The sequence below is a fragment of the Narcine bancroftii genome, chromosome 9, assembly GCF_036971445.1.
Source record: "Narcine bancroftii isolate sNarBan1 chromosome 9, sNarBan1.hap1, whole genome shotgun sequence".
In the NCBI taxonomy this organism is placed as follows: domain Eukaryota; kingdom Metazoa; phylum Chordata; class Chondrichthyes; order Torpediniformes; family Narcinidae; genus Narcine; species Narcine bancroftii.
The window spans coordinates 58,088,096-58,232,274 of record NC_091477.1 but is presented as its reverse complement, the minus strand read 5'-3'; the positions used below and the strand labels follow the sequence as shown (position 1 = coordinate 58,232,274).

Here is a 144,179-nt window from a genome sequence, read left to right as displayed (position 1 = left end):
AAGGAAGGGAAACAAACAGAAGGATCATAGAACAGATAGAGATTAAGGATGAAGAGATGCTTGCTATCTTATAGCAAATAAAGGTAGATAAATCCCCCAGGCTGGATAAGATAGTCACTCAGACCTTGAGGGAAATGAGTGTAGAAATTTAAGGGGCCCTGGCTGATATATTCAAAATGACCTTAGCCACGGGTGAGGTGCCAGAGGTTTGGAGGGAAGCTCATGTTGTGCTATTGTTTAAAAAGGGCTCCAAAAATAAACCAGGTAATTATAGGCTGGCGAGCCTGATGCCAGTAGTAGGTAAATTATTAGAAGGAGTTCTGAGAGACAGGAAATATAGACATTTGGACAGTCGTAGGCTAATTAAGGACAGTCAACATGGCTTTGTGCATGGTAGGTCGTGTTTAAAGAATATTGTGCAGATTTTCAAGGAGGTTACCAAGAAGGATGTGGATGTTGTCTGCATGGACTTTAGTAAAGCCTTTGACAAGGTCCCACAGGGAGGTTAGTTCAAAAGGTCATGACACAAGGTGCCCATGGAGAGGTTGTAAACTAGATTCGTAATTGGATGTGTGGGAGAAAGCAGAGAGTGGTAGTGGATGGTTGCTTCTCAAATTGGAGGCCTGTGATTAGTGGTGTGCCTTAAGGATCTGTGTTGTGAACATTGTGGTTCGTTGTCTATATCTGAATGATAATGTGGTGAATTGGATCAGCAAGTTTGCTGATGACACAAAGATAGGAGGTGACAGCAAGGAAGATTTTCAAAGCTTGCAGAGGGATATGGACCAGCTGGGAAGGTAGGATGGAAGAAATGATCTACCAGGGATAAGCTATGGTTGGTGCAGAGGCTGGCCCCTTGGCTCAGAAGGGAAGGGGGGAGAAGAGGAGAGCAATGGTAATTAGGGACTCATTGGTTAGGACACCAGAGAGGAGGTTTAGTGAATGAGATCAAGGCTCCCGGATTGTATGTTGCCTTGCAGGTTTCAGTGTCAGTGACTTCTCTGATCGAGTTCACAGCATTCTGGAGGGGGAGGGTAACACCAGATGTTGTGGTCCACCTGGCAACCAATAACATGGATAGGAGTAGGGACGAGGTCCTGAAGAGGGAACATAGAGAGTTAGGAAAGAATTAAAAAGCAGGACCTCAAGGGTGGTCATCTCAGGACTGCTGCCTGTGCTACGTGCCAGAGAGGGTAGAAACAGGAAGTTGTGGCAGATGACTGAAGAGTTGGTGCCAGGGACAGGGGTTCAGATTTATGGATCATTGGGATCTCTTCTGGAGAAGGCTTGACATGTACAAAAAGGATGGTCTGTACCTGAACTGGAAAGGGACCAATATCCTGGTGGCCAGGTTTGCTAGAGATGTTGGGAGGGTTTAAATGAGTTTGGCAGAGGTGGGAATCAGAATATGAGTGCAGAGATTAGGGCAGAAGGTCAAAAGCATAGGCTATTTGCCCTGAGTTGGTGAGGAAGGGCAGGCAGTGGACAAAACATAAAGGTGGCCAGTAAGAGGGTTTGAAATGTGCCTATTTCAACACTAGGAGTATTAGGAATACAGAGGATGAAATTAGAACATGAATCAGTCCGTGGAACTACAATGTTGCAGTCTTTACAGAAACTTGGCTGGAGGAAGGGCAGGAGGCTGATGCAGGTACCAGGGTTTAGGTGCTTTTAAAGGAATAGGATGGGAGGTAGGAGAGGGGGGAATAGCATTATTGGTCAGGGATAGTATCACGGCTATAGAAAGGGAGGACGCTGCAGATGTTGTCCGATGAGTTGGTGTGGGTGGAAGTCAGAAATACAAAGGGAGCGATCACAGTGCTGGGAGTACTCTATAGGCACCCAAATAGCCCTCGGGGCACTGAGGAGCAGATAAACAGGAAGATTTTGGAATGGTGTGAGAAATACATGGTTATAGTTATGGGTGATTTCACCTTCCCTATTATTGACTGGCACCTCCTGACTGCAAGAGGGGTAGATGGGGCTGAATTTGTCAGGTGTGTTCAAGAAGGATTCTTGATGCAGTATGTGGACCTGCCAATGAGAGGAGAGGTCATAATGGATCTAGTTCTGGGCAATGAACCTAGTCAGGTGGTGGATCTCTTCATTGGGGAGCATTTTGGTGAGAGTGATCACAACTCCCTTAGCTTCAGCATAGCTATGGAAAAGGATATAAACAGTCAAAATGGGAAAGTGCTTAATGAGGCAGAAACTAGCAAGAGTAAATTGGAAACACATGTTCAAGGGAGAAAGCACAGAAGTAATGTGGAGGAAGTTTAGGGACCACTTGTACAGGGTTTGTCCCATTGGGACATGGAAATATGCTAGGAAAGGGGAACCATGGGTGATGAAGCAGGTGAGGAAACTCGTCAAGAGGAAGAAGGAAGACAACATTAGAGATAGGAAGCAGGAAGGGGTCATGAGAAGTATATGGTAGTCAGAAAGGAGCTTAAGAATGGGCATTGAAGAACTCAAGGGGGCATCAGAAGGCTTTGGCACATAGGATTAAGGAAAACCACAAGATGTTCTATGCGTATGGTTGACAAAAATGAATGTGGGGGGGATAAAGGATAAAGGTGGAGGAGGCATGGTGTGATGGCATAAGTAGGAAATGCAAATAGATGCCTCTCCTGGAAGAACTCATTAATAACCAACTTTAAAACTTTTCTTTTCAAAATTTTGAAAGTTATTGAGCTTTAGGAACCTACTTGCAAATTGTTTAAATATGGCATCATGGAAGGGGAAGCACAGACAATCAAGAAAACTGCTGTAAAGGAGTTGAAAAAAATCAGAAGAAATTGGTCTTCTTCGAGGTTGGAACCTCGGTCAAGTTCCTTCTCCTCGAGCAACTCAGGCTGCAACGGCCTGCATTCGAATGACACTGGCACCAACACTGTGGGGAGTTGGAGAAAATAGCACCAGAGTCCAGAAGAGAACAATCGATCTGCAGCTTCTTCAAGATCAATCACGCATGCGTGAAAGTTCATACTTGCGCAGAACTGAACAAGTTGTTTCCCTATGGCAAACAGCTGAAACAATTAAAACTGCAGTCAGGATCGTTGCCTTACTGGCTCAGCCTTCAGTAGAATCGGAGGCAGAGTCACCTGACCAGGTTCATTACCCAATACTAGATCCAGTGTGGCCTCTCCTCCAGTTGGCTGATCCACGTACTGAGTCAGGAAGGAATCCTTCTTTGACACACCTGACTAATTCAGCCCCATCTACTCCTCTTGCAGTAAGGAGGTGCCAGTCACTGAACTTTCCAATTTCATATCACCTGCTGAGTTTCTCCAGCTTTGTGTTTTAATCTCAATCACAGTGTCTGCAGACTTTTGTGGTTTACTCCATTCCTAAATCTGCCAACTAATCTGTTCCTTTGTGTCCTGAGGGCTATTTAGGGCCTGTAGACGATTCCTTGCTCCCTTCCTATTTCAGACTTCCACCCACACTGACTTAGTGGACACTCCCTCTACAGCCTGCTCCCTTTCTGCAGCTGTCCCTGACCAGTAATGCTATTTCCACCACCGTCCCCCCATCCTATCCTATCCAATCCTTTTTAAAACCTCTAAAAACCTGCATCCACCAAAATTGTCCTTGAGTTAGCCAAATCTCTGTAATGGCCACAATATGGCAATCCCACATACTGATCTGTGTTCCAAGTTCATCTTTATTCCTACTTCTCCTTACATTGAAATCGTACATTTCAACCCCTCCAGCTGACTGTGTTTCTGCTTCCTCCCCACCTGTCCCCCCTCACAAACCCACAACACATTGCATTTTCCTTTCTACCTTCTGCTCTATTCTCTTCCCTCTCATTCTGATTCCTACTTGGTTGCCAAACTAGTTTAAACCCTCCCCAACAGCTCTAGCAAACCTGCCCACCAGGATATTGGTTCCTCTCCAGTTCAGGTGCAGTTCCTCCTTTGTGTACAGGTCAGACCTTCCCCAGAAGAGATCCTGATGATCCACAAATCTGAACTCCTCCACCAACTCTTCAGCCACATATTCATCTGCCACATCTTCCTATTCCTACCCTCTCTGGCGTGCGGTACAGGCAACATTCCTGAAATTACCACCCTTTATATACTGCATTTCAGCTTCCTACCTAACTGTCGCGATTCCCTCTTCAGCACCTCATCCCGACACCAATCTACATAATTGGGACCAATGTGAACTATGACATCTGGCTGTTCAGCCTTCTACTTGAGAATGCTGTCAACTTGATGTGATATGTCCCTGACCCTGACACCAGGGAGGCCTCGATCTTGTTCACAATACCACCTAGCTCTTTCCCTAATTATTGAATCCCCATTCACTATCATTACTCTCTTCTCACCCCCACCTTCCCTTCTTATCTGAAAGGACAGATTCTGTGCCAGAGACCTGACCACTATGACTTGTCCCTGGTAGATCGTTCCCCCCAACAGCATTCATAATGGTACACTTATTTTTAATTTTTTAAAAAATTTAGACAAACAGCTCTGTATCAGGACAATTCGGCCTAATTTACAGCCCCTCGAGGAAACCCACGCTGACACAGGGAGAATGTACAAACTCCTTACAGACAGCATGGGATTCGAACCCTTGTCCAGTCCCACTTGCTGGAGCTGTAAAGGCGTTGTGCTAACCACAACAACCAACTGTGCCACCTGCGATTGTTAAGGGGAATGGCCACAGCAGAGGTCTTCAATGACTGCCTATTCCCCTTCCCTCTCAACAGTCACCCAGTTACCTACTTTTTGCCTTTTGAGTAGTACTGTCTTCTTGCAGCTTCTGTCCATCATCTCTCTGCCTCCTGAATGATCTGGAGTTCATCAGCTCTAGCTGATCTGTAAGGAGCTGCAGATGGATGCATTTCTTACGGGTGTAGTCATCGGGGACACTTGTACTGTCCCAGATTTCCCACATCCTGCAATCAATGCATTCCACTGCCCTAGTTGCCAACTCCACTACCTACTTTTTGTTACTATGCAAATATTTTACCTGACCTTACCTTTTGTAGGTCTTCAACCTTCGCTCTCCAAAGCATCTCAAGCCAAAGCCTCTAAATCCCCACTCCTACACTGGACCACTTACACACTGACTGTTCTATGCTGTCCGATCCACTTGAGAGTCCCTTCATTTAGCTGCAGCTAATTAGCTAATTATGTCTGGCTGAAAAACAAGATGATATCTTGATGAATTATGTGCTGGTTGTGGAGGCTAGCGGGGTGAAAGATGGCCAGAGGTCATCTCACACACAGTTTTATTTCCAACCCCTCCACCCCCTGTAATTCAGTTTCCTTCCCCTCCCCCACCTGGAGAAATCTGGAGCAAAACTAATCTGCTGGAGGAACTCAGCCGGTCAGAACGAGACATTCTATGTTTCAACTCGAGACCCTACATTTGGATTAAGGGTAAAGGGGAGATTGCCAGTATTGAGAGGGGAAGGGCTGAGGCAGGAAGGGCTGAGGCAGGAGTTGGTGAGGAGGGGCTGATGGGCAAACAGAGCCAGGTGGAGGGTGAGAGGTGGCGACAACAAATGGCTGCAGATTCTGGGATCTGATGAGAAGGGAAGATGGTGTGGACCTGATAAGGGAGAGATGGTGGGCAGTTTGGATTGGGGTACCTGTGTGAAGAATATGTGGGTGATGAGCAGATGGATCCAGCTGAGGGAGGGGAAGGAAACTGGATTACAGGGGAGTGGAGGGCTGTGTGTGAGAGGACCTGGGTGAATGCCTTTCACCCCACTAGCCTCCACAACCAGCACATAATTCAACACTTCCACCAGTTTCATCCCACACCTTCCACTTCCCACCTGTTTCTGCAGAGACCACTCTCTCCATAACTCCCCTGCTTACTGCAGGAAGTGCAACACTTGCCCCAACACCTCCTTATTCACCTTCATCAAGGAACCTGAACAGCTTTCCAGGTGATGCAGCCTTATCCTTTGCAATGAATGGCCCCCTCTGCTTCAGTGAGACTAATCGTAGACCTGGGCTCTGTCTGCAGTGGCCTCCTGGAGCTTCCAGTTGCAAGCCTTTTTAACTCCCCTCCTTATTTCCATATGGACTTTACTGTCGTCAACCTCTTCCACCACCAGGGAGAGACCAAGCACAAGCCATTGCCTAGGACATGATCACTGAACTTTCCAATTTCATATCACCTGGAATCTTCTCAATTCCTTCCCATCTGCCCAAATCCTCTTGCACACACCCTTCTTTCCAAATACCCCCCATGCCCTTGTTACCTTGATATCCACCTTACAGGTCAAAGGAGACCTTGTTTTAATGCTTGAGACAATAGGCTGAAGTTCCAACAATACAACACTTCCCTCACCCGAAGACTGCAAGAGATCGGGTGGAAAACCTTGGACAGCTGCAAATGATTGTGAAAGATGTTCTGCTAACAAGGATACAAAGTACTTGTCCAGCTTTTCAACTGGCCATGCTTTAATATTGGCAAGATAACTCCAGCTGCGCCCTTGTGCAAAATTAACAGAAGCAGTGTCTACAAGAGCCATTCTAATATTTACTTATTCAGAGTATTGCTTTTAGAACAGTTAAAGCTTAGCCTGGCCCTTTGACCTGAACAGTGACCTGGAACTAAATAGACAGATTATGTAGGCTGAGCAATTTACTTGCAGCATGTTGCTACAATGTCAATCACAAACCACACGGACTCATAGATCAAATAATGATGGGTAATGATAATCTTCCTTGAATAACTGCTATTGTCAAAGCCAGCAATGTGCAGAACCTTCAAATCCACTGTGCAACAAATAGCTGCAATTATTTCAGAACGTCCTTTTGTGGATCCAATGAAGTTTTCATCTCTTACATCATAAGCCCAATGTATTTCAGTCACATAGACTAACGTTCTTCATCCCCACCTCACCCACTGAGGAATATTCTGCCCATGGTGCTGCCACCTGTCTCACCTGTAAAGTCCAAGCAAAAATGTTTTTTTAACCAAAAATAGACTTTATTCACAATAACTTATTTACAAAAAGAAACCATTCAGTCACTTGTACCCTTAATGTCATCCCATACATTCCCATTACTGTACATTCTTAGATACACACTTGATCTACCACCACTATGGCACCATGTCTTATTTCAAACAAATTTGTAGTTAGTCTGAAACACAATCGTAAGTGGACTATTTCTCACTCACTGTTATCTCTGCCGCTTTAGTTGCCCATTCAGAGCCAGCTCTTCAGCGCTTGGCCTGGAAGTCAGCCTGAAGAAAACTGAGGTCCTCCATCAGCCAGCTCCCCACCATGACTACCAGCCCCCCCACATCTCCATTGGGCACACAAAACTCAAAACGGTCAACCAGTTTACCTATCTCGGCTGCACCATTTCATCAGATGCAAGGATCGACAACGAGATAGACAACAGACTCGCCAAGGCAAATAGCGCCTTTGGAAGACTACACAAAAGAGTCTGGAAAAACAACCAACTGAAAAACCTCACAAAGATAAGCGTATACAGAGCCGTTGTCATACCCACACTCCTGTTAGGCTCCGAATCATGGGTCCTCTACCGGCGTCACCTACGGCTCCTAGAATGCTTCCACCAGCGTTGCCTCCGCTCCATCCTCAACATTCATTGGAGTGACTTCATCCCTAACATCGAAGTACTCGTGATGGCAGAGGCCGACAGCATCGAATCCACGCTGCTGAAGATCCAACAGTGCAGGGTAGGTCACGTCTCCAGAATGGGGGACCATCGCCTCCCGAAGATCGTGTTATATGGCGAGCTCTCCACTGGCCATCGTGTCAGAGGTGCACCAAAGAAGGTACAAGGACTGCCTAAAGAAATCTCTTGGTGCCTGCCACATTGACCACCGCCAGTGGGCTGATATCGCCTCAAACCGTGCATCTTGGCGCCTCACAGTTCGGTGGGCAGCAACCTCCTTTGAAGAAGACCGCAGAGCCCACCTCACTGACAAAAGACAAAGGAGGAAAAACCCAACACCCAACCCCAACCAACCAATTTTCCCCTGCAACCACTGCAACCGTGTCTGCCTGTCCCGCATCGGACTTGTCAGCCACAAACAAGCCTGCAGCTGACGTGGACATTTACCCCTCCATAAATCTTTGTCCGCGAAACCAAGCCAAAGAGAGAGAATGTCAATGTTAGATTAAATGACAAAATTTTCTCGCCGCTTTGAAGTATCCAAAGAAACAAAAATGTTTCCCAGCTCGTACACAAGTGGCAAAAATAAATAGGATCAACAGAATGATATCTTAAAGAGGGTGAAAAATCTGGGCAATACACTTATAGTCAGAGGAAATGTTGTGAAGGGGATGCAAAGAATCAATAAGGGGACGTAGACAGGTTGGGTGGAACAGTTAACAAAGCTACATTGAACCATGATTTTATATGGACCTTGCATGCTCTTTCTGTGGTGGAAGTGGCTACTTCCAAGAGTTCTGCTTTCCTTCCTCATTCCAAAGAAGAGCAGGTTGGCAGCTAATTGATTTCTGTTAATTGGTTGGAGTGTTAGTTAGTGGTAGAATCAGAGGGAAATTGGTGGAAAGTGGAGAGGAAAGGTTACAGGTAAAAAATGGGCTGAAATGGCCTCTGCCAATGTTAAAGGAAAGATGGAAATGGTAGATGGAATATGCAGGGGCAATGAATCATTAGGAAGGCAAATGGAAATTTGGTTTTACTACGAAAGGGATGGGAAGACCTAGATAAAGCACTGGTGTGACCGTGCCTTAAGTCCTGGATACCATTTTGGTTTCATTATTTGAAGAGAGGTACTCTTGCATTGCAGGCAGTTCAGAGAAAGTTCATTAGTCTTATTCCTAAGTGAAGAGATTGCCTTTTGAGGAAAAGGTGAGTAAGTTGGCCCATAAATCACGAGAGATTAAACACATGAAATAAACATTGAAACAAGATTCTGAGAAGGATTACATAATGGAGGTTGAAAGAACGTTTCCCAATGGCATTCAACAAGGAAAATGAATATCATCCACATATGGCAGTTACTCAGACATTATTGTGTCTGGAATTTCCTCAATTATAGCCAGAAACAACCAGCTGTTATCATGTTCATACATTTTTCCTAATTTACTTGATAAGATTTATAACTACTGTAATCATTTTGATGTAGTATCAGCCAATTCCACTTGACCTTTGGGGACTGAAAGAGACTTGCCATGCCAATCATATTTGAATAGCCGCTTTTAGGCGTTCCAACAAAGATTATCTGACTGCAGGTGTGCCTAGCGAAGTTCAGCTGGCGCATTTAGGTGGCCACAAAATGGACGGCTACCTAAACGTGCCAGCTGACTGCTAGCCACCTTGCAGCGAGACCCAGCTACTCAGGACAGTAGCCTAGGTCCCGCTCATGCTGCACTCACGTCATAGCAGCGTGTCGGGCTGATGCACAGAATCGGAAACATAGAGGACAGAAGGGAAATGCTTATGGGGATGTTGTCTGCCTGTGTGTGTGTCCAGGATGAGATACACAAAATCCTTGCTGAGGTCATGAAATTTGTTGAGGGTCTTATCAGCTCTATGCGATCTGAACAGCACATAAGTGAAATCAGAGTACAATTCCTGCAAAGGTTGTTGACCAGCAGACAGCAGATGGAGGTGGAAAGACTTGAGGAGTGTAGGCACCGGAGATGGATGTGGAAGCAAATGCTTCAACTCACTCAGCTGGCCATGATCACAAATAGGTCACTGTGGAGATTGAACAGATCCCAGGGGGCTGCATTCTGGAGTAATGTCATCACCAAGTTTGATGATGACGAGTGGAGGAGGCACTTCTGTATGATGAGTGGCACCTTCAACTTCATGCGAGAACTAATTGAACCTCACCTGCAGCCTCATAGACCAGATCGCCTGCATCCATTGGTCCCGGGAACTCGACTGGCTGTGGCCCTGTGGTGGTATGCAAGCCCTTGTAGTATTGATCCATCAGTGCCACCTTTGGGATAGGCATCAGCACTGTGTGTATGGTGGTTCAGGAGGTGACAGGAGCCTTGAAGGGTGTCCTTGGTAAGCGTTTCATCTCCCTGCCAAGTGGTGCACGCCTCCAGGAGACAATTGACGGCTTTGCAGAAAGGGGCTACCCAATGTGTGCATACCCAATGTGTCGCAATGTGTGCGACCATCGATGGTCGCATATTCCCATTATCACCCCCAGCCTGGATTCCTCGGCCTACTACAATCACAAAGGGTGGCACTCCAAAGTTCTGCAGGTGGTTGTTGATCATAATTTCTGGTGAGTTGCAGCCTCACTTTTTTTTTGCATCTCCCTTGTCCATGTTCACTGGTGCGGGCAATTTTATTCATTATGTTGATGCTTCTCAGACGTGTTTGTGGGTTGGCCTGGCCGCACACATGATGCACGCGTGCTTGGCAACTCCCTTCTGTACAGAAAGGCGGAGGAGCAGGGTGGATACCTCTTTGAACGTGACATGAGTGATAATGCTTGCATGCTACTCGCGGCAACATAGTTCACTCTTTGTGGCTAAACGGGCAGGTCGGTGAACTAATGGCATCTCTGCATTTTTCTCCCCACAGGTGTCCAGAAATGTTGATGGAGTGGAGGTCCCAGCTCATCTTGTGGGCGATGTGGCATACCCCCTTAGAACTTGGCTGACGAAGGGCTTCACACAGCATCGAGTAATGGATCCAGACCAGCGAAAATTTAACAAGGTGGTGAATTCCGCTCGGATAGTGGTGGAGCATGCCTTTGGCTGTCTAAAAGGCCGCTGGCGATGCCTGTCCAAGCGTCTTGATGTTGCGACTGCCTTTGTCCCAGATGTAGTGTTTGCCTGCTGCATACTGCACAATATATATGAACTCAACAAGGAGAACTTTTTGCCCGAGTGGAAGGTGGTTCCAGCAGATCCCCCTGCACCCAATACTCAGGACTGTAACGATCCCCACCCACTGGAGTACAGGTCATATGTTCGGCGACTATGTCCATCCTGTAGGGGGGATGGATCTCATGGGTAGCCCACGTGAGACAGGTTTGTCCCGCACACCCACGAACCCAACTCGCACCACCGCCTTCCCTTCCCCCCCCCCCCCCCAACCCTGGCCCAAAGGCTGTGACGTGATCGAGTAGCCTGGTCTCAAATGTCATCGTTTGATCAGAGCAATAACAAAGTAGATGAAACATGTATTTTCTTTTAACTTCAATAAAAACAAATTTGTCAATGACACTTGAAAATTCTCTTATGTAACTGAGGTAGATAAAGGGCATTGAACACTTAAACATTTAACAGTGCAAAAGAACTGCTTTTGTAGCTTGGAATGGGGAAAAAGCAGTGCAAATCCACCCCATGCAGAAGGTAAACAAATTAAGGAGAAAAAAAGTTTTAAACAACTACATTTTCACTACCTGGCACGCACTAATTAACATTACACTTTAGAGTATTGCAAAATTTAACATTAAAAGTGGCTGGTGACTGGAGGCAGCATTAACAAAACTTATTCCATAAATGAGAGGAATGAGTGAGGAGGTGGGGAAGAGGAGGAGGAGGAGGGGGTGGGGAGATATGGCTGCATCCCAACATCTCCAATCTCTCCAGGTGGCCACGACCATTACTTGATGGTGTGGAACGATATTGGGGTCCAGCATGAGGGCCGAGGTACATGGGCTGCGATCCATAGGGGTGTGGGTACTGGGGTGGACAGGCGGCCATCTGTGCAAAGAAATGTTGGAAGGTGGAGGACTGCCTATCCAAGGCTGCACTGAGGTCTCAATCGTGATGACAGGCATGTCGCCACCTGCATTTGCTTGTCACCCTCTGAATGCTGAACAGCATTTTCATGGCTCCTCAATTTAGCTAGCAGCTCTCTCTGCTGCTCCACAGCCAACTCTGCTCGCTGGCAGTCCCTTTCCCCTTCCTCCTGGTCCATGGCTGCGAACATACTCTGTAGCTCCTTCGCAATGACCTAGACCTTGGTTGGCCTCCCCTCCTCTTGCGTCTTGGAGCGGGTGCTGAGGGTCAAATCATGAAAAGTGCATCAGTACTTAAATAATGCGGTTCCCCATAAACTAATCCCCTTTAATGCTTATATACCTGTGTCCACCGGTGCGAGTGCCAGCTCGCTACTTGCAGGGTCAGCGAGTGCTGAGGTAGTGTCCTGGGTGCCATCCCAGGCTGTTCCAGCTGCGTCTTCCACGGAGTCCTGCACCTCCTAGGTTGGCATTCAATGCTCTTCAATGCTGCTGGCAGCCAGAGATGCCTCTGCGAAGAGATCCTGCGAGGAGGGGATCTCAATTGCACTGGCAATGCTAATTGGTACAGCTGAGCAGCTGGACCCCCAGATGGTTTGGCATTGATGGAAGTATTTCCTGTCCATTCTTCCCCTGCCACTCCTGCGATTGTGGTCCAGGACAGCATGAATTTTTTTCCTTAGATTTTTCAACTTGGTCACTACCTGGGTCTTTGTGCATGTATGGCCACTGGCTGAGAGTGCAGTGGCCACTCTCTCATATGTGGGACCACCCCTCACAGTCCCCGTCAGCTCCTTCTCTTGTGTCTCCTGTGCTAAATTATCCAGAAGAAGCCTGACCTCCTCATCAAACCAGTCTGAGGCCATTAGCTGGTTATTATGCTGCAAAAAACTGAACTGCACTGATCACCACGAGTCTGCTCGTGGTAATACTGTTGTATTTTTTTTAAATCGCGCCAGAGTCGATGGCTGTCGATGTAATCAGCCCGCCCTCTGGCAGCCCGGGCCACTTTCAGCTGCAACAATCGATACTGCAAGCAGGATGTTATACCTCCTGGAGGAGGGTTCAGTAAGTAGATCTCCTGGCCGACTTTTCTGGTTTCAGATGGCCACCCAACAGCCACACATGAGTATAAAGTGTGGCTTTACAGACAGGTACTGTGGCCATCTGAAAGCCACTAATGTTTGGATACCTGGACCCCTTCCCATAAACACAAATTTGGCAAAAGTTCCTGGCTGCAAGGTTGTAATGGATACTATTACAAATTTTAGTCTAATTTGGTTGTGTCTCAGATCCGAGAGGTCTGTATAATTCAGTTGCCATCACCTTAAAGGGAAAGACACTTCACTATTCTCACTGAGCTTTAGCTGAACAGAGCAGTTGGCTCACTTTCTAAAAGGCAAATTCTTTCAGATATGATCAGATATTAAAATGGTACTGTAACATTATTTTAAAAGGAGCATAAATAAGTTTGTTTTGTGTTGTAAAACTTCGTGGTAAATCGTTTTCTCCCTCCTGTAAGCAAAACACAATTTACTGTAAAATTTTCACACTTCATCAGCTGAGAGATCAGTTTAACTTTGGGGCTAGTTTTGAATCTGTTGCGTTGAATGTAAAATAGACATTGCATTGAAATTAATTGGGCATTTCTGTTTTGAAGCATTGCAAATTCCCACTTGCAGTACAGCTATCCCAATCCATTCAGGACCCAGTTTCAAGTAAATGGACCACTGTCCAGGTCAGGTATCAAGCAGTCATAAAGTGCAAGTCTCAGTCTTACGATAAATCTTTGTTCCAATCTTAGAGTGATACTGATGAAGCATATAATATGCATTTGCACACACCAAGTCTGTCTTGAGCTTTAATTGTTGGCCCAACAATGTAGAATCTACCAAACTTGACAAGGCAGAAGCCAAAACACACAAGGCATGATTTTTGTGTAGAATTAGAGCCATTAATAATTCCCAGAATATGCTAAATTGAGGTATACGAGTAAGTTGGCTTCACCTAGCTAGTGGTTCTAAATATACTTTGGTACATCGGCATGTCACAATCCTAATGAGGGGTGTTTGGTTCAGTGCGGACTAGAAGGGCCTAATGGCCTGTTTCCGTGCTGTAAATTGTTATGTTATATGTTAAATCAAGGTCGCCAGCTAAGAAAGTAATGGGTAGAAAATGAAAAAATTAAAGAAAGTCAAATCTGCATAAAAAGGTTATGCTCCGTAAAAAAAAAAGTTAAATAAATAAGGAAGAAAGGGAAGAATTATTCTCTGCTTCTGAGCATGGGAGATGACCTTTGCTCCAGATCTGTCAGTCATTCTCTTATGAACATGATATCTATGTGACTTTCACAGCCTTCCCTTGCCCTTTAACCCTGATGGTGACTAGAAATTTAACCAGGAGATTGCTGAGCTCATGTCCGGGTCAAACAAATCCCAGACTTGATATTCAATGATTCTGCAGTGCCCAACCATAATCCTGCCAACTGAAACAGAGCTCAGCAACACATTGTAAACAAGTCAGAGGCAATTCAGCAGCTCAGATCATTTCTAATATCTCTTCACTCAGACGTTGTTTGACATTGTTTCAATATCACTCCTTCAATATATAATTACCATTTGTAAAGAAATGCAAAGATCATTCATGAATACAAGCATGCTTAATCAAACGTCCACACAATTTCCAGATATTGGTGATGAATTATTATGAAATTTGTTTTTTGTGAACTCTTGACAAAACTAGATGAATGTGGAAACACTAAATTGGTCATGGACAATCCTCCACAGCAACTGGAGCGAATTTAAACATCTCTTGCATTATGAAGCAATATGATTAATCTGTGCCTTATCATTGCTATACTGTGGTGAACCACTGTTACACCATGATTGACTGCTACCAACTGGACACGCCTCCCGAGACCGATCCTACCCATAGCCCCATGCAGGCTGCCCCTATCCTTCTGCTCTGATCAATCAACGAGGTGGATGGTTGTTTGATAGTGTTCCAGTCTTGAGCTATTAAAAGCCTGATGGTTTCACTACTCCATCTTTTGTAAATTATTGAAAATTTTAATAACTAAAAATTTCAAAGGAGTATGGAACAGCTCCTAAAACCAGAGAAACTTGACATCTACTCCCTGTCTCTGGATGCCCCTAACACCTTTGAGCTATGGCTACGATGCTTCGAAAACTTCTTGGTGGAAGCCGCAGACTCCGTCACCATGGACACAAATCGACTAAGACCTCCTCTAGCAGGTCGGGCCCCTGGTTTTCCCCATGATCCAGCTCATACCAGGCAGTGATGGAGATCCTCAAGGCCCAATATCGCTTGAAGGTTAAGAGGTCTATACTAGGCATCTCCTGGCTACTAGAAAAGAGTCCAGTGCTGAGGCCCTTTGGATCCTGTGAAGAGCCTACGACTGTAGGCCTGTGTCCGCCACCCAGATTACCAAGGACCTCATCAGAGATGACTATGTTGCCGGCCTCTGCTCTGGGTACATGCACCAGCGATTACTGGAGTAACAGATACTCAATTTGATGAGGGTGGTCAAGCTTACACTGGAGGTGACCCTCCAGAACTCTGACAACTATTCATCTGCTTGGACACTGCGGGAACAGCCATGGTGGGTGATAAAAACGGGGTACCCAAAGAGCGTGAAGATACTATGGAGAGCCTTGATAACAGTGGCTGTGGTAACATCAGGGCATGAGGTGGCGAAGGGGAAATGGGAGTATTCATCAATAAGTTATAAGTCAGGTTCATGCATTTCACTACTCAAAGGGACTTGTGAAGATTAGCATCATGGTCCTGCAGATCATGACTGCAAATGGAAAGTGGGCTCTAGATTGTAGCCGTCCACCATGCGGTCCATTTCCCGTTGGAAAACTGAGATCCCATTTGTGACACCAAAAGAGACCTGTAGGAAGTGCTGTATACTGGTGGTCCTCTGGGTGAATCAGAATCTGATGGTAGGCCAACTTCAGGTCAATCGTGGAAAATACCCAATGCTGTGTGATCTGGTTGACTACATCGGATATGCGGAAAGTGGGTAAGCATTGAGCTGTGTATACTGGTTGATAGTCATTGACCATCCAATTGTTTTCCCTTTTCTTGACCATGACCACCTGGGTGCTCCAAGGGCTATTACTGACCTCAATGATGTCCTCACAATAACCGCAGGATCTTCAACTTGATAAATGCCTTATCAGCAGTGCAGTGCCAACTACTCCTGGTGGGTACCAGCTTGCAATCAGGAGTGAGGTTGGTGAATAGTGGGAGGGAGTTGAGAGGACACTCGTCGTCTGTGGGGAGCCATCTGAGAACTGTTTGTTACAGAGGGTAAATGGGGGAAAGGCCCATTGAATTGCAAGGTGGACTTCTGCAGTTTGCACTGGAGTCAAGCCCCAGTAACAAAGGGGCACAGAGCCGAGGCATGATGTACACTATGCCTCCAGCAGTCAGGTCACTATGCAGGACCCATGGATGGCTAAGGAGTATGACTCAGGTGCAAGAGATACCCTGTGTTTGGCAGGTCATACTTTAAGGGAAAGACTTTTAGCATTATCATATGAACAGTTGATAGCGCATCCGTTTATCTGGATGCCCATCATGGACCTGATGAGTTTGTGCGATGCCTCCTGATTCATTGTGATGGATGCCAGAATGGATTCAGTATCCCAGTGTATTGGGTGCTCTCACTCCCGAAATGGCCACCCTCGGCCCCAAGATGGCCGGCCTCGACCCCTTGTGATATCTGATGCATAGGAAATGGCATTTGGCATGCGAACTGGCGTCTCTCATGATTTGGTCATGGCATCGCTGGAGTGCAGTGAAGATGGCACGAATTGCGATGCTCAGGGTAGCGAAAAGCCACATGTGGTGTTATTGGATCTTGTGGGCAGTTTAGATTGGCACACCTTGGTGAAAGGAGCATCGTGCATCCTTGGCAGGGCAGCACTTACTTGGGTACGTGCCCTGGCCACAAAAGTAACAACTGAAGAGGTTGACCACGATGGTGGCCAAGGTCAGGTCATTGGAGTAGTGGGTCGGTCTACCCATAGTATCTTCACGCTCTTTGGGTACCCCGGTTTTATCACCCACCATGGCTGTTCCCGCAGTGTCCAAGCAGATGAATAGTTGTCAGAGTTCTGGAGGGTCACCTCCAGTGTAAGCTTGACCACCCTCATCAAATTGAGTATCTGTTACTCCAGTAATCGCTGGTGCATGTACCCAGAGCAGAGGCCGGCAACATAGTCATCTCTGATGAGGTCCTTGGTAATCTGGGTGGCGGACACAGGCCTACAGTCGTAGGCTCTTCACAGGATCCAAAGGGCCTCAGCACTGGACTCTTTTCTAGTAGCCAGGAGATGCCTAGTATAGACCTCTTAACCTTCAAGCGATATTGGGCCTTGAGGATCTCCATCACTGCCTGGTATGAGCTGGATCATGGGGAAAACCAGGGGCCCGACCTGCTAGAGGAGGTCTTAGTTGATTTGTGTCCATGGTGACGGAGTCTGCGGCTTCCACCAAGAAGTCCACAGCGACCTGGGGACATCATTCATGAGCAATGAGGTGCCCTGTTGGCCAGGGCATCGCCATGAGCAGGACCACCAGCTACAATCCCAGGAGTAATGGCAAGTGGAAAGGGAAAACGTCATGGACTGGAAGACTATCCTCCTGGCACTGAGGTCATGGGGTCTCCATGCCTCCCATTGGCAAGATGTTCTCCCAGATTCACTTCACTCCGTTTGGTCACTTTTATGTACAGCCACCAACAACACGTCTCTCGGAAGTTTGCTTCAGGGGCTACGCTGCCTGCCTGGCTTACCTCACCAGGACTTGTCCTGCTCCACAAGCATGTTAGGCAATCTAAGACTGACCCACTAGATGAGATGGTCCACCTCCTCCATGCAACCCCCAGTATGCCTACATTGCCTTCCACTACAGGCACTAAAACATGGTCTCGGTCTTAGCTGGGGCACTGTTGGGATCCCATCCAACCACCAGTGACTTTCCACAGACACTATCCCCCACGCCAACCTTAGTGCCCCCAAACCTACAACTGACCACCCCTTACCCCAGGGTGCTATTGCTGCCAATGATGTACCAGCACCACACTCCTCTACACCCCCACCTGTTCCTGCCCCTCGGCAATCTGTTAACAGACCAAGCCCTCACCCTGATCATGACATTATGGCAGCCCCTCCCCCTAACCATTACCATGTCACTCACTGTGTCAGAGGAGATCCCCTGATAAACTTTATCTGTAAAGTATGTACATGTACAGTTGTTCACTCTCTTTTGTTTTCACTCTGTAGGATTCTTCTTCAAAAGGAGGGGTGAATGTGGTAAACCAATGTTACACCGTGATTGGGCATGCCTCCTGAGACTCATCCTACCCATAGCCCTTTGCAGTCTTTCCCTTTCCTTTTGATCTGATCAGTCAAGGAGGTGGATGGTTGTTTGATAGTGTTCCGGTCTTTATCTAGTAAAAGCCTGATGGTTTCACAACTCAGCCTTTTGTGATATATTACATACATAATTCTGATCATTCCAGTATCCAATCAACTCTGACGGTGCTGCTGATTGGCTGGTTGCATTAGAAAAGGGACCATATCAGGATGATTGAGCGCCAGTTAAAACTGGCCTGCATTGTTCAGTTATCCCTGAAGCTTCAGCAGATGCCAGCAGTCATGCAGAAAACATATTTAGCCCCAAAGATTTCATATTTCAGCAGAAAATGGAAGAGAGTGGACTCAAAAGTTTATTGTCACTGTACTGGTTGGCATAGAATGAAAAATCTAGAGAATGAAAGATGTGCTGTAAACCACAAGGAAAAGGATGTAGACACTGGGCGCAGGGCTTGGATGCACCATTTCAAGAAATTCCTGCACCTCATCTTGTGTAACCAACTGCATTACCAGCCTCAGAATCAATCCTTCATTCAACTATCAACAGTCTTTATGAATGTGGACCGACCAAACATGTGGTTCACCTCACCCCTTGCTGCAGCCCTCACACACAAATTTCAAACCTTACACAATTAGCCACCTGCCACAGCCAGCCACCCAGATAGATTGCAGCAAACCCACTGACACAATTCCCTCTCTGTTACAGGAGAATTAGATCGCAACTGGAGACAGATGACAGGAACAGGTAAATCCTAACCTTGGTGCTGGTCAAGTTTAGGGATGCCATTGTTTATCTCATGGTCCTCACCTGGGATAATATCCCCACATTTAACTTTTGAACATACCCCATCTTCCACAGCCCTCAACCCATGGTCCCTGCTGTAGATTCTGTAAATGGACAGCCCTTATCCCCAAACCACAATGATAAACTTGGCCCTGGGTATTTCTGTACATTCAAGAACTGAAACTATTGGTAATAATGCAGTATCAGCATTTGATTTCAGTTCCTGTGATTTAAAAAAAAATTTAGACAGGCCCTTCCAGTCCACGAGTCCATGCCATCCAATTTACACTTAATGGATTGATCTCTGCAACGTCTTCAATTTCCAATACTTCTTTTACAATCCTTTCAGCTTTTTGAAGGGACTGTTCCTTCTGCCACTCCATAGCTCTATTTATCAACTCTTCACAGAGCACCTTCCTCTGACATCTTAGGAGATCTAACACTTTCCTTTCTTTAACCACCTCTTTTCCCATCCAAGTATCCCTTCCAGTTCAAGTAGCAATTCACTTATATGTCTTCCATTTCAGAACACTGCACTCAGTGCTGACAAATATGGTTTGCTCGACATTGAAGGAACCAAATACAGAACAGGTGACTGCTTCGCAGAAAGAACATGTCTGTTTAATTCACAAAGGTGACACAAAACTTCCAGTTGAATGTACCTTTAAGTTTACATTCATTCTGACCCTGACCTCACAGACTTTTCCAATGAAATTCCAATGAACACTGTTCCACTGAAGTTCAAAACAAATACAAGGAAAATTTCATTTTCTATATTAGACAATAGACAATAGACAATAGACAATAGGAGCTGGAGTAGGCCATTTGGCCTGTCGGGCCAGCACTGCCATTTTAGATCATGGCTGATCATTACCATCAGTACCCCTTTCCAGCCTTATCCCCATAACCCTTAACTCCGTTACACAGAAGAGTCTTATCTAACTCTCTTTTGAACATAGTCAGCGAATCCGCCTCTACCACCCTCTGTGGCAAAGCATTCCACAGATTCACACTTCTCTGGGTAAAAAAATGCTTTCTCATCTCCGTCCTAAAGGGCCTACCCTGTATTCTTAAACTATGCCCTCTAGTCCTCGTCTCCCCCATCATTGGGAACAAGTAATCAGACTTCACCTTGTCTATCCCCCTGATGATTTTGTATACCTCAATCATGTCCCCCCTCATCCTTCTAAACTCCAATGGATACAAGTCCAGTTTTTCTAGCCTTGCTGCATATGACAACCCTGCCATCCCTGGAACTAACCTTGTAAATCTGCGCTGCACACCCTCTATAGCTAGTATGTCCTTCCTCAAGTTTGGAGACCAGAACTGGACGCAATACTCCAGGTGGGGTCTCACCAGGGCCCTGTATAACTGCAGAAGGGCGTCTCTGTTCCTATACTCCAATCCCCTCTTTATGAAAGCCAACATTCCATTTGCCTTCTTCACAGCTTTATGAACCTGCATGCTAGCCTTCAGTGACCGGTGAACAAGTACACCCAGATCCATTTGCACTTCCCCACTCCCTAGCTTGTCTCCATTTAAATAATACTCAGCTTTCCTATTACTTCCCCCAAAATGAATAACCTCACATTTGTTCACATTGAAATTCATCTTCCATTTAGCCACCCACTCCTCCAGCCTGTCCAAGTCCCTCTGCATTTTCCTTACATCCTCCTCACACCCCACACCGCCACCCAGTTTAGTGTCATCTGCAAATTTGCTCATGTTATTTATAATCCCCTCATCCAAATCATTAACATAAATTACAAACAACTGAGGACCCAACACCGATCCCTGAGGCACTCCACTCGTCACATCCTGCCATTCTGAAAAAGACCCGTTTACTCCAACCCTTTGTTTCCTATCTCTTAACCAATTTCCTATCCATGTCAGCACCTTACCTCCAATACCATGCTCCCTGATCTTGCCCACTAGACTCCCGTGCGGTACCTTATCAAAGGCCTTCTGGAAGTCCAAGTACACCACATCCACTGGCTCTCCCGAGTCCACCTTTACATATTACAAACTTTGAATTGAACATTGAATTCATGTCAGATAAACAATCATTCCAGTTAGTGTTGGCAATGGCTACTTTTTTTTCATAATTACTCCTATTCCTGTGTTTGGCTGTTTGAGTGTTAGACTGAACCTGTTAGACTGCTCATGGAAGAACCCTTCTCGTTGTACCAGGTATAATGTGACAATTAACTTTAACCAAACTAATACAGTTTTTGCATCTCTGCAAAGGCTGCCTGACCTGCTTGGTATCTCCACATTTCCATTAATTTTCTGTTTCTGTTGTTCAGTTCAGCATTATTTTCTTTACTCTCTCTCCTGCCTCATTCATTCCTTTTTCTTTGTAGCTCCTGCAAACAGATTAGCTGCAATCACAAAAACTTCAGCTTTCCTCTCTCAGCTGGCACCAACAACTTTCATATCACTCAGTCTTCATCCTGCCACAGCTCACCCTTTCTGACAACTTTAAAATCCTTTGCTTTCTAACATTTGCAAGTTCCTATGAAGTCATTAAGCTGAAATGTGTTCTCTCTCTCTCTCTCTCTCTCTCTCTCTCTCTCTCTCTCTCTCTCTCTCTCTCTCTCTCTCTCTCTCTCTCTGTATGGATGCTGTATTTGCAACAGTTTCAGTTTTTAATTAGTTATTGAAAGGGCAGTTTAAAAAGCTTAATAGATTTAGGGCTTCCTAAATAGACGTGTTGGAAAGTGTCTTTGAAACGACGACTTCCTTAAGTGATAACAGTGCACAGTTTGACCTTCTGAGTTTCTCCAGCGTTGTGATTTTACTTCAATCACTGTGGCTGCAGACTTTCGTGTTTTACTTCTAAGAAAAGTGATAGGTGGTTGACTGTTGTCTGGGTGACAATAGTAGAGACAGAGATAGAACCAGTGTGCAACAGGTCCTTTGGCCAACCAAACCCACCCTGTCCATCAATCGCACACAATTATATGAATCCTACATTAATCCCATTATATTTTTCCCATATTCTCATCAACTCCCTTCAGATTCTACCATTCCCTTATCTATTTACAATGGTCAATTAACCTACCAAACAACACATCTCTGGGATGAGGGAGGAAGAGCAAGGTAACAGGCCCTTCAGAGTGCACACCAACAAAATGCACCGAATGTGACCAATTAACCTGCTGACCCCAGAAGGTGGGAGGAAACCGGAACACTCATTTATCACGGGGAGAACGTACAAACTCCTTACAGACAGCTCCAGCTTTTAACCCAGGTCACTAGACCTATAATAATATTGTGTAGTAGTTCACTGGAGGTTTAATTGAATTGGCTTGGGAGGTTTGGAGTGACGTCATGACGTCACGATGCAATGACATCATTTGGAATGCGTAGAGTTTTAAAAAGCTGCGCGTGACTGTTTGAGTAAATGACTTTTAATGAACCGACTCGACTACATCTGATCATTTTCTCATTCTTCATTTCACAATGCGACATAGCTGCCACATTGGTGACCCTGAGAGGCCCAAACTGATTTTGAACCTAACATGGACCACGCATCAGTTTCACTCAAACTGCCTGTCTTTTGTACCACTCAACCTGAAGTTTGGTTCAAACAGGCTGAGGCCCAGTTCCACATTCGCAGGATAGAAGTGGACGCCACTAAGTACTATCATGTGGTAAGTGCCGTGGACCAGGACACGGCTGGTTGAGTAGTGGGTTTCCTTCGGGACCCACCAGCTCTCAGCAAAAACAAAGGCCTAAAATCCATCCTTCTCCAGATTTACAGTCTCTCACGACGCAAGGAAGTTGCACGGCTCATCCCTATCGATGGCCTGAGGATCGTGCCCCTTTGGAATTAATGAATTACATATTGGCACTGGTAGATGGCTTGCTTTTCTTCGAGCAGTTATTTTTAGAGTATATGCCAGAAGACATCTGCCTCATATTGGCTGACGAGGACTTTGATAACCCTCGAACAGTGGCCGCCCATACAGACATTCTGTGGCGCGCGAAACATCAAGACACAAGGCCCATAGAAATTAGTGCTGCATCACACCCAAAGGCCCAGGCTCCACGAGTACTGGCGACGAGGGCGCACATTCTCCTGGACAAGCATGGCTATGGTGGCTGGTCGCTGTACAGCCTACTCTACATCTGGGACAAACTCTCTCAGCACAAATTTCTAGTCAACACGGGTTAGTGCCCTTCCTCCTTTGGGTGTCGACTCCTGTACCAGGAATGCTGGTCCGGCACTCACGATTCATACATACGGCACATGAAATTCGGGAACAATAAGTTCACATGGAAGTTCCTTCTTTCTGCTGTGTCCTGGCTATTGCTAGGTGTCAACTTGCTCAGAGCCCACTCACTGATGGTGGACTTAAAAGGGCACCAGTTGGTAAGCACTACAACATTTCAGACTTTCCGCTTTGGAAAAGCCAAACTGCCCTGCACCTAGACGCCGTGAGTACTCGAACAATGAATTCGCCAGACATTGTCACTCCCTAGTTCTCCATTGCCACACCCAAACATGACGTTGCACACCATATCCTCACCCAAGGACCTCCTCTACATGCCTGAGTCCGACACCTGCTGCCCAACAAGTTGCAGCTTGCAAGACAAGAGTTCCACAATATAGAGGAACTTGGAATCATACGCAGGTCTGAGAGCCCATGGGCCTCCCCGCTACAACCAGGATTAAGCATATCTCCGGTAAGAGTAATGTGGTGGCTGATGTCCTGTCCTGCTCCTTCTTTCAAGCAGTACATGCCCTCTCTCTGGGTATAGATTACATGATGCTTGCCAAAGTTTAGAGCCAGGACAATGAACTCCTGGCTTATAGAACTGCTGTCACAAGCCTGCAACTTGAGGACGTAGCCTTTGGGCCACAAGGTACCACTCTGCTGTGCGACATTTCCACAGCCCAGCAACAGGAGGCTGGAGACCTTGTGGAGATTACAGGCGTCTTAACAATGCTACCACTGCAGACTGCTACCCTGTGCCCCATTTACATATACTTATCATCTTGGGACCAGGATATTTTCTAAAATTGACTTGGTGCGTGGGTACCTGTAAACCCGAGGGATGTGCTAAAGACCATTGTCATAACACCATTCGGCCTCTTTTAATTTTTGAGAATGCCCTTTGGGCTCAAAAATGCTCCACAAACATGATGGATGCGGTGGGGCGTGGCATGGACTTCCTTTTCATATACTTGGACAACATACTAATCGCCAGCCACTCCCACAAAGAGCACCTGCAGCATCTACCTTTACTCTGTCGCTGCCTACAGGAGTTCGGGCTAACTACCAAGTGCAAATTCGGCCAGTTTTCTATCGTGTTCTTAGGACATCAGATGAGTAGCTGGGTGTCATTCCATTGCCTAGCAAGGTGGAAGCCATCCTCAAATTCATGAGGACCGATACCATCAAAGGACTCCAGGAATGTGTGGGGATGGTGAATTTCTGTCGCCGCTTTCCACCCTCTGCAGCTCATATTATGAAACCCCTCTTCGACCTCATATCCAGTGGTGCCAAAGAACTCGAGTGGACAAAGGAGATGACGATAGCATTCCAGCAGACCAAAGGTGCCCTAGCAAAGGCAACATTGCTGGTCCATCCAACCGTCTTGATGATAGAAGCGTCTGACATGACACATGGGGTCTTGGAACAGTACACCAATGGACAATGGAAACCTCTAAAATTTTTTAGTAGGCACCTTCAACCTTTCGAAACAATATACAGCACATTCGATAGGGAACTGCTGGCGCTGTACCTAGCAGTCAGATACTTCCACTATATTTTGGAAGGCAGGGACTTCACGGTTTTTACTGACCACAGACCACTAATGTTTGCCTTTGCGAAGGCATCAGATCCATGGTCAGCCCATTGCCTATGCTACCTATCTTATGTATCCAAGTTTTCAACCAGGATTAAACATATTTCCGGTAAGAATAATGTGGTGGCTGATGCCCTGTCCTGCTCCTTTGTTCAAGCAGTATGTGCCCTCTCTCCAGGTGTAGACTGAATGATGCTTGCCACAGCTCAGCACCAGGATGACAAATTCCCAGTTTATAGAACTGCTGTCATGAGCTTGCAACTTGAAAACATAGCCTTTGGGTCATAAGGTACCACTCTGCTTTGCAACATTTCCACCGGTCAGCCTCGCCCTATCGCCCTTGCTGCATGGGGCTGTTGCATTTTTGATGCTATTCATAGTCTGTCCCACTCCTCCATTTGAGCAATTGTCTGCCTAATAGCCAACAAGTTTATATGGCATGGACTCAAAAAGCAGGTCACGTACTGGACAAAGACGTGCACAGAAAGCCAATCAGCTAAACTACAAAGCCATGTCAAGGTGTCACTTCAGTCTTTCCAGCCACCACAGTGCAGATTTGAACACGTACATGACAACATTGTCAGCCTGCTTCCAGTGTCACGAGGGTCTAGGTTCTTGTTAATGGTCATTGACCGATTCACTAGGTGGCTGGAGGCAGTTCTCATGATGGATTCATTGACCGATTCATGCGCCAGAGCTTTTATTTCTGCCTGGGTATCTTGGTTCGGCCTATCCACACACATCACCTCCAACAGAGGCCCACAGTTTATCTCTGCGGTCTGGGATGTTTTATCGCACCTGCTGGGAATGCAGCTCCACTACACGACAGCTGACCACACATAGTCAAATGGCCTGGTGGAGCAGTTTTATAGGAACATGAATGCTGCACTAATGGGCCACCTCCAGGGACCTCATTGGGTGGATGAGCTGCCCTGGATCCTCATGGGAACATGAAAAGCACCCAAGGAGTATTTCAACTCTTCATTGGCTGAATTAGTTTATGGACCGCCGCTCCTTGTACCTGGGGAGTTTGTGCCCGCAGCGCATGGACAGGAGGTGCCCCCGACTGAAGTCTTGGACATACTGCAGGAGCGGCTTGGAAAATTGGCCCAGTTCCCATGTCAAGGCATGGAACAATGACACCCTTCATCCCAAAGGAACTCTTGGACTGTGAGTTTGTGTTTGTATGAGAGCCCCTTCAGAGTGCTATGGAACAATTGTACAACTTGAGTACTGGACATTGGGGAGCATCCAGAAAAGATGTCAGATGTTGGATTTCAGATTAGCGGGTAGATTAAGAAGTTCTGATAAGATGCAGGATTCATTCAGTACATAATTGCAGCAAGTATAAATATTTTTATACACAGACAATATTGCAGAGGTAATGGGAAACAATTCTGGGAGGATTGAAGCTGTGCATTATCCTGTTCATTTCAACTTCTTTTTTGAATATTTTATTTTAATTATGATGGATATGGAGCTGTGGAGGTAAGGGAGAAGCGCAGGTCTGGGAATCTCTGGGGCAATGGCTAAGAGTATAAAGAATGTTTGTTTCAACATTAACAGTTTGAACGGGTTGGCGAAGAGGAAAGGAGTCTTGGCACATATAAAAAAAGGGAGCGGATCTGGCCTTTCTCCAAGAAACATCTTTAATGGAGTAGGAACACCAAGAACTAAAAAGGGATGGGTGGGCCATGTATTACCCTCCAGGTTCAGCTCAAATGCAAAGGGGGTGGCAATTCTGATAGGAGACAGTGTTTCAGTGAGAGTGATCACAGACAGAACAGGAAGATTTATACTGGTGCACTGTCAGATATATTCAGAAACCTGGACCTTAGTAAACTTGTATGCCCCTAACTTTGATGATGAAAAGTTCATACAGGACATTTTCCTAAGATTGAAAGAAGGAAAGGAAACCATCCTAATTGGGGAGATTTTAATTTTTGTCTGGGTCCTGTCTTAGATAAGTCAACAAAGAAAATAACTAAAACAAATGTGGTGGGGGTATGAAGGAGCTGAACTTGATAGGCAGGTGAAGGCTGAAACATCTGAGGAAGAGGGATTATCCCTTCCACTCAAAACAACATGACTCCTACTCTAGAACAGATTTTTCCTTGGCTTAAGCACATTTAGAGAGTAAAATCATGGAGGCTGAGTACACAGTGAGACTTCTTTCAGATCATTCACCCCTGACATGAATAATAGAAATGTCAGATTAGCAGGATACTGCATACAGATGGCATCTTAATATGTTGCTGCTAAAGATAGGAACATAGGAACATAGGAAGTAGGAACAGGAGTAGGCCAAAAATGGCCCATCAAGCCTGCTCCACCATTCAATACGATCATGGCTGATCTAATTTATGACCTAACTCCACTTACCTGCCTTCTCCCCATATCCCCTAATTCCTCTATCATGTAACAATTTATGTAACCGAATTTTAAATATGTTTAATGAAGCGCCTCAACCACTTCCCTGGTTAGAGAATTCCAAACATTCACTACTCTCTGGAAAAAAACTACTTTTCCTCATCTCTGTCCTAAATCTACTCCCCCGAATCTTGAGACTGTGTCCTCTCATTTTAGTTTCCCCGGCCAACTCAAAAAACCTTCCTACATCTATCCTATCCATACCCTTCATAATCCTATATGTTTCTATAAGATGCCAGAGTTTATTTGCTGATGATGTACTGATATATCTGACAGACCCAGCAAACGTGTTGTTCAAACTGAGCTCTACTCTGGAAGACTATGGGGAGATCTCCGGCTACAAGTATAATTGGGACAAGAGTAAAATCACTTACTAAGGGTGGGGTTACACTCAATGTCAAGAAATCAGTTATTTAAAGAGGCCACAAAAAGGGATCAAATATCTAGGAGTCAGAATAGAGAATGAATAATTTATAGAAACTAAATTATACCCCCTTGCTTGAAAGAATTGAGGAGGTCTTAAATAGGTGGATGTCTCTGCCCATAACTTTAGTGGGCAGGGTCAACTGTATTAAAATGAATGTGTTGCCAGGATTTCAGTACCTCTTCCAGACACTGCCCATGGCATTACCCTGGAGATTCTTCCAAAATTTGCTCTCACAAATAAGATCATTTCTATGGAATGGAAAAATAGCCAGGGTCTCTATGAAAATATTAACCTGGGATTACATTCTGAGCGCATTACGCATGCCAGACTTCAAGAAATACTATTGGGCAGCCCAGTCGAAATATATTGCCTCACTCTTCGAGAGAGGAGATCTGCCATCCTGGACACAAATTGACCTGCACGTGGTAGGCAAAAAGGTAGCAGAGGACTTTATTCATAAATGGGATGCTGAATTGATATCTGGGGAAACAGGTAGACAAATTATGTGGAATAAAATTAACCAATATTTAGGAATCAAAGTGGAGCTGTCCCCAAAAACACTCCTGACTCCAAATAAATTAATACCATTGATGGTAGGTAACAAGATCCTGGACACCTGGCATCGTAATGACATCAAGTGCGTAGAGGAGTGTTATGAGCAGGGGCAACTACAACTTTGCATTTCCTTATTCTAGCGAGTTATAAGTAGGGGGAGTCGGACTTCCATGTAACAGTTGTAAATTTCCTGGCCACCGTTAGTGCAGTCCTCACAAACTGGATTTTATATTTTGATCGTTTTGTGCCAATAACCATCAGATTGCTCAATAAATACAGTTCTGGTTCCAGCGCAAAATCCACTTCTATAATTTTTGTCAACATTTCTGCCAAGTCAGACCAAAAGGTTCTTTCTTTCACGCATAGTCAGGCTGAATGTATAAATGTCCCAACCTCTATATCACACCTAAAACACGAGTCTGGAATTTCAGATTTTAAACCGGGCAATATTTGCTGCTGCGTAAAATTGTATTGTACCAATCTATATCTGACATTAATAAATGATGTTGTAGCAGCTGCTAAACGGGAGTTGAAAGAACGAGACCAGTATTTAGTGGGGTCGTCTGCACTCCAGATGTTTATTGAAACTTCCTGCGCTGCCATGTCGTTATGTTGCCCCGTGTGTGTGCGGACCCGACCCAGCCAGCGAAAAAGACGATCCCGGCAGTGCCATCTTGACACGGCTGCTCTGCTTCTGCAACCGTAACACGCGGAGCTGGTTCGCCTGCTGTCAGTGATGTGCTTCACCACAATATCATATTATCAGAGCACAATGTTAACCCATATTGTTCTTGAATCCTTTTCCCCAAGTTCATCTCCCACCTTTCACTCAATTTGTGCAAACCAGGTTTTGGGCTATTGGTCTGCAATAGGAAATGCATCTTAGATATAAATGTACTTGTGATCCCCTTTCAAAGAAGAGCCTTCATATCAGTACATGTCTGCAGGGTCACGGCTGGTCCTAAACTAGCTCTTCAGACAGATCTCAATTGAAGAGAGCAGAAGACAGTTCCATCTGACAAATCTTATCTATATTTTAGCTGTTCATATGTCATAAATTGTCCTTATTCATAACAATCCTCAATACACTTGATTCCTTTACAGTGCCAATTGTCCAGGATTTTATTTCTGAATGTCATTGGTATTAAGATAACCCCACTTTTAGATCTATACAGTTATTAATTTTGATCATTGCCACTTTCCTGTGAATGGAAGGAGTCTATTATTTTGATCAATTTGATCAATCAGTTGGATTACTGATACAACCTCAACTTATTAACTTAAGGTATCTGATTGTTTTGTTCATAATTGTCAAAATATTGTGGGTGAAGGACATATGAACACACAACACTATATTCTGTTCCTTCTCACCTCTCTCAGTCACCCTCAAGAAGTTGCTTTGTTGGCATTTCACATTTAAGAAAAATTTGGATAGGTATATGCAGGTCGATGAGACTGGGCAGAATAATAATTTGGCACAGACTAGATGGGCCAAAGGGCCTGCTTCTGTGCTGTGGTGTTTTATGGTCCAATGATTCTAAAATTCTAATTTGAATAGAGGAACCACAGAAAGTACAATGCAGAAGGTGACCTGATTAACAATAGCTTCTCCAAGGAACAAACATGTTCAATCCACTCACTCACCCTTTCCCCATATTCCTGCAATTCCTTTTTCCTGGGCAGACAGTTTGGCCTTGGATTGATCTCATTGAAGATTGTCACTTCTGACAGGGTGGCCATCCCTTCATGCTGCAGTGCTGTGCTCAACTGCCACCATGAGTATGAAATCAGAATGAGTTTGTTCAGAGGGAAATCTACTCCCATGTGAGACACAGTGACAAATATGGTGCTCAGCCTTTGAAGCACTGGATTCCACAAGATCACAAGAGTAGGCCAATCGGCCCATCAGGTCTGTTCTGCCATTTAATCATGAACTGATCCTTATCATTCAATTCCACTCCCCAGCCTCTCCCTGTAATCCTTGACTCATCAAATACCTGTCAATTTCAGTTTTAAATACACCCAACAACCTCGCTTCCACTGCCACCTGTGGCAACAAGTTCCACAGACTCACGACCCTCTGGTGAAAGGAAGTTCTCCATGTTTCTGTTTTAAATTGACACCCTCTTATCCAAAAAGTATGCCCTCTTGTCTGAGACTCCTCTACCATGGGAAACAACTTCCTCATATCTACTCTGTCCAAGTCTTTCAGTGCTCTGTGAAAGCCTCCTGATGCTCTCGACCAGCCCTGGAAATGACCTGACCTCAGCTGCGGTGTCCAGGAACCCCCAAAGTGCTAACTTCTGTGACCTGGGCAATGATCAGAGGAAACATTGCCCAGTGAAGGATTCGGTCTGATCTCGCTGCAGGAAGAAGGGCCACAATGCCAAAGTGTGTAAATCTAAACCCCTTCCTAGCAGCGCCACGTGCAGATCGTGGGGTCATCTTCCACAACACCACCATCATCTGGGGCCAGCAGTGCCATGTGTAATCCATGGGGGCCACCACCTTCAGGACCCAGCTGCACCGTGCTCAGGCCGCAGAGGCTGCCATTTTCCAGATTCAGTAACACAATGTGCAAGCCCTGGAGGCCGCCATCTTCTACTGCGGTGATATGCAATGACCTGACTCTAGCCTCCATCACCCTGAACCAGGACAGTCCGCACCAACTTGCCAGGTTGATAATGGACATCAAGGTAAACGGCCATGTGACGAGTTGTTTGTTCCATAGTGGGAGTATGGAGAGTTTTATACATCTATGTACAGTGTGGAGCCTCTCCCTCACAGTACTGCCGGTGAACCAGAAGGTCTCCTTGGCATCCAACTCATTTACAGAGGATGTTCGGGGTTTCTGTATATGACTTTAATGCTGCATGGACCTGTATATGACAACTTTAGACTGATAGTTATGCCGCAGCTCTGTGCTGCTGTACTGTCTGGACTTGATTTTCAATGTCATCTTAAAAGCGTGATGATGGTGTTTGATGGTCCCCATCTACCCCTCATTGTTTGTAACCAGCAATTCGATAACCATCCACCCCTTCCACCGCCATACACGTCCACCAACCAAACCACTCACCAAGCATGACCTGTGGGCTCTCCACACTTAAAGTCCCCTCTCCATCACTATTCACCACCCTCACCCCTGACTGCAAACCCATCACCACTATAAGTAGACGGTACAGCACCGGGGACAGGGCCTTCATCCTGGCAGAGGTACAATGCTTACTTAAAAAAGGGGTTATTGAAGCCAGCAATAGCCCTTGGAGAGCACAGGTAGTGGTAGTGCTGAACAGGGAAAAGAATAGAATGATCATCGACTACAGTCAGACCATCAATAGCTACACTCAAATGGGCTTTTACCCCCTTCTGCAAATAACCAATGTAGTCACACAAATTGCACAGTATCGAGTCTTTTTGAGATTGACCTAAAGTCAGCATATCACCCACCCACCCGGAGGACCACCAGTATATGGCATTCGAGGCAAATGGCCACCTCTACCACTTCCTGCGGGTCCCCTTTGGGGTCACGAACAGTGTCTCAGTATTTCAGCAGGAGATGGTGGATCAGTAAGAGTTGCGGGCTAATTTCCTGTATCTCAACAACGTTGTTATCTACTGCCATGACCTGCAGGACCATGATGCCAATCTCCAGAGATTTCTCGAGTCAGCCAAGCTCCTTAATCTGATGTACAAGAAGGCCAAGTCCATATTCCGCACAACTTGCCAGGCCATCCTGGGCTGTGTCGTGAAGAATGGCGTCATTGGCCCGGACTCGGACTGCATGCGTCCACTCCTGGAGCTTCCCCTTCTACACAGCCTCAAGGCCTTGAAAAGGTGCTTTGGGCTTTTCTCCTATTATGCTCAGTGGGTCCCCAATTATATGGACAAGGGCTGCCCTCTTATCAGACTTCGCACTGGCAGCCACCCTTAATCATGCTGGCAGGCCCGCCACATTTTTTTCATGCACCCTGCAGAGTCCTGAGATTCGACGCTCCTCAGTCAATAAAGAGGCCCAGGCAATTGACCAGGCAGTGCGGCATTGGCGCCATTGCCTGGCCAGTAAGAGATTCACCTTGCTGACCGATCAACGTGCTGTTGCATTCATGTTCAACAATCAGCAGCGGAGCAAAATCAAAAACGATAAAACACTGTGGTGGAGAATAGAATTATTCACCTATAACTACGACATCCTGTAACGGCCGGGAAACCTAACGACATCATGTCCCGTGGGATTTTTGCCAGTGCTCAGATCGACCGACCGCAAAACCTCCATAATGATCTCTGTTACCCCAGAGTCACCAGGTTCTTTCACTTTGTTAAAGCACAACCTTCCGTACTCCATTGACGAGATCAGGACCATGACAAAGAACTGTCAGGTCTGTGCTGAGTGCAAGCTGTTCTACCAGCCAGACAGGGCACAACTCATTAAAATCACTTGCCCTTTCGAGCGACTCAGTGTTGAATTTAAAGGACCCCTTCCCTCCACCAACCGTAAAATATACTTCCTTAACATCATCGACAAATACTCCCGTTTTCCATTTGCTATCGCCTGCTTGGACATGACCGCTGTCACAGTCACCAGGGCCCTGCACAGCCTCTTCACTCTATTTAGCTTCCCCAGTTATATCCACAGGGGCCTTCTTTATGAGTGACGAGCTGCACCAGTACCTTTTGGCCATGAGTAGGCCCACCAGTTACAACTCCATGGTAACAGGCAAGTGGAGAGGGAGAATGCTATGGTCTGGAAGGCAGTCCTCCTGGCCTTGCAGTCCAAAGGCCTCCCAGTCTCCCGCTGGAAGGAGGTTCTCCCAGAGGCCCTCCACTCTACCAGGACCCTGCTGTGTACCACCAATAATGCTACACCACATGAACGTATGTTTTCCTTCCCCAGGAAATCTGCGACAGGGACCACACTACCGGCATGGCTAACATCCCCAGGGCCCATCCTGCTCTGGAGGCATGTGAGGAACCATAAGTCTGACCCATTGTTAAAAAGGGTCCACCCCCTCCATGCCAAGCCCCAATATGTGTACGTGGCATATCCGGATGGACACAAGGACACCATTAGGATTCCTTCAGGGGTCTTGGAGACCACTGCTAATGACCCCACACCCTCCTCATATTTGAATACATATGATGCACCCAACCTCTGGTATCCTGCTTCTGCCCCGATCAAGGATGCACCAGGCATGGCACCCACCCACCAGCACAATACTGATGAATACAAACAGGCACCTGAAACTACCCAGGACCCCGCTGCTGCACTGAAGCCCCAACCGGTTCCACGATGGTTCCCTTTGCCCATCTCCTAATCTATCCAAGTCTCACTGCAGCCTTTCAGTACCCTCAGCACCACCAGCTCTACCACCTATTTTGATGTGTTCCTCAAATTTAGACACAAATCTATCTCTTCTATTATCTAAATCATGTATTTGTTGTGGTCTCCATCAGTCATGGTAGTGGCCTCTCCAGGGCTCAAGCCAGGGCAGAATTGATATCGAGATCTATCTGTTGTCCATCCAGTGGGACCCCTCCTTTCCATGCTAATGTCAGGTCCAAAGGAGTGATGAAAGTCAGTACGGTTTGGTGCCCACAGCATCGCAGGAGTTACCTTCATGACATGTCCCATGAAGAGCATTTGTGTAGCAGTGGGAGCTCGTTCCCACTACCACCCTTCGGCTATGACAAACTTTGGAACCAAATCATCTATATACAATGTAAAAAGAAGTGGCCCCAACACTGACCCCTGTGGAACACCACTAGTAACAGGCAGCCAACCTGAATAAGATCCCCTTTTTCCCACTCTGTTTCCTGCCTTTAACTAATCATCTACCTATGCACTATCCTTCCTGTAATTCCATGAGCTCTCATCTTGTTAAGCAGCCTCATGTGGTACCTTGTCGAAGGCCTTTTGAAAGTCCATGTACAGAACATCCACTGCTTCTCCCCTGTCTATCCTATCTGTTGTCTCCTCAAAAAACTTGTAGATTTGCCAGGTTTAATTTTCCTTAGAGGAAAACAGGCTGACTTGAACCTTTCTTGTAATGCTCCTCTAGGTTCTCTGTAACCTCACCTTGGAATGGATTCCAACATCTTCCCAACCACTGTCGTCAGACTAATAGGTCTATAGTTTCCTATCTGCTGCCTCCTTCTCTTCTTAAACAGCGGAGTGACATTCACCATTCTCCAGTCCTCTGGAACCAGGCCAGAATCCATTGATTTCTTGAAGATAATTATCAATCTCTGCATCAACCTCTTTCAGAACTTGAGGATGCATCCATCTGGTCTGAGAGACTTATCTACCCTTAGACCATTTAACTTAGCAAGTACCTTCTCTCTCTCTCATATTCTTGACAGCATTCACCCTTGGTAAACTAGTAATGTCTTCTACCATGAAGACTGATCCAAAATATTCATTCATTTCCTCTGCCATCTCCTTGCTCCTACTACTATCCGTCATTTTCTAATGGTCTTATGTCTACTTTTGTCTCTCTTTTGCTCTTTTATACTTAAAAGAGCTTTTAGAATCCTCTTCGATATTATTTCCAAATCTTCTTTCATAATTTCTCTTTTGAGAAATCACCTTCCTAATCACCTTTTTAGTTGCCTTCTCTAAGTTTTTGAAAGTTCTCTAGTCCTCTATCTTCACACAAATTTTTGCTTCTTTGAATGCCCTCTCTTTTGGTACCATAGCAGTATTGACACGTTCCTCAGAGCTCACATCCTGACGGCAATGAACGAAAGAAAGTCAAATACCATTATTTATTGATAGGAAGCTAATGTGCAATTAAATGAAAAAATGTAAAAATATGTCATTCTCCACATAGTTTGCTTATGCTTGAAATACTTTTGGCCTTGGAGGGTCATAAGAAGGCCTTGGAGATGCCATTTTCTGAATCAATGACTGAAATAACTCATTCCCAAGATATTAAGATCAGAGCACATCGATTTTTTTCCAAGTACATATTCACATATTTTAAATTGTATGCAATATCCAAACAAGAGTAAATGCTACTAAACCATGTTTATCTATGCATACACAACCACGCATTGCCAGAATGACAGAGTGAGTCCTGGAAGGCAAACATAGAATTTCTGCTAATCAGTGTTGCATTATGATTTATCTCAATGTAATCAAACTGCTATTGGATACTTTTCTAATCTTACTATCATGTTTAAGAGGGGTCCTGGAATCATGTTTTGACCTTTGGCCCCTGACCTCTGTATGAGCTATCTGACAGATGGAGTCTCAATGTCAATGACAGCAGTGCGATCGAATTAATGTTGGGGATTGGGAGCAGGCAGGGGGCAGCTTGTAGAAAGCACCTTGACCTGCTACCACACCAACACATGAAATATTACAGATTACAGCAGTCAGCACAGTGTCTGAATAAGATATTACAGATTGTACCCATTAGATTAGAGACATTTGTTTGTTGTAAGATCGGAAACACTTTTTTAAAGTATTTCTAGAAGGCATCTCAAACTACAACAGAGGCTGCTGTGGCCTTTTCAAAAGCTCAAGGGCGAAAGCTTTAAATTTGAACACAGATCTCGTGAATGAAATAATAGCATGAATTTTGGTCTCACAGTTAAGACTCTATTTCAACTCCCAGATGTGTTGCTAGTTTAAAAGAGATGACAGATTTTGCACTACCCTATATTTAGCAGCCTGAATTACAGTTTCTTGCAGTTCAGGTGTTAAACATTTCAGTTCTTCTTGTTCTTCACACAATATTTCCTTCCTTTACTGAAATCTCTCTATTTGCGGCAGCAACACTTTGGTGACCTTGTGGAACTGATGCTTTCTCATGCTAGTCAATCCGACACAAGGCAGGGTTGTAAGATCAAAATAAGACGATGCACAATTGATATTCAGTGTAATTCTCAAGATATGATCCATAATGTGGCCAGATTTATTGTAATCTAAATTCCAACTATTTGCTTCGAATGGCAGATTCATGGGACAGAAACAGCAGTATAACTCCAAGGAAGTAAAACAGAATGGTTCCCAAGTCATCAGAGCGTCCAATTCCTGGACAATTTACACCCAACCAACCTGTGCCATCAGACAGCCTTCTTACTGTTTCCATTTTAATAAGCAAAAGAAAAATGAAATAAACATCCATTTCTTCATATTCGTATGGATTTTCTTCATGGATTTCTCACAGTTTCATGCGGGAGATTGACCTGTGATTCCAGGAGGTTCCTCAATACTCCAGAAACAGTGGCACCCTACGCATAGCAAGTGTGGAGATGGGGGCTGCAGACTTTATATCTTTCAGTCTTGCACACATATTTCCAAAGACTGGCTTCCCCCAGGTGCAGTTCAGGAAAAGTCATGACAAAGGCCACCCATCAGCTTCCTTGTGCCACTGAACCTCAATTCCTGAACTACAGCTGACGTGTTGGAGGGTGGCTCCTGTTGTTCTGATGTTTAAAAGAGGCTCCAAAAGTAACCCTTGAAATTATAAGCCAATGAGCCCTAATGTTAGTAGTAGGTAAATTATTGGAAGGTGCTCTAAGAAATCAGATATACAAGTATTCATAAACCAGGGCCTGATTAGGGATAGCCATCAAGTTTTATGTGTGGTAGGTTGTGTTTAAGCAATTTAATGGAGTTTTTCGAGGTTTTACCAGGAAAGTTGATGAAGGAAAGGCTGTTGATTGTGTATACAAGGACTTTAGTAAAACCTATGAATAGGGCCCACATAGGAGGTTAGTCAGGAAGCTTCAAATGCTCGGCCTTCGTGGTAAATTGGATCAGCAAGTTTGCAGATGACACAAAGATTGGAGGTTTTGTGGACAGTGAGGAAGGCTTTCAAAGTTTGCAGAGGGATCCAGACCAGCTGGAAAAATGGGGTGATAAAAAGGAAGTAGAATTTAATGCAGACAAATGTGAGGTGTTGTATTTTGGAAGGACAAGCCAAGAAAGGACAAACATGGTACACTCAAGAGTGCAGTAAACAGAGGGATCTGGGAATACAGATACATAATTCCCTGAAAGTGGGATCACAGGTGTTCGGGATGTAAAGTCAACTTTTGGCATATGGGCCTTCATAAATCAAAGTTTTGACTACAGGAGTTGGGATGTTATGGTAAAGTTGTATAAGAGATTGGAATATTGTGTGCAGTTCTAGTCTCCTAACTGCAGAAAGATATCAATAAGATGGAATGAGTGCAGAGAAGATTGTGGACTTCAGGAACTGAGTTACAGGGAAAGGTTAAACAGGTAAGGACTTTATTCCCTGCAGTGTTGAATGATGGGAGATTTGATAGAGGTTTACAAAATTATGAGGGGTGAATGTGGTAAACCACTGTAATGTATAATTATCTGGTCAGGCACACCTATTGGCCAGTTGTACCTGTGGCCCCTCCCCACAGGCTCCTGTACAAAGGAGACTGTTCCACAGCCCCCTGCAGCTCAGTGCAGGACAGCCAAACTGTAGGGATATGCTATGTTCTCAAATGAATTAAAGCCCATTGGTTTCTCTTCAACAGTCTCTTGAGAGTCTGATGGGGCATCAATTTAATTCACGTGAAGTTTTCTACAATGGAGCAGATCCTGAAACCAGAAAAGCTGGAGATCGACCCTTAATCACCTGAGGCACCTCCCAGCTTTGAACTCTGGCTGTGCTGTTTTGAAACCTTCCTGCAGCCTTCCTTGTGCGACCAACAAACTGCAAGTGCTGCATTCCTGGGTCGAACACTGGTGTCTTCCATGATCAGGGACACCACAACGTACCAGGAGGCCATGGACACCCTCAAAGGGTGTTTTATCTGTGTAAAATCAACGTTGTCTATACTAGACACCGTCTAGTGACTCAAAAACAATAACCTGGTGAGTCAAATGCCAAATATCTCCGGGCCCTGTGAGCACTTGGCAGGGTCAGTGAATGCAAAGCCGTGTCCGCCTCAGAGTATACAGAGGGCCTGATCTGGGAAGGCCACGTTGTGGGGCCATACATCAGAGACTTTTCAAGCAAGGGCAACTCTGTCTGCAGAGAACAGTTGAGCTGGCAGGCACACTGGAGGTGGCTCTCCAGAACATGGAGCCCTGTTCAACCGACAATGCATGGCCTCCTCATGGTCACCCTAATTGCAGCCATTCTGAGATGCACCACCACCCCCCACCTTCCACTAATGACCAGATACACAGCAGTGATCCATGAAACCCTCCCGATGCTCTCAACCACAGCTGCAGTTTTCCAGGAACCCACAAAGTGCTACTTCTGCAGCCTGGGCAAGCATCAGAGGAAACGCTGCCCAGAGAAGGATTCGATCTACTCCGGCTTCAGAAAGAAGGGCCACTATTCCAAAGTGTGTAAGTCCAAACCCGTTCCTATCAGTTCCACGTCAGCAGCACCATGTTAGATCTATAGGGCCGCCATCTTGGACATCACCTTCAGGAACCAGCTGCACCACGTGTGGACTGTGGAGGCCCCCATCTTCTGGATCCGGCAAAACCGCGTGCGAGCTCTGGGGGCCGTCATCTTAGACACTGCTATCTTCTACTGCGGCATTGTGGAAAGACCCAACTCTAGCCTCCATCACCCTCAACCAGGACAGTCTGCACCAATTCACCAGGTCAATGATGGACATCAAGGTAAACGGCCATGTGACGAGTTGTTTGTTCAATAGTGGGAGTATGGAGAGTTTTATACATCCGGACACAGTGCGGAGCCTCTCCCTCACTGTACTGGCAGTGAATCAGAAGGTCTCCTAGGCATCCGGGATGTTTACAGTGGACGTTCGGTGTTTCTGAATATGACTTTAATGGTGCAGGGTAATGTATATGACAACTTTAGAATGATGGTCATGTCGCATCTCTGCGCTGCTGTACTGTCGGGGCTTGATTTTCTTTTTTTTTAAATTTTTTATTTTTCACACCATAAATCACATTAACCATGATACACACTTTTTCCTTTTCACACATATACAGTGCCATTTTCTCCCCCCACCCCCCCCCCCTCCCATCCAACCCTCCCTACCTCCCCCCTCCCGTCCATTTAAAGTACAAAATCTAGGATACATTAAACCAGTCAAACAATGTTGTCATTCAATAAAATTACACAAGAAATTCCACTGAGTCCATTCTTTTCATTTCTTTCTCCTTCCGTTAATTTAGGTAGTGATTGTCCCCGGTAGGTTTTCGCTATTATGTTTCAATATTATTTCTTAAACTATATGTTATTTTTTCTAATGGAATACATTTATTCATTTCTATATACCATTGTTGTATTTTCAAATTATCTTCCAATTTCCAGGTTGACATAATACATTTTTTTGCTATGGCTAGAGCTATCTTTACAAATCTTTTTTGTGCATCCTCCAAATCAATTCCAAATTCTTTGTTTTTTATGTTACTTAGGAGGAAGATCTCTGGATTCTTTGGTATATTGTTTTCTGTTATTTTATTTAATATCTGATTTAGATCTTCCCAAAATTTTTCTACTTTCTCACATGTCCAGATTGCATGAATTGTTGTTCCCATTTCTTTTTTACATCGAAAACATCTATCAGATACTGTTGGGTCCCATTTATTTAACTTTTGAGGTGTAATGTATAGCCTGTGTATCCAGTTATATTGTATCATAAGTAACCTCGTATTTATTGTATTTCTCATCATTCCAGAACATAACTTCTCCCATGTTTCCTTTTTTATCTTTATATTTAAATCTTGTTCCCATTTTTGTTTAGTTTTACCATTTGTTTCCTCATTCTTCTTTTCTTACAGTTTAATATACATATTTGTTATAAATCTTTTGATTATCATTGTATCTGTAATCACATATTCAAAGTTACTTCCCTCTGGCAAACTCAGACTGCTTCCTAATTTATCCTTCAAGTAGGATCTCAATTGGTAATATGCCAGCGCTGTATCTTGAGTTATATTGTATTTATCTTTCATTTGTTCAAAGGATAATAATCTATTTCCTGAAAAACAATTTTCTATTCTTTTAATTCCTTTTTTCTCCCATTCTCTAAAGGAAAGGTTATCTATTGTAAAAGGGAGTAACTTGTTTTTCAATGTTACCTTAAAAGCATAAGGATGGTGTTTGATGGTCCACATCCTCCCCTCACCGTTCGTAACCAGCAATTCGATAGCCAACACCATACATGTCCACCAACCAAACCACTCACCATGTACAACCTGCGGGCTCTCCACACTTAAAGTCCCACCCTGCTTCGCTATTCGCCAACCTCACCCCGACTGCAAACCCGTTGCCACTAAAAGCAGACAGAATAGCACTGGGGACAGGCTTTCATCCAGACAGAGGTACAGAACTTACATAAGAAAGAGGTTATTGAAGCCAGCAATAGCCCTTGGAGAGTGCAGGTAGTGGTAGTGCTGAACAGGGAAAAGAATAGAATGATCATCGACTACAGTCAGATCATCGATAGCTACACTCAAATGGACACATACCCTCTTCAGTGAATCACTGATGTGGTCAACCAAATTGCCCAGAATCGGGTCTTTTCAAGTTCGTCCTAAAGTCGGCACATCACCAGCTACCCATCCATCCAGAGAACCGCCAGTATACGGCGTTCAAGGTAGATGGCCGCCTCTACCACTTCCTGCTGGTCCCCTTTGGTGTCACAAACAGCTTCACGGTCTTCCAGCGGGAGATAGACCATATGGTGGATCAGTACGAGTTGTGGGCCACTTTCCCGTATCCTGATAACACCACCAACTGTGGCCACAACCTGCAGGACCATGATGCCAATCTCCAGAGATTTCTCGAGACAACCAAGTTCCTTAATCTGTCATCCCACAAGGCCAAGTGCATATTCCACACAACTCGCCAGGCCATCCTTGGCTGTGTCGTGGAGAATGGCTTCATTGGCCCGGACCCAGACCGCATGTGTCCACTCCTGGAGCTTCCCCTCCCACACAGCCTCAAGGCCCTGAAGAGGTGCCTTGGGTTTCTCTTCTATTATGCTAAGTAGGTCCCTAATTATACAGACAAGGCCCGCCCACTTATCTGGTGGAGGAGGCTTGGGCAGCCTTCAACTGCATCAAGTCCGACATTGCCAAGCCCACGAAGCATGCTGTGAATGAATCCACCCCTTTTCAGATGGAAAGTGATGTGTCAGACTTCGCCCTGGAAGACACCCTTAATCAGGCTAGCAGGCCCATCACATTTTTTTAACACATCCTGCAGGACCCTGAGATTCGACACTCCTCAGTCGATAAAGAGGCCCAGACCATTGTCGAGGCTGTGAGGCACTGGTGCCATTACCTGGCCGGTAAGAGATTGACTTTACTGACCAATCAATGTGCTATCACGTTCATGTTCAACAATCAGCAGCGGGGAAAAATCAAAAACGATAAAACACTGCAGAGGTGAATAGAATTATGACAAAACCTCCATAATGATCTCTGTTACCCCCGGAGTCACCAAGTTCTTTCACTTTGTTAAAGCACAACCTGCTGTACTCCATTAACGAGATCAGGACCATGACAAGGAACTGCCAGGTCTGTGCTGAGTGCAAGCTGCTCTTCTACCAGCCAGACAGGGCACAACTCATTAAAATCACTTGCCCCTTCGAGTGACTCAGTGTTGAATTTAAAGGACCCCTTCCCTCCACATATACTTATACTTCCTTAACACCATCGATGAGTACTCCCATTTTCAATTTGCCATTCCTGCCACAGTCACCAGGGCCCTGTACAGCCTCTTCACTCTATTTGGCTTCCCCAGCTATATCCACAGTGACCGGGGTGGCCTTCTTTATGAGTGATAAGCCAGGGGCATTGCCATGAGCAATAGTTACAACCCCTGGTGTAATGGGCAAGTGGAGTGGGAGAATGCTATGGTCTGGAAGACAGTCCTCCTGGCCTTGCGGTCCAAAGGCCTCCCGCTGGCAAGAGATTCTCCCGGAGGCCCTCCACTCTACCAGGACCCTGCTGTGCACCACCACTAATGTTACACCACGTAAACGTATGTTTTCCTTCCCCAGGAAATCTGCGACAGGGACCACATTACCGGCATGGCTAACATCCCCAGGGCCCATCCTGCTCTGGAGGGATGTGAGGAACCATAAGTCTGACCCATTGGTGGGAAGGGTCCACTTCCTCCATGCCAAGCCTCAATATGCCTACGTGGTATATCCGGATGGACACGAGGACATCAGGGACTTGACTCCCTCAGGGACCCTGGACACCACTGCTAATCTCCCCACATCCTCCTCACAGTTGAACACACATGATGCACCAAACTTCTGGTATCCTACCTCCGCCCCAAGGGAGGATGCAGCAGGCATGGCGCCCACTCACCATTACCATCCTGATGGATATAAACAGAGACCATCCAGGACTCCACTGCTGCACTGAAGCTGCAACTGGTTCTACGACGGTCCTGGCAAGCAAACAGAGCACCTGATAGGCTGAATTTATGACTTTCAAATTGTAAATGTGTAACTTTGTAAGTTCCACTTCACCCTGCAGAACTCTTTTTAAAAACAAGGGGTGAATGTGGTAAACTATTGTAATGTATAATTATCTGGTCAGACACACCTATTGCCCCCTCCCCAGTGAACTATATCCGGTGACTAGCTGCTCAGGACACCACAGCTGCACCCCAGCCATACCATGTTGTTCCCTATGGCCGAAGAAACCCCCTGAGATACTTAACCCATAAATATGTATATATATTTGCTTCATCGTTTTCACCCCGCCGGACTTTTCTTAAAAAGAAGGAGTGAATGTGGTAAACAACAGTAATGGGGTGATTGGCTGCTGCCATCTGGACATGGCTCATGAGATTGATCCTACCCACAATACCTTGCATGCTCCCCATGCATTCTGCCAGGATCAATCGATGAGGTTGGCTGCTGCTCCAGTCTATCCTCAATAAAAGCCGGTCGGTTTCAAAATCTCCATCTTCTGTGGCAATTAATGGTGCAAGACTCACTTTTGAATTAAAAGTCAAGTTTGAGGTCAAAATTTAGGCTGAGATTTCAGTGCAGAACTAAGGAACTCCTTTACAAAGGATGTTAAGCAAGGACCCAGTGCTCTCTTAGGTGAATGGTGAGGAAAGGATCTCACTTGTCCCCCTTGTCTTTGTAGATGTATATCTCTCAACCATTGATGAAAGGAAGTCTATGTGTACTGGTGAGAAAATGATTGGCGTAATCACTACACAAGGTTACATAAGCATTATTGGCAAGTTTAAGTTATTTCACGCCCACTCTTAAGAAATAATTACTGAATCCTGTCATTTTAGAAGCTTTGAGATATTCTGTCTGCAAATTGACCTCTGGGTTCCCTGCATTAACCATCGTTAATGTACTTTTGGCTCAAGAGCTTTGGGATGTCAAGCGATTTAATTTTTGAATGAAAATTATTTTCTGTAGTGAAAATATTTTCACCTGATCACTGTCAACATATCTAGATTATTAACGTTGGTTTGTCATTCATACTTTGGCAGTCAATTAAATGTAAATCTACTGTCAGTATTCTCCAGAAGTATTTGTAGAAATGAGGCAAACCAATCTTTGGCTTGGCTTCGCGGACGAAGATTAATGGAGGGGTAATGTCCACGTCAGCTGCAGGCTCGTTTGTAGCTGACAAGTCCAATGCGGGCCAGGCAGACATGGTTGCAGCGGTTGCAAGGGAAAATTGGTTGGTTGGGGTTGGGTGTTGGGTTTTTCCTCCTTTGTCTTTTGTCAGTGAGGGGGGCTCTGTGGTCTTCTTCAAAGGAGGTTGCTGCCCGCCGAACTGTGAGGTGCCAAGATGCACGGTTTGAGGCGATATCAGCCCACTGGCGGTGGTCAATGTGGCAGGCACCAAGAGATTTCTTTAGGCAATCCTTGTACCTCTTCTTTGGTGCACCTCTGTCTCACTGGAAAACCAATACACCTGCAGAAACTTACATCCAACATCAATTGAAAGGGAAGTGTCGCATATACATTAGAAATTAGAGCAGGAGTAGGCTATTGGCCTGCGGAACTTGTTCCACCATTTAATAAGGTGATGGCTGGTCTGGCTGTGGACAACTCCACCTACCTGCCTGTTCCCTTAATTTATCCAGCTGCTCCACTAATACATTTAAAGAGGCAGCCTCTACCACTTCATTGGGGAGAGAATGGGTGGCACAGGGGTTGGCATAGCAGTTAGTGCAATGCTGTTAAAGCGCCAGCAAGTGGGACAGGAGTTCGCATCCCATGCTGTCTATAAGGAGTTTGTACATTCTCCCTATGTCTACATGAGTTTTCTCTGTTCAAAATGTACCAGGGGTTGTAGGTTAATTGCGTGTAATTTGATGGCATGGGCTCATGGGGCAAAACGGGCAAGGAGAAGACATGCCAATGAAGCCACTTGGCACCTACCATGCTCATACTTGTGAACTTCAGTGAATTTAGTCTCAAGTAACTCTATATCTCTCCATATGCTAGTCCTCTCATCACTGGAATTAACCTGATTAACTCCCTCCAAAGCCAGTGCATCTTTTTTCAAGGAAGAAGACCAGAACTGCACACAGTACTCCAGATGCAGTCTCATCTATACAGTTAGAATATAGAATATAGACATCTACAGCATAGTATGGGTCCTTTCGTCCCACAGTGTGATGCCAACTTAATAACTTTCTCCAAAAACTGCCAAATTTTCGCTCCATTTTTCTCATTGCCATATACCCACCAAATAGTCTCTTAAAAGATCCTATTGTAGCTGCTTCCATTATTTTTTTCCCAGCAGTACGCTCCATGCATCTACCACTCTCTTTATTCAAAACATACCTCCTACATTCCTGCTGTACCTGCTCCCAAGCACCTTAAAACTCTGCCCCCTTGTGTTAGCTATTTCACCCTCTGGCTGGCCACACAATCAATGCCTCTCATCACCTAGTACCCCTCTATCAAGTCATCCTCAGTTGCTCCAAAGGGAAAAGACCAATTTCTCTCAACCTATCATCTTAAGGCCTGTCTAATCCAGACAACATTCTTGTAAATTTCCTTGGGACCCTCTCTAGAGCATCAATATCCTTCCTGTAGTGAGGTGACAAAAATGAAACGTAATATTCCAAATGGGGTCTAACCAAAGTCTTATAGAACTACATTATGGCTCTGGAACTACAGTTAATGAAGGCCATCACACCATGTGCCTTCTTAACAACACTATGAACCTGTGAAGGCATTTTGAGTGTCTTATGAAATAACCATTCAAGGCATTTTTAGAGTGAATCAAACGGATTAACTCTTCATAACCCGTGCAAACATTTAAGAGCCCGAATCATGCACTTGACACGCGCTGATGTCATCATGCACTGACATCGCATGGCTGGTTCGATGCCTTCTGGGAGTTGCAGTGTCGCTATAGCGCCGCTACATGCCACCTCCCTCTCAGAACTGGCAGAAAGGTTTGTCTGTCTTTTAGTTGATCGACTTCTGTGATGGACAGTTGGCTGCTGTAGTGGGGAAGACATGTCCACATGAGCTGGTTTAAGCCTGTCATTAGCTTCCCTCCAATGTCCAAAATACAGGTCGACCTAGCTTGTCTGAATATCCTTTAAGGTCCTTTGTAATGCGTCTGGAAAGGTGGACCCACTGTTCCCCTACAGATGAAGACATTTGCAGTTTTTGAGGTCTTCAGACACAAAGGAAGAGTGTTCTCCATGTGACGATGGTAGTATAGTGGTCAATTTTCCTATGGACTCCCTTAGCCTGCTCAACAGTTCCTTAGGATCATCTTTAGAGTTGAAATGGTAGGGGATGAACTCCCCTGGGACCACCAATGGGGCACCATACATGAGCTCCACAGATGAAGCTTGGAGATCCTCCTTTGGAGTTGTTCTAATGACCAGTAATGCCCAGACCAGCTCATCAGCCCAGTTCAGGCCCTCTCACCAAGCCATCAAGGCTGTCTTGAGATGTCGATGAACCTTTCCACCATTCCATTGGCCTGGTGTCAGGCATTCGTATGATGAATTGTTGTACCGAGTAAGCAAGAAAAGGCTGTCCACATCAAGGAAGTAAATTGTGGTTGTCTATTCACAGTAATATGCACCAGTAAACTAAAACAAGACACCCAGGAACTGAGGAACACCGAGTACAAATGTCTGTAGTAGCATCTACCATTGGCATGGCCTTGGGCCACCGCATAAACCTATTACTGTAAAAAGGTATCGGTGTCCTCTTGAAACAGGAAGCGGACCGCATCTGCCACGTGGACGTGAGCAAAATGCCGAGTAACTATTGGGAAGGACTGCAGCGGTGTCTTAGCGCTGCTGAACTTTTGCTTTCCGACAGGCAATGCAGGACCTCACCATTTGTGTAACGTCTTTTTTTAAGACCATGCCACACGAACCTGTCGGAAACATACGAATGGTCAATCTAATCAATGGACCATGCACAGAGTCGAATACTCGACATTTCCATGATGCCGGAACTACCAGGTGTGGGTGTCCTGTTAATATATCACAGAGGAATAGTTTACCATTACCTCCAAACTGGACATCCTTCAACTGCAGGTTCGTGATTGCAGTTCGATAAGCATTCATCTCATGGCCATGTTCTTGGGCTGTGGACAAAGCTGTGTAGTCAACACCTTGATCTACAGATGAAACCTCAAGTGGAGCAGAGCAGGACAGTGCATCAGCTACTACATATTCCACAAATATGTAGTATTTTTGTGGAAAATTCTGAAATGAATGATAATTGCTATTGTTGTCATGCTGACCAGGGCTCTGCAACCTTGGAAAATGGAAATGTTAAGGGCTTGTGGTTGGTATACATCGTAAAATCTCTGCCCTCCAAAAAATAACGGAAGTGTCCAATAGCCAAAAGCTCCTTATGAAAAGCTCTGTATTTCTTCTTTGCTTCATGAAGATGGCGGCTGAAGAATGGTAACAGTTTCCATTGCCCACTGACATATTAATGAAGTGCACCTCCTACGGCCATACTGGAAGCGTCTGTAGAAAGGGAGGTGGCTGCATTTAAAACTGGGAAGATGAATATAGTGGCATGAGTCAGCGAGAAGGCGTTGTTTCCCTCTTCAGTCCAATGTTTGGTTCTGGCGTTTCTGGACAGTAAATCAAAAAGAGGCTTCGTAATCTGAGCTACTCCCGAAAGAAACTGACAGTAAAAAATTTACCGTTCCGAAGAATTTCTGCAAGATTTTAACTATAGCAGGTCTTGAGTACTTGGTAATGGCAGTGGAGTTGTGCCTTCCTGAGTAATCCTATGCCCCAAGAAATCAATAATTTTTTGTCCAAAAATGCATTTATCTGGATTGCTGGTCAGTCCAAATTCTTGAATACAAATTAAAAGTGTATGAAGATGTTCCAAATGTTCTTCCTTGGTCCTACTGGCCACTAAAATGTGCTCAAGGTAAATGAAGACATTGGTCATACCACATCCTGAAGCATCGATCACCCATTGAAATAATTGAGCAGCATTCTTTAGTCCGAGTGGGATTCATAAAAATTCAAACAACCCAAAATGGGTAATTATTGGTGTTTTTGGAATGTCTTCTGGCTCTACTGGTACTTGGAGATAGCTACACACCAAGTCTATTTTGGAGAAGATCTTCGCTCCATGTAAATTAACTGAGAAATTCTGAATATGTGGTATCTAATAACAATCCAAGATGGAGGTGCCATTAAGCTGTCTGTAATCTCTATATGGTTGCCAACCTCCATTGTGTTTCAGGACCATATGTAATGGGGAAGGCCAGGTGCTGTCAGATCTATGAGTTATGCCTAGTTCCAACATCTTAGCAAACTCATCCTTTGCTAATCGCAACTTCTCTAGAGACAAGTAACGTGCTTTAGCATGGATAGGAGGGCCCTTAGAACAAATGCGGTGAGTAACACTGTGGTTTACAGTGGAAGCAGAAAATTGTAGAGTAGTAATCTCAAGGAATCTTCCAACAGCCTGGAGAATTCATCTACTAATGTTTTGAGGTGCAGAGCAGGGGTATAGGCTTCTGCCAGAGGAATGGCCTGATAAGTAGTTCCATCTATAGGCCACTTCATGTCAGGCCTCTGCCTGGGGTCCCGGTACAAGAACAGATTGAAAACTTAAAACTTAAGTAGCAGCCCTAAAAGGCTGCTCCAGCATCGCATTCATATCGCGTGGAGCCTCATAGCGCCCTCCGGAGCCAATGGAGATGGGGCAACTAGTGCCGTAGCGCCACCTGTCATAAATCTGCGGCAGAGTAATGGCTGTTTTCCCTACCCATAATCCCCCACTTAGCTGAAACCACTCTGTGGTTCCCAGAACAGTTTGAGCTGCATGGGGGATTATGGGTAGGGAAGATGGCCATTGCTCTGCCACATTTTGAGATGCAGAGAGTGGCCCTGAAGGCTGAAATGCCTGAGTGAGGCTGTTGCAGCCTGCATTGGCTGCCCCTGATGGTCCCCGCCAGCCCCCACTGCCCTGATGGCTCCCACCAGCCCCCGCTGCCCTGATGGCTCCAAACTTTATCAGAGATTCCGAAAATCAAAGAGGAACCTTGTCCCTTTATTGCTTGGCTTGGTTATTCTCAAAAGGAAAATGTTTCCTAGAACGTAATTTAAAAAATAAATTTTAGCCTTCACTTCATTGATAGTTAGGCGAGCAATTTTGATGAAATAGAAAGACAGTTTACCACCCACTCAGATGTAATGGGTACAGGATGTTATGTCTTGCTTGAGTTTGGAGAAAATTAGATGTAACATTAAAGAGACCAAGATTGAATTTGACAAGATATGGGGCCATTCATGGACTATTATCATAATTTGAATGCATAGGTGGGGATTCTCTGGGGGTTTCCTGTCTGATGTCTTTGGAGCCGAAACTTGTTTCCTTACATATTATTTGCTAGTGACCATATTTAGTGGGAGGGGTAGGATTAGAATGTTTTTTTTTCCCTTTTTTTCTTTTCCTCTTCTTTTTTGTTCTTTCCTTTTCCTTTTATTTTCTTTCTTTTCTCTTTATAAACAGAAGATACCACTTTAATTAGATAATTCATCATGAATACGTTCTAATAATAGAACATGATCTCAAGTTTTCCTAAGGGAATGTTTAATGTATTTGAATATTATATATAAGACAATGTATACTTTACCTATGATTCATATTCTGTAATCTATTGTATTACATTGTGTGGTTATTGTATGTTCACTATGTAATGTAATATTTCTTCAAAATCAATAAAAATATATTAAAAAGAAAAAACTTGTTCTCAGTCTAAATAACTTCTCCTTCAACTCATCCCACTTCCTCCAAATTAAAGGAGTAGCCATGGGTACACACATGGGCCCCAGATACGCCTGCCTGTTTGTGGGTTTTGTGGAACAATCCATGCTCCAGGCCTACACAGGCAAGACCCCTCAATTCTTCCTCCGGTATATTGACAACTACATCAGGGCTGCCTCATGCACACACGATGAGTTTGTCAACTTCATCCACTTTGCGGCCATCTTCCACCCTGATCTCAGCTGTCGACCAGGATATATTACCACAACTACCTAGACTACCCCGTTCCCTGCAAGGATTCCACCCCCTTCTCTTTTGGATTGTGGACTAAATGGCTTTGAGGATAAGTTTGCAGATGGAGGGGCAAGTAGGAGAAAACGGAGAGGTAGCAGAGACAGTGAAAATGGTGACGTTGCTGTAACAGCTTCTCCTGATGGGAACCTATGCAGAGCAGGGATTGGAGACACATTGCTCCCCTGCAGGGTCCAACTGCCCTGCCGACTGCCATCGACTCTGTGCAGGGTTTAAACAGCTTGGTGGTTTTATTTAAAATCCTGTGACTCCATCAGCCACGAGACGTAACAGACTCTGGGATTCAGAGGACTAGTGCAGGGCACCAGAAAGTGGGGAGAACACCCCCTGATTAAGAAGAAGCAGAGGAGATAACCCATGGCATGGTGACCATGGCAGTGGACCAGCAAGGGGCTCTGCAGCTGAGGAACACACATGTGGTGGGCTGTTGGTGACCTGAGGTGAGGAACCCATCCAGGCTGTGGGCTGCTGGAGACTGTGGATAAAGGATTCACACCAGGCTGCAGACTGCAGGAGACTGGATCACGATTGTCTGAAGGGGTAACAGGTATCGGAACTGGGATGTGAGAGGGTGCTGAGGGTGCTGGAGGGTTTCTTATCATGTTGGAGGTTTTGATTCAGAGCTCGGGTTTCTGATGGTTTGGACTGGACCCTGTGGCTGCAGAGGGTGTGGGAGTGGTGGAAGGAAATCCACGGACATGGTGACTCTGGGGGGACCTCTGTTTTGCTTCTCTTTCTCTGACCATAGGAGGTGCCCAGCAATTTCTGCTGATGGTGAATCTATGTGCCTTACGACAGACTACAAGCAAATTTGTGTAATATTACACTGTTTTTATTACATGACAATACTCATACTCAATGGTTACAGGTTACATGTCCTTCCTACATTCAGGAAAAGCAGACATAATGTCAAAGATGTAAAGGTGAATTTTGAAAAGACATGGGGCTCGTTCATGGAGTATTACCATAATTTAATGAATGAGGGTCTTTGGATGCTCCTGAACAGCGCTGTCTGGTTTCCGAATGTCGTCCTTCATTTCCTAGATATTAGATATTAAACAAGGTTTGCCTTGTTTAAAGGGAGGAGTTTGATTATTTGGGGGGAGGGCCTTTTTCTTTTTTTTTCTTTCTTAATATTTTGATATGATGGGTTTAATTGGGAAGGGTGTGCACAATTTGTACCATGTATGATCAAGGATTTATTTAAAATGTACAAATTGTCTGTCTTTTCATATATTCAGTTTATGTACTGGATTTATATTTGTATATTTTTAAATTAAACTCATCAAAATAATTTAAAAAGAAAGAAAGTTCGCCTGATTTCCCTCTTAAATTTTTTCTTGCATTTTTTATACTCCTCTAGTACCTCATTTGGTCCATATTGCCAATACCTGCTACGCACCTCTATCCCTTGAAAACCAAAGTTTCCTTTGCTGTTAACTTTGCTGTTAATTCTGACAGGAACATGCAAATTCTGTACTGTCAAAATTTACCCTTTGATGGCCTTCAACTTACTGAACACATCCTTGCCGAGAAACAACTTATCCCAATCCACTCCCCATAGATCCTTTTTTATTTCTTCATAATTGTTATTCTCCCAGTTTAGAATCTCGACCCGAAGACCAGACCTAACCTTATCCATAACTAGCTTGAAACTAAAGGCATTATGATCATTGGGCCCAAAATGTTCCCCAACGCATACTTCTGCCGCCTATCCTGTTTCATTCCCTAACAGGAGATCCAGTATTGCACTCTCTCCAGTTGATACCTCGATATATTGATTTTGAAAACTTTCCTGAACACATCTGGCAAACTCCAAGCCGTGCAGCCCTTTTGCAGTATGGGAGTCCTAGTCAATATGTGGAAAGTTAAAATGTCCGACTATCATAACTTTATGTTTCCTGCAGGTGTCAGGTTTCTCTCTACAGATTTTCTCCTCCAATTCTTGATACAACCCCATGAGTGTGGTCATACCTTTCCGCCATTTCTTCAGTTCCACCCATATAGCCTCAGTGAACAAACCCTCTGGTCTGCTGTGATATTTTCTCTGATGAGCAATGCCACTCTTTCCTCTTTCATCCCTCCCGTTCTATCATGTCTTAAACAACGGAAACCTGGAACACTGAGCTGCCAGTCCTGCCCCTCCTGCAACCAAGTTTCTCTAATGGTTACAATGTCATAATTCCACGTGCCAATCCATCCCTTAAACTTATCTCCCTTTCAGACAATGCTCCTTGAATTGAAATAGACGTGAGAACATTTCCACCATGTTCAACCCATTGATTTCTAACTTTACATGCAATTTTCATCTCATCTTTTTCCTCCTCCATTCTGGTTCCCATCTCCAGCAAATCTAGTTTAAACCTCTCATATAGGATTAGCAAACCTTCCTGCAAGGATATTAGTCCCCCTCCAGTTCATATGCAAACTCTCCCATTGGAACAGGTCCCACCTTTTCTGGGAGAGAGCCTGATGATCCAGAAACCTGAGGCCCTCTCTCCTACATCATGTCTTTAGCCACATGTTAAGCTGCATCATCCTCCTTTTTCTAACTGCACCAGCACATGGCACGGGTACCGATCCAAAGATCACAGCCCTGGAGGTCCTCTCCTTCAACCTAGTGTCTAATTCCTGAACTCTCTTTGCAGGACCTCTTCACCCTTCCTACCAATGTCATTGGTCTCTACATGGACCATGACATCTGGCTGCTCGCCTTCCCTCCTGTGAATGCCATGAACTTAATCTGAGACATTTTGGGCCCTGGCACCAGGGTGGCAACATACCATCTGGGAAACTCAATCTCTTGCACAGAACCTTGATCTGTCCCCTAACTATGGAATCCCCTATCACTACAGCTCACCTCCTCCTTCCTTCCCTTCTTTGCCACAGGAGCAGATTCTGTGCCAGAAACATGACCACTGCAACTTGTCCCCACCAACAGTATCCTGACCGCTGTGCTTGTCCCTGATAGGTTTCTACCCCACCCCCACAGTATTCAAAATGTATACTTGTTACGGAGGTGAACAGCCACAGGGATGCTCTCCACTGACTGCCTGTTCCCTTTCCCTCTCCTGACTGTCACCCAGATACATTTCTCCTCCCTCATAGGTGTGATTGGGTCCATGTAACTCCTGTTTCTCACCCTCTCAGCCTCCCAAATGACCTGGAGTTCATCAGATTCCAGCTTCAATTCCTTAATTCAGTTTCTAAGGAGCTGCAGCTGGATGCACTTCCCGCAGATGAAGTTGTCAAGAATAGAATTCATATTCTGCAAGACGAGCATGTCTCTGCCCTGGCTGCCTTTCCTACTGTCTATGAAATAGTAAAATGTTACTTTTTTAAAACCTGTCCTTCCTTCACCTCAACTCCTCAGCCTCTGCTCACTGAAGCCTTACAAACCAAAGCTTCAAATTCCCACGCCTGCACTAAGCCTCCCACACTCTGGCCACTCCCACAATGGCCGCTCGGCTGTGTGCCTGCTGCCCTTCGATTTGTTGCTTTCTCATTCTGCAAATTGATTGATCCACTGCTTAGATGCAAGGAGCTCCCATAAATTTGTCAAACAGGACCTGCCCTTCCCGAATTGATGGTGCTTTTACCTGATGGAACTATTTGAGGTATTCTGATATTTCCTCCTAAATGATTGCTTCAAGAATTTGCCCAACTACTTTTTTTCTTCTTTGGCTTGGCTTCGCGGACAAAGATTTATGGAGGGGTATGTTCACATCTGCTGCAGGCTCGTGGTGACTGACAAGTCCGATAAGGGACAGGCAGGCATGGTTGTAGCGGTTGTAAGGGAAAATCGGTTGGTTGGGGTTGGGTGTTGGGTTTTTCCTCCTTTGTCTTTTGTCAGTGAGGTGGGCTCTGCGGTCTTCTTCAAAGGAGGTTGCTGCCCGCCGAACTGTGAGGCGCCAAGATGCACGTTTGGAGATAAGGGTTATGGGGATAAAACTGGGAATGTGTACTGAAAGTGAATGATCTGAAAAATGGAGGGGCTGGCTCGACAGGCTGCAGACATTAAGCTTATAGTTATCTGCCTTTTACATACAGTACAATTCCGATTTTCCAAAATCCTCATTTATAAAAAAAACTTTTCAGATAAATAAGGATATCAGAAACAATTCAGAAATCCTCAGTTATCTGACATTTTTTGAGCCGAACTGATCTCACAGGTTAAAAAAAAATTACTTGACATGAAATTTGAACGACAATGGTCCTCATTTCAGGTAACTCCCTCCCCTCTCTCTTTCCATTTAATAGACAATAGGTGCTGGAGTCGGCTAATCAGCCTGTCGAGCCAGCCCCTCCATTTTTCAGATCATGGCTGATCATTCACTATTAGTACACATTCCCAGTCTTATCCCCATAACCCTTAACTCCCCTGCCCAAAAGAGCCTTAACTCCCTTTTGAACATATCCAGTGATTCTGCCCCCACTGTGGCAAAGCACAGATCTATACTTCTCTGGGTAAAAAAATTCTCCTCACCTCTGTCCTAAAGGGCCTTCCCTGTATTCTTAAACTATGCCCTCTAGTCCTAGTCTCTCCCATCATTGGAAACATGTAATCCAATTTCACCCTGACTAGCCCCTTGATAATCTTATATACCTCAATCATGTCTCCCCTCATCCTTCTAAACTCCATCGCATATAAGCCCAGTCTTTCCAACCTTTCAGTGTATGTCAAATACACTGAAAGGTTGGAACTAACCTTTTAAATCAGTGCTGCACCCCCTCTATAGCGAGTATGTCCTTCCTTAAATTTGGGGACCAGAAATGGACGCAATATTCCAGGTGAGATCTCACCAGGACCCTGTACAACTGCAGGAGGACATCTCTGTTCCTATACTCTAATCTCCTCTTTATGAAAGCCAATATGCCATTTGCCCTCTTCACAGCTGGCTGAATCTGCACGCTAGCTTTCAGTGACTGGTGAATGAGTCCACCCAGATCCTTTGTATTACCCCACTCCCTAGTTTGACTCCATTTAAATAATAATTTTCTCCCTTATTACTGCCTCCAAAATGGATAACTTCACTTTTGCTCACACTGAACTTCATCTTGCATTCCTCCGCCCACTCCCCCAACCTGTCCAAGTCCCTCTGCATTTCCCTGGCAACCTCCTCACACTTTACACTGCCACCCAGTTTAGTGTCATCTGCAAATTTGCTCATGTTGTTAATAATCCCTTCATCCAAATCATTTACATAAATGATAAACAACTGAGGACCCAACACCGATCCCTGTGGAACCCCACTTGTCACATGCTGCCATCCTGAAAATAACCCGTTTATCCCAATCATAATAGTGCTGGCCAGCACTATTATTTCTGCCTAAGTGCTCTATTTCTCCTTTTATGATAGATTCCAATATCTACCCCACCACTGACATCAGGCTGACCGGTCTATAATTTCCTGTTTTCTCTCTCCCCCTCCCTTCTTAAAAAGCGGCACGACATCTGCCACTCTCTAATCCACAGGCACCTCCCCCGAATCTATAGATCTTTGGAAAATGTCGACCAGTGCCTCCACAATTTCCAGAGCAACCTCTCTAAGCACCCTGGGATGCAGCCCATCAGGCCCTGGGGACTTACCAGCCCTCAGTCCTAACAATTTACCCATAACCACCTGCTTCTGGATCTGGATATCCATCAGATCCCCCATTTTCTTAGGAAATTCCATCAAGTCCCTAGATACTGCATGACCTCTACCACCTATCTGACCAGAACCTGGATCTTCCTTGGTGAAGGCAGATGCAAAGTATTTGGCAATTTCTTCAGCCTTATTTCCAGTAATAGTTTCACTCTTTTCCATTTTTAAGGGCCCAATTTTGGTCTGAACCAATTTCTTCTTCTTTACATAACTAAAGAAGCTTTTGCTATCCCCTTTTATATTATTTGCCAATTTACTCTCGTCCTTCATTTTCCCCTCCTGAATGACTTTCTTAGTTTTCCTCTGTTGTTTTTTGAAGGTTTCCCAATCCTCTAAACTCCCATTCTGCTTTGCTATCTTATACTTACTCCCTTTGGACTTGATACTACACTTGATTTAATTTGTCACCCAAGGCTGCCATTTGGTCCCCTTAGAGCCTTTCCTCCTCTTTGGAATGAATTTGTCCTGAATGCTGTGAAAAATGCCTAGAAATCCCTGCCATTTTTGCCTAGTTGTCCTCCCAGCGAGGGTATCCTTCCATTTTATTGTGGTGAGCTCCTCCTTCATAGCTGTATAATCCCCTTTATTCAACTGCAGGACTCATGTTTCCGATTTCCTTTCCTTCTCCCTTTCCATTTACAGATTAAAAGTAACCATACTATGGTCACTATTACCTAGTAGCTCCCCTACTTCAAGGTCCCTTATTAACTCCGCATCATTGCACAGTATCAAGTCCAGAATCGACTCCTCCCTGGTAGGTTCCATCAAAAGCTGCTCCAAGAATGTATCTCGGAGACATTCTATAAATTTACTCTCTTGCTTTCCCACATCTGCTTGATTTTCCCAATCCACTTGCATGTTGAAGTCCCCCATAACTACTCTGACATGCCGCTATCAATTCTTGATTTATACTGCTTCCTATATCTGAGCTACTGTTTGGAGGCCTTTATATGACCCCCCATTATGGTCCTCTTGCCTTTGCAATTTCTCAACTCTATCCAAACAGTCTCTATTTCACCTTCAATCTCTTTCCTTTCCAGCGCCTGAAGTTCATTCCTCACCAACAGAGCCACCCCACCTCCTCTTCTCAACTTTCATTCCTTTCAATAGGATGTGTACCCTGGAACATTAATTTCCCAATCCTGTCCATCCTGCAGCCATGTCTCCATTACTCCCATGTCCATTTGCGCCTTAAGCTCATCCATTTTATTCCGTATACTTCATGCATTCATATACAATACCTTGAAACTTACAGATTAAAAGTAACCATACTATGGTCACTATTACCTAGTGGCTCCCCTACTTCAAGGTCCCTTATTAACTCCGCATCATTGCACAGTATCAAGTCCAGAATCGACTCCTCCCTGGTAGGTTCCATCAAAAGCTGCTCCAAGAATCGACTGCTCCCTGCTCTCTTTACCTTGATACTGACGCACTTGCCCATACTCTTCTTTTTGTTCCCTCTGCCCTTATGATTTCACAGTCCATCGGAACCACCCCTATATTCTCCTTCCTATCTGAATCCTTATCCTTATCAATCTGGTTCCCTTCCCCCTGCCAGTTTAGTTTAAACCATACCCAACAGGCATTATTAAATCTTACTGCCAGTTTATTGGGCCCCTTTGGATTTAAATGTAACCCATCACTCCTGTAGAGGTCATGTCTGCCCCAGAAGAGATCCCAATGGTCTATGAACCTGAAACCTTGCACTCTGCACCATTCCTTCAACCACAAATTTAACCTCCTGATTTTTTCATTTTTTTCCCCCACCTGCACACAACACAGGTAGCAACTTCAAGCTTATGACCCTGGAGGTCCTGCTTCTTAACCTCCGTCCTAGCTCATGGCAGTCCCTCTTCAGATTCTCCTCCCTCATTTTATCTACGTCATTGGTACCCACATGTACCAAGATATCTAGCTGCACATCTACTCCTCCGAGAATACTTTGAAACCTATCCGAGATATCCCGCACCCGGGCTCCTGGGAGGTAACACTCCATGCGGGAATATCCGTCAGGTTTGCAGAACCTTCTGTCTGTTCCCCTGATGATGGAGTCTCCAATGACCACCTTGTCCCTCTTCATTCCTTTTCGCACCACCGGCTCACTTGGCCCAACCTCTGACTGGTCATCTTCCCTAACATCATCCAGTACAATATATTTGTTGTTACGAGGAGTAGGCACTGGGGTGCTCTCCAATGACCGAACAACTTTCCTCCCACCCCTGACAGTATCCACTTAACTGTCTCTCCCAATCTGGGGTTAACCACCTTCTTTATCTTCCCCTTTTGACTTTTCTTTCCAACTCTCCCTCTCAAACTGTGTGTCACTATCGCCCAGCTGAAAGCGGTCAGAAGAATCCCTTCTCCCAGTGTCACCAAGGAGAGTGGCCTCCTGGCAGCAGCAGGGCCTTGGTGGGGAGGTCCCAGTAATTAGAGGCCATGTTGGGTTCATCTAGGTAATTGGTGGTGGACAGCATTTTATTTTGGTGAGAATTAAACATTATTTTAATGTTTAAACAGCCTTCCTTTTTTGTTTGTTATTGTTTAAACACTGCTTAAACACTGTTGCTACAGGGCTGTTTTTAAAAAATGACCAGTTATTTGAAAGAACCTTTTTTCTGATATAGGCCAGGCCCTGACCATTTCAAATGATTGTTGTACTGTACATCCTTCTTTAAACAATGGCATGACTTTCATTATTTTCCAATCGCTTGGGCTCACACAGAAGTTAAAAAAATTGGCCCTATAATTCTGACAATATGGAAAGGAAGTGTATTGCAGTATTATGACAATGTAGAAGCACCTCACAATCACACTAAGCAAGTTGTAATGAGAGTGATCATGGTTGCAAAGCAACAAGAAATACCTTACTGTTTGATTAGACTTGGCTGCCACCAGGGGCTGACACAGAGCAGGAGACACAAAGTATGCTGGAGCTATACTGGAGACTTGCAGCCTCATGGCCTCATGGTGCTGTTCATATCAATTTTAAAGTAAAGAACCTTTTCCTTCATCTATGTGTTGTCTTAAGAACTCACACATACAAATACAAGATGAAACATGGTGTCAGAAGTGGGATGAAGGAAATTAGAAGGAAATACTTTAAAAGATAAAATCTAAAGTCATCAACTGATCAATGAAGAGAAGCTAACAAAGAGAAAAATGAAAGGATTACATCCACTAGCGAAACTTCAGCTGACAGGTAATGTGGCTGAAAATTGGACCAGATTTAAACAGAATTTTTGATTGTATTTAGTGGTAGTCAGAGCTGATGAGAAAAGTGATAAAGTGAAAGCATCAGTTTTCTTACACGTTGTGGGTGATGAAACCCTGAACTTGTATAATAACTTTACATTTGCTGCTGAAGGAGGCAAAATGAAACTGGAAAAAATGATTGAACAGATTGAGACATACTGCATACTTAAACATAATGTGACATTTGAGAGGAACAGATTTTCCACATGTGTACAGAAAATGGAAGAAAGTATTGATCAGTATGTGACCGAATTGGAAAACAGAAGCAAAGCGTGTGAATTGAGTGGACTGACCAACTCGCTGATAAAAGACAGACGTTTGTGGTATTTCTGATAATAGTCTAAGGGAAAGACTGCTAAGAGAGCAAAATCTAGACCTGGAAAAAGCCATAGCCAGGGCTGCAGAAACTGTAAAGTCACAGGCAAAAGAGCTGTTCAGTGAAACTGGCTGCAATGTGGATGAGGTGAGCAAGAACAGGCATAAAGCATTTAACAAAAAGCGCGCCAAAGTTGAAAGAGTTACATGTCATCGATGCAGTACACAACACCTACCAAAAAGTGCCCAGCATATGGTAAAACATGCTATATGTGCAACAAAAGTAATCATTATGCCTATTGCTGTAGGAACCAAGTGCAACAAAGCAAAGTTCATGCAATAGATGAAAGGGAGATAGAGGAATTTGATGTAGATGTTGTGACTGAAAACAAGAAAGAAAATAGAGACTGGATGTTGAGATTAAAAATAAATGACATGGAATTCTGTTTTATTACAGAGATATAATGTACCGATTTTGAAACATTTGTTAGAGATTTGGACTAAAATGAATTTATTAATATGTTCAAAAGGTAAAATATTGGTTCAAGCCCCAATATATCAAAATAAATTGATTCCTTTTTAATTGAATAATAGATTCTTAAGAAAATGGCAGATTAAAGGAATAAAGTTAATGCAGGATTTTTTGAAGAGGGTAAATTTTTATCACTTAATCAACTTAGAGAGAAATTTGGAGTTTCAGTGAATTCTTTGTTTATTATCAAATTAGAGCGTTAGTGAAAGATAATTTTGGAAGAGAGATAAAAATTCCTAAGTTAACAAAATTTGAGTGTATGATTTTTCATTTTTCAGATAAGGGTTTTATTTCAGAGATGTATGCGTTGTTACAAGACACTATGGATAAAATAAATTTAGATAAATCCAGGATTAAATGGGAAAATGATTTAATTTGTGATATTAATCAGGCCGACTGGGAGATGATGTGTTTTGATGGTGTGAATAAATTGTTTAATGTAAGATATAGTATGATTAATTATAATTTTTTGCATCAGTTATATTTAATCCATGAGAAATTGAGAAAATATGGATTTAGTAATTCAGAGTCGTGTTTTAGATGTGGATAATGTGTAGGAACATTTTTATATTCCGTCTGGCTTTGTGATAAAGTTCAATCATTTTTGTATAAAATTAGAGAATTTCTTCAAAATTTGTTTAAAATTCAATTCTTGCTAGATCCCAAAATCTTTTTGTTGAGTTATACTGCTCCATTTATGGATTTGAGCATTTTTATGTTTTATGTTTATGCTGGGATTCTTGGAAAGACGAAGTTGAGATAAAAGTAATTCGTTGGCCTAATGAGTTGAGGTCCTGTATTAATATGGAGAAAATTACATATCCATCTGCATGATAATTATGATTTTTTTTTGTTAAGATGTGGTCGCCTTATTTGAAATGTATGAATTTAGTAATATCTTAAACTGCTGTGTGTATTTTTTTTCAATGCTTCCCTTATAGGGTCTATTGAGGGTGGGGGTAAATGGGGTGTAGTAGTAGTTTTCATTTTTATATTGTGGCTTTTGTAAAAGTTTTTGTTTTGAAAATATTAAATAAAGTTTTTAAAAAGATAAATGACATAAACATTTCAGTTAAATTGGTTAGTGGAGCACAAATTAATGTAATATCAGAGACTGATTTTAAGATTTGACCTGGACCAAAAATGTATGGAACAAAAGTGAAGGTGACAGGATATTCAGGTATTGATATTCCAGTGCAAGGAGAATACATGGTCAAAGTAAAACAAGGACAAAGAACACATGCTAGCATTCATCGTGGTACCACATTAGGTTTAACAGCCTGTGACAAACTGAACCTGGTAAGAAGAGTGATCATGGTGGAAAGAGACAGTCTATGATGAACTCGTGAAAGAGAACAATGACCTATTTCAGGGTCTAGGCTGCTTTCCAGGAGAACACATGATCAAAGTGGATAAACTTTTGCCACTGATAATACATCCATGCACAAAAGTTCCATTTGCGCTTCAAAAGCAACTAAAAGCAGAGTTGCACAGGATGGAAAACCTGAACATGATTCAAAGGATAGATGGGTCAATGGTGATGACTTGTTGTTGTGTACAAAAAGAATGGAAAGCTTACAATTTGCCTGGATCCAAGAGATCTAAACAGAGGAATAAAGAGAGAACATTTTAAGCTTCCGACATGTGAAGAAATCATGTCACAGTTTGCAAATGCAAAGTTTTTCAGCAAATTAGATGCATCATCAGGATTTTGGCAGTTAAAATTGGATGAAGCAAGTTCAAAACTGTGCACGTTCAATAGTCCATTTGGCAGATACAGATTTTTAAGGTGACCATTCGGAATTGCCTCAGCCCCTGAAGTGCATCACAAAACTATCCATATGGTCTATGAGCACCTGGATGGAGTTGATACCTCAATGGATGGCATCATAATATGGGGAACCATGAGAATGGAGCATGATGAGAGACTAAGGAAAGTGTTGGAAGCAACAAGGAAAACAAACCTGAAGCTGAATAGAGAGAAGCGCCAGCTCTGGGTGACAGAACTAACATTTGTAGGAGATATTATTGGTAGTGAGGGCATCAGACCAAATCCCAGAAAGGTGTCTGCCATTGAGAATGCCCATGCCACAATGAAAAAAGGACGTACAGAGGTTTAATGGAATGGTCAACTATATGGGTAAATTCATATCCAACGTCTCAGAAAAGATGGCTCCATTGAGAATACTAACAGAAAAGAACATTGAATGGGAGTGGAATCATGAGCATGAAAAGTCATGGAGGGAACTAAAGAAACTGGTCACAGAGGAACCAGTTCTGAGGTTTTACGACCCCGCAAAACTCATCAAGATTTCATCAGACACATCACATAGTGGGCTCGGTGCAGTTCTTCTGCAAAAATATGCTGACTGGGAGCCCATTGTGTATGCATCACATTCAATGACAGACGTGGAGGCACGGTACGCTCAAATTGAAAAAGAGCTGCTCAGCATCACATACGCCTGTGAAAGATTTCATCAGTTTGTGTCAGGACAAGCAATCAGTGACCATAAGCCCTTGATTGCATTGTTCCAAAAGCCATTAAATAAATGTCCACTTAGAATACAATGAATGATGATTAGGCTCCAATGCTATACACTAAATGTGGCGTACACTCCGGGTAATCTAATCTACACAGCAGACACATTGTCTAGAGCCCGCAAACACCAAAATGGATGAAGATGTGAATGCCTTCATGGACATGATCACAAGTACACTGCCCATATCAGATGCAAAAATGTAGCTAATAAAGTCTGAGACAAACAAAGATGAAACACTGAGACAACTGAGAAAAAACATCTTGTATGGATGGCCCAACATGAAGCAGGACTACTCACCTGACGTTTCAGAGTACTGCAACTGAAGGGCGGAACTATCAGTGGTTGAAGACATCATCTACAAAGGAAGCAAAATCCTTAACCCAAAGAGTCTGAGAAAAGAGATGCTAAAAAGGATCCATGGAGGACATCTCAGAATCAAAAAATGTAAGAAAAGAGCACAAGAGGTGATGTACTGGCCAAGAATCAACAATGAAATAACAAATGAAGTGTCAAACTGTACAATATGCTGGAAATATCAAGCAAGCAATCCTGCAGAACCACTAAAGCCGCACCCAGCACCATACAGACCTTATCAGAAGGTAGATGCTGACCTATCGAATGTCAAGGGAAGGACTATCTGGTAGTCACAAACTATTACTCCCTGTATCCAGAGGTGTGTAAACTGAACACCACCACTGCAGATGCTGTAATAACAGGCATGAAAGCCATATTCTCCAGACATGGTGTGGCAAGTTAGGTCTTCATAGATAATGGACCCCAGTTTTGCAATTTAAAGCTCCGACAGTTTGCCAAAGAGTGAGACTTTGTACACATAACGTCAAGTCCTCATTTTCCACAGTCCAATGGTTTAGTGGAAAAATCAGTACAGACAGTGAAAAGACCGATGAACAAGGCAAAAGACAGTGAAACAGACTTGTACCAGAGCATGCTAGTATACCGCACAAGGCCACTCAAGTGTGGTATGTCACCAGCAAGTCACCTCCATGGATCATGTCCCATATGGGACATAAGCTTAGATCAAACCTACCCATTCAGGAGAACCTTCTAAAAACAAAAGAGATGGAGAAAGTGAGGAAGTTCAAAGAATAACAGAAAGAAAAGCAAAAGTATTACTTTCACAGAGGAACAAAAAACTGACCAAACTCTTCACCAAGTAAGGCTAAAAGACAAAATTAACTTATGGACTCAGAAGGGAATTGTTCTTAGTGAAGTCCAACCAGGATCATAGACCATTCAGACAGATGAAGGTGCTGTTCTGCGAAGAAATCATTGAGACCTTCAAATGGGACCAGCCACAGTAGATGGAAAGATGGATAGTGTTGAACAACCTGAATGCACATCTGAGAAGACATCGTCTAAGGCAACAACTCAAATTCAAGGACAATCAATCAGGAGATCGTCAAAACATGTTAATCCCCATTGTGCAAATGTAAAGACTCCTGTTATAGAATGAATCTTATTTGCTATTCAAGTTTTAGTGTATGTAAATGTGAACACACAAAACAAGTTTAACAAATGTTAACAATGTTGATAATAATCAAAATGTAAGTTCCTGGTGTTAAAGTTAAAAATGCAGTTATTCAAAGAAAACATGTTAGTTAAAACTTAGCTACTTTTGTTTCAAGAAAGGGAAATGTAATGATAGTGTTCATATTTGCATGGCCACTAACAATGCCTTACTGCTTGATTAAACTTGGCTGCCACCAGGGGCTGACGCAGAGCAGGAGACACACAGTATGCTGGATCTGTAATGGAGACTTGCTGTCTTGTGGCCTCATGGTGCTGTTCATATCAACTTTAAAATAAAGAACCTTTTCCTTCATCATTTGTTGTGTGAAGAACTCACACATACGAATATGAAACACAAGTGACTGTACTTACTTTAAGTTGTGGTGAGTACAGTTACAGTCATAAAAAGATACACCATGGAAACAGGCCCTTCACTCCCATGAGTCTGCGTTGACCATCAACTATATTTACACATCCTTCACTCATTCCATTTTTTCTGCAGAATCTACAGCCCTTTTTACATTGGCTAACCAGTAGATTGGCCATTCAGTGAACAGGTTATATAAACTATTTTTGCCTTTCACACTGGACCACTGTTAACCAGTTCACTATGTCCTTTCACAAGGCACATCCCCGGGGATAAGCGATTCTATCCTCTACCTGTGACATCTGAGTGATGCATCAAGCAATGGTGGACCTGCCCTAAATCCTGATCAATTATTATGATCTTGTCTTTAAACAAAATTAATCATGCCTAATGATAGCATAATTAAGCTTTATGTACAGGACAGTATGAGCCCTTCAGCCCCTGTTGTTGTGCCAACAGTCTGTTTACACAAAGATCCTCACTGCAACTCATCTTGCATTATCAATCCAACATTCTTGAAGTAAAAAGTAATTTAAATGCTCTGCTCAGTTCCAGGCTTATTCTTATCCAATGGTAACACTCACTCCAATGATTCTAAATGACAGCTCATTGAGAGGAATTTGACATGCACTTAGAGAGATGCAAAACACTTTGGCCACAGGCTACAGAGAGTCCTGGCATAGTTTGAATAGTTTCTCTGCAGGTATGGGCATGTCCACACTCAACACCTTGGATGTATAATGGCACAGTTCAGGGTTAATGGAATCCAATCAGTTGGTTCCTGTTTGGCCTTCAGTTATCAAGTATTTTAAGGATAACATTAACAGTCTTCAATTACGCAACTATTGATAGCTTTTACATTCAGTCAAAAACATGTGAATATGCATTTTATCTGCTTATCGATTGGTGCACTGTAAAATTCATAATAGGGCCAAGGTTACGAAACACTGCACTGATAATGAAGGGTTCTCAGAAGCAACAGCTCTCATTTCTTATGCATCTTTTAGTTTAAAACAATTTAATTTAGGTTACCTTTTCAAAATATTTTTATTAATTTTATTAATTTGATAGCAAGAAATATATATATATATTTTTTTGTTGCGATATTAATTAATTATGTAGCTTTTACATAATGCAATTCAGAATAAAGTCACTTATAAATTCTACATTGTCTAAGAATTCTCAGAAAAGTGAAAAGTTCTTCTGAGAATTTCACCCCCTATTCTAATACTGAGAAAATTCTAATACATTGTGATTATCTCAATACATCGATCTCTTCTTGTTGCAAAAGAAACAAAAATAAAAACAAAATTCAAAAGAAAACAAGAACCCCCACCCACTAATCTAACCCCTCCCACTAAACAAGGTCACCAGCAAAAAAATTATAAAGAATCGAGTCTCAGCTCTCGGACATTGGATAGAAAACCCCCAGAGCCTCCCTGCCTAAGTCATCAAATTATGATCATAGTCCATGAATGGGCCCCATATCTTGTCAAATTCAACCTTGATTAGAGCCAGGGATTATTTTGGCAGAGACTGCCTCATTTGGGAAACTGGCAAACATATAGCAGGAATAGCTCACCAAAAATGGATGAAATCTAATCTCAAGCCAGGTGCCATTCACCCAGCAGACTCCACTAAAGGATCAATGATTCTATGTGGCAACACTGGCATCTGAACAACAAAGTGGATCCAACGAGTGGCTGGAGGAAGTCAGCAGATCAGACAGAATCCATGTCTAGAAATGGTCAGTCAATGTCTTGGGTATGAACCCTTTTTTTGAGATGAAAATATAATAGAAAAAATTGCGTATTAAAAACATATGGTGAAAGAAGCTAGGAAAGGAGCCAAGTGGTGACAAGAGTATTGTAAAGAAGGTGTGAAAGGTGGAGAGACACGTAGAGGGAGAAATCATGAGGAAGAGAAGTGGGGAAGAAAATTTAGAGAGAAAGAAAAGAGATCGAAAGAAAAAAGTACAGGAGTAGGTAAAGAAGAGACGGAAACAGTGGAATCAAATGGGGATACGGGTTTACCTAAAATTGGAAAAATTAGTGCTCGTGCCATTAGGTTGAAGGCTGTCCAGGAGGAATGTTATTCCTCAAGTTTACGTTCAGTGCACCCTGACTACAGATGAAGCCAAGGACAGACATGTCACTGCAGGAATGGCTGGGGAAGTTAAAATGCTGTTCCTTTGTCAGTACTGTAGCGAGTTGTGCGTGAGCGCTGTGTAAAGACTGAGACAGCAGGTTGTGAGCTTGTTTACCATAATTGATTTACTTTGAAGCTCGCGCTGCAGCCTTTAAAGCCATTCTCAATTCTCCCCTCATGCTCCAGAACATACGTCACGCTGCACCAGAAGAGAAGGGCCCACGACGCCATCTTTGGTGCAGCTACACCACTGACTGCATGTGACAAGCGGGGCCAGTTTTCCGTTAAAATCATGTGAGTTGCCACAAAACCCCCCCCCCCCAACCCAGATCCGGCACCGGTGGTCTCACAATGCTGGCAGGAGGATCTTTACCAATTCTGACAAGACCAGGTAGGCTGGTTTGAGGCGGTCCAGTGTGAAAATTTCCTCCTTGCCCCCCAATGTCGAGAGTGAAAGTGGACACATTTCTTTGAAACACCCTTTAGGGTTCCTCAAAGGGAAACTGGGGGGTGAGGGGGTGGGATGGCCTGTGTCCGCCCCTTCGAATGAATACATAGTCACAGGAGTTTAAGTCTACAGGATAATTGAAAGGTGGTTGATAATGTCGCGACAGTGGCACGAGTGAGCCCAATTTGTCTTTCAGTCTTTCCAGTATGATGGCGGTGTGGGGGCTTGGCCTGGCACTGAAGGGAGGAACTGGCCTGGGACTGCAAGGGTCTAGCCGTAGACTAACTCTGCTGAGGAAGCTTTGTGGTCATTCTTAGGTATTATCTGTATATCGAGGAGAACTCATGGTAGTTCATCCACCCAGTTCGGCCTCTCGAGCCGTGCTATCAGTGCTGACTTAATGTGGCAATGGAAACGCTCGACTAGTCTATTGGACTGAGGGTGGTAGGCCGTGGCGTGGTGTAGCTGGGTGCTGAGGAGTTTGGACAGCTCGTTCCACAGGGCAGAGGTGAATTGGACTCCCTGGTAGGTGGTTATGTGTGCTGTGCTGGGGCACCAAAATGGGAGACCCAGATGGAGAGGAAAACTCTGGTACTCTTGTCGGTGATGGTGTCTGGGATGGGAATGGCCTCTGGCCATCGAGTGAACCTCTCCACCATTGTGAGCAGGTAGCGCGACACTTGGGAGGCTGGCAAGGGCCCAACTACATCGAGGTGGTCGTGCTGGATTCTGCAAGTTGGTGTGTCAAACGTCTTGATGTGTCGCTGGAACTTTGCAGTCTGGCGGTCCATGCAGGTTCTTGTGCAGCCCGTGCCATATGAACCGGGAGAATGTCATCCGCACCATCATTCAGATGGGGGGATGGGAAAGGCCATGTAGTGTGTTGAAAACTGTTCTTTGCCATTAGGTGGGGACTAGCGGAGATGTTGCAGAGGATAGTTGGGCCATTGGTGTCCAGTGGGAGGTTCTGGAGCTGCAGACCCATGATTGCCGTCCTGAAACTGTGGGTCTCGGGATCGTCCTGTTGGGCTTGAACCAGGTCGTGGTAGTTTGTGTGCCAGGGCATGAACCGTTGGCCTGGAGCGTGCGTCAGTGACATTATTTTTTCCCGAGAGGTGGTGGATGGAGGTCGTGAATTTAGAAACCCATGGACCATGGGTTGGAAGCTTTGGAGAATGTGAACATCAACTGGCTTGTGGTCCGTATAGACTGTGAAAGGGCGCCCCTCCAAAAAGTAGCAAAAATGGCAGATGGTGAGGTAGAGGGCTAGCAGCTCTCTATTGAATGTGCTGGACTTCAGTTTAGGCAGTCGCAGGTGGCGGCTAAAGAAAGTGAGGGGCCTCCACGAACTGTTCCAGCCTATCGCTGTATTGGATGAGTGGACTGTGAGGGCTGTGGGTATGTCCATGCATGGGTGGTCCAGCATCATTATATTAGCCAGGGCCTCCTTGGTCTTTTCAAAATTGCCCTGCGCTTTGTCTGTAACTGTGAGTTCCTTCAGGGAGCCCGACATTAAAGCGAAGAGTAGGTGGATGATGTTGGCAGCTGCGGAGATGAACCTGTTGTAAAAGTTCATCATGCCTATGAATTTTTGCAGTCCCTTCAGAATCATCGGCCTAGCGAACTGCCATATAGCCTCCACATGTAAAGGAGTGGCACCATCTTTGATAATTCTGTGGCTCAAAAAATGGATCTCCTCGAGGCCAAACTGACACTTCACTGGGTCAATAGTGAGGCCAAACTCAGCAAGTTGGTTAAAAATCTGGCGAAGATGTGAAATGTGTTCCTCGGGAGTTTTGCTTGCTACCAGGATATCGTCCAGGTAGATGAAAAGGAAAGGCAAGTCTCTATCCACTGCGTCATGAGGCGCTGGAATGTATGGGTGGCATTGTTCAAGCCAAATGGCATGCAAAGAAACTAAAAAAGACCGAAAGGGGGCATGATAATTGTCTTCTGGATGTTGTCTGGGTGATCCCTGGATCAGGTGGACTTTTGAGAAAAGGTGTGCACCATAAAAGTTTGCTGAGAAATCCTGGATGGGGGGGATTTTGGCAGTGGTCTGGCATCATTGCATTGTTGAGGTGACTGCAGTCTCCACAGGGACTCCAGTTGCCATTGTGCTTTGGCACCAAATGGATAGGTGAGTTCCATGGGCTGTCGGAATGCTGGATGATACCAAGTTCTTCCATGCGCTTAAATCTGGCGAGGTTGAGTTTGTCAGGGCCAGACGACAGGCTCGAGAATGCACTGGTGGGCCTGTTGCTATGGTGTGGTGCTCGACTCTGTGTTTCGGCATGGAAGCAGTGAACTGTGGGCACAGGATGGAAGGATAACTGGCGAGGAGGAAGCTCTATTGGCCATGTGGAGTCTCCATGGAGGCGAGCTAGGTGGCCGGATCATTAGATGTGCTAAGGGGTACCGTATGGAAAGTCTCTGCATGGACCAGTCATCTGCCCTGGAGTCTACCAGTAGAGAGTGTGGTGATGCTGATGTTGTTGGCTGCGTGTAGGGTGGGCTGTGAGATCTCATGCGTGCCTCGAGCAATGTAGGAGGAGTGAGGCGTATCTCTGCACCCGTGTCCATGAGGAGCCTGCGGCCCGAGATCCTGTCCCAGACATGGAGTAGGCTGTTCAGTCAGCCAGCTGCCGTGGCCATTAATGGTTGTTGGCCATGTTGTTTCCCAAAACGAGCATGGCTGGCAGCACCTGTGTGCTTCTGTGCCCCACCATTAATGGTAGAAGCACCATTTTGGCTCAGACCTTTCTGTTCTTGGGCGGGGGAGGAGGGTTGTTGCCAACATGTCAGACTGCCCTTGGGCATTGCCTTGGGTGGAGACCTTGTAATGTGGTTGTCACTGTCTATAGGCTCGCGCTTGGGGTGGTAGAGAATGTCTGCTCATGTCGTGACCCTATGTGGGTCGCTAAAATCTGTGTCAGCCAATAGGAGCCTAATATCTTTGGGCATTTGCTCGAGGAATGCCTGCTCGAACATGAGGCAGGCCTTGTGTCCTTCTGCCTGGGTGAGCATCTCATCCATGTCCTGTCCACTAGGCCATCTAAGTAAAGGTGCTTGGTGGCCCTCTCGTGCCATGAAAGGCCATAAATGCTAATAAGGAGGTTTTTAAGAGCCATGTATTTACCTCCCTCTGGCGGCACCTGGATGATATCATCCAGTGGCTTCCTGGTCAAGCAAGCTGACGACGTAGAAGTATTTCTTTGAATTAGAGGTTATCTGTTTGATCTAGAACTGGGCCTCAACTTGGGCCAAACCAAGTGCGGGGCCTGATGGTCCAGAAAGTCAGCAACTTTAACACAATGGTGCCATAAGGTAGACAAAGATTCACCATAAGCATTAGCATTGCCTGGCACCCCTTACAGTCAGAGAAAGAGAAGCAAAGGAGAGTCCCCACCAGGTGTCCATTGATTCAACTCCAGCCCTCCTGTGGCCTCTACAGCTGCACAAGATTCCAGTTCAGTTCAAACCTGAGCCAGATTCAAACCTCCAACATGATGAGGAAGCCTTCGGCACCCAAGGCCTTTGAGAACTCTCCTTGCCCTCAGCACCCTCACGAATTCCAGTTCTGGATAAGTGCGGTTCTCAAGAACCTTAACCCATTCAGGACAAATCATCCTAGCAGCCACCCTTCAGACTCGTACTTTAACCACACAGATTCAGTATGTAGCATAAACAACTACACCACACTTATTAGCCCAGGAGCACTCCAAAAGACCCATGAGCTCTTCCAGCAAGGAGGACAAGGGCAGAGTCTTTCAGTGTTCTTCTCTCTTCATTCATCTCCTTTTATTTAAATTGCCTCCAGACAGATCACGAGGAAGGTTAATGTCCATTATCCTTTCTCACTTACCCCCTTTTCTGCATTTTAAAGCATGTTTGGCATGCTTTCTCTATTCTGATAGAGGCTCATTGGTTTGAAACATTCACCATATCTCTCCACAGTTGATGCAGGCTATTTTAATTTATATTCCAAATCTTTAGCTTATATTTCCAAAAACAGCAGACTTAAGAATCCATTCTGCTCTCTTTCATGGACTGTGGACATACACTGACAATTAGACCAAGCATTATAATGATACCATTATGGCTACTAGTTTTAGACCAGTGAAAGCATTATTAATAGTATGTAATAAATTGTAAGTTTAAATATTTCAATAAGATTGTGCACCTTCTTTGAGGACACTATTTATCAGTGGACAGGATATTTGTAAAGTGGTTAGTGCAATGCCTTAACAGCACCAGCGATCAGGACTAAACATGGGTTCAAATCCCGTGCTGCCTGTAAGGAGCTTGTACGTTTTCCTCGGGTCTGTGTGGATTTTCTTCGGAGGCGCCGGTTTCCTGCTACCCTTCCAAAACGTACCAGGATGTAGGCTAATGGGGTGTTCATTGGGCGGCACAGGATCGTAGGGCCGAATTGGCCTGTAACAGTGCTGGAAAAATAGCAATTTCTGGACCAGTGGGATGACCAGTAAGATATGTTATCTTAAGTTTTAATTGATTTGAGGTGCACTATCTTTGCCAAAACAGCATAGCTTGCCCAACCATGTCAGATTTTCATAAATCTGCAATTCAAACTAGCAGAAAAGGTATAATGTCAAAGAACAATGTAGATAACTGGTTAACAAGATGAATATTGCCAATGACTGGAAATCAACCTCTCAGAACCTGAACCATCATATTGTCCTTATTCCTTTATATTCCAATCTATGAGAATGAAATTTAAACGTTTCACTTTTAATATTTCAGTGTCACTTTCATGATACATTGAATCTAATGCATCTGTCTATTGGTTGATTTCACTTTCTGTACTTAATTTCATGTTGAATTCACCTACCCTAATTCACTTTTGTCCTCAGTTCTTCATGTTTGATAAGTTAGTTTATAATTTATTAATTAATAAAACAAATAGTTTGCACCATATTTATTGAGGTCTCAGGTGCATGGTTATCTTCACTGCCCATTATCAGTTTGCACGTCAACTAAGGGGTGGCTCTGTTGCTGTAGCGCTGTCAGTAAGGAGTTTGCACGTTCTCCCCGTGTCTGTGTGGGCTTTCCCCTGGGGCTTGTTCCCACCCTTCAAAAATGTACTGGGGAGAAATTGGGTGGCAGTAACTTGTGGGCTGAAATGGCCTTTTACCGAGCTGTATGTCTAATATTTTTTTTTAATTAAATTTAAATGTGTCTGTAAAATATGTAAAAAAAAATTAAAGAGGGAGAAACAAGTCCAACCAATAAGGAATGATGTTAAATACTGTGTTCTGCTTCAAAATAAAGCCTAGTGTTCTGGTTAGAAATTCTTGCTGGTAAAAGAACCTGGGACATACGTACATGATTAACTGCAGTGACTACAGTTTAAAGAGGAATTCATTAATCGCATGGGATTTCAGAATTTCTTGGAGGTGAGAAAAGTGGAATATTAATTGGTTTCCTCCTTTATTGCTGGTCATACCTTAAGTTTATATGCCAATGTATGCAAACAATTTACAATACTTTCTTGGTGCTAAGACATTTGAAGGTAGCAGGTTTATTTACTCTAAGGACTATGGTGTATTTCAATTTCTGCACCAATGTGCAGGCTTGGAAAAAGGGAGCTTCTGAATTGAATGCCAAGTGGTGCACTGGTGAGCCATTCACACATTATATTTGCCCTTCTAATTGTATTCAGTGTACTGGAAGCTGAAAAATCAAAACACATCCAATGACTTTAAAGAAATCCTGCACGCTGTTTACACTTACCACTTACTTAGTCTGGAGAATTTCCTGTCTGCCTTTTTAAATTGGTATCTTTAGGGCACTAAACAGTTACTTGTCAAGCTGAAAAATGTCAGTGGGAGCTTTGCAATGAATTTAATGTAGAAACTATTTGAAATGAACAGCGATGGTCTGAACCTATGAATCAGCATTAATATATTCTTTTTTTCAATGTTTTTATTGTTTTATGTAAATTGTACATAGGTAATAAGAATAAGTATCCAACAAGTAGATCTACTATTACATATGGCTACAAATAACCAATGATACATTGAAAAAGACTAAAAAAGACACAACATGAAATTTAAAAATTAATAATCTAACCCCTCCCTTGTGAAGATTTGTGCAATAGATTATTTTGATCCTGTTTTGTGGTTTGGTTGTTTTCCCTTTTCATTTCAGTAGTGGAACATCTAATTTTTTTTCCAAAGTCGCGCACATCATCACATCTGACAGCCATTGACTGTGAGTCAGAGGGACAGCATCTTTCCATCTCACTAATACAGCCCTTGTTGCCATAAGGAGAGCAAAGCATCGATATGGGATTGGAGCCCAAACTAATTCAACTCAGTTGGCTTATTCATTCCAAACAGAGCAGGAAAAGGATTAGGATTCAAATTAAAATTAAGAACCAAAGACAAGGTATACTTTGCCAATAAATGGAAAGAGAAGGGCATGATCAAAACATATGAAACAATGTTCCTTCTTCAATCTTACATCTGAAGAAATATTAGAATAGAATTAAGTCCATTGAATTTTGGAGAAGTAAGCTCGATGACCATTAATATATTTTAAAGTGATGGTTCGTGATGATGGGGCTATTAGGATTTCTCCAAGTTAAATCCATTCCTTTTTGGATCTCCGACTTTGTCAGTTGGATGAAGGAGCCAGATCTATGTGCCAGGTACTGTTCCATTGAGAATGTTATCTGAGGAATGTAAATGTGGGTGCGGATCAGAGAACAAAGTAAGTTGGGGACTAAAATTGGAGACTTGGATTGGGCTCAATGGAACTTACCATCATATTCAGAAGAAAGAAAAACAGAACTTGCTATAATAAGGCAGGTTTCATTGTCTGCTTATAAACACCAAGATACATTTAAACCATCTCCTCAAACATGGCCTGTCACAACACCATCATTGTTCATTTCCTTATGCCACTCACTACACTCATTAGCCCCCCCCCCCCCCCACCCCACTCCAGTCTACATCCTTCTGTGGCTGCACCCTCAACTATCAAAAATCTCTTTCAAAGTCACATCTGAATTACTGCCTGACGTAAAAGGCCTTGCTGGGGAATCCCAACCTCTACTCACTTGTTGCAAGCACAGCTTTATGGGGCAGGACCATTTAATTAAATCATCAAAATTCCTCAACCTAAAACATTAATTCTCTCTCTACAGTGTTTCCAGCACTTTTTTCTTCCCAGATTTCCAGTATCAACAGTTTTATTTGATTGTTATAAAGTAAATGAAATCTAGTTCTGATTTTGTTCATTGAGGATTAAGTATTAATCTAGAGAAAAATGTCAATACAATACTGTATTTTCCCATTTTTTGGGGAGAGCAGGCTGAATCTTGAATTCTCTTTTTAAGAACATGACTGAAAAGCAAATCTAAATAGAATATCTAGATGAGCCTTCTGAATTAGACAAGGCAAGGAGAAATTTCTTCACCCATAGGATCCTGAATCTTGGCAATTTTCTACAACACGGCACATTTGGCATAGAGGTTAGCACAAAGCCTTGACAGCGCCAGTGATCAGGACTAGGGATCGAATCCCACGTTGGCTGTAAAAGTTTGTACATTCTTCCTGTGTCTACGTAGATTTTCCCTAGGGACTCTGGATTCCTCCCACCATTCGAAACATACCGGGGGGGGGTTTAGGTTAATTGGGTGTAAATTGGGTGGCACGGATTTGTGAGCCAAAATGGCCTGTTACCGTGCTGTATGTCTAAATGTTTTAAAAATGAAGCTGTGGATTATTAGTCACTGATTATATTTTAAAAAAGATCAACAGAGTGGAGGACAAGATCTCCAAGAGAGGGACTAGACCTACAGCTCACCTGCTCCAGTTTATTACAATCCAGAAGTGTTCTCAATTGAGCCACAGCTGACATCCTAATGCTGACAGATTTGAAAATGCAATGTTTGAAAAATACAGGAGCCTTGGGTGTCCATGTTGTACAGTATTCCTGTAATTTATCAGGTCTGTAAGGTCATTGTTCATCTGACATGAACACAATATGTACATCCGTATCCATAGGCAAAGAGTTTACTAAGATTTTAAAATACAAAGACATAAAATTACCATTTTCACCTTTACATGTTACATTTTTTGAATTTTAATGTCATTACTGTTCTATTGTTAGGCTCATTAGGGGATATGTTACTGGTTGGGCAGATTAAAATACTTTCATGGGCAATAATTTAAAATTTCCTCTGGCCAGAGGAACACAGTTCGTCTATTAACCAGATGGAACCTGTGCACTTCAAAAGAATGCCTTTCTTGCTTTCTTTACAAAATGGACAAAGCCAACCATATTAATTTCATTTCAATTTAATTGAGAGTTGCAGCACGGTTACAGGCCCCTCTGGGCCATGAGCCTGTCCCACCCAATATACAAGATATGCCCTGGCTGATGTTGGCTGTATGTAAAGAAACAAGTTTCTGTGGCCAAGCAGAATGAAAAAAAGCATAACCCAAAGAACTGGATAAATGCTATATCGTCACACAAAAACTTGTCACACTCTCACTCTCTGCTTTCTGGACAATACCTAGCTCTCAGCATCTATTTTTATTTAATTGGAGCTGAAGTGCAGATACGAGTTGTCCTATGGTTTCTGACTTCTAAATCAGAGCCTCTGTAAAGGTTGCAAGGGACACCATTCTAGCAAATCAACAAAATGGTTATTGGTGCATGGTATTGTGCCCATCTAGAACACCTCCTGAAGAGATATGAGAATATTTAGATGATGTTTCCAAAACATTTTATATTTCTCTTGATCTGGTCCACTATAATACAACAGTACAGAGAGGCCCCTTCATACAATGTCCCAACATATGATATTTCAAAGTTACGATGCTTCTATTCTTGCGTTTTTTTTCAGTGAAATCTCGTAGTTTTTTTGGGCAAAATCACACATTTTATTTCCAGTAAATCTTGCATTTTTTCACCTGATTTCAATTTAAAATAATTTCGACTTCTGATGTGAGCCCTATAACCAAGCCTTCATTGTAAGTTGGGTCTACCCGTATCTCTGAAACTCCCAATTCTTTGTTCACCTTTTCCATTTCTAACCTCTCAAACAATAGTAGCTAATAAATACTTCGCATGAATGAAAGGTAAAAAATGTATTAGCAATCTGACAATCCATGAAAAGAAACAAAGTTGAAATCTTGTTTATCAGAATGGGTAAGAGAAAAACTGTTTTATTTAAATTTGGAGATGCAGCATGGTAACAGGCCTTTCAGGCCCACAAGCCTGCCCATCCAATTACACCATGTGATCGATTTACCCTCTCACCCTGAATGTCTTTGAAACATAGGAGGAAACAGTTGCATTCATTCATAGGGGAGAATGTACCATCTCCTCACAGACTGCAGCGGATTCAAAGCTGGGTCACGGGTGCAGTAATAGCATTGTGCAAACCACTGCAGCAACTGTCACCCATACTCCCTCCAACTGTGGAGTTAGTTTCAAATGGGAGCAAAGAGGACGAATAGGGAAATACGAATATTCTCACCATAGAAAGTATCCTGTCTGGGTGTGTAACGGCTCAGTATGGAAACTACTCTGCCCAAGGCCACATGAAACTGTAAAGTTGTGAATGCAGCTTAGGCTATCGCCCAAGACTCAGTGAACATCGACAATTCTTTCTCTTCCACGGATGCTGCTCAACCTGCTGAGTCCCATCAGCAGGGGCAGCATGGTTGGCGTATAGTGGTCAGCACAACTCCTTTACAGCACCAGTGATTGGGAATTGGGTTTGAATCCCGCGCTGTTTGTAAGGAGGGTTTGTACATTCTCCCCATGTACATTCCCCAGGAGCTCCGATTTCCTTCCTCCCTTCTAAATGTACCAGAGGTGTAGGTTAATTGGGTGGCATGGACTTGTGGGCCAAAATGGTCTGTTACCATTTGTATGTTTAAATTTTTTTTTAAATTATGTTTAGCTTTAGATTGTAGCATCTGCATTTTCCTGTCTCCACATCCTTGCACTGTTTTAATTGTATTTTTTTTCTATAGCCTGTACTTTGTCTTTACACTATATACCCTGCTCTCTTTGACTTACTGTAACACTATACCATGAACTTCTGTTTTATTACTGCACCACCTACTGTGTGGGTTGACAATAAACAATTCAATTCACTCTTTGATGTGGTAAGGCCAGGGTTGCTGCTATGATAAGCCGTTGGAAACTGACAGATTGATAGGTTAATGAGGAAGTTTAGGGAGATAAAAGTGGAAAAAATGTGACAAAAAATGTGAAATGCAGAACTGTGGGAAATATCCTGCTGGTCGCACTAAGCTAGTGGAGAGAGAAAACAGGGCCATTAATGCAGGTGAATGACTTTCAGTTGAATTGGCCAGTGTGGATATAGACAGAGAAAGGTAAGTATCAAAACCAGGATTTGAGAGGGTGCTGAGGGCAAGACGGGCCCTTGGGTGCTGAAGGCTTCCTGATCGTGTTGGAGGTTTGGGTTGCTGATGGTTTGAACTGAGGTCAGTCTGGCTGCAGAGGCTGTGGGAGCACTGGAGGTGAATCCAAGGATACTCAGTGACTCTGAAGGGATTCTCTTTCACTTCTCTTTTGCTTATTGATAGGACACCGGGCAATGCTCATGGTGGCTCCTTGTTTGCCTTATGGCAGTCAAGAGTTGATGTACATCATTTTGAACATATTATTACATAATAATAAAAGGAAACTTTAAACCTCTGAACTTGAAATTGTTGACTTTGATATCGAACTGGAGGCTGCAGTTTACAATAGGCCTCATTATTTCAGTAGGGAGCTGTGAAATGGAGAATTAAAAAGACAGGCAATTGAATGAAGATATTCTGCAAGGAATTGTGTGTTTGGTTTCTCCATGGAAGAGAAAACCACACAATAAACACCAAATGGAGTATACAAGAATGCAAGAAGAGCAAGTTAATTGCTGATCATCTGGGAAAACTGGATCACTGGATGGTTGGAAGGGAAGACATGAAAGGACAGACTTTGATGTTACCTGGAAACCTGCCTTGAGAGGGGGAGTAGTTGGTGATGATGGAAGAGCTGATAAGGAATTGTGAAGATGGCTGTCCTTTCAGAATGCTAAAAGGGGACAGGAAGGTGTGACAAGTGGTGGAATCTCATTGACCAGCAATTATGAGTGCAGAGGCTGATAGGCGTGGAGGGACAAGATCATGGGAATTTCATGCTTTACATTGCACCACAGGAGCGGAGGTGAGAACAAAAATGCAGGAAATCAATGAGATGTTGTCAAGAACTTGGTCAACCATGGTAGACGGAAAGCCACAGTTCAAGAAGAATTTCAGAGATGGAGGAACTTTAAGAATGGAATAAGAGAAACAGAAGAAGAGTGGGAGGGTATACTGAAGAAAGCTGGTGGAATCCTGTGGGCAGTACTAGCTGTAAGTTGCTAATCCATCCCTCAAGATGGAGATAGAGATCCATAAAAGATTATTTGAAATTGAGAGCAGGGAGGAAATCGGAGTGTGCATTGATGACGAAGGATAACTTCTCCAAGTTAGCAATGACAGAAATAGTCTTTTTGAAACCAATTTTTTAAACTTTCATTAGGAATTATTTTGTTTTCAAGGGAGGAAATTACCTGATGAAACCTCCGGAAATACATCCAAATTGAGCTGAATGAGAGTGTGTCACTATTAGAGAGAGAGAGAGAGAGAGAGAGAGAGAGAGAGAGAGAGAGAGAGAGAGAGAGAGAGAGAGAGAGAGAGAGAGAGAGAGAATATGTATAAATGTTTGTCATTACTGTATACACACGTCCTCTTCATGGTCTGTAACATATCATTAGCTGACATCGTGAGGTGAAGAGAACCTCCATTTACCATTCACTCCAATGAAGGCAAGTCGGAGTTGGCTGTTGGATATTTCATAATCCTGAACTCACCCTATGATTTCCTTCATCCACACCCACCTTCTGATGCACGCTATTACCCCCAAAAATATATACTATATTCACAATAAATTATTTACAGAACAAGAAAACCATTCAAGACTTTTTACGTTCAATGTGTCAATCATATCGATACATTCTCATCAATGTACATTTTACATACAATGCTACCATCATTGTGGCATCTTGTCATTTCTACACATTGTCATTAGACATACCTTGCCTAGAAAAAGAAAATTTATAAACAAGAAAAGTTCAAATCTTTTTATACTCATAATGTCAGTCTTATCTATATATTCTTGTCAATGCACATAGTTACGTTTGATCTCTCAGTACCCTGTTACCACCACTGTGACACCTTGTTGCTACTCCCCCTCTCTGTGGGTTGAGAAACCTCCCCTCAGACTCAGCCCCTCAGTCCCTGGTAATGGGAGGACTCTAGAATGTGGTCCTTTTCCATGACACCCTCGTGTTGGCTGCACTAACCCTCACTGCATCCTTTAGCATGTACTCCTGCAGCCTGGAATGAGCCAGTTGGCAGCATCCCCTCACTGACATCTCTATGTCCTGATAGCCCAATGGATTTTGGGCAGACCAAAGGGCGTCTTTCAAGGTCTTTCATGGTCTTCCAGCAGTTCTGGATGTCGCATTCCAAGTGTGCCTCCAGGAATAGCCCATAGTTCTGTCATGCTGCCACTGGGGATGAACTGTGACAAAGCCCCCTGCATCCTTATCCACACATTAATTGCGAATCTGCATTCAGCAAAGAGGTAGGCGACTGCCTCCTCTCCACCGCACCCATCCCGAGGACAATGTGCATGGAGGGTGATGAAACGATTATGCAGGAAGGATCTGACTGGGAAGACTCCTCTTACCGCCAGCCAGGCCAAGTCCTGGTGCTTGTTTGTGAGCCCTGTCGAGACTGTAAGGTGGCATTTTGCCAGATGATTTGGAAAGTCTACTCAGGGAACCATCTCACTGGATCCATCGAGTCATCCTCTCTCAGTTTCTGCAGGACATTCTATGATGACCACTGCCTGATAGCCTTGTGGTCAAAGATGTTGTTCTGGAAAAATCTTTCCATGAAGGATAGGTAGTGTGGGACATTAACTGGGACATTGCATGGCACTGGGCCAGGCCAACCCTTCACAACACCTGGGACAGGTAGAACCTCAGCACATGGTGGTACTTAGTGTCCTTGTACTTTGGATCCAAACACAGCCTGATACAGCCAAGGTGGTTATCAGGATGAGGGCCACATAGGGTATGCCCTCGCCCTCATTGTCTGGCAACTTGTATGTGGGGTTCCTTCGGACCCTGTCCATTTTGTACCCCATACGAATCTGATAACTGCTCTGGTAACAGCCAGGCCAGAGCTGCGGGGGAAGGGCCACACCTGCATCATGTGATGCATGTTATAACTCGTCCATTGAGCTGTTCCTACTTGTTTTAGCATCCTATGCCTGCTTGAATGGGGCATTATAATGTATACAAGAATACAGAAAAAGAGCTTTACAAACAATATCTGTCACCACAGCAAGCATTCAAATAAACAATGTTACCCGGAAGAGAGCTATAACACATTGATCAAAGACCTTTACACCATTAAAGATGATCATATCGCACCTTCAACTAATTTTTCAAAAGCATCTTGTGATGTAAAGGTGACATCTTTAACTTGTCTTACAACAAACAATTGGATTTGTGAACATAAACACATTAGGGTCTTTCAAGAGTGTTTATCTGGTATTAATGTTCTCTAATTAAAGAGCCAGGTAAAGGGAGAGGTATTTACAGCCCCATCTGATAAGAAAACAGCCATCTGGAAAAACAAACATTCAGATTGTAACAAGATATGGAGTGTACTGGAGGGAGTAACAAATAAAACTAAAGAGTTAAACAAGAGGCCCTGAGGGTCATTAGTTCCCTTCTCTATGACATTAATGGAATGAGGTTGGCTGAATTCCTCACTAGTTTTAAGCACAAGTTGTAAACAAAAGAGCTCAAGAGGTTTTCAAAATGTGTTCTAACTTGCAGCTTCAAATCATTGGTGATACCTTGATGCAATGATATAGATCAGTGGTTTTCAAACTGCCCTCCTAAACTCACATCCCACCTTAAGTAATCCCTATGCCATAAGCGCTCTGTGATCAGTAAGGGGTTGCTTAAGGTGGGATATGAGTTGGGAAGGGAAGGTTGAGAATCACTGCTCTAGACCTAATTGGTACTGAAATATTTTGCTTGAGAAACATTGTCATTGGCCCATTTCCTTTGGAGTTCTGAAACCATGCACATAACGAGTACGATCAAAACAGTGGTTTTTGAACTTTTTCTTTCCACCCACATACTACCTTAGGCAATCCCTGGGCATTTTTACACTGAAATAGTGAAATTATTCCATAAATAAAACTAGCATACTTACCTCCGGTGTGTCCCAAAGTGGTTGTTTACACACGTCACTTTTAAGGTGTTGCAGAGTTTGTCAGAGGGCAAACGCCATATTCATTAACCTAGTTTCTTATGGAGTGCCTGCAGTCAACTTACACTGCAGCTGCTCCATAAAAATGTGTAGGAGTACCAGTGGAAAAATTAAGGGATGGAATTTGGATTAAAAATTCTTTCTCGATATTTTTACACTGCCATCGGTGCAGAAAATTTCCTGAAATTTTCTACTGTTCAGTGGCTGTGTAAAAGTGCCTCCTTACTAATCAAATAGCACTTAAGGAGGAATGTGAGTTTAGGGGGACAGTTGGAAAACCACTGATGTAGATGGTTTCAGCGGCTGCCACATTCACAAATGTAGCAAGTTTACTTTGATATTATTATTGGCCATGGCACAGATAAACCCTGATCACAAAAGAAAATCAACAAGGTATATTTAATGTTTTACAGGGATTCCCCAGTGGCTAACCATTTCAATTCTGCACCCCACTCCCACACCAATATGTCTGACAATAGCCTCATGCACTGGCAAACCAAGACCACCTGTAAATTGGAGGAGTAATATCTAATATTCTGTCTGGACACTCTCCAACTGGATAGCATGAGCATGGACTTCTCTGATTTTCGTTAGCCCACTTCCCATTCTCTTTCTCACTTCCTCATCCCTCTGTCTCCTTTCCTCTAGCTTTCCACTCCCTTCTATCTTCATTCACAGAGCCATTTCCCATCCCTCCTCCCCACCTCTCCTGCTTGCTGGTGTCCTATCCATCTATTATCTCCTGCCTGTGGGCTGGTGCTTCTTAACCCCCCCCCCCACAACCATTTTATTCAGGAGCTTGTCTACATTTTGCACATAACTTGATCAAGCCCAAAATGTCAGTTATGCCTCTTTAACTTTGCTTGATAAAGTATGCTGTTTGTCCTGCTGATGTTTCCAGCTTTGTGTTGTGCTAAAATATATTTTATTTTAGCATAAAAAACACTCAGCGCATCGGGCAGCATCCATGGGTTTCTTGGGACTCTATTTTATATTGCTGCATGACATGGTGTGGCTTAGAAATTAGCCTGCACAATGCCAGAGAAAAACAGACATCTCACAGATGAAATTCCTGTTATGTTTCTGGGAAAGTTAATCTTAATATTAATTGTGGTGCAAGATTTTATTGTTCCCTGATAGTTTTCAAGCTTCCAGCTCAATCAAATGATGTAATAATACAGCAATGCCTAAATTATGTCATCAGTGAGATGTTTTCTTTCATGGGTCAAATATTATTGGGGCAGCGTGGTTGGTATAGAGGTTAGTACAATGCTGTTACAGAGCCAGCGATCGGGACGGGGTTTGACTCCCGCACTGTCTGTAAGGAGATTGTATGTTCTTCCTGTGTCTACATGGGCTTTTCCTGGGGCTCCAATTTCTTCCCATCATTCAAAATGTGCCATGGCCTGTAGATTAATTGGATGTGATTGGGCAGCATGGACTTGTGGACTGAAATGGCCTGTTACATGCTGAGTGTCTAAATTTAAAATTGTTAAATAATTTTTTAAAAATTAAATTTGTGTTGACGGAGGCTCAAACTGCAAGTTATTTAAAGGATGGGCTATTATAAACCTATATCCGTGGCCAGCTTGCTCTACACCACTCTACACGTTAACAGCTTATTGCTACAGAATTGGCTGTTCTTTGCATCTTCATATGCTTTACTGATACCAGAAATGGCTTATAACAACTTGCAGTCTGCTTCATGGATGGAATGAGAATGCAAAAGATTTCTTCTGGCTGTTGCAGGCATCTCTGGGGATCAGGTTTCAAATATCTAGTCTCACATTTGTTCCAGTCTGGATCACTTGAACATAACAAAAATCCATAAGACCACTCCCCTACCTCATGCTACCACTCCCTGCCTGCATTGCTAAACTCATGGCTGATATTTTACTTCAGCACCACTTTCCTGCACAAACCCCATATACTCAGCAACTGACCCTCTACAGTTCTCTTGAATTGGAGATTTCCAAAGATTCACCATTTTCTGGGTGAAGACATTTCACATCTGATCCTCTTTTTGAGCCTGTGATTGCTGGAACTCGGCACCCCAGGCCAGGGAAAGCACCATCCTGCATTGCTGTTGCATATCCTTTTTCTCAAATTGGCAGGATCCAACTACATATATTTTTGTTCTCATATTTTAATTCATATTTCAAAGTTTGATGATCATACTAAACTCAGTGAAACTGCAAGAAGAGAGGAAGGATGTAAAAATGTTTTCAGAGATAAACTGGGTGAATGGGTGGGAATGACTAAACAACTGATGGACTAAAATGTAATGTCATTCTCTTCGGTGCATAAAAAAGTCAAATATTAACTTAAATGGAAACACGCCGGGAACTATTAATGTTCAAAGTTACTGAAAAAGTGAAGTGATCTCATTGACATTTACAGAAGTTTCAGGGAAAAGGAGTTGAATAAAGAGTTTAAAATCAGAATATGGCCTTAGTCAATTCCAAAGTGTGAGGATATTTCTTTACTTGAAGGGAGATGTGTCTTTGGAATTAACCTCCTAAGATGCCTGTGGAGGCTCAGTCATTGAGTTTGCTCACAATACAATCAATAGATTTCTGATATCATGGCGATCAAGGAATATGGAGATGAGGTACAAAGATCACTGATGATCTGATTGAATGGTGGGGCAAGTTGAAAGGGCCAGTTGACCTCTACCTGCTCCTAATGTTATCTTCTAATGTTCTCTTCTCAGATTTTGTCTGTGTGATGCAAAGCCAACTTTTAACACTGGTGGAGATGTGAGATATGCAGAGATTTGATGAATGTTGGGCAAATTGTGCATTAAGTCTGTTTAGCATGTGATTTAAACATATAGAACCTATTTATATCAGAGGTAGCTGCCATCATTTAGCTTGATGTGCCTTTCCAATTTAAATACACATCAAATCAGGGTGGGTGAGATAAAACCCAGAGGACATGGGTTAAGGGTGAAAGGCAAGGTTTAAAGGGAATATTAGGGGGAACTTCTTCACACAGAGAGTTTGGGAGTGTGGAAAGAGTGGCCAGCTGAATTTGTGAATGCAGGCTCAGTTTTAAAATTTAATAAAAATCTGGACAAGTACAGAGAAGGGAGGGGTATGGAGGGATATGGTCTGAGTGCAGGTCAGTGGGATGACGCAGAATTTTAGTGAGGCACAGACTAGAAGGGCCAAAGGACCTCTTTCTGTGTTGTGGTGTTCTATGGTTCTAAGAAGCACAAATTCAACATTTTTGGTTCAGCCCAGCATCCTTGCTTTGCTCATAATTTAAAAGGACACTGCTAACACTGGAACACCTGACCAGGTATCTTTGGAGTTCACTCAAGGCTTCTATCTTCAGAGTGCATTTTCCTTTGTTTAAGTGCATTGTGGGAGCTATTTATTACTGGAGGAAAGAACATGATGATGTTGAAAAATGCAAATTGGAGATCTGAGACCAGAAAGCTCAGAGTTAGTTCAGCAATGGCATAGCTAATCCTGTCCATATCTAGTGACAATTCATGTTTTTGCAGGCAGATATTTTCCACCGCTATCTCAATGGAGGTATGTAAATTGAAGGGAGGGCTGGAAAATGGAGTGAGTCGCTATGGTGGAGGGCTGTCATGAAGACAGTGAATCAATGGTCTCCTTTTGTGATGGAGCCATTCTATAATCGTGTGCTGAGGGAAGGCCTTACACTGCACTATTATCCTTCATCTATTCTTTCCATTGTGGTCAAGGCTACATTGACTGAATTGCCTCACCACGGAGTATCTCCAATGGTTGCATCAGACCTCTTACATTTCTTACTAGTTGTGTTCACCACATCAGAGAGGACACCCAAGCACTTTACTCCTGCACATTTAGTGAGGAAACAGTTGTTATCCCAGAGAGTTGCCTCTCTGAGAGTTGAGGGCTTTCCAGGAGGGCAGGGTCCACTGACTGCATTCATGTTCTCGCAAGAATTGCAATAACCCTGAACTTCTGATCAATGGGGAAGGAGCAATTCACTCAGGAGATGCTGTATCGTTAGAAGTTCCTGTTCGAATATAAAGCGAGAATGCTATCGGACCATTCACCCTTAATACTGACAGTAAAGCTAGAGGACATCCCTCCAAGAATGCATAGATGGAGATTAAACCCCATGCTACTTAAAAGACAGGATTTTAGAGAATTTATTGAAAAACAATTAAAAATGTATTTTGAAGTAAATACGGAATCAGTGGAAGATAAGTTTATGCTATGGGACGCAATGAAAGCATTCATTAGAGGGCAAATAATAAGTTATGTAACCAAGATGAAGAAGGACTATAATCAGGAAACAGAGCAGTTGGAAAGGGAAATAGTAAACATAGAAAAAAAATTAGCAATGAAGGAAGATACAACTAAAAGAAGAGAATTGGCGGATAAAAAAATAAAATATGAAACATTACAAACATATAAGGTAGAGAAGAATATAATGAAGACAAAACAGAAATATTATGAACTAGGTGAAAAAACGCACAAAATCCTAGCATGGCAGCTTAAGACAGAGCAAGCTAAGAAAATGGTATTGGCATCAAGGAAAAAAGACAAACAAATTACATATAATCCAAAAGAAATTAAGGAAAACTTTAGAGAATTCTATGAACAATTATACCGAACTGAAAACGAAGGGAAAGAAGGGAAAATAGATGAATTTTTGACTAAAATTGAACTACCAAAACTACAAATAGAGGAACAAAATAAATTAACAGAACCATTTGGAACAGTAGAAATACAAGAGATAATAACAAAATTACCATATAATAAGACACCAGGAGAGGATGGATTTCCAATAGAATTCTACAAAACATTTAAAGACTTATTAATACCGCCCCTCCTGGATGTAATCAACCAGATTGATGAGACACAAAACTTACCAGATTCATGTAAAACAGCAATAATTACAGTAATACTAAAACAAGGGAAAGATCCACTCTCACCAGCATCATATAGACCAATATCTTTGCTAAACACAGATTATAAGATAATAGCTAAACTATTAGCAAACAGATTAGCAGAACAGGTACCGAAAATGGTAAATTTAGACCAAACTGGATTTATCAAAAAAAGACGCACAACAGACAATATTTGTAAATTTATTAACTTAATTCATGCAGTAGAAGGGAATAAAGCACCTACAGTAGCAGTTGCTTTAGACGCAGAGAAGGCCTTCGACAGAGTAGAATGAAATTATTTGTTCAAAGTATTGCAAAAATTCAGTTTACCGGAGAAGTATATTAATTGGATTAAAGCATTATATAAGGGACCGTTAGCGAAAGTGACAGTAAATGGACATGTATCAAAGCAATTTAACTTAAGCAGGTCAACGCGGCAGGGATGCCCACTATCACCTTTATTGTTTGCGCTAGCTATAGAACCACTAGCAGAATTGATAAGAATAGATAATAATATAAAAGGAATAAAAATAAAAGACAGGGAATATAAAATCAGTCTATTTGCGGATGATGTTATAGTGTACATAACAGAACCAGAACTATCAATAAAAGAATTATATAAGAAATTGAAGGAATATGGAGAAGTGTCGGGTTACAAGATAAACGTAAATAAAAGTGAAGCAATGCCAATGAATAATGCGGATTTCTCAAAATTTAAGAAGGAATCTCCATTCAGATGGCAAATGCAGGCAATAAGATACCTAGGTGTACAAATAAACAAAAATCTAGGCCAATTATATAAACTCAATTACAATCCACTAATGAAAAAATTACAGGACGAACTAGAGCATTGGAAAGATCTACCACTAACACTGATAGGAAGGATAAACTGTATTAAAATGAACCTTTTTCCAAGGATACTATACTTATTTCAGGCATTGCCAATACAACTGACAGAAAAATTCTTCAAAGGGTTAAAGAAAATAATAAGGAAATTTTTATGGAGAGGGGGGAAACCGAGGATAGCACTAGATAAATTAACAGAATGGTATAAACAAGGAGGCTTACAATTGCCAAACTTCAAAAATTATTATAGAGCCGCACTATTAAGATACCTATCAGATTTTTATCAAACAAGGGAAAAACCAGACTGGACGAGATTAGAATTAGATAAAATAGGGGAAAAGATACCTGAACACATATTATATAAATGGGACGAAAAATTGGTACAACATAGAACTTCTCCAGTATTACATCATCTCCTCAATATTTGGAAGAAGATTCATGTAGAAAGAAATAAAATAAATTATCAATTACCAAAACTAATATTGACGCAAAATAAGCTACTCCCTTTTACAATAGACAACCTTTCCTTTAGAAAGTGGGGAAAAAAAGGGATTAAAAGAATAGAAAATTGTTTTTCAGGAAGTAGATTCTTATCCTTTGAACAAATGAGAGATAAGTACAATATAACTGGAGATACAGCGCTGGCATATTACCAACTGAGATCCTACTTGAAAGATAAATTAGGAAGCAATTTGAGTTTACCAGAGGGAAGTAACCTTGAATATGTGATTACAGATACAATGTTAATCAAACGATTTATAACAAATATGTATATTAAACTGCAAGAAAAGGAGAATGAGGAAACAAATGGTAAAACTAAACAAAAATGGGAACAAGATTTAAATATAAAGATAAAAAAGGAAACATGGGAGAAATTATGTTCTGGAACGATGAGAAATACAATAAATACGAGGCTACGTATGATACAATATAATTGGTTACACAGACTATACATTACACCGCAAAAGTTAAATAAATGGGACCCAACAGTATCTGATAGATGTTTTCGATGTAAAAAAGAAATGGGAACAACAATTCATGCAATCTGGACATGTGAGAGAGTAGAAAAATTTTGGGATGATCTCAATCAGATATTAAATAAAATAACAGAAAACAATATACCAAAGAATCCAGAGATCTTTCTCCTAAGTAACATAAAAAACAAAGAATTTGGAATTGATTTGGAGGATGCACAAAAAAGATTTGTTAAGATAGCCCTAGCCTTAGCAAAAAAATGTATTATGTCAACCTGGAAATTGGAAGATAATTTGAAAATACAACAATGGTATATAGAAATGAATAAATGTATTCCATTAGAAAAAATAACATATAGTTTAAGAAATAATATTGAAATATTCGAACAAGTATGGGAGCCTTACATTAAATACAATAGCGAAAACCTACCGGGGACAAACATTACCTAAGTTGATGGAAGGAGAAGGAAAGAAAAGAATGGACTCAGTAGAATTTCTGGTGTATTTTTGTTGAATGACAACATTGTCTGACTGGCTTAATGCAACCTAGATTGTATACCTAAAATGGATGAGAGGTGGGGGGTGGGGGGGTGGCTTGGGAGGAGGGGGGGTGGGGATAAAAAGTCACTGTATATGTGTGAAAAAGAAAAAGTGAATATCATGGCTAATGTGATTTATGGTGTGAAAAATAAAAAATTTAAAAAAAAGAAAAAAAAAAAGAAGTTCCTGTTCATTGTCAATGCTTACATCCCAGCAGCACTCACTGAACAGCAATGGCACTCTGCTGCTCCTCCACAGAACCCAGAGAGCAGAAAATATCTTTGCAGGTAGGTTTGCTAATGCTGCTTCATGTGGCTTAAACTAGATTGGCAGGGAATTGGGAACCAGAGTGTTAGAGCAGATAGTGAGATGGAGAAGGATAAAGGTCTTGGAAGTACTGCAGGTATAGACAGAAAATAAAAGTTTGTACATGATAGAAATGTTCTGAGGTGAATTTATTCCAATGCAAGGAGAATTGTCGGTAAGGCAGATGAACTTGGGAGTGGATTGGCACAGAGGATTATAACATTATTGCTATTAGTCTGTCTTGGTTGCAAGAGGGGCAGGACTGGAAGCTCAGTGTTCCAGGTTCTGTTGTTACAGACGTGATAGAGGAGGAGGGATGAAAGGGGAGGAGTGTGATTGCTAGTCAGAGAAAATATCATAGCTGTGTTTAAACAGGACAGCCCAGAGGGCTTGTATACAGAGGCCATATGGGTGGAATTGAGGAATGGGAAAGGTGTGACCACACTGATGTGGTTGTATTATAGACCGCACAATAGTCAGAGAGAATTAGAGGAGCAAATCTGTAGAGAGATAGCAAGAAACCAGAAAGTTGTGATAGTAGGGGATTTTAACTTTCCACATATTGATTAGGACTCCTATACTGTAAAAGGACTGGATGGGTTGGAGTTTGTCAAATGTGGTCAGGAAAGTTTTCTAAATATAGAGGTACCAATACTTGATCTCCTATTATGGAACCAGACCAGTCAGGTGACAGAAGTATGTGTAGGTGAACATTATTTATGAATTAATTGTGGATAAGGATAGGTACACCCGGGCCTGATTATTCCCTCAGAACTTGAGGGAGACTAGTGTAGAAATTGCAGGGGGCCTAGAAGATATATTTAAAATGCCCTTAGCATTAAGGTGTGCAACACTGTGCCCATATCTCCTCCCTCACCACAGTCCAGGGCCCTACACAGGGCTTCACAGTACATTAACTGCATCTGTTGTTCTCTTTGTGGCGTTCTCTACATCAGAGAGACCGGTCATAGATTGGGAAATCACTTTGCTCAGCACCACTTCTCCATCCACGATAACAACCTCCCAGTAGCCAACCATTTCAATTCTGAGTCACACTCCCAGACTCAAATGTCTGTCCCTGGCCCCGTGTTCTATCCCACCCTGACTGCCCATAGATTGGCGGAGCAACACCTTATTTCCTGTCTGGCCAGATGGTCAGATGGCATTAACATCGACTTCTCTGCTTTCTGCTAAACTTGCACATCTTTTCTTACCCCTCCCCTTTTCCAGTCTTTCCAGTTCTCCTTTACCCCCTACCTACCCAACCATCCCTCTTCCCCCTCATTGCTGCTATCCCCGTCCTCTTTTCTCCACCTATTATCTCCTACCTTTGCTAGCCCCTTACCTTTTTGTCAAGATGCATGTTACATTCGCTCATACTTTGATGAAGGACTGAAGCCTGAAATGTGAGTGATGTCCCTCTCCCTTTGCTACATGAAGGACCCTATTTCACCTGCTGAGCTTCTCCAGCAATTTTGTGTTTTTACTTCAATCACTGGGTCTGCAGATTTTCACTCTTTACTACTGGTGGATTAAGGATAGTCAGCATGGCTTTGTGTGTGGTAGGTCGTGTTTAATGAATCTTACAGAGTTTTTTGAGAAGGTTTCCAAGACATTAGATAAAGGAAAGGCTGTAGATGTTATGTACATGAACTTTAGTAAGGCCTTTGACAAAGTCCCACATGGGAGGTTAGTTCAGAAGGTTCAGACACTAGGTCTCCATGGAGAAGTTGTAAACTGGATTCGAAATTACCTGAATGGGAGAAGATAGAGAGTGGTAGTGGATGGTTGCTTTTCAGTCTGGAGGCCTGTGATTAGTGGTCTGCCTCAGGGATCAGTGCTGGGACCATTGTAGATTGTCATCGCTATCAATGATCGTTGATAATAATGTGGAAAATTGGATCAGCAAGTTGGCTGATGACACTAAGATAGGAGGAGTTGTTGACAGTGAGGAAGGCTTTCAAAGAGCAGAGGGGTCTGGTGCAGTGAACTGGGATTCACTGGTAGTGTGTTGTGCTGAGGGCTAGCTCTGCCCCCATCATCTCACGGTTTCCCGCCTAAACAGTAACCTTTCCGAAGGCCCTACCCATAGATATAAGCTAATAAAAGCGTTTGTTCTCCCTCCAGTTGTGAGAGCTTTTATTTGTGCTAGCACTGGACCAATTGGAAAAGATGGGCCATAAAATGGCAGATGGGATTTAATGCGGACAAGGGTGAGGTGATGGATTTTGTAAGGACAAATCAAGGTAGGACACACACTGTAAATGATAGGGCACTGAGGAGTATAGAGGAGCAAAGTGATCTTGGAATACAGATACACAATTCCATGAAAGTGTGTCACAGGTAGAGAGGGTTATAAAGAAATATTTCAACAACTTGGCCTTCATAAATCAAAGTATTGTTTACAGGAGTTGTTATGGTGAGGTTGTATAAGACATTGGTGAGGTCAAATTTGGAATATTGTGTGCATTTCTGGTCACTTAACTACTGGAAGGGTATCAGTAAGATTGAAAGAGTACAGAGAAGATTTACTAGGATCTTGCTGGGTTTTCAAGAGTTGAGTTACAGGGAAAGATTAAATAGGTTGGAATTTTATTCCTTGGAGCATAGAAGATAAATGATTACAAAATAATGAGGGGAAAAGACAAAGTAAATGTGAGTAGGCTCTTTCCACAAATTAGGAGAGAGAAATACAAGAGGACATGGCTTTAGGGTGAAAGGGGAAAGATTTAGGGGGGGACTTCTTCCCTCAGAGAGTGGTGGGGTTGTAGCTGCCATTTGATGTGGTAAATATGGGCTCACTCTTAAGAATAAATTAGATAGGTACATGGATGGGAGAGGTCTGGAGGGTTATGGAGTGGGTCCAAGTTAGTGGGACTAGCGGAATGATGTTTTGGCACAGACTAGAAGGCCTGAATGGACTGTTTTCTGGTTCTATGGTTCTGAGTAAGTCAGAAGCAACCAGAAAAGACACTTATCCGTTATCTACCAATCCCCAGAGATGCCAGATACCAGGGGATTAATAGTTAATCCTGTTTTCAAAATGCCATAATGCTTTTAAATGCCATGAAAGGCCAATTTTGCAATTCTGTGCCAGATGGGAATAGTTGGATGGAAATAATGAATCACGCCGAGTTTTGAGATAATAATCTCCAAAGTCTTTGCTTCGGACTTCAATCAAAATCAAAATGATGAAAGTTAATTCTTGTGAAATGTTTCGCAGATGTACTTTGTATATTACTGTCCCTATTTGTCATAAAACTTGTGTTATATAAAAAGATCAGGATCAGAATTTATTATCATGAACATGTCACAAAATTCAACTGTCTTCTGACAACATTACAGTGAAAATAGTACTATAAAATTACATTTCAGTGCAAAAAGAAGAGAAAGTGAGGTAATGTCCGTGGTTCATTGTCTGTTCAAATATCTGATGGCCCAGGGGAAGAAGCTGTCCTTGTGCTGCAAACAGACAGAATGCCCTCCATAGTACAGCTGTAGGAAATTTTCAAGAGTCTTTATTGATATATCAAATCTCCTCAAATTCCTCACAAACGAGCCGCCTTCATGATTGCATTGACAAGGAGTTTGAAGTTCTTTACCCTTTCCACTGCTGACCCCTCGATGAGGGTTGGTTTGTGTTCTCCTGATTTCCTCTTCCTGAATCAGCTCCTTGGTTTTACTAACATTGATTGCAGTTGTTACACCATTCAATTGGCTAATCTATCTCCCTCCTGTATGCTTCCTCATTGCTGTCTGTGATTCAGCCAGCAACCATGGTTTTATCAGCAAATTTGTAGATGGCATGTGAATTGTAACTAGCCACACAGTCGTGAGTGTATAGCAAGTAGAGCAGTGGGCTAAGCACGGCTCTTTGAAGTGTGCCTGTGTTGATCACTCGTGAGGAGGAGATATTGTTTCCAATTCGTACTGACTGTGATCTTCTGATGAGGAAGTCAAGGATCCAGTTGCAGAGGGCAGTGCAGAGGCCCAGGGTTTGGAGCTTGTTGACCAGCATTGAGTAAATGATGGTGCTGTTGTCTAGGTGGAGAGCCAGTGATATTGCTTCTGCTGTGGAGTGACTGACAGTAGGCAAATTGCATTTTTACTTAAGTGCGCATTAATTCTGGCCTTGACTAACCTCTCTTTGGCTTGGCTTCGCGGATGAAGATTTATGGAGGGGTAATGTCCACGTCAGCTGCAGGCTCGTTTGTGGCTGACAAGTCCGAAGCGGGACAGGCAGACACGGTTGCAGCGGTTGCAAGGGAAAATTGGTTGGTTGGGGTTGGGCGTTGGGTTTTTCCTCCTTTGTCTTTTTTTTTTAACTTTTTTTCTTTTTTCTTTAAGATAGGAAAAAAAACAAGAAAATGTGAAATATCATTGCTTTTGATAGAGACTCTTCAACATAACATTTCTAAGAGGATTGCTTTATAAAATTGAGATTTATAATTTCTCCTTTCACAGGATGATAGATCTTTTGAACATTTAGTGTTAAGACAATTGACAAAAGGTATGGCTCTTTCTTTCAAGCTGAGCTTTGACTTTAAAAAGTCCCTTTCATATCCTCCAGTATTTCACAATGGAGGAAGAAACAATTAATGCCTTGCCTTTCTAAGGGGTTGAGGGGAAGCAAGTTAATGATGTCAGTTGACGAGAGACGCAGAAGGCTTGGTCAAAAGAACCATTTTTGGCAACTTTTTAAAAGTTGAAGCAGAAGTCTATTTCAATGGAGTTGCAGGCGTGACTGAGTTCACAAATATAGTGGTGTAATAGCTTCACTGTGTAGTGATTTTGTTAATCAAGGACAAGGTACCTAAGGGGGAAGGCTTAAGCAATGATAAATTTCTATTGAGTGGAGATTTACATTCCACACCACTCTGAAGGCAGTGTGGCATTCAACATTGAGAACTCCAGACACAGCTGTATTTTTGTTGTCTCTCTTCATTGACAGCCCAATGATCAGAGATAATTCTTACAAAATTTTGAGAAACCTGCTTTGTAATGTGCTGCTAAGTAAGTAGAGAGAACCCATCCAAGCACAACTAGAAGGGAATTAAACTTACAGAAAGATGTGGAGTAAAACACAAAAGTCTGTAGAGGCTGTGACTGAAGTAGGTTAAACAGCGTACTTTATATAATAACCAACATAAGTAAGTTCAAAACTTTTGATATGTATCTGAGACACCATCAATAATTTCAAAGACTAGAAGTTGTAGAGAAACTGATAGGCTTATTCACCACAGAATGGATGTCTGTCCATGCTGGGCGACTGTCCTGGACTGAGGAAGGGGCTGTGACACAGTCACCTCAGGCACAATCAGCAGGGGGGGGGGGGGGGGGCGTGTCCTAGTACATCCACACTATATACAGCACATCCAAACATAAACACAGTGGGTTACCACAGTATCTTTATCTTTGATATATAAAATATGCTGAGTTTCTCCAGCATTGTTGTTACTGGCAAGAGGGTGCAGGGAAAGCAAACACGAGCAGAGTCATCCAGCTGGCAAAGTGCTTGGAACATGATCTATTGAAACCAGCAACCTGTTTGTTGAAGAGACCACTACCAGATCTCCTGGTAAAATGCCTCCAGGTACTGGCACCCAGTAGTTTATGTTTCAAGTCAGACACCATAATGACATCTGCATCATTTGCACCTTGAGAGGGGCTGAAGATTTTTTGACTGATCGCCACTTTATCTGCTGTTACTGCCTTCAAATTGTCCCCAAAGCAGAAGCGCAGTTGCAAGAAAATCATTGTTCACTGTAAATGGCACCTGCTTCTCCACCCGAAACACTAAGTTTAATATTCCTGGAGTTTTTAATCTCAAACACACGCCAATCTTAGATTGGAAACTCCATGCTTCAAGAAAGAAGAAAAAGTTCTTCCGCCATATGATAACTATTTATAAGCCTGTGACCTAAAAGATGGTGAAAAGAAAGTGTAAAATATCCAGCATCTCAACCTGTGTTACTCCAATCTTGCTGCTTGGTCAGCATAGTGGTTAGCGTAGGACAGGACAGCACCAGTGACCCTGGTTCGAATCCCACGCTTCTGTGAAGCGTTTGTATATTCTCCCCATGTTTGCATGGGTTTTGTCCAGGTGCTCCAGTTTCCTCCACCCACCAAAATGTATCAAGGGATGTAGGTCAATTGGATGGCACAGTCTCATGGGCCAAAAGGACTTTTTACCATACTGAATGTATAAATCTAACATTTATATTTAAAATGTATGAAGACTACACCTGCATCAGCTCAGTGTACCAGGACGTATGATAGAATGGGTCCCATATAAACACTATAAAACAAAGGTTCTTGATCAACGTCCCTGCTACACTGCACTGTCTCTGACAATAAACATTCTTGAGACAAACTTGGACATGTGCGTGGTTTGAATAAGCGGCAGTAACTGTTTACTTGCTTGGTGTGGACACCATTTATTTCAGCAGCTCTACCTTTAGCAGAAGAAAGAGAGTGGCTGTCACTGGTGATCCACCCACTGTTGCCGTACTGCATCCACTGCCTGATCTGAGGTGCCTGTCGTTAATGACAGGGGTAAGTCTGGATCCGGGTGTGAAAGGAACATGGCTTTGGAAAGTGCTGTTTTGGTCTCCTCGAATGCCTGGAGTGTCTTCTCAGACCAGCTGGGCTCCTTGTCACTTGCCTTAACGAGGTCAAAGAGCGGCCGCATCCTGACAAGTGAGGAGATCACTAGTTTAGTGAACTCCAAGGAACTTGGTGCTCTCCACTACAGAGTTATTGATGTCCATGATTATTTCCTTTCTCTTGTCCACGTTGAGGCTCAGGTTGTTACTCTTGCACCATTTCATGAGATTTTCCACCTCTTCTCTAAGGAGCTATTCATCATTGTTGCTGATGAATCTATAAGGTGATGCAGTCGTGGCTCAGTAGCATGAACATGAGTGGGCTGAGCACATGGCCCTGAAATGCTTGAGGTTCAGCTGCCAACCCGTAGTAGTCTTTCCATTAGGAAGTCCAGAATCCAAATCCAGTTTTGAGTCACAGCGAGGACAGCTTCTATTAGGAGAGGTATGGAGGGCAACGAACTGGGTGCAGGTCAGTGGGACTAGGAATAAAATGGTTTGGCAGAGACTAGAAGGGCCAAGATGGCCTGTTTCTGAGCTGTAATTTTTCTATGGTTCTAACCATCATCTGGGGAATGATCATATTAAACACTGAGCTGTAGTCAATGAACAGCAGAGCAGCCTGGAGTATGAGGCATCGTTCTCCATATGGGTCACGACAGAGTAGAGGGATCATCAGTGGATCAGTTTCTTCTATGAGCAAATTGAAATGAGTCCAGTGTCTCCAGGAGGTGTGTTTTTATACATTCCATCACCATACATTCGAAATATTTCATAATGGTGAAGGTTTGTGTCATTGAGGCCTGTTACTGTTGCCGTCTTTGGTACCAGGCTGTTGGTGGCTATCTTGAAACTCGTGGGGACGATGGACTGCTGCAGTGAGATGCTGAAGATGTCCATAAAGACTTCTGACTGTTGGTCTGTGCTGTCCTTCAGTATACAACCAGGTATGTTGTCTGGTCTTGCTGCCTTGTGTGGGTTCACCTTGGATAGGGTTCTCCTCACCGTGGTCACAGCCATGCAGGGGGACACCAATTTCTCTTCAGTATCATCCTGTTCTCATGGAACCGTGCATAGATGTTCAGTCTTTTCGGAAGTGAGGAGTCATTATTTTTCATTCACAAGGATGACGTGATCTACTATGGTCTTGATCCCTTCAGAGTTGCCTCGTGGGTGTTCAAACTCATATCTCTGGAATATTAGCAAAGTTTTCTGGACTATTCATCCAGGACAAAGCAGCCTGCTTGATCATTAAACCATTCTGTATACTGTGGTTGAAATGTGTTGTATTTACAAAATGCATTACAGTTACTCAAATTGGTTGCACTTTAAATCCATCACCTGCTGCCACCAAAAATGGACTTTTGCAGGTCTTCTTCAAAGCTGCCTAGACTCTCAACTTGGAAATATATGACCTTTCCTCCTTTATTGTTAAATCTAAATCCTGGAATATGCTCCCTCACAGCAGGAAAGACTTTAGAGTTCAAGAAGGTGACTCACCTCTACCTTAGCAGGGACACTTGCACATCAGCAACAAATGCAAGCCTTGCCAGCCACACCCACACATCAGATGGAATTTTTTCAAAACCAAATTAAATATTGGCTTTCCATTTGCCATCTTGATTGGATTCAGCATTGAGAAGCAGGCAATGGGAGCATGCTTTACTTTAAGAAACAAAGAAAGCACAGAAAAGAAGGCTCAGGAGTGGACCATTTGATCCTCTAAGACTGTTCCACCATTCAATACATTCTATCACAATACTATATCCCAAACTCTCCACACGCTACTTGATGTCTTGGCAACCCACGAAAGAATTAAGACTTTTATGCTCATCAAGAAACATTGTAAAGTCAAGTCCAAATTCTTTATTTCTTATATTACTTAGAAGGAAGATCTCTGGGTTTTTTGGTATATTGCTTTTTGTGATTTTATTTAATATCTGGTTTCGATCTTCCCAAAATTTTTTCCCTTTCTCACATATCCAAATTGGATGTATTGTTGTTCCCGTTTCCTTTTTACAGCGAAAACATCTGTCTGATACTGTTGGGTCCCATTTATTTAACTTTTGGGGTGTGATGTATAGCCTGTGTAACCAATTATATTGTATCATGCGTAACCTCGTGTTTATTGTATTTCTCATAGTTCCGGAGCATAGCTTTTCCCATGTTTCATTCTTTATCTTTATGTTTAGATCTTGTTCCCATTTTTGTTTAGGTTTACAGTTTGCTTCCTCATTCTCCTTTTCTTGCAGTTTGATGTACATGTTTGTTATAATTTTTTTAATTATTATTGTGTCTGTAATCACATATTCAAAATTGCTTCCTTCTGGTAACCTCAGACTGTTTCTTAATTTGTCCTTCAAGTAGGTTTTCAGTTGGTGGTATGCAAACTTTGTACTGTGAGTTATATTATATTTGTCCTTCATTTGTTCAAAAGATGATAATCTATTTCCCAAAAACTAATTTTCTATTCTTTTGATCCCTTTCCTCTCCCATTCTCTGAAGGAAAGGTTATTTATTATGATAGCCCTAGCTGTAGCAAAAAAATGTATTATGTCAACCTGGAAATTTGAAGACAACTTGAGAATACAACAATGGTACATAGAAATGAATAAATGTATTCCATTAGAAAAAATAACATATAATTTAAGAAATAACATCACAATATTCGAACAAATATGGGAACCATACATGAAATACAATAGAGAAATCCTACCATGGACCTCCACCACCTCAAATGACAGAAGGAGAAGACAACGAAATGAATTGACTCAGTATGTAAAAGTAAAAGACAAAAATTTCTTGTTTATTTTTATTAAGTGACAACATTGTTTAACGGGTTTAATGTATCTTATAGATTGAACTTTGAATAAATGGGAAGGGGGAGAGGGAGGGAGAAGGGAGGGGGAAAAAGGGGAGAAAATGATACTATATATTAAAGAGAAAAATGTCTGTATGTATTTTGGTCAGTATGGTTTATAGTGTGAAAAATTTTAAAATTTTAAAAAAAGAAACATTGTAAAGATTTCTCTTTGAGTATCTGCAGGGAAAACAAGCAAACATTAAAAAATTATAAAAGCAGCCTCTATCCTCAAAGACCCCCATCACCCAGACCATGCCCTCTTCACTCTGCTTCTTTGGCTTGGCTTCGCGGATGAAGATTTATGGAGGGGTATGTTCACATCTGCTGCAGGCTCATTGGTGACTGACAAGTCCGATGCAGGACAGGCAGGCATGGTTGTAGCGGTTGCAAGGGAAAATTGGTTGGTTGGGGTTGGGTGTTGGGTTTTTACTCCTTCGTCTTTTGTCAGTGAGGTGGGCTCTGCGGTCTTCTTCAAAAGAGGTTGCTGCCCGCCGAACTGCGAGGTGCCAAGATGCACGGTTGGAAGCGATATCAGCCCACTGGCGGTGGTCAATGTGGCAGGCACCAAGAGATTTCTTTAAGCAGTCCTTGTACCTCTTCTTTGGTGCACCTCTGTCTCGGTGGCCAGTGAACATGATCGCCATAGAACATGATCTTGGGAAGGCGATGGTCCTCCATTCTGGAGCAATCCATGCTGTCTTCAGCAGCATGGATTCGATGCTTGCGGACTCTGCCAGCTCGAGTACTTCAATGTTGGTGATGAAGTCATTCCAATGAATGTTGAAGATGGAGCGGAGACAGCACCGATGGAAGCGTTCTAGGAGCCGTAGGTGATGCCGGTAGAGGACCCATGATTCGGAGCTGAACAGGTGCGTGGGTATGACAACAGTTCTGTACACGCTGATCTTTGTGTGTTTCTTCAGGTGGTTGTTTTACCAGACTCTTTTGTGTAGTTTTCCAAAGGCACTATTTGCCTTGGCGAGTCTGTTGTCTATCTCTTTGTCGATCCTTGCATTAGATGGAATGGTGCAATAGACTCGCCAAGGCAAATAGCGCCTTTGGAAGACTACACAAAAGAGTCTGGAAAAACAGCCACCTGAAATCACTCTGCTACCATCAGAACAAAGGTACAGGAGCCGAAAGATGAGTACTCAACGCCACAAGTTGCCATCAAATTCCTAAATAATCGATGAACCACAGACACTGCCTTACTTTTCATGCACTATTATCTTTATATTTTTATAATAATATTGTAAGATGATTAGAATATGAAATGTTTTCACTCCTGACGCTGCTGCAAAACACGAAATTTGGTGACGTGTTCATGAGAATAAATTCTGATTCTGAAACGCCACTGGGAGCATTGGGGACCAGTGCTGCTAAAAATGGGACAGCAGATTTTATTTTCAATTTAAATTTTGGCCCACAAGCCCGTGCCACCAAATTTACATCTAATTAAACTTCGACCCTGGAATGCTTCAAATGATGGGAGGAAACCAGTGCCCCGCCCCCCCCCCCACCCCGGGAAAACCCATGCAGGCATGGGGAGAACATACAACTCCTTACAGACAGCGCGGGATTCGAACCCCAGTCCCAATTTCAGGCACTGTAAGGGCGTTTATCACATCCTTTATCTTACTTTATAAGATACAGGATTTAATAAACATCTATTTTGTTAATGATCCTACTGCTCTGTCAGTGAAAATCTAATATCCACGATTGGCCAATCTTTACTACCCATCGCTGTTAAAGCAAAAGCACAGCAAATTTTGCTGGTGAATGGGGTCTGTAAAATATTTTAAAAAGAAATAAAAAGGGAAAAATAAATTGGATTCTGATTCTGAAAGAAAATCACATGAATCAAAATTGGATTTGTGGAAACACTTCTGTGTGTGTTCAATTTTTAACTATTTTTTTCATCTTTAATACATGGAACAGGATTCTTTTGCTCTTTCAGATAAAAGCAAATTTCAGTCAAAGTTGGGTTAGAAACCTGACAGATTGTAACAATCCAGTGCAACGTAATTATCGGAAGGTGAAGGAGGGGAATTACTGTGCAAGCAACAAAACCCAGACAAACATCTGGAGATCGATGTTTTTTCTTCATCATGTTAGTTGACATTATTAAACACAAGCTGTTCTATATTTGAAGGCTCTTCTTGATGAAGTTGAAGCTCTCTAGGCCTTCACACTCTTAAGTTTTAAGAGTTATTGAGATGGTTGGGGGAGGGGGTTTTGGGTAGTGAAGCTGTCAAAGCACAGGTGGGCAATGTATCTTTTAAACCAATTTCACATTAGCCTTTAGTGAAATTCCAAGTCATTGTGTTCTTTATGCAGGAGGATGGTAAATATCACTTGGGTGTCAAATTCCTGTTGTTTATTTTCCTACAAATTCTTCAGCCTAGAAGAAAAGATCAACCTGATCTGTGTCATAACCCTGACTCCTCCAACCTAGAAATCCATGCTGAGGCATGGACACGTCAAAGAACGTTCCCTCTGTTGCAACACTGACAGAATATGAGTACCTGTTTGACAGATTTGCTGGTTGCAAATTCTGACTGAGATTATGACGTGAACACTCGACAAGCTAACATAAATTCCATTGGCAGCACGCTTCACAGCGTTGAGATCACTGGGGATTGGCAACGTTTTTCAGGTTTAGGTATGTGACTGTTTCCAAGTAACAGATACTCAGTCAAATGCTACCTATTTTCTAATTTGAAGCAATAGAGTTCAGATGTCCTTGGTCCATAAATATTAATATCAATAATTAAAAAATACATTTCACATTTTTAAACCTCTTTCAGGCATCAAGCTTCATTTTGAGTGGAATTTTTAGCAAAAAGTGTTATTCAGAATCAGAATTTATTGACATGAATAGGTCATGAAATTCGGTATTTTGTGGCACCATCATCATGCAAACATTCATATTATAACCATCTTACAACATAAGTATTAAAAAAAGTAATGGTGCACGAAAAATAAGGCAGTGTCTGGTTAACTGATTATTCAGGAATCTGATGGCAGAGGGGAAGAAGCTGTCCTGTGCCTGCTGAGTGCTCGTCTTTAGGCTCCTGTACTTTTCCCCCGAAGGTGGCAGAGTGAAGAGGGCATGGCCTGGGTGATGGAGGCTGCTTTTTTAAGACTCGTGTAGATGTCCTCAATGGTGTGAAGTCTGGGGCCTGTGATGTTGCAGGCAGAGTTTTTCTTGTCCTGAGATTTGGCGCCTCCGTACCAGGCAGTGATGCTCTCCATGGTACGCATTTATAGTTCCCCATAAAGATCACATCTATGACAGAGGGCGAGACTGTTGATGTAGTTAATTATAATGAAAGTTTTCAGCTCACTTTTTTGTGAGATGAAGATGGTGATCTCAGCCAATACTGGACCAATACTGCAATTCATTTTATTATCCCCAACTATGATTCCGTGCCATCAAATAACAGACCAGAATAAAATTCTACCCTCATTACTAACAAGTAATCTTCCTTAAAAGCTGTTGTATATTTATGGTGACAGTTGAAGAAAAAATCAGGAGAGATTTTAGGTGGCACAGTTGGTGTAGCGGTTAGCGCAACGCCTTTACAGTGCCAGCGATCAGGCCCAGGTTTCAAATTCCACCCTGTCTGTAATGAGTTTGTACTTCTCCCTGTGCCTGTGTGGGTTTCCTCTGAGGTCTCTGGTTTCCTCCCACCATTCGAAACATACTGGGAGTGTAGGTTAATTGGTATAAATTTGGCAGAACGGACTCATTATGGCCTGCTACTGTGTTGTATTTCTAAATTTATAAAAATGTTAAAAATTCATGATGGGCATAACGGTATCCTTTTGCATGATATACCTTAGAGCTGCCACTATTTTGGGTCTATATCAGGGGTGACCAAACCTGCTTAACATAAGAACCATATACAATAAATTTCAGATGTTTGGGAGCGGCAAGACATGAAAAAAAAATTACGTACACGTTTTTACTCTTACATGCACATTTTGTTATAAAATTTAATATAAATATTAAGAAATACATGTATATAATCATATTTATTCATGTATGTCATTTTCAAATTCCTAATTTGTATTTGTTTCAATAATCAACAAGTACACATACAGGATATACTTGTGTAATAGTCAAAGATTGTAGATCAATTTTTAGGGTCAACTACTTTTGACCCTGGTAAGTATCTGTGTCATTTGGGGCATTGGGAGCTCGGATGGGCAGGTGGCAGAAGCTCAGATGGGTGAGCGGCTGAGGCAAGGATTTGCAGTCGGGGCTTCGGGAAGCAGGAGCAAACGGGGGTGTGCCAGGAGTTTGGATGGGCCTAGGTTATACTTCTACTCTGCTGCCCACAACACTGCCACAGGCACCACAATCACGTGATCACAAGCCACGTCCACTAACACGAGACAGCCAAAATATCTCTGTGAGATGAACATTCATGTCAAAGAGCTGCATGTGGCTCACGAGCCGGTTCATGAACAAGAGAACAATAGAATGTTACAGAACAGAAAACAGGCCCTTTGACTCTTTTAGTCTGTGCTAAACTATTATTCTGCTAAGTCCCAATGACCTCCCATCCATGTACCTGTCCGAATGTTTCTTAAATGTTAAAATTGAGCCCACATTCACTTCAGCTGGCAGCTTATTGCACACTCTCACTACTTGCTGTGTGGAGAAGTTCCCCCTAAACCCTTCCTCCCTCACCCTTAACTCTTGTCCTCTGATATAGATGACAAACAACAATGGTCCTATAAGACTGGTTAAACTGACTTAACAAACACAAAGCCATGTTGACCAGTCCCTGGCTATCCATATAATTATACATCTGATCTCTTAGAACACTTTCCAATAATTTGCCTACTACTGACATCAGGTTCATCAGTCTATAATTTCCTGGGTTACTTTTGGAGCCATTTTTAAACAACAGAATAACGTGGGCTACCCTCCAATCCTCTGGTACCATACCCATGGTTAAGGACATTTTAAATATTTCTGCCAGAGCCCCTGCAATTTCTATACTAGCCTCCCACAAAATAGGAATATCTTGTCAGGCCATAGGGATTTATCCACCCTTATTTTGGCTCCAAACAAAGTCGACCACTCTGATCTTCAAGAGGACAAATTTTGTGCCTTATTGTAGAAACCCTTAGGATTTTCCCTTACATTATCATGCCTTTTTTTTTGGCTCTCCTGCTTTTATTCTTAATGGGAGGGCATTAAAGAATGCAGTGGAGCAGAAAGATCTAGGAATAACAATGCATTGTTCCCTGAAGGTAGGAGTGCATGTGGATAGGGTGGTGAAGAAGGCCTTTAGTATGCTTACCTATATAAATCAGTGCATAGAATATAGGAGTTGGGAAGTAACGATGAAACTGTACAAGGCATTGGTGAGGCCAGATTTGGAGTACTATGTGCCATTCTGGTCACCAATTTATAGGAAGGATATTAACAAGATAGAGAGAGTGCAGAGAAGATTTACAAAAATGTTGCCTGGGTTTCAGCATCTGGAATACAAGGAGAGATTGAGCAAATTCGGTCTTTTTTCCTTGGAATGTAGAAGGATGAGAGAGAATTTGATAGAGGTGTTTAAGATAATGAGATGGATAGATAGAGTTGGTGTGGAAAGGCTTTTCCCATTGAGAGTAGGAGAGATGGATACAAGAGGTCATGGGTTGAGAGTTGATGGACAAAGGTTTTGGAGTAACATGAGGGTGAACTTCTTTACTCAGAGAGTGGTTACTGTGTGGAATGGGCTTCCGGGAAAGATGGTGGAGGCAGGGTCAATTTTGTCATTTAAGAAAGAGTTGGATAAGTATATGGATGGGAGGGGGATGGAGGGATATGTGCAGAGTGCTGGTAAGTGGGATTAGAGGAGGGTAATTGTTATATGGTTATACGGTTTTCGTTGAATTTTTTTGTACACCTCTAGTACTTCATTTGCTTTGTGTGGCTTATACCTGCTGTACACTTCTCTTCTTAACCAGATCCCCAATATCCCTCAAAAAATAGGATTCTCTGTCTGTTAACTTTGCTTTTAATTCTGATAAGAACATGCAAACTCTGTACTCTCAAAATTTCACCTTTGACTGCCTTCCACTTACCTTGCATATCCTTGCCTGGAAACAACTTATCTCAATCAAAGCATTCCAGGTCCTTTCTCATTTCCTCAAAATTGGCCTTTCTCTAATTTAGAATCTCAACTCGAGACCCAGACTTATCTTTATCCATCATTAACTTGAAACTAATGGCATTATGATCATTGGACCCAAAATGTTCTCCTACACATACTCTGTCACCTGTCCTGTCTAATAGGAGATCCCGTATTGCATTCTCTCTGGTTGATGCCTCTATATATTGACATAGAAAACTTTCCTGAATACATTTGACAAACTCGAAGCCATCCAATCCTTTCTGCTCTATGTACCAGAACCCCGGAACATTGACCTGACAATCCTGCCTGTCCTCCAACCAAGTTTCACTAATGGCCACAATATCCTAATTCCATGAGCCAATTTTAGCTCGTCTGCCTTTCCTACAATACTTCTAGCATTGAAATAGGTGCACCTAAGAACATTTCCACCACATGGAAATTCTTTGAGAATCCCCTTTCACTACAGCTCGCCTCTTCTTCTCCCTTCCCTTCTTAGCCACGGGGCCAGACTCCATCCCAGAAAACTCACCACCATGGCTTGTCTCTGGTGGGTAAATTCACCCAAAAGTATGAAGAAGGAAGTCTTTCCAATAAGGAGCTGACCACAATATTGGGACTGAGAGCTGGTTTCCTGACAGAATGCAAAGAGTGGCAATAAATAAATATTTCTCAGTTGCTCGGCTATGACTCATTAGAGGTCATTTTTAACTACCTTCTGTATTTATTATCGCTTTTTAATTTAACTTAATCTTTCCTACTGTTGTTGATTTGTTTCCTTTATGAAGTTCTAGTAACTAATTCAGCTGCAGCAAGTAAGAATGTTGTTGCAGATGCACATCATACAATAAACTCATCTTATTATCAAACCCAAACTATGGTCAGACATGACCATCATGTTGATTGTGATTTGCCTGACATTCACTTCATTGCTTGACACCAGATTTCTATTGGTTGGCTTGTTTGTCGTGTTCCATTGCCTAAATATATGATATGCTCGTATCTACTTAGATTTGGAGGTGATTCATTGCTATTTCAACACTACTTATTCTTCACTTACACTTATGACTAAATATACCCCATATGGTAATTCTACATATCAAATAGTATCGTAAGGTAATGAGATAAATGTTATGCCTAACAGTATTCTATTGTTCATCTTTATTTTCAGTGTGCATCAGCCAATCTCCAAACTGCAAACATCTGATAACCCTGAGGTCATAACAACACATTTTCATAAGCCACCAGCCTGACACAGAGTCGATCTGCTGCAGTCATTGACATGCCAAGGAACTCTTTTGCAAATAATTCAGGTCCACGTAGAAGGCCACATTATTCTGTTAGTCATATGCCACAGGTAAGTTTACGTTTCATAAAACACTTCATAAAATTCCACTGAGAATCCGTCATCACCTGGCGACTTTCCATTTGGCATCTTCTTTAATCTCAAAATCTGTAAATGGAACTTCCAATTCCTTTATCACTTCCTCCCCCAAAACTGGTAAATTTAACTTAGTTAAGAAGTTAGAACCATCACCTGATTTCCCTCAGAAGTATACAATTTCTGATAAAATGAATAAAATTGGTCATTGATTCTTGATATTTGTTTCATTTTTAATTGCCAAGCTAAAACCTTATAAGCCCTCTCACCCAACTCATAATAACGTTGCTTGGATCTTTGAATTAATCGCTCATACTGATATGTTTGTAAAGTATTATAACGTAATTTCAACTTGGTTAATGCTGCTTTCTTATCTTCTGTAACCTTCTTCTGAAATTCCTTTTCCAATTCAGTAATTTGTTTCTCCAACGCCAAAATTTCCACCAGATACTGTTTTTTAACTTTCGTAGAATACCTAATAATTTTGACCATGCAAATATGCTTTTAAAGCATATTTGGATATAAAATTACTACTAATTGAATTAACATTTTCAGCCAAAAATAAAGCAATCTGTTCCTTAACAAAAGTAATAAACTCTGGTTTCTTCAATAACATTACATTAAATCTCCACTGGTAAGTTGATTGCAACACATACAGGATATACTTGTGTAATAGTCAAAGATTGTAGATCAATTTTTAGGGTCAACTACTTTTGACCCTGGTAAGTATCTGTGTCATTTGGGGCATTGGGAGCTCGGATGGGCAGGTGGCAGAAGCTCAGATGGGTGAGCTTTGACTCCTGAGAATATTTGACTCCTGAGAAATTGACAAAAATACAGATTTAGTAATTTGGATCTTTGATTTAGATATGGGTTAAAAACTGGAACTTTTTTGCATGTAATTTAGTCCTGTGATATAACCATTTTGGGAAAAAGTTAGGTTGGTTTTGGAGAAATTATTGAAAATTTAATTACCATTAGATCCAGAGATTTTTTTTGTTGGGTTATATGGTTTCTTTGACTGGTTTGGGATTGGATAAGTTTCAAATAGCATTTGTACATTTGGTGTTATCTGTGGCATGAAAATGTGTAGCAATTACTTAGAAAGACAATATAGAGATCAATATAGCTCATTGGCTTAATGAATTGAGATCTTGTATTTATATGGAGAAAATAACATATAATTTACATGGTAATTACTCATTTTTTTGTTAAAATGTGGTCATCTTATTTAGAATATATGGGTTTGGAAATGTTTTTAAATAATGTATATGTTTTATGTTTTCTTTTTTGGCTCCCCTTGCGGGGGATGGCTGAGAGGGGGGAAGGAGGGAGGGGTTTATTATCTTGTATAAAAACTTTTTTTTGTTGTTGCTATTGATTTTAAGTTGTTTTTTAAAAGTTTTAAATAAAGTTTAAAAAAGGTAAGTTTACATTTCCATTCTAATCATATCACTAGTACAAAAAGTACTGTAATCTTTGTAATTGTTCAAAGTTTCTAAAAATACTGGAAGACATGGATATTGCAATTTTTTCATTAAAATTCTGAACTGAATTAATACATTTCATTTAGATCATATTGTCTTTTACCTCTCTTTTGGACAAGAATCCAAATATTTCAAACAATACCATCAAGTAGCACAAATATTTTCATGAAAATGGCTTTAAAATATTGCAAACACCAGTAAAAATCACTGCTAGAAATGTGTGTGACCATGAGGGTGCCTCATTTGGCTAAGATACTGTTTGTAGTTGTAGAAGTAGTCATATGGAGATCAAGCTTGAATAATGACTCAACGAGTGGGCACTCATTTAAAAGCACACCGGAAGAGTCAAGATGTTGAGAAGAGATCTTGCTCAGGAGAAAAGATAAATTAAGTAAATCTCAAATACAATTGTATGCAAGTAATCAGCAATGGCCAAATTAATCAATCCTTTTAACACTTACATTCTTACAAAACACAGAGTATAATACAGTTGATGGAACTAATCTGAATATACTGTCACTGTAAATTTAGTATAGTGTACTGATTTATGTCCCACTTTGGGTGAATGAGGGGAAGCAATGGGTCATCTGCAAAGCTCATACATCCCACTCTGATAGTTGCATGATTGTATCCGGGGACTTCAACCACACCAATCTGAAAACTGTTATGCCACGATTTCAACAGGAAGTCAACTTCGTCACAAGAGGATTGAGTGTTCATCAATATCCATGGTGCGTACAAAGCTGCTCCTCACCCCCACCTTGGATACTCAGACCATATATCTGTCCTGCTAACCTAGGCATGCATACCACTGGCAAAATTGACAAAGTTAGTTCGTGGAGATCAGGACATGGTCGCAGGAGGGAAGGGGCACAGCAGAGCCTCAGGACTGCTTTGAGACCATGGACTGGAGCTGTTTTAGGGAGGTTGCCACCTACCATGGCCATGTAAACATTCACAAGCTCAGTGACTGGCTACATTAGCAGTGCATCGAGGATGCTACACAACCAGGGCTAACCAGGGTTGAACGTAAAGGTTCATGCACTTCTCAGAAGTCGTGATGCTGCCTTCAGGACAGGAGACAAGTTGGCACTAAGATCTAGGGGGCTGAACTCTCCCATGCAATCTGGAAGGCAAAGCGTAGGAATGCACAGACAATCCATATCAGCTGTGTGACACCGGCAACACAAGGCACAAGTAGCAAGGTATCAAAACAATACAGATCACAAGACAAATTTGTGAGACAACGACACCTGCCTTTCAAACTGACTGAACGTATTCTACACACACAGTTCGATGAGGAGAACAGGCTTATGCCGAAGAAAGCTCCTTATCTCCTTGAAGAAGAACAGGACCCTTGTGTAGGTATGGCCTAGGTGAGGAGAAACCTATACAGAGTGAACCCATACAAAGCATTAGCATTAGACAACATACCCAGTTGGGTACTAAAGGACTATGCAGACCAATAGACAGAGGTCTTTAAGGAGATCTTTCATATGTTATTGCAGCAGTCTATCATCCTGGCAGGTACCATCATCCTGGTCAGTACCAAAGAGGGTGACAGTAACAGGCCTCAATGACAACTGTCCAATGGCACTGACCTCCACCATTATGAAATGCTTCGAGGGTCAGGTGATGGAACGTACCTCCCATTTCAATTCACTTACAGATGGAACCATTCATTCCACTGATAATGCTATAGCCTTGTCTCTCCAATCCGTCCTGGCCCACCAGGAGATCGACGCCTCATGCACCAGGCTGCTGTTCATTGACCAGCTTGGCATTTAACACAATAATTCCCCAAAGGCTAATGGAGAAGCTGTCCTTGTTGGGGCCCAGCACCCCTCTCTATAACTGGATTCTGGACTTCCTCATGGAAAGTCCACAATCTGTCTGGATTGTCAGCAGAACGTCGAGTACCATCACACTGAACACTGGCGAATCTCAGGGCTGTGTGCTCATCCCACTCCTGTTCATGCTGCTGGCCCATAACTACAAAACCAGATCCAGCTCCAACAGGGTCATCAGGTTTGCAGAAATTGCACAACAGTCATTGGCCTCATCAGTAACAACGATGAGTTGCACAACAGAGGTAGAAAATGTCCTGAAATGGTGCAAGAATAACAACCCGAGTCTCAACGTAGACAAGACCAAGGAGATGATTGTGGACTTCAGGAGGACTAAAGACAATCATTCTCCACTACACATTAATAACTCTATAGTGGAGTGAGTGGAGAGCAACAAATTGCTCAGAATCTACTTCAGAAGTGACCTATCCTGGATACATAACATCTCCTCACTTGTGAGGAAGTTGTAACAGTGACTGCACTTCCTTTGAAGGTTGAGGTGGGAAAGGCTGCCACCACCATTCTATCAACAAGAGTGTCCTGCTGGCTCCATCACAGTACGATACAGTTGCTGTAAATCTTCAGATCAGAGGTCAATCCACAGGTCCATAAAAGTGGCAGAGAAGATCACTGATGCCTCCCCCCCCCACCCCCCCACACAACCTCTCCAACATTAATGTGATTTACTGGGGATTGTTGCTCGTAAAATCTCTAAGGATCCATCCCACCCTGCATACAGCATCTTCCAGCCACTCCTGTCAGGAAAGAGATACAGATCTCGTAAGTTGAGGAACAGCTGTTTCGCACAGGCAGCCAGACTGCTGAAACAACTCCTCATGACTCTACTATTTATTAATAATATAAGGCGACCTTATATTATTAATAATAATCTAAGGCGACCTTCAGATAAGATGAGATCCAATTTCAGTCTGAATTTCATGTTTTAGCTCGTATCAGTGGTATAAGACAACCCCCAATATTTTTTATCAAATTGTTAACATGGAGCCACCAGCAAAATGAAGAGAGTGTGTAGCAAGTTTTAAGTTCAAAGCTTCTCGTGCAATGGATGGTACGGAGGATGATTTATTGTGGGACACTGATGATGAAACCGAAGCCAACTCACCAGATTCAGACTGGAACCCATATGATGACGTGTGAACAGTAAGACTCCGGATGTGCTTGGCAAGTTTTTTGCCTCAGTTGATGAAAATAAAAGTTGTGTACACTACAGCAGCTTTTTTTTAATATACAGGTAGCTTAAGAATTTGTTGTAGGGTGGGGTCTTTGTGGGTTATTGGAACCAGTCAAGTGTATTTTGAGTAGAATTTTAAGGTCACTGTTTTTGTATCTGGCCCATAGGACGACGACTTTTTTTGAGGTGTTTTTTGGGTGCTTCGTCTTATCCACCGAAATACACAATACTGTAGCCACTGAAAACACAGTGGTGGCTGATGAGTGCAAAATAATGATACACACAGTTGCAGGTAAATCAGAACTCATTTACTCAAGTCACGCACGTATTTAAAACACTGAACCACGCATGCCACGTCATGATGCCGGTTCAGTAGACTTCTGGGAGTTGAGGTCTATCTATAGTGCCGGTACATTGTTCCCCCCATCTCCTGCCCCATACTATCACCTGGTAGTTTTTTGGGAGGTCGACCCCTGTGTCGGACTGCTGACTGTTGAATAGGGGCAGTTTTGCCAACATTGGCAGGCTTGAGCCTGTCAATTGTGAATGACAGAGGGTGCCCAGCCATGTCCAAGATGCAGGATGATTTAATTTGTCTTATCACCCTGTATGGTCCCTCATATGATACAAACACATATTCAGTCCTTCAGTTCGTGTGGTTCAAAAGAAATATGTTTGCCATGTGGTGATGTGGTACAAGGGATAATTTGGCTATAGTGTCCCTTAGTCTGCTCAGCCGCTCTTTGGGATCTTCATCTTTACTGGATCCATGTGGAACAAATTCCACTCGGACCACCAAAGGCGCGCCGTATACAAGCTCCACGGACAAAGTGAAGAACCTCTTTTGGAGTTGTCCTAATAGCAAGCAACACCCATGGTAATTCATCTGCCCAGCTGGGACTATCTAAATGGGCCATTAAGGCTGATTTAAGGTGACGATGGAATCATTCAACTATCCTATTGGAGTGCGGGTGAGAGGCACTTGTATGAAGAAGCAAATAGCCGAGCAGCCAAGATAAGGCTGTCCATAATGAAGATGTAAATTGAGGTCCTCTGTCAGATGGGACGTGCACTGGTAGGCCAAAACAAGCCACCCAGGAATTAAGGAATGCTCGTGCACAGGAGTCCGTAGAAGCATCCACCATGGGAACTGCCTCAGGCCATCTCATAAGCCTATCGATCACTGTGAAGAGATAGCGGTAGCCTTGTGAAACTGGAATTGGTCCAACAACATCCACATGGACAAGGTTGAAGCGGCGAGTTACCGGTGGGAAGGGTTGTAGTGGTACTTTCATATGCCGATGGATTTTGACTTTTTGACAAGCTACACAAGATCTGTTCATTTGCGAGATGTCTTTCTTCAGACCATGCTAAACAAATCTGTCTGAAGTCAGACAAACAGGCGATCCAATGGATGGATGAGAAAGACCATGGACAGAATCAAAAATGTGACGTTTCCACGAAGCTGAAACCACTGGCCGTGGATGTCCTGTTGACACATTACAAAAGAGCAGCTTGCTGTCACCATTGATTTGCACGTCCTTCCATTGTAGGTTGGTTAACAAGGTGTGATGCGACTCCATCTCACCATTTTGTGCTTGGGCAGCGGCAAGAGCTGTGTAATCAATACGATGGTCTATAACTGATACCTCGAGCGCAATAGAGTGGGAAAATGTATCAGCCTTTTCTATGTATCAGGGTCTTTTCTAGAAATGTGCATTATTCTGGTAGAGAATTCCGAAATGAAGCATAACTGCGACCGTTGTCCACCTGATCAGGGCTCCGACACCTTTGAAAAGATGAAGTCAAGGGTTTATAGTCTGTGAACATAGTGAAGTGTCTGTCTTCCAAAAAGTAGCGGAAGTGACAGATGGACAAATATACGGCTTGGTGCTCTTTATCAAAGGGGCTGTATTTTTGCTCGGCTAAAGAAGGCCAATGGCTTCCATTGTCCATCGACATACTGCTTCAGAGCAGCCCCTTTCAGCACATGAGACACATCTGTTGAAAGGGCGGCAGTTGCGTTTAGGACTGGATAACTGAGCATGGTTGCTGGAGCTAATAGTTCCCTTGTTGTTATGAAAGCATCTTGACTTTCGTCTATCCACTGAATAGATTTGGCATCATCAGACAGCAGATTGAACAGAGGCTTCATAACATGAATTGCAGCTGGAAGGAATTGACGATAAAAAATAACCATGCCCAAAAACTCTTGCAGACCTTTGACGATGGTTCATCTGGAATATTCAGTAATGGCATCGTCCTTGGAAGGCAGCGAAACCATGCCCTTGTTGGTGATTGTATGCCCCAGGAATTCTATGGATTTTTGTATGAGAATACATTTATCTGAATTGATGGTCAGTCCAAATCCTCATAGACGACTAAAGAGTGTACGTAGATGTTCCATGTGCTCTTCTTTAGTTTTGGTGGCGACTAGTATGTCGTCTAGATAAACGAAGACATTGGCCATGCCTCGCCCCACTTCGTCCATAACTCGCTGAAAGGCCTGAGCTGCATTTTTTAACCCAAAAGGCGTATGTAAAAATTCAAACAATCTGAAAGGGGTAATTATTGCCTTTTTTGGAATGTTGTCCAGTTCTACTGGCACTGGTGATATCCGCTCACCATCCGCTCAATATTTTGAAAATATTTTCGCCCCATGCAGATTCACTGAAAAATCTTGAGTATGGGGAATAGGGTAGTGATCCGGTATAGTGGTGTCATAGAGCCATCTATAATCTCCACAAGATCTCCACCCTATGGTGCGTTTTTGGACTAAATGTAATGGAGATGCCCACGGGTTGTTGGACCTGCAAATTATCCCCAGTTCTTCCATTTTGTGGGATTCTTGTTTAGCTAATTGAAGTTCCTCTGGAGGCAAGTGACATGCCTTAGCATGAATGAGAGGACCCTTGGTAAAATATGGTGAGTTACTCTATGTTTCAAGAACTGCAGAGTTGTAATTTTGGGAAACCCTTCTACAAGTCTGGAGAACTTATCAACAGTGTTACGCAGGGCCCAAAAGCATAGTGCAGGAACATGTGATTCTACCAGGTGAATAGTCTGAAAGGTGGTACTATCCACCAGCCGACACCCTTTTAAATCCACCATGAAAAAATTAGCTTGAAGAAAATTGACACTGCTGCTATAATAAAAGGTCATGTGTAAATGTTCCCCTTGAACTGAACATTCATTTTTTTGGTGCCATACATGGGTAGGTTGGAACTATTGACTGCTGTGAGTTGCAGGTTAGAGGTAGGATACTGTGCATCGAAACCAGTTGGTGAAAAAACATTAACCTCTGATCCTGTTTCCAACAAAAATTTACGTTGAGATAGCTGATCCCAAACATATAGAAGGCTCATAGATTTTTGGCCAAACATCGCAGCCATTAACCACGGTCGGCCAGGGCATTTCCCAAGAACGCATAGGGTGGCAGGCACCTACATGCATTGACTCCCCAATGCCAGTGGTAAAAACATCAGGTGGAAGTGTCGACAGGCTGTCTGCTTGACTTGAGATGTTGCCTGGTTATAGGAGTTGATGTGTTGAGAGCGTTGGCTTGGGAAGTAGTGCTGGGTGCAGACAACTGTGATGCAGTGACATTGTCCGAAGACCTTTTGGTGTGTTTTTTTGCCAGCCACAGGACATCTGCCACTGGGGTCTTCGAAGGAACTCTGCAATAATAAGTCTAATCTCTTCTGGCATCCTCTCCAGGAAAAGATGTTTGAATAACATATCTGACTGTTGGCCGGATGCCAGGCACAGCATGTCATCCATTGGTTCAGATGGGGTGCGGTCACCCAACTCTTCCATGTCTGGTGGCCCTCTCTCTGCGGGACATACTGTAAATTCACAGCAGGAGTACTTTTAGAGGGTCATACTTGTGCTCTCCAGGCTCTGGTGGATTTCACAGGATGTCACCAATTCACTTGGCAGTGGCTTGGTCCAAGGCACTGACGAGATGATTATAGCAAGTCATGTCCACCTCAATCTTCCTGAGGTGAAATTGTGCCTCAGCCTGTCGAAACCACAGCTCTGGTTCTGCCGTCCAGAAGGGTGGAAGCTTAACAGCAACAGGTGCAGTTTCCATATTTTCCACAAGCTCATTTTAGACGCATTGGGGTCACCATTTGTAGCCACTAAAAATGCAGTGGTGGCTGATGAATGTGAATTAACGACACACAGTTGCAGGTAAAACAGAACTCATTTACTTGAATCATGTACATATTCTTTTAAAACACTGAACCACGCGTGCTACGTCATGACGTTATGACATCCCGTGCCAATCTGCTAGACATTTGGGAGTTGTACTCTATCTATAGTGTCGCTACAGTGGGGTGGGGCCAGCACTGCGCGCACTGCACTCCACCTAAAAGCTCCTTTGCGCAGGCCCGAGGACAGGTCCACGTCCTCCCCCTCCACGTCCTCCCCCTCCACGTCCTCCCCCTCCACGTCCTCCCCCTCCACGTCCTCCCCCTCAAAAGATGCTCACAAACTCAAGCTAGCATGCTGGAACATCAGAACCATGCTAGACAAGGCTGACAGCCACCGACCTGAACGTCGGTCTGCCCTCATTGCACATGAACTCCTCAGACTTGACATCGACATAGCCGCTCTCAGTGAAGTCCGCCTGGCAGATGTAGGCAGCCTCCAAGAACGCGGCGCGGGCTACACACTCTACTGGTCTGGCAAGCCTTCGGATGAACAACGCCTATCTGGTGTAGGCTTCATGGTCAAGAGCTTCATTGCCTCCAAACTCGAAAACCTTCCGACAGGCCTCTCGGACCGAATCATGTCCATGCGACTCCCACTTCAAAACAAGCGTCACATCACCCTCATCAGTGTCTATGCTCCAACCCTCCAGGCGGAACCAGCAGAAAAGAACAAGTTCTACACCAACCTGCGCAACCTCATCCAACGTACCCCTACAGCCGACAAGGTTGTCATCCTGGGCGACTTCAACGCTCGTGTCGGCAAAGACTCAGAAACCTGGCCAGGAATCCTGGGCAAGCATGGCGTCGGCAAGTGCAACGACAATGGGCGCCTCCTGTTGGAGCTCTGCGCAGAACAGCGACTTGTCATTACAAACACCCTTTTTCAGCAGAGGGACAGCCTTAAGACCACCTGGATGCATCCCCGATCCAAACACTGGCACCTCCTGGACTACATCCTGGTGCGAGAAAGTGACAAACAAGATGTGCTCCACACCAGGGTCATGCCTAGCGCGGAATGCCACACTGACCACCGGCTGGTTCGCTGCAAGCTCAACCTTCACTTCAAGCCAAAGCCCAGGAACAATAAAGCCCCCAGAAAGAGGTTCAATGTTGGAAACCTGCAGTCAGACGAAGCGAGAGGAAACTTCCAGGCAAACCTCAAAGCAAAGCTCGACGTTGCAACCCGCCTCACGGACCCGTCCCCTGAAACCCTCTGGGATCAGTTGAAGACTACCATACTGCAATCCACTGAAGAGGTACTGGGCTTCTCCTCCAGGAAAAACAAGGACTGGTTTGACGAAAACAGCCAGGAAATCCAGGAGCTGCTGGCAAAGAAGCGAGCTGCCCACCAGGCTCACCTTACAAAGCCGTCCTGTCCAGAGAAGAAACAAGCCTTCCGTCGCGCATGCAGCCATCTTCAGCGCAAACTCCGGGAGATCCAAAATGAGTGGTGGACTAGCCTCGCCAAACGAACCCAGCTCAGCGCGGACATTGGCGACTTCAGGGGTTTCTACGAGGCTCTAAAGGCTGTGTACGGCCCCTCACCCCAAGTCCAAAGCCCGCTGCGCAGCTCAGACGGCAAAGTCCTCCTCAGCGACAAGATCTCCATCCTCAACCGATGGTCAGAACACTTCCAATCTCTTTTCAGTGCCAACCGCTCAGTCCAAGATTCCGCCCTGCTCCAGCTCCCTCAACAGCCCCTAAGGCTAGAGCTGGATGAGGTTCCCACCCTGGATGAGACATATAAGGCAATCGAACAACTGAAAAGTGGCAAAGCAGCAGGTATGGATTGAATCCCCCCAGAAGTCTGGAAGGCTGGCGGCAAAACTCTGCATGCCAAACTGCATGAGTTTTTCAAGCTTTGTTGGGACCAAGGTAAACTGCCTCAGGATCTTCGTGATGCCACCATCATCACCCTGTACAAAAACAAAGGCGAGAAATCAGACTGCTCAAACTACAGGGGAATCAGGTTGCTCTCCATTGCAGGCAAAATCTTCGCTAGGATTCTACTAAATAGAATAATACCTAGTGTCGCCGAGAATATTCTCCCAGAATCACAGTGCGGCTTTCGCGCAAACAGAGGAACCACTGACATGGTCTTTGCCCTCAGACAGCTCCAAGAAAAGTGCAGAGAACAAAACAAAGGACTCTACATCACCTTTGTTGACCTCACCAAAGCCTTCGACACCGTGAGCAGGAAAGGGCTTTGGCAAATACTAGAGCGCATCGGATGTCCCCCAAAGTTCCTCAACATGATTATCCAACTGCACAAAAACCAACAAGGTCGGGTCAGATACAGCAATGAGCTCTCTGAACCCTTCTCCATTAACAATGGCGTGAAGCAAGGCTGTGTTCTCGCACCAACCCTCTTTTCAATCTTCTTCAGCATGATGCTGAACCAAGCCATGAAAGACCCCAACAATGAAGACGCTGTTTACATCCGGTACCGCACGGATGGCAGTCTCTTCAATCTGAGGCGCCTGCAAGCTCACACCAAGACACAAGAGAAACTTGTCCGTGAACTACTCTTTGCAGATGATGCCGCTTTAGTTGCCCATTCAGAGCCAGCTCTTCAGCGCTTGACGTCCTGCTTTGCGGAAACTGCCAAAATGTTTGGCCTGGAAGTCAGCCTGAAGAAAACTGAGGTCCTCCATCAGCCAGCTCCCCACCATGACTACCAGCCCCCCCACATCTCCATCGGGCACACAAAACTCAAAACGGTCAACCAGTTTACCTATCTCGGCTGCACCATTTCATCAGATGCAAGGATCGACAATGAGATAGACAACAGACTCGCCAAGGCAAATAGCGCCTTTGGAAGACTACACAAAAGAGTCTGGAAAAACAACCAACTGAAAAACCTCACAAAGATAAGCGTATACAGAGCCGTTGTCATACCCACACTCCTGTTCGGCTCCGAATCATGGGTCCTCTACCGGCACCACCTACGGCTCCTAGAACGCTTCCACCAGCGTTGTCTCCGCTCCATCCTCAACATCCATTGGAGCGCTTACACCCCTAACGTCGAAGTACTCGAGATGGCAGAGGTCGACAGCATCGAGTCCACGCTGCTGAAGATCCAGCTGCGCTGGATGGGTCACGTCTCCAGAATGGAGGACCATCGCCTTCCCAAGATCGTATTATATGGCGAGCTCTCCACTGGCCACCGTGACAGAGGTGCACCAAAGAAAAGGTACAAGGACTGCCTAAAGAAATCTCTTGGTGCCTGCCACATTGACCACCGCCAGTGGGCTGATAACGCCTCAAACCGTGCCTCTTGGCGCCTCACAGTTTGGCGGGCAGCAACCTCCTTTGAAGAAGACCGCAGAGCCCACCTCACTGACAAAAGGCAAAGGAGGAAAAACCCAACACCCAACCCCAACCAACCAATTTTCCCCTGCAACCGCTGCAATCGTGTCTGCCTGTCCCGCATCGGACTTGTCAGCCACAAACGAGCCTGCAGCTGACGTGGACTTTTTACCCCCTCCATAAATCTTCGTCCGCGAAGCCAAGCCAAAGAGAAAGATAGTGTCGCTACAGTATATAGTTTGTCTGTATGTATGTTTGACAAAAACAACCAGGAAATCCAGGAGCTGCTGGAAAAAAAGCGATTTGCCCGCCAGGCTCACCTTGCAAAGCCTTCCTGGCCAGAGAAAAAATGAGCCTTCCGTCTCGCATGCAGCCACTTTCAGCGCAAACTCCGAGAGATCCAAAATGAGTGGTGGACTAGCCTCGCCAAACGAACCCAGCTTAGCGCCGACATTGGCGACTTCAGGGGTTTTTATGAGACACTAAAGGTGGTGTACGACCCCTCACCCCAAGTCCAAAGCCCTCTGCGCAGCTCAGATGGCGAAGTCCTCCTCAGCGACAAGATCTCCATCCTCAATCGATGATCAGAACACTTGCAATCCCTTTTCAGTGCCAACCGCTCAGTCCAAGAATCCGCCCTGCTCCAGTTCCCTCAACAACCCTTGAGTCTAGAGCTGGATGAGGTCCTTACCCAGGAAGAGACATATAAGGCAATTGAACAACTGAAAAGTGTCAAAGCAGCAGGTATGGATGGAATCCCCCCAGAGGTCTGGAAGGCTGGCGGCAAAACTCTGCATACCAAACTGCATGAGTTTTTCATGCTCTGCTGAGACCAAGGAAAGCTGCCTCAGGACCTTCGTGATGCCATCATCATCACCCTGTACAAAAACAAAGGCGAGAAATCAGACTGCTCAAACTACAGGGGAATCACATTGCTCTCCATTGCAGGCAAAATCTTCGCTCGGATTCTCCTTAATAGACTAATACCTAGTGTCGCCGGAAATGTCCTCCCAGAATCACAGTGTGGCTTTCACGCAGAGGAACTACTGACATGGTCTTTGCCCTCAGACAGCTCCAAGAAAAGTTCAGAGAACAAAACAAAGGACTCTACATCACCTTTGTTGACCTCACCAAAGCCTTTGACACCGTAAGCAGGAAAGGGCTTTGGCAAATACTAGAGCGCCTCGGATGCCCCCCCCCAAATTCCTCAACATGGTTATCCAACAAGGTCGGGTCAGATACAGAAATGAGCTCTCTGAACCCTTCTCTATTGACAATGGCGTGAAGCAAGGCTGCATCCTCGCACCAACTCTCTTTACTATCTTCTTCAGCTGAAACAAGCCAATAAAGACCTCAACAATGAAGATGGAGTTTACATCCGGTACCGCACGGATGGCAGTCTCTTCAATCTGAGGCGCCTCCAAGCTCACACCAAAACACAAGAGCAACTTGTCCGTGAACTACTCTTTGCAGACGATGCCGCTTTAGTTGCCCATTCAGAGCCAGCTCTCCAGCGCATGATGTCCTGTTTTGCGGAAACTGCCAAAATGTTTGGCCTGGAAGTCAGCCTGAAGAAAACTGAGGTCCTCCATCAGCCAGCTCCCCACCATGACCACCAGCCCCCCTACATCTCCATTGGGCACACTGAACTCAAAACGGTCAACCAGTTTACCTACCTTGGCTGCATCATTTCATCTGATGCAAGGATCGACAAAGAGATAGACAACAGACTCGCCAAGGCAAATAGTGCCTTTGGAAGACTACACAAAAGAGTCTGGAAAAACAGCTACCTGAAGAGACACACAAAGATCAGTGTGTACAGAGCCGTTGTCATACGCACGCTCTTGTTCGGCTCCGAATCATTGGTCCTCTACCGGCATCACCTACGGCTATAATACACTTCCATCAGCGCTGTCTCCACTCCATCCTTAACATTCATTGGAATGACTTCATCACCAACATCGAAGTACTCGAGATGGCAGAGTCCGCAAGCATTGAATCCATGCTGCTGAAGACCCAAATGCGCTGGGTGGGTCACGTCTTCAGAATGGAGGACCATCGCCATCCCAAGATCGTGTTCTATGGCGAGCTCTCCACTGGCCACCGAGACAGAGGTGCACCAAAGAAGAGGTACAAGGACTGCTTAAAGAAATCTCTTGGTGCCTGCCACATTGACCACCGCCAGTGGGCTGATATCGCCTCCAACCATGCATCTTGGCGCCTCACAGTTCAGCGGGCAGCAACCTCCTTTCAAGAAGACCGCAGAGCCCACCTCACTGACAAAAGACAAAGGAGGAAAAACCCAACACCCAACCCCAACCAACCAATTTTCCCTTGCAAGCGGTGTAACCGTGCCTGCCTGTCCCGCATCGGACTTGTCAGTCACCAACGAGCCTGCAGCAGACGCGATGCCAAGCCAAAGAAGAAGAAAAGATGTATGTTATGTCTGCATGAGTGTTTGGACTGTTTTTGCACACTGGACTGGAGAATGCTCTTTCTTTGGTCTGTATGGTTATAATCAGATGGTACCTGAACTTCAAGAAATGAGGTACATACCCCTTTATTGCACAGTGCCACAGCCTGAATAAGTATACATATTTTATATTACACAAGACAATCTGAAAAAAGAGAAAGTGGTTATTTGTGAGAGATTGCATGAAAATATTATTGAAACAATAATAGCTATAGCTTCCGATGTGAGAGTGGTATTTTGTGACCAGATGAATTTAATTGCTCTTAAAACACTTCTTTTAATTCCAACTGAAAAACTTCATTGATTTTTGCTTTAAGCAAAACCAACACTTGTTTACACAGTGAACCCAATCCTCCCACATTGACATGGTGTGAGAACCATTGCCAGCTATGGAACGAATCACAAAATTTTCAACCACAATGGACTGACCCATATTGGAGAAGGCCAATGTTTTGGATCAAAGGTGGGTTTAACTTGCATCTCTTATGCAGTGAGTTATCAATTAACATACTGTCTTGGGTAAACTTGTACCTCTCATTTTGTTCATTTTAGATTGGTCACAGTGTTTGAGCTACCGAAAGAAAATAGACACACACACCGAGAGCAGTTCAGGTTATACAAATGTTTATTACAAATTCAAAAGCTGATTTCGCACTACAATATGCAAGCCCTTCCCAACTATACTTATCAACGCTTGGACTGGTTCCAATTGCCGAAGCGAGGCAACGACTGCACACTTATAGTAGGTTGTCAGGGTGCCGGTAGCAGCTTCTCCACCTCCCCTGACCGGGACGTTGGCTGGACTTCAGAAGTTCTTCTTCTTCTTGCTGAGAGATGTTGCCACCTCTTGGAGAGTCTCAAACTTCAGCAGCGAGACCATGGCTTATATTTCCCAAAAACTGCATACCCAAGCACCTATTCCCAGCACAGCAAGAAAGATAAGCGAGCAAGCTAGCATGCTAGGCTTCTAACGAATAACATAATTTTCAGCTTATCACTTTGAATACAATGGTTTATTTTGCATCAAGGCTAGGGCTCTGACATTCTGTGACCAAAACAAGCAGGAAGATTAAATGTTCTCGGTACACAGATGTCCTTTCGTCAGATAACAGCATCTCTGGCCTCTTGGTGGAATTTAGCTTATGTCTGCTGATTCTAAAACACAAGCAGGTTCTCAGCCTTGCAGAGTCCAAGCTGCCAATTAAAAAAGCAGGTTCGAATCTTCCATTACAGCGGTTTCCTCTGAAATAAAGGAGTAGACACAGGAGCAAATGCAACCTCCACAAATGTCAGGATAGAGATATAGAGATCGTCAGGTGGAAATTGGGGCAGATAGAAGATTCGTTTGTTGAACAAGTTGGAAAATATTACTCAATCCATACAACCAATTTATTTTCCACTTAATAATTCTCACTGATTTTTTTTTCCTTTTTACCTGTATGACTCATTTGCTTGTTAATAGTCTGCTGTGGCTTGGGTGAGAGTTGACTAACACCATATTATCTATGCACACAAACATAAACTGTAATCTCAGTGTGTTAAGTTATGAGCTAAATTATTTTTCATTCAAACTTGTACAATATGCTCTGAAGTACCACACCAGACTTTAATACATATTCACTGTTTTGATAGATTTCTCGGCTACACTTCCTTCTGTTCTGATCCAACAGAAGAATATTTGTCAAAACAATCTTGAAAAATACAAGTTTAAAGTTTTGGTTTCAGGAGTTAATATTGCTACATTATTTGATCTGATATGAAAAACGAAAATGGTTATAAAAATCAAGTGTACTGGAATCTGACACTTATATGTGAATCTGACACTGAAGTGTACTCTATTTGACGCATATTAACTAAAACTATTAATCACTAAGAATTAATCCATTCACATCCTGATATACAAGCAGAGAAAACAGACCAAGATCCAAAAAAAAACGATCAACTATAGAGGCCGTGTAGCAGGCTGAGTGAGCACGCGGAACAAATAAACAAATAGGTGAATACTCACCTAACAGAGCGTTACTGCGTGCTGGAGATGGGCACGTTGTCTTGCTGAGTATCCTACCGGAAGGCGCAGGACACTCACAAGGATCAATTTAAACCTGCCGGTCCCATGGATTGAAAGCATTCCAGTAGCAATGTCCTGCCTTGTCCCGTGGAGTCCGTGACATGCGAGGTATAAAAGAACTTTGTAAAAGTCAATCTTGAGTTGACTAATCTGGCGTGTGTGATTGAATTACTTTAGTAGCCACTAAACAACAATATTTTAGTTTGCTGTATGAAGGCAGACCAGGGACAAGATTCAGCCTTAATAACAGCCCCACCTCCGGCAAGAAAAGTTCAGAAAATTTCTATGGCTTAAATTGAAATGTGTACAAATGGGAAACATACAGGTAAGTCAATACTCACATCATTAATTATAACATCCTCCTTCTTTCTGCCCAGAGCGGGGCCTCCTCCTGCCTCACTCGACGAAGGCCGGGGCGCTGCCTCCCCTTCGCTCTTGCCCGGATCGGGGCCGCCGCCTGCCTCCCCTTCGCTCTTGCCCGGATCGGGGCCGCCGCCGCCTACCCTCTGCCTGGACAGGGGCCGGGGCCGCCGCTGCTTTCCCTGTGCCCGGACCGGGGCCTCCGCCTCCTTCTTTCTGCCTGGACCGGGGCCTCCGCCTGCCTCACTCAACTGAGGCCGGGGCCGCCGCCTCCCCTTTGCTCTTGCCCGGATCGGGGCCGCCGCCGCCTACTTTTGCGGAAACTGCCAAAATATTTGGCCTGGAAGTAAACCTGAAGAAAACTGAGGTCCTCCATCAGCCAGCTCCCCACCATGATTACCAGCCCCTCCCACATCTCCATCGGGCACACAAAACTCGAAACGGTCAACCAGTTTACCTATCTCGGCTGCACCATTTCGTCAGATGCAAGGATCGACAACGAGATAGACAACAGACTCGCCAAGGCAAATAGCGCCTTTGGAAGACTACACAAAAGAGTCTGGAAAAACAACCAACTGAAAAACCTCACAAAGATAAGCGTATACAGAGCCGTTGTCATACCCACACTCCTGTTCGGCTCCGAATCATGGGTCCTCTACCGGCATTACCTACGGCTCCTAGAATGCTTCCACCAGCGTTGTCTCCGCTCCATCCTCAACATTCATTGGAGCGACTTCATCCCTAACATCGAAGTACTCGAGATGGCAGAGGCCAACAGCACGCTGTTGAAGATCCAACTGCGCTGGGTAGGTCACGTCTCCAGAATGGAGGACCATCGCCTTCCCAAGATCGTGTTCTATGGCGAGCTCTCCACTGGCCATCGTGTCAGAGGTGCACCAAAGAAGAGGTACAAGGACTGCCTAAAGAAATCTCTTGGTGCCTGCCACATTGACCACCGCCAGTGGGCTGATACCGCCTCCAACCGTGCATCTTGGCGCCTCACAGTTCGGCGGGCAGCAACCTCCTTTGAAGAAGACCACAGAGCCCACCTCACTGACAAAAGACAAAGGAGGAAAAACCCAACACCCAACCCCAACCAACCAATTTTCCCCTGCAACCGCGTCTGCCTGTCCCGCATCGGACTTGTCAGCACAAACGGGCCTGCAGCTGACGTGGACATTTACCCCTCCATAAATCTTCGTCCGCGAAGCCAAGCCAAAAAATTATAACATAGCTTCAATTCAAAGTCACTGCAAGTACCTCATTTTTATTGCTTGTTGTTTTAAGCGTATTTGAATATTTCTTTTTAATTACATTTGCTCCACTAGTTTGACTTGCCATGCTCAACATTAAAAAATATGCGTAATTCATGTGGAAACATCATGACCAGGTGCTTTGTTCTGTGCCACTTATCTGAACTTTAAACATTATTAGCAGTGTCCCAAATGCCATTTCTGAGCATAATTTTTTTTAAAAAAGCAATGTGTTTGTACTAGTTCCAAAACAATGCTGGCAGCTTCTGATACAATGTTGGTTAAGGAAACAAAAGGCATCAGGAAGCTGGATTCCCCACCTATCTTCCAACTATCTTCACAGCCTTGACTTTCTGGAAGCATTTCTGCCATATAATGTTGAAGGCAAAACCACTGTGGAATAATAAACTGAGGAAGGATTCAGATCTGAAACACTGGCAATTCTTTTTCTCCCACTGATAATGCTCAAGTCAAATTCCTCCACCAAACTGTTTTTACACCAAATGGAATCCCAGGAAAAAGCTGGTGGAACTCAATGTGCCAGGCAGCAGCCGCGGAGGGAAATAGACAGTTGATATTTTCAGTCCAAGCCCGGTTTCAGGAATCATGGAACCATAGAGCATTGCTACACAGGAAACAAGGCATTCTGTCCTGGTCTTTGCCAAACTATTGTTCAGCCTAGACCCACTGTCCTGCAACCAATCCATAGCCCTCCATACCGCTCCCATCAAGAACCTGTGCAAATTTCCTTTAAATGTTAAAATTGAGCCCACATTCACCACCTCATCTGGCAACTCGTTCCACATTCCCACTGCTCTCTATATGAAGAAGTTCCCCCTAAACTTTTCCCTTTCAGACTTAACCCATGTCCTCTGGTTTGTATCTCACCTGACTTCAGTGGAAAGAGCCTAGTTATATTTACTCTGTCTTACCCCTCATCATTTTAAATATCAAATTTCCTGTCATTCTTCTACACTTCAGAGAATCAAATCCAAGAATAACCTTTAACTATAACTCATTTCCTGAGGTCTAGGCAACATACAAAGCAAATCTTCTCTGCACTTTTTCAATCTTATTGATATCTTTCCTTCAATTTCTAAAACTGCAGACAATTCTCCAAATTTGGCCTCACCAATGTCTTGTACAACTTTAACATAACACAAAAACTGAACTTTCATTTTGAAGGACAATATGACAAAAACTCTCTTTACAACCCTATCTATCTGTGACACCACTTTCAGGGAATTAGTCAATTTTATTGCCATCTGAATGTACAAGTACAACCCAACAAAACAGCATTCTCCGGTTCTCAGTGCAAAAACAGACAGGCAGACACACAACCAGAACATACTGACAATACCTCTGCAGAACAAGTATTTCATCTATACAAATAAATAAATCTTGCTTCATGAATCTGAGTGTCTCAGATGATTAGTGTGACCACTTCCTTTGGTCGTTCAGTGTTCTCTATACTGGGAAGAAGCTGTTCCTCAGCCTGGTGGTTCTGATTCTGCATTTTTTTTCCCCACAGGAAAGATGCTGTGTGCAGGGTGGAAAGGCTCCTCAATGATTTTGTGCGACCCTGTCAGACAACGAACCCAGATGATCATGGGAGAGAGGGAGATTCCAGCGATCCTCTGCCACTCTTATGGTCCTGTGGATTGATCTCCGATCTATTTTACTGCAGCAACCGTACCATACTGTGATGCAGCCAGTCAGGACATTCTCCATAGAGCTCCTATAGAAGGTTGACATACAGATAGACCCCAACTTACAATGTTTCGACTTACGATGTTTCAAAGTTATGATCATCAGAATCAGTCTTGAATAAAGGTAAATCAGGTTGACCTGTATCAACGTGGGTGCTTTTTCTTCTCTGAAGGAAATGTTTTCATCCAATCAATGCACGCAGATCGCTTCCCACTGCCACCAACCCACCCAACTGTCATCCTCTTGTAGTGATGTCAAGGAAACATGATTTGTTGGACTCAATGCCACATTTCTGTCTTTTTTAAATGTGTATCTGGATTCCTAGATCCCTCTGTTCTACCCCACTCCTCAGGGCCTGACCATTTACCATGTATCTCCTTTTTTGGTTTGTCCTTCCAAAATGCAACACCTCACACTTGTCCGAATTAAATTCCATCTACCATTTTCAGCCCATTTTTCCAGCTGGTCCAGATCCCTCTGCACGATTTGAAAACCTTCCTCTCTGTCCACAACACCTCCAATTTTAGTGTCATCTGCAAACTATCTCATCCAATTTGCAACATCATTCAAATCAGTGACAAACAGCAATTGTACCATCAATGATCCCTGAGGCACACCAATAGCCACAGTACTCCAATCTGAGAAGCAATCTCTGGCTTATCTCGAATAGCCATGTTAAATCCAGTTTACTACCATGAAAACTGAGCACCTGAACTTTCATGAGGGACCTTGTCAAAATGCTTATTAAAGTCCATTTAGACAACATCCACAGCCTTCCTTCGTCAACTTTTGTGGTAACCTCCTTGAAAAACTTTGGAAGATTGGTTAAAAACCTACCACATTTGTTTTAAGTCAGCAAGCACCTACTCCTCTTTATTATGTATAGGTTATATTACCTCACTGTTTGTTCTCTAATCTTCCCTACACTCTGTGCCAGTTTCCTGAGTAAATGCTAATTTAAAAAAATCATTTAAGATCTCCCCCGTCATTGGGACCAATTTTATCCCTTCACATCCTTTTGCTCTTAACATATTTGTAGAAACTCTTTGGGTTTACCTTCTAGAGCAACCTCATGTCTTATTTCAGCCTTCCTGATTTTTTTCTTGCATTTTTTAATATTCCTCAAGTAGCTCATTTGCTCCTTGTTGCCGATACCTGGTAGAAACCTTTCTCTTCTTTTGAACCAGATCTTCAATATCCCTCAAAAATACCAAGGTTTCCTTTGCCTGTTAACTTCCCTCTGCAATCCTTGAAAACCTTCTTCATTATCCACTATTCCACCTATCTTAGTATCGTCTGCATATTTACTGATCCAATTCACCACCCCATCATCTAGATCATTAATGTATATAACGAACAACAATGGGCCCAATACAGATCCTTGAGGCACACCACTGGTCACCAGCCTCCAACCTGACAGACAATTATCCACTACCACTCTCTGGCCTCTCCCTTTCAGCCAATGTTCAATCCATTTGACTATCTCAAAATTTATACCTAAAGACTGCACCTTCCTAACTAACCTTCCATGTGGTACCTTATCGAAGGCCTTACTGAAGTCCATATAGACAACATCCACTGCGCTACCCTCATCCACATTCCTAGTCACCTCTTCAAAAAATTCAATCAGATTGGTCAAACATGACCTTCCTCCCACAAATCCATGTTGAGTGCTCCTGATCAGACCCTGTCTATCCAGATGTTTATAAGTACTATCTCTAAGAATTTTCTCCATTAATTTACCTACCACAGACGTCAAAATTACAGGCCGATAGCTGCCAGGCTTCCTCCTTGAACCCTTTTTAAATAACGGAACCACATGCGCAATGCGCCAATCCTCTGGCACTATCCCCATATCTAATGACATTTGGAAAATTACTGCCAGAGCCTCTGCTATTTCCTCCTTCACTTCTCTCAATGTCCTGGGGAAGATCCCGTCTGGTCCCGGAGACTTATCCACCTTTATATTCTTCAAAAGCCCTAAAACTACATCTTTTGTAATCTCTATAATCCTCGTATTTACCCAATTTGCTTTTTTTTTTTATCTCACATCTCCCAATATCCTTCTCCTTAGTGAATACCGAAGAAAAGAAACTGTTCAATATCTCCCCCATTTCTCTAGGCTCCACACACAGTTTTCCGCTCTGATTTTCTAAGGGACCAATTTTGTCTCTAGCTTTTCTTTTACCATTAACATATTTGTAGAACTCTTTTGGATTAGTTTTCACCCTGCTTGCCATAGTTTCCTCGTACCTTCTTTTAGCTTTCCTAATTCCTCTCTTAAGATTCCTCTTACATTCAATGTATCTTTCAAACATCTCCTTAACTCCATGCTTCTTATATCTAATGTACGCTTCCCTTTTTCTTCGAACCAAGTTTCCAATATTCCTTGAAAACCACGGCTCTCTCAAACCTTTTGCCCCTCCTTTTAACCTAACAGGAACATAAAGCTTTTGCACTCTCAAAATCTGATCTTTAAAAGACTTCCATCTCTCTACTACATCCTGCCCATAAAACAAATTGTCCAAATGCACACCCTGCAAATCCTTTCGCATCTCCTCAAATCTAGCTTTTCCCCAATCAAAAACCTCAACCCTTGGCCCTGACTTCTCTCTTTCCATAATGACATTGAAGCTGATGGCATTATGATCACTGGACCCGAAGTGCTCGCCAACACTAACCTCCGTCACTTGACCCATCCCATTTGCCAACAGTAGATCTAACACTGCTCCTTCTCTGGTCGGCACCTCTACATATTGTTGTAAAAAACTATCTTGCACACATTTCACAAACTCTAACCCATCCAGTCCTTTCACAGAATGTGTTTCCCAATCTATATGTGGAAAATTAAAATCTCCCATAATTACAACCCTGTGCTTATCACAAATATCTACTATCTCCCTACAGATTTGCTCCTCTAGGTCTCGGTCCCCTCCGGGTGGTCTATAATACACCCCTACAAGTGTAACCTCTCCTTTCCTACTCCTCAGTTCCACCCAAATAGCCTCCGTGGATGTGCCCTCTAATCTATCCTTCCTAGGCACCGCTGTAATATTTTCCCTGACAAGCAATGCAACCCCACCTCCTCTTGCCCCTCCGACTTTATCACACCTAAAACAATGAAACCCAGGGATATTCAGTTGCCAATCACATCCCTCCTGCAACCATGTCTCACTAATCGCTACCACATCGTACTTCCAAGTATCAATCCACACCTTCAGCTCATCCACCTTTTTTACAATACTCCTGGCATTAAAATATATGAATTTCAGAGATTTCCCAATTTTTAATCCCTGTTTTCCCTCATCTTTAATAACAACATTATTTACTTTTCCTGCCAATTGCCCTTCATCTTCTTCCAGAGCATTTCCCTTCTCTATCACCTGCCCATCCATATTCAAATACTTACTACAAACTTTCTTTGTTTGCATTCTAACCTTCTCCTTACTGCTCTGTACTATTTTTTTCCCTCCACAGAGTAGTTTGACCATTTTTGTCCTGTCACCAACAGATTTGCACCTCCAATTCTCATTGACTCTTGGGAGGTCTATAATACAACCCTATGAGCGTGATCTTACCTTTCCTGTTCCTTAGCTCCTTCCAAATAGTCTCAGTAGACCAGCCCTCTGGTCTGCCTGCCTGAGCACAGCTGCACTTTTTTTTCTGATCAGCAATGCCATTCCTCCCCCTTTCATCCTCCCACCCCCATTCTATCTCATTCCTGAAACAACAGAACCCACAAACATTGAGCTGCCAGTCCTGCCCCTCCTGCAACCAACCTTCACTAATGGCAACAATGTCATAATTTCACGTGCCGATCCACGCTTTGGATCGTACACATCTGCCTTTCGTACAATACCCCTTATATTGAAATAGCTGCACCTGAGGACATTTCTACCCCATACAACTCATTGATTTCTGACTTTACATGCAGTCTTCACGTTATCTTTTTCCTCCTCCATTCCACTATCTGCTTTGGCACTCTGGTTTCCATCCCCCTGAAAACCTAGTTATAAACTATCCAGAGCAAACCAGCAAACTTTCCTGCAAGAATATTACCACACCCCCCCCCCCCCCCACCCCTCCAGTTCAGATGCAAACCATCCTGTCAGAACAGGTCCAGAAACCTGAAACCCTCCCTCCTGCTCTATACCTCTTTTGCCTCGTGTTTAGCTGCATTACCCTTCTATTTCTAACCTCATTAGCACATGGCATGGGTGGCAAACCTGAAATCACAGCCCTGCAGGTTTTGTCCTTCAACTTAGTGCCTCTATGAACTCTTTTTGCAGGATCTCATCAGCCTACCCACATTTTTGGTCACTACATGGACTACAACATCTGGCTGTGATCTTGATCTGAGATATCTCAGACCCTGGCACCATGGAGGCAGCACATCATCCGAGATTTTCAGTCCAATCCACAGAACCTCTTATCTGTCCCCCTAACTATGGAATCCCCTATTCACCTCTTCTCCTCCCTTCCCTTCTTAGCCACAGGACCAAACTCCATGCCAGAGACCTGACCATTGTGGCTTGTCCCTGGTTGGTCATGCCCCCATAAATATCCAAAACAGTATACTTGTTCTTGACCTAAATGGCCTAATGGGTGTCTATCCCCTTGATTGTTTGGCAGTTATGTAGCTTTTTGGATTTGTCTGTAGAAGAGATGTGTCTGGCACCTTAAATATCACTCAGTTTGTTCTTTCACTGTTCTTAAAAGTTATTACTTCTGTGAATAAAAAAACAGTTAAAATTTTCGCCAACATTTTTAACAATCTCACTAGGGTCAGCTGGGTGGTAACCACATTGTTGAAGAAACAGTGAACAATTGCATTAATTATTTGAACTGAGAAGTCCGTAGCTTATTAATGAATGAATCACTCAGAAATGCACACAAAATTATTTCACACTGTGTTAATTATTGTTTGTACAACAGCTTTTTGGCCAAGGCACAATCACATTTCCTTAAGTACTGAGATTTATCTATTATCCCTTCTTCCAATCGCTGAATTTTTTTCAGTCTGACATCTTAAACCATTCCCGAGACGTCACTCACCACAATACGAGCATCATTTCATTGTAACCCTCATTCTGTGCTATTCCAATGTGCTGTGCAGTTACTGTCCACATGCAGTTTAACTGCCAGCTTTATTAATATTAAAGCAGCAACAGATTAGTGGTCAAACTGAAATTGCAGGAATTGGATTGCAAGAACTAAAAAAGATGGTTAGTATTTGACATCTAAAAACTCACATGATGACTGTCTGTTGTTCTCACCAAAGGCAGTTTAAACAGTTTTATGGCTAATATTTATACACACCTGTCAACACATTACCTATGCAACTGATTTTCACACAATATTGTAAGTTCTGTTAAAGGCCAATACATCACCCGCAGTAAAGTCAGTATTTGGTAACGTATACCAGAGTAGGAGTATGATACAGCTTGTACAATAGCTCTGGGACATGTTATGATGATAGATGGTTCATTTCTCATGTCTCACTGGTTTAAAAGCTGTTTCTTTGATAATTCATGTTACCTGTTGTTCATAGCTTCAGTGCCACATTTCATCAGGGTGCTCTGATTTTTACAATCACCGGTTTGCTGTTTTTGTGTTGGACAAGTCAAATGGGAAAAACACAGGCATGGAAATTAGTTTGCACAATTGAAAAAAACCCAAATAACCCTGTTAAAAATTGGATTAATTAGTTGTTGTTAATAGTCAATTGCAGAACTTAATTATTACAAGTCAGAATGGGGCCATTTGATCCATCAGATCCACACTGGCTTGTAGCAGAACAATTTCCACATAATTCACAGATCTGAATCTTTTTATTACCTACCATACCAAGGGGTAAGTTACTAGAGCCAATCAACCCAGCAACTTAGCTTTGGTTTGTGGGGGGTAGCCGACACTGTCATAGGGAGAAAGGATTCAGCGAAGATCAAGATTGAAGCAGAGTGCTTGAAGTTGTAAAGCAGCAGTGCTAACTGTTGTCCCACTGCCATCCTGTTCTCTTGGCAAAAGTCACATTATGATTGAGAACAGGTAGACAGAGGGGCTGACAGCATTTGGCACGCGGGCCTTCAATGGTCAGGGCAATGAGTACAGGATCAGGGTTGTCATGTTACCACTGTACAGGACATTGGTAAGACTGGATTGTGCACAGCTTTAGGAACAATATTGTTAAGTGGAAAGGGTGCTGGAAGGTTTCAATGTACAAAGAGAGGCTGGGACTTTCTCCCTGGAGCATAGGAGGCTGAGGGAGTAACTTTATCGATGTTTATAGCATCACTAGAGTATGGATAAGATAAACAGTTTTAACCTCTTCCACAGAGTGGGTGAATTCAAAAGGTCAGAGCGGAAAGATATAACAGGGACCTGAGAGCACAGAGAGTGGTGGGTACATGGATGTGGTAGAAGCCTTGTAATTTTCAGAACACATTTAGACAGATGCATGAACAGGAAAGATTTAGAGGAACACAGGCAATTAGTTGGCATGGAGAGGATGGGCTGAGTGGCCAGTTGCAAAGATTCAACACAGATTCAGCCTCCTACTGTGCTGTAATCTGATAACTGGAATAAAACAAAGCTCTGGATATACTCGTCAAATTAAAAAGCATCTGTAGAAAGATTTACACTGTAAAGTGTCCAAAGAAACTTTGTTAAAGTGTATTCAAATCAAATCTTGTTGGTCTTCCAGGACACTGAGATGTCAGGGAGGGAATGCTGCCTACAGGCACATTCCAGGCTGCAGGAGTATGCACAGAGGGACGATCTGAGGCTTGGCTTTGCCAATGTGAGAGCGCTGTGGGGAAGAACCACAGTTTAGAGTTCTTCTGCTACCAGGCATGGAGATGCTGAGTCTGGAGGGAAGTCTCTCAAACAATAGAAGGAAGAATAATTATAAGGGACCACAGAGGTGACAACGGTGATAAATAAAACCCAGAGAATGAAGGTAACAATGTACAGTGATGGAAATGTAAGGATGTGGGGAGACTTTGAATAGGTTTCTCTTGAAAATAATGTATTATGAAGAAAATTTAATATTAGAAAATATTGAATACCGTATTTTATGGCATATAGGACCCACTGCCATATAGGACCCCCTGGCATATAGGATCCCACCCCCATTTTTAGAGAGAGATTTTAGGAAAAATTGTTTTAGTGTATTTACCTTCACTTGCTCAATGGCACCTCTCCGGCCTTTTATGGCCGAAACAACAAAGCTTCCTCGCAAATGAGCCACAGCAGCAACACATACTCGTACCTGCCAGACACCGAGGCTCAGGCTGCTTCTGTGCAACTGTGCAAATGCTGGTGGATTGACAGGCGCACCGAGACCTGCGGGCATGCAAGGGCAGGAGGGAGGGAAGCTGGTCACCAGTGCAAAGTGCAGTGTCCACCGTCATGGGGAGCAGACAATAGCTCACTTGCTTTGAGGTGAACGCTGGGCCTCAATGATCAGGTTCCACACGAAGCCTTTGTTCAACGAGCATGGCCCTCCCCCGATCACATTGAATGAGGTGCGGGGGTGGGTGGAAGTGAGCAACTGGCCTGGAGGTCAACAGGCCACTCACTCACTGCCACCCGCCCTGTCCTTCATCCAATTTGATTGGGGAGCCGTGCTCGTTGAACAAAGTCTGATAATCGAGGCCCAGTGCTCCCCTCCCGTAGGAGAGAGTGAGCGAGCAGGAGAGAGGGAGCCAACAGGCAGGCTTGGGCAAGCAAACGGGAGGGAGAGAGTAGGAGGGCAGGCAGTAGAGAGACAGCGATTGAGCAGGAGAGAGGGAGCGGGTGGGCGGGAGGGAGGGAGAGAGCAAGCTTTCTCACCAGGGGAAGTGAGTGGTGGTGGTGGTGGCTCCAGAAAGCATGGGCCACCTGAAGGAAAGTGGTCTGCAAAGCTGCAGGCCCACTTCTTGGACAGCTGCAGCACCTTCACTGGCTTCTTGAAGCTAGGTGAGTAGTTTGACCACTTTTGTCCTGTCACCATCTTGCAGAAGAAAGCCTCCACCATGTTTGTATTTCAGTGCCCAAAATGGCAGCATCAAAATGGCTGCACCCAGGGTGGTTTCTGAGGTGTCTTTTTGGGAAAAAGGAGGAGGTGGTCCTATATGCTGCCTAATATGGTAAAAAAAAATGTATGCTTCAGAGATAGACTGAGATAGGTATGTTTTGTTGCAGTTGTATGAGATGTCGGTGAGACTGCATGGAGTATTATAAGACCATAATAGGAGCAGAAATGGGCTATTCAGCCCATTGAGTCTGCCATTTCCCCATTCAGCCCCACTGCCCGTTCCCCATAACCTTTGATGCCCTGACTAATCAAAAATCTTTGCCTTCAATACATTCAATGACCTGGCCTCCACATCGGTCTGCGGCAACAAATTCCACAGATTCACCACCCTCTGGCTGAAGAAATTCCTCTGCATCTCTATTCTATTCATCTCTAAGTGAACACCCTTCAGCATGAAATTGTGTCCTCTTTTCTAAGACTCTCCCAACATTTCTACATCAACTCCGTCCATGACTTTCAACATTTGAAATGTTTAAATGATATTTCCCCGCTCATTCTCCTAAATTCCAATGGATACAGGCTAAGAGACATCAAATGTTCCTCATATGATAACCCTTTCATGCAGTTGTAAAAAGAAGTCATTAAACTGGAAAATGTGTGGAAAAGATTCACAAGAATGTTACTGAGACAGGTGGGCTTGAATTACAAGGACAGGCTGGGATTTTCTCCCTGGAGCAGAGGACACTGAGGAGGGAATTTATAGAGGTATAATAAATCATCAGGGTAGTAAATAAGTTAATTAGTCACAGGTCTATTAGCTAAGGTAGGAGAACTTAAAAATAGGCAGAGTAGATTTAAGGTGAGAAGAGAAAGGTTTAAAAGGGATCTTTTTGACACCTGTTTCTACATGAAGGGTGTAGGTGTCTGGAATGAGATGCCAAAGGAAGTAGCAGTGGTGGATACAATTGCAACATTTAAAAGGCACTTAGCTAGTTATATTTATAGGAAATGCTTCAAGAGATACAAGCCTATCATGTGGGCCTAATAGACAATCTGATTAGCATAGACAAGTCAGTCCGTAGTTCATGTTTCCATGCTCTAAAACTCTATGATTCTTAGTTAGAAATAACTTTACAGGTTAACTTTAAACCACCAATTAAGAGTTCATAATAATTAATCCAGCAACAATTAGCCTGCAATATATTTTCAAAACACCTAGAGTCCTGAACAACTCAACTGCAATGCAACATCACAGTCAAATTGTTCAGAATCAGTTACCAAAATATTTCTAGCAGGTTTCCAATGGCAAATGGATTTCTTTTTAAAGGAAATTTTACAAAGATGCTTAAACCTTTTCCACCTGGTAATCTCTTCCCATGACAAGGCAAAATATTCTTTACAACTTATGTTCGTCACACAGACAAATCAAATTGCCAGGATGTCTTCGACTGGCTTTACAAGCTCTTTGTACAAAAATATGAACGATGAAATATAGATGGGAATTAAAAAGTATCTGATGCAGCATTTCATGATGGAAAGTAGATCTTACACTAATTTGTTACAATAGTAGCCTTAGTGTTCTGACCATCGGTTGAGGATGGAGATCTTGTCGCTGAGGAGGACTTTGCCGTCTGAGCTGCGCAGCGGGCTTTGGACTTGGGGTGAGGGGCCGTACACAGCCTTTAGAGCCTCGTAGAAACCCCTGAAGTCGCCAATGTCCGCGCTGAGCTGGGTTCGTTTGGCGAGGCTAGTCCACCACTCATTTTGGATCTCCCGGAGTTTGCGCTGAAGATGGCTGCATGCGCGACGGAAGGCTTGTTTCTTCTCTGGACAGGACGGCTTTGTAAGGTGAGCCTGGTGGGCAGCTCGCTTCTTTGCCAGCAGCTCCTGGATTTCCTGGCTGTTTTCGTCAAACCAGTCCTTGTTTTTCCTGGAGGAGAAGCCCAGTACCTCTTCAGTGGATTGCAGTATGGTAGTCTTCAACTGATCCCAGAGGGTTTCAGGGGACGGGTCCGTGAGGCGGGTTGCAACGTCGAGCTTTGCTTTGAGGTTTGCCTGGAAGTTTCCTCTCGCTTCGTCTGACTGCAGGTTTCCAACATTGAACCTCTTTCTGGGGGCTTTATTGTTCCTGGGCTTTGGCTTGAAGTGAAGGTTGAGCTTGCAGCGAACCAGCCGGTGGTCAGTGTGGCATTCCGCGCTAGGCATGACCCTGGTGTGGAGCACATCTTGTTTGTCACTTTCTCGCACCAGGATGTAGTCCAGGAGGTGCCAGTGTTTGGATCGGGGATGCATCCAGGTGGTCTTAAGGCTGTCCCTCTGCTGAAAAAGGGTGTTTGTAATGACAAGTCGCTGTTCTGCGCAGAGCTCCAACAGGAGGCGCCCATTGTCGTTGCACTTGCCGACGCCATGCTTGCCCAGGATTCCTGGCCAGGTTTCTGAGTCTTTGCCGACACGAGCGTTGAAGTCGCCCAGGATGACAACCTTGTCGGCTGTAGGGGTACGTTGGATGAGGTTGCGCAGGTCGGTGTAGAACTTGTTCTTTTCTGCTGGTTCCGCCTGGAGGGTTGGAGCATAGACACTGATGAGGGTGATGTGACGCTAGTTTTGAAGTGGGAGTCGCATGGACATGATTCGGTCCGAGAGGCCTGTCGGAAGGTTTTCGAGTTTGGAGGCAATGAAGCTCTTGACCATGAAGCCTACACCAGATAGGCGTCGTTCATCCGAAGGCTTGCCAGACCAGTAGAGTGTGTAGCCCGCGCCGCGTTCTTGGAGGCTGCCTACATCTGCCAGGCGGACTTCACTGAGAGCGGCTATGTCGATGTCAAGTCTGAGGAGTTCATGTGCAATGAGGGCAGACCGACGTTCAGGTCGGTGGCTGTCAGCCTTGTCTAGCATGGTTCTGATGTTCTAGCATGCTAGCTTGAGTTTGTGAGCATCTTTTGAGGGGGAGGACGTGGAGGGGGAGGACGTGGACCTGTCCTCGGGCCTGCGCAAAGGAGCTTTTAGGTGGAGTGCAGTGCGCGCAGTACTGGCCCCACCCTTTACACCCATGGTTCGTGTGCCGTGGCCAAGCAAGCTGGGACGTGGCAGCGAGGTCCTTGGGTCGTAGGTTTTATATCGGAGTGGCCTTCTCCTATGCAGGTTTCTTACCCGGGCTGGAGGGGCCTGCCTCCCCTTCTAGGTCGGTCCATACTGCCCGGACCGGGGCCGAGGCCGCCGCAGTTCACCCTGTGCCTGGATTGGGGCCGCCGCCTCCCACTCTCTGCCCGGATCGGGGCCTTCGCCTGCCCCACTCGACCGAGGCCGGGGCCGCCGTCTCCCCCTTGCTCCTGCCCGGATCGGGGCCGCAGCCGTCTACCCTTCGCCCGGACCGGGGCCGGGGCCGCTGCTACTCTCCCTGTGCCCGGACTGGGGCCGCCGCCTCCCACTCCCTGTCCGGACCGGGGCCTCCGCCTGCCTCACTCGACCGAGGCCGGGGCCGCCGTCTCCCCCTTGCTCCTGCCCGTATCGGGGCCGCCGCCGTCTACCCTTCGCCCGGACCGGGGCCGGGGCCGCTGCTGCTCTTCCTGTGCCTGGACTGGGGCCGCCGCCTCCAACTCTCTGCCCGTATCGGGGCCTCCGCCTGCCTCACACAACCGAGGCCGGGGCCGCCGTCTCCCCCTTGCTCCTGCCCGTATCGGGGCCGCCGCCGTCTACCCTTCGCCCGGACCGGGGCCGGGGCTGCTGCTGCTCTCCCTGTGCCTGGACTGGGGCCGCTGCTCTCCCTGTGCCTGGACTGAGGCCGCCGCCTCCCACTCCCTGTCCGGACCGGGGCCTCCGCCTGCCTCACACGACCGAGGCCGGGGCCGCCGTCTCCCCCTTGCTCCTGCCCGTATCGGGGCCGCCGCCGTCTACCCTTCGCCCGGACCGGGGCCGGGGCCGCTGCTGCTCTCCCTGATTAATATACAATCATTAAAGCACCTTACTTTATTTTCAGTTACAGGCTTTAATCCACAAAGACTTCCACAGAGCCAGGCTGGCTCTCCATCCTCAACCGATGGTCAGAACACTTCCAATCTCTTTTCAGTGCCAACCGCTCAGTCCAAGATTCCGCCCTGCTCCAGCTCCCTCAACAGCCCCTAAGGCTAGAGCTGGATGAGGTTCCCACCCTGGATGAGACATATAAGGCAATCGAACAACTGAAAAGTGGCAAAGCAGCAGGTATGGATGGAATCCCCCCAGAAGTCTGGAAGGCTGGCGGCAAAACTCTGCATGCCAAACTGCATGAGTTTTTCAAGCTTTGTTGGGACCAAGGTAAACTGCCTCAGGATCTTCGTGATGCCACCATCATTACCCTGTACAAAAACAAAGGCGAGAAATCAGACTGCTCAAACTACAGGGGAATCACGTTGCTCTCCATTGCAGGCAAAATCTTCGCTAGGATTCTACTAAATAGAATAATACCTAGTGTCGCCGAGAATATTCTCCCAGAATCACAGTGCGGCTTTCGCGCAAACAGAGGAACCACTGACATGGTCTTTGCCCTCAGACAGCTCCAAGAAAAGTGCAGAGAACAAAACAAAGGACTCTACATCACCTTTGTTGACCTCACCAAAGCCTTAGACACCGTGAGCAGGAAAGGGCTTTGACAAATACTAGAGCGCATCGGATGTCCCCCAAAGTTCCTCAACATGATTATCCAACTGCACGAAAACCAACAAGGTCGGGTCAGATACAGCAATGAGCTCTCTGAACCCTTCTCCATTAACAATGGCGTGAAGCAAGGCTGTGTTCTCGCACCAACCCTCTTTTCAATCTTCTTCAGCATGATGCTGAACCAAGCCATGAAAGACCCCAACAATGAAGACGCTGTTTACATCCGGTACCGCACGGATGGCAGTCTCTTCAATCTGAGGCGCCTGCAAGCTCACACCAAGACACAAGAGAAACTTGTCCGTGAACTACTCTTTGCAGATGATGCCGCTTTAGTTGCCCATTCAGAGCCAGCTCTTCAGCGCTTGACGTCCTGCTTTGCGGAAACTGCCAAAATGTTTGGCCTGGAAGTCAGCCTGAAGAAAACTGAGGTCCTCCATCAGCCAGCTCCCCACCATGACTACCAGCCCCCCCACATCTCCATCGGGCACACAAAGCTCAAAACGGTCAACCAGTTTACCTATCTCGGCTGCACCATTTCATCAGATGCAAGGATCGACAATGAGATAGACAACAGACTCGCCAAGGCAAATAGCGCCTTTGGAAGACTACACAAAAGAGTCTGGAAAAACAACCAACTGAAAAACCTCACAAAGATAAGCGTATACAGAGCCGTTGTCATACCCACACTCCTGTTCGGCTCCGAATCATGGGTCCTCTACCGGCACCACCTACGGCTCCTAGAACGCTTCCACCAGCGTTGTCTCCGCTCCATCCTCAACATCCATTGGAGCGCTTACACCCCTAACGTCGAAGTACTCGAGATGGCAGAGTTCGACAGCATCGAGTCCACGCTGCTGAAGATCCAGCTGCGCTGGATGGGTCACGTCTCCAGAATGGAGGACCATCGCCTTCCCAAGATCGTGTTATATGGCGAGCTCTCCACTGGCCACCGTGACAGAGGTGCACCAAAGAAAAGGTACAAGGACTGCCTAAAGAAATCTCTTGGTGCCTGCCACATTGACCACCGCCAGTGGGCTGATAACGCCTCAAACCGTGCATCTTGGCGCCTCACAGTTTGGCGGGCAGCAACCTCCTTTGAAGAAGACCGCAGAGCCCACCTCACTGACAAAAGGCAAAGGAGGAAAAACCCAACACCCAACCCCAACCATCCAATTTTCCCTTGCAACCGCTGCAATCGTGTCTGCCTGTCCCGCATCGGACTTGTCAGCCACAAACGAGCCTGCAGCTGACGTGGACTTTTTACCCCCTCCATAAATCTTCGTCCGCGAAGCCAAGCCAAAGAAAGAGTAGCCTTATCATTTGCTTATTTGAGATGAGGTTCAGAATTCACTGAGAATTCACTTATTGCCTACTCTTGGTTTTCCATAAAACTGGTGTTAAGAAAATTCATGGGTCAGAGCATTCAGCGCTACATCTACCTTCTGGCTTATCTTGCACCTGTGACCAGAATATTTGGGGGCTATCTGTGTTCCACTTAAGAAGTGACCTATACTGGACACACATCTCCTCACTTGTCAGGAATGGGCAACAGACTGAGGTGGGCAAGGCTATTGGCCACCATCCTTCAACTTTCTACAGGAGCTCTATCAAGAGCATCTTGGCTGGCTGCATCACTGACCTACAATTGCTGTAAAATAGAGCATCAGATTGGAGGTCAATCCACAGGACCATAAGAACAACAGAGATGATCATTGTCACCCCATTGACGTGATTTACCAGGGTTGCTGTCCAAAATCAGTGAGGATCTCTATCACTCTGCATGTAGCATCTTCTAGCTACCCCATCGGGAAAGAGGCACAGGAGTATCAAAGCCAGAACCACCAAACTGAGAAACAGCTTCTTCCCACAGGCAGTAAGATTGCTGAATGACTGATGAAGTTCTCGTACAAACCCTCCGTGACTCCACTATTTATTTAACAATAATATTTATTTATTGTAATGTTTGTATGTGTATCATTTGTCTGTTTGTTTGCAGTGTTGTAAACTGAGGACCGGAGAATGTTGTTTTGTTAGATTGTACTTGTACAATTGGATGATAAATAAACTTGAACTTTATGCTGCTAAATTCCTAAATGAGAGTTGGACAAGCTGATCCTCCGACAGTCTCATAGTGAGGATTGTACAATTGGTGAGTGATCATGAAACTCCCCTTGTTCTGTGGGAAACTCTTGATGTTTCTCAACTGTGTCTTTTATTGGATGGGGAATGGTCTTGTACTCATTCCAAAAAAAAGCATGCAACTGAGAAATGCTCTGGGTGGTTGGAGTTTGTCACTTTTCTTTCAAAAATACTGAAAATATGACGGCAAGATTCCATATTCATTTATTTGTCCCAAATACTCTGCCTTTCCAGTGGTATTTGGGCAAACAATTATAAAGCCACATAATATTCACCAAATTCATTTCCCTTATCTACTCGCCCATACTGGGAGTTCGGACAGAACCAAAGATTCTAAGGATGACCAGGGTCTAATCCAGCCTCCCCACACTCATTGGTCATGTTACACTGATAAACCTTAGTGGGGATTGATTAATGAATTGTAGCCTGCTGCACACAGGCTGGGAGATTTTTGTTCCCAAAAGTGGGTTGAGGGACTGGCAAAGCACATGAGGTGATCTAGCTATGTTTTGCCTGAAAACAAACTACTGCTGTTTAGTGAAATGGATACAAAGCCCAATCAGATGCAATGACCATGTGTTGCATTTGTGAGCAGCTCCCACCAACCTGTATTTTAGGCTTCCCTGACCACCCCATTAACCTTCCTTCCCCAACTCCACTTCCTATCTCCTTGCTGGCACTATGTGCAGTGACGATGAGGCAGATATCCATGCCTCCAACCATTCAAATCACTTCAGGTCTAAATTATACTGGGAAACACTGACATGGTGAAAGTTCCAATATAGTTTTCAGCCAATAGCAACACTTTTTCAAAACTATTCTTTTGATTGGCTTCCACAAGGAACCTGGCAATCAAGTTTGAGACTGGAGAGAATTCTCAGCATGTATCCAAGTTAGACAGCACCCAGAAATAACGGTTCAATTTATCTGAATGAAAATTAGCTACAAAGGAAAATGTGTTATTTAATTTCCATTAATTGACTTTATATTGCTTAAATATTTCAATGACTTGAGTGCTCAAGAATTTTGAATGCACGACTCACATTCCTCAGACCCGGTTTTGATTCTGACCTCAGGACTGGCTCTATGGAGATGATTACACGTTCTTCTTGTGACTGCCCTGGTTACATCCCACAATCCAAAATCTTGGTTAATTGGCTGCTGTAAATTGTCCCTGAGTGTGGGTAAGCGGCAAAGGAATCAAGGCAGCAAGTTAATGGGCACAAGAGAAAGGATAATCTGCTGAGGATCGAGGGGTATTGGACTGATGATGATTCGAACTGAAGTGGATGCTGTGCCAAACACCTGCTTTTCTGTCTTTGTGAGTATTTTAATTTATTTAAAAATGAATAGCGTGGACAATTTTCTGAATGTCAAAGCACACAGAATAATATTGTTTTTGACTGTATTGTCAAAGTTTCTTTGACAAGTTGGTATGGTGTATTTTGTTCTGGCCCCCTTTAATCCCCTGAATGTATTACATGTGCAAGCCCTGCCAACATCTTTTATAAACCCACCAACTCTCACAGCAACCTTCACGACACCTCTTCCCACCCAGTCCTCTGCAAGGATTCCATTCCATTCTCTCAATTTCTCCGTCTCCATCGCATCTGCACCCAGGATGAGGACTTCCTTGGCAGATCATCAGAGATGTCCTCTTCAAACAACGTCGCTTTCCCTCTACTATCATCAACTCGGTACTCACCTACCTATCCTCCATAACCCACACATCTGCCCTTGCCCCCTCCACCCCCACCCCCACATGCAACAATGCAGGATTCCCCTTGTCCTCTCCTACCACCCCACCAGCCTCTGCATCCAACACATCCTCCTCCATCATTTCCACCACCTACTAGGTGATCCCACCACTACACACATATTCCCCTCTTCTCCCCACTCCACCTTCTGCAGGGATCGGTTGCTTCATGACTCCTTTGTCCATTCCTTCCTCCCCACCAATCGTCCCTTTGGGGCCTACCCCTGTAACCACAGGAGATGTTCCAATTGTGTCCACACCTCCTCCCTCACCACCATTCAGGGCCCCAAACAGTTCAGTTGTAAAACTGCAGGCATCATCTACTACATCCGTTGCTCCCTTTGTGGTCTCCTCTACATCAGAGAGACTGTACGCAGACTGGGAGATCACTTTGTTGAGCATCTTGGCTCTGTCCACTGCAATAGTGTGGATCTCCGAGTAGTCATCCATTTCAATTCTCCATCCCATTCCCTGTTGACATGTCTGCCCATGGTCTCATGCATTGCCAAACTGAGACCACCTACAAATTGGAGGAACAACACCTAGTCTTCTGACTGGGTACCCTCCAACCGGATGGCATTAATATCAACTTCTATGGCTTTCGTTGAACCCCATCTCCTTCTTCATCTGTCATCTCTCCTTTCCCTGTCACCTTTCACACAGACATGATAAATTCTCATGTAGTCCCTTCTCATATCCAATTAGTACCTTTTGTTGGTCATGAAGAAGAAGAGCTCAGGCCTGAAACATCAACAATATACCTTTGTCTCCTGTAGATGCTGAAAAGACCGGCCGAGTTCCTCGAGCATTTTGTTGTGTTTTCTACAATCACAGCATCTGCAACCGATCGTGTCTCCTTATGTAACTGATCACCGGGGTGTATTGAGAACAGAAGATGACTCCTTGGAATCTGCACAAGTCACAGCAGGCATTCATTACAGGTCAGTGCCCAGCATGGGCATCTTGCAACTGACCAGAAAAACAAGTCTAATATTTTTGAATAATTTTCCACACACATACGTAATTGCTTCAACAGAAATATATGACATCCAAGAAATTACCATCTTATATTTTTAACTGCAATTTTTCAAATATGGAAAAAAGGTGAGCTAGTACTAATTTACCAAAGACAACTAAATACTAAACATGTAAAAAATTAAATATTTTTTCTCTTTTAAAGTAAGAGAGTATTTTCCAAGCTTAGATCTCACTCTAACATTTCTCAGATCTTAAGAACATCTGAATTAAGTGTTAATTATACTTTTAAGTAACTGTTAAATTTAACAGTTTGAATAACTGTAAATGTTTTTTCCAACATATTGGGGAAAAAGAGATAATTTATTTTTCAGCATTTGAAAGATTTTGATCAAGAGATTTACATTAAAGTATTATATCCATGGGAGGAAGATGAACTAAAGACATAGATGTTATTGATCTAATGTGATTGAAATCAAAATGAAGCTGAAGATGCTGGAAGTCTGAAATAAAACCCTAAAAATGCCAGGGGGCCAGAATACACATTCGAGAATGAGAATTCATTCAGTCAACATCTCTTTACTGGTATATTAGAAAACTCATTATATATAACACACAGCATTGCAAATGTTATAATATATTCCTTCCTCAAAACAATGGGTTAAAGCAAAAATCTACAGATGCTGGAAATCTAAAATAAAAACAAAAAATATAGTGCATTTTTATATCCTGGAAGCCCTCTTGTGTGCAGTTCAGTTCATCGAGCTATAACAAAATATATCATTACGCTGGAAAGGGTGCTGGAGGGCTTGTGCTAGAGATGTTGGAGCTAGGGATTTTTTTCCCTGAAGCATAGGTTGCAGATGGCTTTTTAGAGGTACATACATTCATGAAGGATAGAGATAAGGTGAAAGGTCACAGTCCCTTTCACTGTGTAGGGGAGTCCAAAGGAAGCATAGGTTAAAAGTGAGAGGGCATACACTTAAAATGAACCTGAGGAATAAGTTTTTTTAAATACACTAAGAGTTGTGAGTGAGTGAGTGAGTGAGTGAGTGAATGAGTTTGTGTGTGAACTGCCTCCCAAAATGGCAAATGTGCTGTGGAAAACAGAGGAAATTGACTTGTATCCAACTCAGGATTTTAATCTCAGCTGATGACATCACTTCCTGTCCATGTGACAGAAGCAGTAATTCCTATAAGCCCAGCATACAAGTCTGGAGGTGTCAGTCTTGCACTAGACTTCACAGTGTGTACATTGGCTTTCCTATGTATACATCAACTCAACAATGTGTACAGTAATTCCACATCATCACTGATGTCTATAGTAGCTCAGTATAGAATACTTTGCTACATTGGAGACTCTGAAAGTCCAAATGATACTTGGACCCCAACGTGGAA

The 144,179-nt window shown here is 43.6% G+C and overlaps 1 long non-coding RNA gene across 1 annotated transcript; it reads left to right on the top strand.

Annotated features, from left to right (window-relative positions):
- The first annotated feature begins 65,241 nt into the window (after positions 1 to 65,241).
- On the top strand, positions 65,242 to 125,387 carry LOC138742952 (uncharacterized). Its single transcript, XR_011344539.1, has 3 exons — positions 65,242 to 65,549; positions 105,134 to 105,319; positions 125,081 to 125,387. It is a non-coding gene; the product is annotated as an uncharacterized lncRNA (long non-coding RNA).
- Positions 125,388 to 144,179: the final 18,792 nt, after the last annotated feature.